Source organism: Micromys minutus (genome assembly GCF_963924665.1).
Source record: "Micromys minutus genome assembly, chromosome: 11".
Taxonomy (NCBI): Eukaryota; Metazoa; Chordata; class Mammalia; order Rodentia; family Muridae; genus Micromys; species Micromys minutus.
In genome coordinates, this window is record NC_137980.1 from 48,663,475 (window position 1) to 48,785,370 (window position 121,896).

Below are 121,896 nucleotides of genomic sequence, written 5' to 3' on the forward strand. Positions count from 1 at the left end.
CCCTCTGCCATGTGCTCCTAGTCCATCCCATCTGATGGCAACCTCCAGCTCTCCCCATCTTCCTTCTCCTTCTCTCTATCCTCGTGGTCCCTCCTGTGACCACCCCCCCAGCCCCAAAACAGAAACCCTGCCTACTTCCATTCTCCCCAGTAACTGGCTGTCAGCCAAGAGAAGATTGTTGGGCAAAGTTTACATGACATCATTTGGTGCACGTGAGAATGTGTTCTTCAAAGGGACTGCAACCAGATCAGGGGAGCCGGTATTTGGCGTACATTTGAATACACGGCAGCACCAGACCAACCCTTCCCCAAATGGCTTTGGATCGGCGTTCTACCATAGCCACAGACTCAAACTAGGTCAGGGGGTGAGAAGATGAGCTCCCGTGCATTATTGGCTGGTAGCTACCAGAGGGGCTTCATCCGGCAGGACTTCCCCAACCCAATATTGCGGTGAGCCATGGGCATCATTCTGTCCCTAAGTACCCTTTCTCCTTAGCTCTCTGATCTCCCCCCCCCCCATAGCCAGTTCTCAAGGAGGAAAAGCCACATATTCTGAAGACTTCCCCAGTCCTCAGTAGCTGGGGCTCCTGTGAGTGATGGGCCAATAAGGAAGAAAAGGAAAAGGAACAAGAATAACATGTAGTAAAGAAGTTGGGGGGGTCCCCTCATAGCTGTCCCCGAAACACTGAAAGGGAGTTTCTCCATCCATCCTGTCCTCTGGTGATTTCTGAGGCCTTGATGGTAATGGACAGACAGTCAGGAGTGACAGGTGAGCAGATGTCAGAGAGGAGAAACAACAGGAATTCTCCATACATGACCTGGACGACAGTCTTTAGTGCTGAGAAGGACAGTGGAGAGGTGACAAAGGGGAAGAGAAGAAAAAGAAAGCTGAAGAGAAATGGAAGAAAGCTAATGATCCTGGATGAAGCCCTGGAGACAGAGGGACTCGGTGGCAACTGAAGAAGGTATTTCCCTGATCCTCTCTTCAATTCTGCGACTCTCGATAGGTTGACACGTGGTGGGAAGACAGTTGATCGGGAGCTTAGAGAAGTGGCTGAGTTTCCGGTTGGTCCCACAGAGTTCATCAGACACTGAAGTTCCACAGCCCAAGCAGAGGTGTCACTTAAACCACAATCCCTAAAAGAAGGGGGCAGAAAGCTTGGGAGGGCTTAGGATAGACTTCAGGTATAAAGTGGGAGTTCTAAGTAGATCTTCCCTAGAAGCCAAAGGTCAGATGCCAATAAGTGTATGGAGACACGGGGAAGAGTCAGCAACTGTGCCAATGGGCCTCCAAAGATGGTTGAAAATTTGGACGTACATAAATCTGTTTGTCCCAAGCAAACAAAATAGCATCTCACAAAGTCACGGGCAGACATATTGGAGAAAGTTGGTTGGTGCTGAAGTGAGGGTGCAAAAGGTTGAGGCTTACATAGTCAGGGAGGAGCTGTGTGGAGTGGTAGAGGAGGGAGGGAAGGCCAGGGCAGAACTACCTTCTGCTTGCTGAGGAATAGTCCTTCAGAGTTCTTAGAGGCTTGCTTGGTGGTCTGGCTTGGGCGGATCCCTAATATACATCATCTAGAGAAAGGGAGCTGGAGAGATGGGTTGGCACTTTAAGGGCTTTTTCTGCTCTGATAGAGGACCTGAATTTGGTTCCCAACACTCACATCAGGCAGCTCATAGAACTGCTTATCTCAGAGGATCTCATATCCTCTTAGTCTACTCACATGCACACACACATGCATGCACAGAGACAGACACACATGTAAATAAACACGTAAATAAAAATAAATAAAATTTTAAAAAGCTCTGGGGAAGGGGGATGGTAAGGCACAAATGCTATGGTGGGGGAGGGGTAGAAGAAAAGAGGGAGAAGGGCTTAAACTGAGGAAGTGGAGGAGGGGCAATATGAGGAGAAGAGGGATAACTGATACTAAGGATGTTTGTGAAAGCCATAAGGATTTAAACTAGTCTGTTTGCCTAAAATAATACATAATCATATGTATACAGACATGTGTGTGTGTGTGTGTGTGTGTGTGTGTGTGTGTGTGCGCGCGCGCGCGCGCGCACGCTGGGCGCACATGGTTTAAATAAAGTTACACCACTTAGGATAATACTGCTCCCCTCAGGAGGCATAGACCCCCCTAATAAAAACCCAAGAGCATGCAAAGAAAAACCCAGACACACAAAACCTCCCTTCAAGTTGTTGGTCAGAGGCGTCCAAGAGACTCCCAAAACAATATCGACAACTTGCCGTAAGGCGCCCAGCCCCAGTTGATTCAACCACGACAAAACCACCATGTCTAAAGCTCATGAAACATCACAGAAGAGGGAGTAAGAAGATTCCAAGAGCCAGAGGACCAGGACATTGGTGCAAGATTATGTCTTCTACATATGACAAGGAGGCAGTGTCTGTGACGTGTCAACAATATGGCTGCCCAGACAAGAACTGCAGAGTGACAGCACCAGTTGGCACGTCACTGTGGGTGGGGGAAATCTCACGAGGCCTAGATGGAAAGCTTCAGTGAGTGCAGCAGGAGGAAGGATCAGTCTTCCCCAGGAAGGAGCCCCCCCAACCGGTTATCCAATCCCAGCCTTACACACATACGCATAGGCGCAATGCTAAACAGACCAGCGGGCTGTACTTCTGTATTTGTTTGTATGTATCTGCTTTGAGGAGACATAGTACTCACTGGTTCAGGGGAAGGTATATCTCCTGACGGTCTGGTTGCTAACACAACACACTGCATCCATAGCGCCACATACGTGTCCAGAGCACACACCTAGAGTTCAGAATTTGAAGGATAGTGATGTGAAGAAGACGGTTGGTCCTGGGAGAAGAGTGAGAAGCCATGTAGTTAACTTAGGATAGGATCCCAGGAATCAGCGGTTAGAGTGCCAGGTTAGGCAAGAATGGGAAGACGCCGGTACGGAATGGACTGATAAGGGGTTTGCTGCTATAGACCAGTGGTACAAGAGCCCTTTAGAGGTCATACGGGAGAACGGTGCTGCTCCTTGGGGTTTTGTACGGCCTTCACCATCTTGAAATACAACAGTGCTAATAGCCCACATGAGACCCTCTGAGAACATACTAACTAACACTCCCTCCTTAGAGGAGGGAGGCTCGAGGGGCCCACAAGCCTCTCCTCCCCAGGTTATATAAACAAGGGAACAATGAGCTAAGGTGGGATTCAGGGGTACAGCTGCCTTTGAGTCACCCACGGTCATGTATCTCACATGCTTCACCACACTGGACACGGTAATAGAATCCTTCCCTCGGGGTGTCGGCACCTCTCTATGTGGGGCAATTTCTCCCCCAGAATAAAGGTCAAACAACAGGGAATAAATTTTGCCCACTGGGTCAAGGAGACTGGGAGTGTTTCTTCTACAGTCAGCCTTTGGATTATCCTCTAGTTACTGTTTTTCTAGGCTGGACAAAACTTCCCTCCAGAAAAGGCCACCAGAGCCTCATCCTCTGAAAAGACACGGGAGCCATGATCAAATAAAGGAGTTTTCTACATGGCGATCATCCTGAGTTATCCAAGTAGACACTAAAATTCTTTCTCACCAGTATCTATGTGAGAAGAAATTTTGATACAAATGGAAGAAAGATGGCATTATGGTCAATGGAGGCAGGGGTCAGAGAGACACAGCTTCAAGCCAAATGACACAGGCAGCTATAGGGGACTGAAAGAGAGGTAACCAGCCCACAGACTGCCCCATGGGGTCTCTAGATGGAGCCCCAGTGATACTGGCGTGATACTGGCTTTGGACTTCAATCATCCAGAATAGTCTAGGATACCTTATCCGTGGCCTTTTGTTACAGCAGCTGCCAGATGCTGATAAGGGCCCCTCCCCGGAGTGTAACTAGTGTTTACTACTGCCTTCCCAGAAAAGGCTGCAGAAATCCTCTCTGGCAGTCTTTCACGTGCTGGCTGTGGGGGTGTGCTATCTTCTTGCATAGAGATAAAATGCTGTGGGTCTTGGCATGCCAGGGGCAGCATCAGCCTTAGAGAGCATGGTCTGAGCTAGGCTCCATCCCTGTACCAACCTCCAGAGCTGTATAAGGCAGGGACCTCTGGGTGCTTCTCTGGGTGGCTCCAAGGACAAGGCCTTGAATTTTTTAAAAAAGGTCAACTTAAAGTGTAGAGACAGTAAACGTTACAGCCCCACGGATCTCAGGGTTGGAACATCCAGGGCAACCACAGGCCAGGGTATAAAGTGTTTATGATGGTGGTGGACCTAGCTGCTCATCACCCCTCCCCCACTCCGTGAGGGAGGTGTTATGGTCGGTCCCTATTTCATAAATGAGGATCCAGAGGCTCTGGCAAGTGTGTGGGGTTAGGGCAGACACGCTAGAGATTAGGTCACCAAGGAGCATTTGAGGATGACCCAAGGAATAAGGCAAGCTGCACCCAATCAGCCAGCTCTGGGTTTCAAGGGCTGACTTACACCTAGGAAGCGAACATAAAACTGAGTCTGCCATCTTGCCTGGGTGATGAGAAAAGGGAAGACAGCCAGGGCTCTGGTTCCTGATGCAAATGCTGCTTCACCACCAAATGGCCAAGTTCAAGTATGCCCACCTGCATTGTTTGGCTTCCTTGGGCTGAATCTGCCTGAGCCAGAGGGTTTACCATTACAGGAAGATGTCCAGACAGCTCCCTGTCATGGTTTCTGCTGGACTGACTTCACCTGTTTCCTTGTCAGTGAGAGTGGGCTGAGATAAGTACCAGGGACAGGAGGGCTCAGATTGACAAGTGGTATCTGTGCCTTCAACGTCCTAGTTCTACAGAAGTGCAAATTGTGGGGTGCCTCCAGAAGATACTTCCTTGGACCCCCGATTTTGACAGCCTACCTTGGGCCTGAAGACACTTGGCTGACTCTGAATTTGCAGTTCCTCTACCAGGCCATGCGGGCTTTGTTAAAGATGAGGTAAGTAGGTGAAAGGTAATGTCTTAGTCAGGGTTTCTATTTCTGCACAAACATCATGACCAAGAAGCAAGTTGGGGAGGAAAGGGTTTATTCAGCTCACACTTCCATATTGCTGTTCATCACCAAAAAAAGTCAGGGCTGGAACTCAAGCAGGTCAAGAAGTAGGAGCTGATACAGAGACCATGGAGGGATGTCACTTACTGGCTTGCTTCCCCTGGCTTGCTCAGCCTGCTTTCTTATAGAACCCAGGTCTACCAGCCCAGGATTGGCACCACCCACAATGGGCTGGGCCCTCCCCCCTTGATCACTAGTTGAGAAAATGCCTTCCAGCTGGATCTCATGGAGGCATTTCCTCAAGGAAGGCTCCTTTCTCTGTGATAACTCCAGCTTGTGTCAAGTTGACACAAAACCAGCCAGTACAGGTAACTTCTGAAAGCATTCAGCATACACCCTCTCCAAGCCTGATCTGGAAAGCATGCTCGCGTTGTGTTAGGCTGAGGGGCCAGGGATAAGCAAATCCATATCATGTCATTGGCTGGGGCCAGAAGGGAGTGTCACACAAGAGCCCCAGAGGAGGGTTTGGAACTGAAGCTACAGCAGCCGCCCCAGCTCCCAGTTCTAAGCATGGTCCCCGGACCACTCACTTTACCTGGGAACTTGTCGCCATGGATGAACGCAGCCCCATCCTGAACCTACTGACAGAGAATCCTGACCCTAGTGAGATCTCCCGCTCACCTGAACCCTCGCTCAAGTTTAAGATGCTCTTCTGAGATCCTCCTTACACAGGAACTGGGACAAGAGGGACAACAGGAAGGAATTATCTCCCTCTGTTCATAGCTGCAGACCTTTAAAACTGGCTGGAAGATGATCATCAACCCTTGCTCCCAAGAAAGATCACTCAGACCACAGACGAGTCCCTCTCACCGACAAACGACACAAGGGTCCCTGGCCTAAGACAGTGTGGGTGGGAAATCTGTACCAGTACCTGCCAGGCCCTGTCAGAGCCCCCTGCCTCTGTCTGGCACAAGCTTGGGGGTAATCCCTCCACCCCAAACTTTTGTGTCTTTGTAGAATGTTTAGTGAAAAACTGCCGACTATGTAAATCAAAGATCATTAGAGGTTGGGTTTTTTCCCTCAAAGAATGGATTCAGCAAAACGCTGTTTTCTCCCCGGCTCTGGGTCTCTATTTAGGGGATTGGAGCTGTGTTTGTTTATTTATTTATTTATTCATTAGCTGGGCCCACAGTCAAGGAGAAGGGAGCAGGGCCATTAATCTTTCCTGTCATCCGTTCACAGATGTGGAGTTCACACTGCAGCCGCAAATGTGAAGTCAGCAGTACATAGCCACAAGGTGGAAATTTCAAGAGAAATAAGCTTAGAGGAATGAAAAAAAAATAAAATAAAACAAAATAAAAGGGGAGTGGGGGTGGGGCGAGGAAGAAAGAGACACACAGACCCGGGACAGGCACGGCTAAGATACAGTTTGTCCCTCCCTGGGTGCCTGTGTACTCAGGGTAATCTTGTTCTCAGCATGGAAGAGCCATAGATATGTTAATAATAATTTTCTTTTCTCTTCATCCTAAAGAAATAAGTTTGCAAACTGATCCCAGTGAAGCAGTGTTATGTGTGTGCTGTTCACAGTGTGTGCTGTTCACAGAGTTGTGGCAGCTGGAATGCGTGCTCTCTCTCTCTCTCTCTCTCTCTCTCTCTCTCTCTCTCTCTCTGTCTGTCTGTCTGTCTGTCTCTCTCTCTCACTCTCACTCTCTCTCTCACTCACTCACTCTCCCTCCCTCCCTCTCTCCCCCTTCCCTCCCTGCCTTTCTCTCTCCCTCCCTCCCTCCCTGCCTTTCTCTCCCTCTCTCCCTCCTTCCCTGCCTTTCTCTCTCTCTCTCCCTCTCTCCCTACCTCCCACCCTCCCTTTCTCCTCTCCTCTCCCTCTCCTCCCCCTATTTAGTATGTTCTAGAAATCTCCACGGAAGGGCAAGCTCACTCAGGCATGAGGTGCCCCTTTTGGGAATAGTGTGTGACTGCCAGCCCTTGCAGAGAGACAGCTCTGTGGCTGAGCTGCAGGACTAGGAACTTTTCCAAAAGGACAAACCTGTCATACTAAGTGACTCCCATGCCTAGTCCTGACCAGGAACCAGCTGGTGTAAGACAGCTCAGAAAACTCATAGTGCTAGAGAGGTAGCTGTGTTGTTAAGAGCACTGACTGTTCTTCCAGGGTTCCTGAGTTCAATTCCCAGCAACCACATGGTGGCTCACAGCCATCTGTAATGGGATCTGATGCCCTCTTCCGGCATGCAGGCATACATTCAGATAGGGGCACTCATACATAAAGTAAATAAATCTAAGGAAGAAAGGAAGGAAGAGAAGGGAGAACTACTTCACCACAAGTTTCCTACAGTTTGATGTCTTCTCAAAACCTGGTGAATCCCAGAAGTCCCAATATACCCATACCATTTTGCCAGAGTAAAAACTTCTGCCTCAGTTTCCCTCATCTGTTCTTGCTTTGAGGACTGAGACTCTGAGAGTTTAATTTTTTGATAGACAACTTTTTTGTTCAACTGTGCCTAGAGACCATGGGTGGCCAGAGTCCCAAAATGCACTGCCCTACTAGAATATTTCAGAATGTGCTGCCCTACTAGAATATTTCAAAGACCTGATACTACCCATTTCTCAAACCATGTTCTCTGATCCCAGCCTGACAAAAACCTGGCTTCATTCTTGCTTCAAGCTGTAGCCATTCCACTAGTGTGAGATGCTAAGGTCTTAGCTACATAGCCACACCCAGGTATGGCCTCATCTCAAGCAGGAAAGGCCTAGTCCAGCCCACCCAGAGTCTGCCCACTCATCCCTGAGCATTGGCAGAGCTGCACTGCCTATCGGGGGATGCTGAAGTCAGTAACTTCGCTCATCACCATGTGAGTTTCTCAGGGCACCCAGACTGTTGATTCATGTGTTTTGAAACTTTGTGCACTCCCAATGAACATGTGTTGAACTGTGTTGAGTCCCAAGTCAAAGGCAGATCTGGGAAAACTCTGGCTGGCAGAAAACTGTAGCTAGGTTTGTGTAGAAAGTAGTAGACAAGCTGAACCCTCTTCCCTGGAGGAAGGAAAAGAAAAAGTGATGCCTAATCTTGTGCTGAGGGGGATCCCGAGGCTGTGTCTAAACCGGTGATCCCTTAGAGAGTCTGTGGCATGTGCTAAAGGGATAAATGATGTTCCTGCCTCACGGTAAACATGGGAGCGTAGCTGCCCTACTGTGTGTTGTGGAGACTTTTAAGAGTGGCTTTTCAGAGCTCACTGACTTTATACCAGTGGAGACAGCCAGGCAGTGAAGAGGAAGAACCTGGGGCTGTGAGCAGGTGACAGCTGAGTGTGACCACAGGACCACCTGGGGCTGAGACGTGTCCAAAACACATACTGTAGAGAACTGAGGTTAGTCCGGGTACACTCCAGTGTTCTATCTAACCAGCACCCACTCCCACACCCACTCCCACACCCACTCCAGCACCCACTCCCAGTACCCACTCCCACACCCACTCCCACACCCACTCCCACACCCACTCCAGCACCCACTCCGAGCACCAACTCCAGCACCCACTCCCACACCCACTCCAGCACCCACTCCAGCACCCACTCCCACACCCACTCCCAGTACTGACTCCCACACCCACTCCCACACCCACTCCCACACCCACTGCCACACCCACTCCCAGCACCCACTCCAGCACCCACTCCCACACCCACTCCCACACCCACTCCCAGCACCCACTCCCACACCCACTCCCACACCCACTCCCACACCCACTCCCACACCCACTCCAGTACCCACTCCCAGCACCCACTCCCACACCCACTCTCAGCACCCACTCCCACACCCACTCCCACACCCACTCCAGTACCCACTCCCACTCCCACACCCACTTCCACACCCACTCCCAGCACCCACTCCCAGCACCCACTCCCAGTACCCACTCCCAGCACCCACTCCAGCACCCACTCCCAGCACCCACTCCAGCACCCACTCCCAGTACCCACTCCCAGTACCCACTCCCAGCACCCACTCCTAGCACCCACTCCCACACCCACTCCCAGCACCTACAGTGGGTGGCAGACACACTGGAATCTCCTAGAACATCTCCACCTCTGTTCATGCCAGTTCCTTGTGGCTGCGTGCAGCTTCGAACCTGTAAAGTGCAAATACAGTCTCAGCCTAAGAGGAATCGAGAAGGAGAGGCTTGCATGCCCTTAACAACCAGCACAGCACACACGCTGCCATAAGTATCAACTTCCTGAGAGGCAGCAACCCCAGCATGCAGCCAGCACTATCCCAAAGCCTCTTCCCTTAGCTTCCACCTCACCCAAGATTCCAGGCAGACCAGGCCAGAAGCCTCAAGCCATCTCTGCCCATGTTTCTCTACCAGTCATCTCTCCCCTTTGCCTTCACCTCACTCCTCAGTTTCTTCCCTTAGATTAGATCTGGGTGAGAGACTGCTTCTTCCACTGCACCCCAAAGGCATGCTTCTGAAACCTTGGTTCTCTTACCCCACTCCTACTTCTGTCCTAAAATCATGATACACAACACACCAGCACCTTTTCTCAGTGAAGAGCCAATGGTAAATAGTTTAGGCATCACCAGTTTTATGGAGCAGAGCTGGGATATTCTAGTTTTCTTTGTTACTGTGATTAAAAAAAAGGGGGGGGGGACCAAAAGCAACTTAGGAGAGGGAAGAGTTTGTTTTAGTTCACAGGTCACGGTTCATCATTAAGACCAGGCCAAGAATTCAAGCAGAAGCTTAAAGCAGAAAGTATGAAGGAATTCTGCTTGCTGGTTCACTCTCGGGCTCATGCTCAGCTGGCTTTCCCATGTAGGCCACTTGCCTAGGGATGGTGACACCCAAAGTGGACTGAGCCCTCCTACATCAGTTACCAATCAAAACAACCCCCTGCAGATATGCTTATAACCAGTCTGATCTGAACAAACCCTCAGTGGAGACCCCCTTTCTCAGGTGACTCTAAGTTTCGTTGAGTTAGCAGTTAAAGCTGACTAAGGCATAGACTTAGTCCATTTATCTGCAATCACACAATGGCCCAGTCAAGCTGAGGCTCCAGCTGCCCCTAGACACAGAGGGAAACACAATGCTTCTGGCCATTGACCACAGCTTCGATGTGCTTTGCCATGTAGTATTATTTTTACTTGACTCAAAATAATAGAGTAGTAGACTTTCTCCAAGCTGGACCACTGAAAACTGCTTGCATGCCTAATCCCCCATGCTCTTCCAACAGTAGCTCTGCCTGTTAAGATCTAAGCGAAGTCTCTCTCTATCCAGATTCAAAATGCTGAGCTTGGCTTTTGCTCCCTAGGTGGTTGACAGGCTGGGGAGCTCTGTGGGAGGCTCCTTGGCCACAGTGGTTTGAGGGAAGATTCAAGAATGGCTTTTTTTTTTTTCAAGTGACAGGTAACAACATGCATGATGGCTCCTGACAAGGGGATAGGATTCCATGAACAGAGCTAGCATTGAGTCCCCTGTGTCGGGCACATGAATGGGGACTTAAAGCCTGAACCTCTGTGGCTTATGCATGAAAGATTCACTTCTTTGAAAGTAATTCATGAATTTCTGGGGGTGAGGAGAGTTCCAAGGTGAAGTCATGCCGATGGCCTTGATTCTACAATTCTCAGAATAGTCTCATTTTGCAGGTGTGAACCACCACCTCTGAGACTCACAAGTGGGAGGAGCCCATCGGAGCAAACCGCAGGTGAAATTCTTCAGGCCGTCTTCTTTGCAAACTTGATGAAACATTATTGTAGAGGGTTTTCAAAATAATCATAATAGTAAGTAGTAGGTGTTGTGGTGGTTGTCATTGCTAACGACCACCCCACATTTACAATCCTGTACACACCTGCCTATGACATGCTAAGATTTCCCCCGCTTTCCCTGAGTCTGGATTGTCCTCCCAGTACACTTCAATAAATCGAGAGGAAGTCGTGATGTTCTGCCTCTCAGCAAGCTTCGGGTCATCCTTCTGGAACTCTGCCCAGCCCTCCCGGGAACAAGCTGGGACAGCGTGTGGGATGAGAGGTGGGTGACAGAAGATATCAATAAGACATCCAGGCTGGAGGAACCCCAGATAAGGGCAGCCTTAGACACCAGAGTCTGGCCAAGGCCAGAAGAACCACCCAGCTGAGCTCAGCCCACATTGCCAACCCAGAGAATTGGTAAGCTAAGCAGATGGTAATTGTTTTGACCCAAAGCTTTTGGAATCGTTTTTATGCAGCGAAACTGATAGTGTCTTTATTTAAAATGTATCAACATCACCTCGCATTCATGGGTACTATCAACAACTAAATGTGTATTGGCAAGGATGTTGGTGCAGCCCTGTGGAAAACAAACTCCTCAAAAAAAAAAATTAAAAATAGAATCATCATACAATCCAGCCATTCTACATCTAGGCATACACCCAAAAGAACAGAGAGCAGGAACTCAGAGAACACACGTTCATTATATCATCATTCCCAATAGCCAAAATCTGGAAGCAAGCTAGATGCCCATTAACAGACAAATGAATGGGCAAGCCATGAAATATCCTTGTGCATGCCATTAAACATCACACGGCCTGTAAAGGAAACCGCCACATACTACAACATGGACGAGCCCTTAGCCCATTGTGCTGAGACACTGCGGTGTGAACGCCATGGGACTCCACTCATAAGAGATGCATACAGAGGTCAAGTTCACAGGGAGAGGAAATCGAATGGTGGTTGGTAGAAGACAAAACGTTCTAGAGATGTGTGGTGTGTGTCCAGAGAGGTGAATGGGCATCACTGAGTCCCTTACAAGATGCACTCACACCCAGAACATGGCCAGTGGTTATTGCTGAGGGCAGAACAGGGTTGGGGTGGGGGCAGTGAGAGCCCAGGAAGCATCTTTCTCCATCTTACACAGGTACTGGACCAGCTCTGAGAGCAAGTGGATAGGATTTCAGTAAGAAACATCCACCCAGGCTCATGTGTTGAATACCTGGTCTCCAGCTGATAGGACTGTTCTGGACTATTAGGACTTGAGACCTAACTGAGGAAAGAAATTGACTAGTGATTGGGCCATTTCTCTCTTCTCTTCTCTTCTCTCTCTCTCTCTCTCTCTCTCTCTCTCTCTCTCTCTCTCTCTCTCTCTCTCCCTCCCTCCCTCCCTCCCTCCCTCCCTCCCTCCCCCCCCCTCCCTCCCTCCCTCCTCCCCTCTCCCTCCCTCCCTCTCTCTCTCTCTCTCTCTCTCTCTCTCTCTCTCTCTCTCTCTCTCTCTCTCTCTCTCTCTCTCATGTACATCATGAAGTAAGCAGCCTTTTCTGCAGCACATACCTGCTGCTATAATGTTCTCCCCAAGAACATGGAACCAAGCAGCCTTGGATGGATCCTTCTAAAACCATGAGCCAAGAAAAACCATTCCTCCCTTAAGTTCTTCATGTTGGTACTGTGTCACAGGAACACCAACATAACCAGTCGAGACCACTTCCTTAGCTGTCAGCCCCTGGGCTTCTCAGCGGCTTAACCTAATCCTAGCTTGTCTACAGCACAGAATTACATAGTGGTCTTGTGTAAAACACATTCTTGGGTGAAATCCAGGCTTGTGGTTATTGAGACAATTCTATTCCCAGTGTCTGCCCTGGCCAGCTAGGGACTGGCCTTTGGGTGGGGTTGGTTGGACACAAATGGAGTAGGTTTCAAGTGTGTACATGGAGCAAGATGATTCCTCCAGTGGAAACACCTGGTGGATGGGCAAGGGACAAGGTACAAGCATGGTGCCTTTGCCACCAAATATTCCAGTCTTTGTCCATGTTGGATTCACTCATAAAGATGCCACTGGAGAGAAAAGTTCAGTTGCTCATCCAATAAACAGCAGCCCAGGAAGAGGGGATTGATGCCAGGGAATGTTTCAACGAGCAAATGACTGACCTAAACCAGTAGCTGGCTCACCTCACTACCCTCTTCTCCAGTCGCCCTTTGCTTCCTCTCTCTTCCACATGAGCCCTGGCCTGCATCAGAGGGCTGTCCCCATCCCACACTGACTGGTGAGTGGAGAGAAGCAGACCCTGGCTTGCCTCTGCTCAGTCTCCACTCCCCTCTATCCTGTGTGTGATCCCTAAAGAACTGAACCCACCCAGCATCCGCAGGGGGTCTCCTCAGCCTCCCTCTGGAATGGCCTGGCACCAGTGGGGAAGGAAGAGGGAGAAAGACTAAGTTTGCTTCACCCACCCCCAAAACACCAGGTCTCCCTATTCCCAGGGGAGATCCTGGCCCCCCTACCCTCATATATACAAATCTGGAGACAGGATATTCCCTTCTCAGTCTGATAGGCCAAACTCAGGCAAGATCCCTCATGGTGGTTCCTTCTCCTCTGCCATGAAAGGCAAGAAGGAAGAGCTAGGCACTTGGCTCAGAGGTACCAGCTTGCCCTGCATGAACAAGGCATTGGGTTTGACCCTCCTGTGCTTCAAAGAAAAGACGCAATAAGCCAGGAAGCTCATTGAACAGCTCACCCTATACACACATTGTAAAAAGTCATGTGTAAGATAAATAATGAATAATTTGTGTTCATCGCTTCAAAACTAAGTTTTGAAATATGTATAAGTATTTCTCGTAAGTACTTTTGTTTGTTTGCTCAAAATTGGTACTCTCTGAACTTCCTTGTGAACCACTGTCTTAAGGCATTTTGAATCTGTGTGTCATTTCTCAGCCATGGCAGAAAAAGACAGCATTCCCAGTTCCACTGTCTCTGGTTTAGTTCCGTGTCTGCAGCTCTGTTCTACAACCTTGGTGAGAAACATCGGAGGCTTTGTGGTGACTGCTAGGGTTTGTATTTGTTGTTGTTTGTGTTTAAGAAATTATCTTAGGGCTAGAGAGACTGTAGTTCCGTGGCTGAATGTTTGCCCCTGCAAGCGTGAGGACCTGGGTTTGGATTTCACCCATGTTTAACACTGACAGGGCAGACTCCTGCATCCCAGCCCTTAAAAGGAAGAGATGGGATCCCTGGGGCAAGCCACATAGCTCAGCCAGCACCAGGTTTCTCCAGGGACCTTGTCTCAATAAATAAAGTAGAAAACCATCGAGGATGATACTATCATCAACTCGGGGCTTACTTCAAGCACAGACACACAGACACACACAGGCAAACATGCAGTAACATATGCATGACCACACAAACACATAAAGAAAGAGAGACGGGAGAGAGGGAAGGAGGAAGGGAGGCAGGAAGGAGAAAAAAAACTTTTAAAACCAAAAATGACAGCAGCAAACTAGCCAGCCCCTTCACAAACGACCACTCTGAACAGATCCACCTTCACGCTATCCCGGGCTGCAAAGTCAGAAAAGCAAGCAATGGGGAAGGGCGTGAAGCCAGGCATCCCCCTGCCTCCAGCCAGCCTCAGCTCCTAACGCTCAGAAGGAGTCTTACTGAATATCAAAACAAAAATAGATTATGTCTCAGAAATATGAAAATGATTTGACGCTGTGTATATAAGCTAATTCAGATTGCAGGCCCTCTAATCGACATTTAATTGACGCAATGATGTTTTCATGACGGTAAATAAACAAAATATATAAACATAAACATCCTCCTTGATATTTAATGACTACTTAACAGCTATCGGGGTCAGAGATATGGCACGCTAATAAACAAATGCTTAATAATCAATTGGAAGTCATTTCCCTGGTTATTGCCTCATTAAATCAGGATCCGAAGTCAGCTGCGGAACAATCCTTCCAACAGGAAAACAATGGCTGGGAAATGAAAGGGCAGGCAGCAATGGCCCCGGTGTAATGGTGAGTTAACTGGTGAAGTTTCCTTTCCAGCCCTAAAACAAAATGTGCCTAGCTGGGCTTTGTTGCCTTAACACAAAGTCTGCCTCCAATCCTGGCTTCGTTTACTGTGAACTCTGCCCCCTACCTTCTCTACCAGGTAATTGAAGTAACATATGGAACTATGCAGAGGGTCACTCTAGCCACCTCTCCCAATCAGTGCCACAGTGAGCCATTCTCTTCTGACTGGGCTGGTGGCCTCCTGAGCTTCCAAATCATGTCGGTGACAGGGGTGCCACTAGCCATGCTGGTCAGTGGTCAGCAGCATGTTTGGGTAGAGCTCTGAGCTCTTGTTTCTTCTCAGGTGCATTTCCTGTATCGCCTCTGGCTGAGAGCTTCCAGGAGGAGAGACCTATCTGTGGGCATCTCATGTAGGCAACCAAGGTCCATCTGCCCAGGCAAATCAGGGTGCAAGTCACCTGCCCAGGTACGTGAAATGAGGAAGGAATGGAGGGAGTGGGGCAGGTAGAGAAGGAGGTTGAGAAAACGGGGGAGCTCTCTAACTTCCTCCCCCAAGTTCCTCTGGGGTGTTGGAATGGTATGGATAATGTGCTGTGTAGCACGTGCAACTGTCTACGTGTGATCTGTATGGTGCATTATGTATGTGTCTATGCATGCAGTCTGATGTATGCAGTGCATGTGTTTGTGGCTATGTGTGTGTGGTCTGTATGTGGACTGTGTGTATTCGGTATACAGTGTGTGATCTGCATGTGGTATGTGACTATTGTATCTGGGTGTTCTGTGTGTGGTGGGTTGTATGCGTGTATATGTGGTTGGGTATGAGGGTGTTCACCCATGGATGGTAATGAGAGGGTAACAGTGGCCAAACAAAGCAGAAAACTCTTGGTGCCAATGGACCATTTACTAGACACCAGAGTACGCAGGATGCCTTGGAGAGGCTCAACGTGGGCTTGATGGTCCCATGGCGCCATCGTGTGGCCAGCCTGTGTAATGACTGAAGGTGCCATCTCCATTGATAAACTATTCTTGGCTCCTAGGGTCCTTATCCTTACATAGGTAATAAAGTTGTACCCAGGCGCCATAGGCCTCAGTTCACCATCCTAATGAATTGAGGCAGTGGAAGGAAAGAGAGATGCAAGGGGAGGAGCCCGCAGAGTCTTGCAGACTTGGGACTGAAACACCCAGAGTTCCTGGGAGAAAGAACATCAAGAGGTCAGTCCCCAGTGCAGAGAAGCCGCAGCTCAGGAGGCTCACACAGGAGTCCCAGAGCCTTGGTACTGGGGATTCAGGGGAGAGGAGCCAGTGTCCAGATTTGTCAGGGAGGATGCAGTGAGAGAATTCCCCTACTCCTGAGTTCTCCCCTCTTCCCTGCTTCTGCTCCTTCTGTTTTTTCTCTTCTCTTCTTCCTCCTCCTCCTTTTTCTTCTTTTCTTCTCCTCCTTCTTTTCCTTCTCCTCCTTCTCCTCTTCCTTCTCCTCTTCCTGTCTCTCCTCCCTATCTCCTCCTCCCCTTCCTTCTCCTTTCTCTCTACCACCTATGCATATATCTCCCTCTTTCTCCCCTCCCCTTCCTTTCATCCTCCCTTCTTCTCCTTCCTCTTCCAAACACTCCCTCTCTGCCCCTCCCCCCCCACCTTCTACACTGTTCTGTTCTCCCTTAACCAGACAGGCCAAGGGAGCTCCCAAGAGCATCCTATATGACTTCACCTCTCTGAAGACTTCTCTACTGCACTGAACCCCACAAGTAAGTGGCCAGATTTGTACAACCCCATTTTTGATGGAGAGCCACCCGCACATCTCTTACTCCAAGGTGTGGACTTCCAGAATGCTGCTGTGGAACACTGAGACTGCCTGGGTCTGAGACCTGTAGGCTCACTGTGCTCCTTCAATGGCTGTGACTTTAGAGAGCAGCTCAGCATCTCCACGCCATCCTTCCCAGATCACACCTCTAGGCTAGATACTTCCCAGTTCTGTTCCCAAAACAGGTACCCCAAACACTGTCAACTCCAGGAGCCAAGAATGCTGGATGGTTACAGGTCACATGACCCAGCAAGGAGCAGAGCTGTGGCCCCAGGTTTGTCCCTTATATAGTCTAAGGCCATGACGAAGGCATAACTCGAATGGACAATATCTGCAAATGCAGTTGGCACCATGTGTATGTAGGACACCGTGCTTACTTGCTTTTCAATAAAGGTTGTGACTTTTTACTTTGTGTAGCTTAACTCATCTGAATGTGGTTGCCTCTGACTTTAGGATAAGAGAAGTTGTCTAAGAATTTAGGAATATAATAAAAACTGCTCCTAGTTTTTAGTGGCTCCAACTAATGTATATATTTGGAGTGTATATGTTTATAGGCTTTGTGTGTCCTTATCATCATGCAAAGTCTTCTGCCTAGCTCTGGTTTGACAGCTAGTCATCTGTTCCATTTTCTATAGGTGATTGCCACCTTTAACCACTGTCTCCTGAGTGTCAGCTTTCAGATCTGAAACTAAGTGTCTTTGTTATGTAATTATTTGTTTGTTCTTAATTGGAAAATAGGATGTTCAAAATTAATGGTGTGTCTTTTAAAATAATTTGCCCCCAAGTCTCAATACCAACAGTTAAGGGTGAATTCTTGTACATCCTGTACAGATACAATCACACATATGTTGTCAAGGAGATGTTTTTGTGTGGGTTCATTTATCAACAGTATTCCTTTCAGTGCCTGTATTGCATTTCCTAGTATGAATAAACTGTAATATGTTCAATCATTCCCTTAGTGATATTCAAGTGCTTTCTCTCGTTGCCCCTCCACACAATGCTTCTTAAATGCAGTTTAATGTCTTGCTTGGCTTCCTGCACAGTGGCTCTCCCAGGCAGGGGGTGTGCTTTCAGTTCTGACAGCCAGATGAGTGCGGCTGGCACCATGCCAGGGGCCACTTTCTTCCTCTTGTTTTGTAACTCTAACTGGAAAAAAAAAAAAATGCTGCCTCGGTTGCTGTCTTAATTTATACATCTGATATCAAGGTGAATAAAATGTTATTGATGGAAAGCCTTCCCAATCTCACTTGCCCTTTTTTTTTCCAAAATGTTTTCTCTTTTTGGTGTACATTCCTTCAGTAAAGTGTAAGTGGTTTGATGAATGGTTCTTCAGATGAACAGCCATTTATCACTATGATTTAAAAAAAAAAAAAAAAAAAAAAAAAAACCTTAAACCTTAAGTGTACATATCTGATAGATTGTTTTATTCCTCTGTAATAAGGAATTTTTTAAACAGTTCTAGGAGTTTTCGTGGCCACACGTGGCTTGACTATTTTCAAATACTTGGCATCAAATATTGGCCACATGAATTTAATGTTTAGTTGCCAGTGCAAGGTTTTACAATAGCTTGGAGTAGACCTGCATGTATCTAGCGACTTAAAACTTCTTGTTGAGCCTTCGCTGTGTAATCCTGAGGTTCCTTACATGTATTCTGGGGTTTTCCACTTGTGAAAAATCAACTGCTTTTATTTTTGAAATTAAGCTGTAGTTGCATAATTTCCCCTTTACCTTCAGCCTCTTCCTTGCGTTCTCAAGTTCATAGTTTCTGGCTTTTATTGTGTATATTCATAAATATATAATCTGTTAAATCTGTAAAAAAAAAAAAAAAAAAAAAAAAAAAAAAAAAAAAAAAAAAAAAAAAAAAAAAGAAGGAACGTAAGTGACTCTCAGGAAGCAGCCTCGAGGAAAGCCCACTTCACATGAGTGACAGCTCATGCAAGCTGCACCCCTCAAGCTCAGGCCAATTTGCCTATGGCCCCGCCCCAGTCTCCTCCTCCAACAGGCACTTACTGCTTTTCTACCCCTGTGAGGAGCCCTGTGAATCTCATGATTTCCTGAGCTTCCTAAGCCTTGGAAACATTGCTCTGTTTCTTGAGTCTTGGGAACCCCTCCCCCACTCTGGAAAGGCTGAATACAGAGGAAATGGCTACACAACCCTAGGACTTAATGAGCATCTGTTGATTGATAAATCAGGTCAATCTGGAGTCCCCAAGTACACCGAGACACCATTCCTATGGGGGGGGGGGTTGGGTGAGTGAATCCCAAAGATGTGCTCCCTTCACACCTGTCCTCCTTCCTCCACTGGCCTCCTACCCAGGGTGCCCCCTCCACCTTGGCCCAGGCAGTCCTCTGCTCTTCCAGAGCTTTCTGCCCACTGTAGGCATAGCCAGGCTCTCGGCGAGCCCCGACTCGGACTTCCCATCCACATGACAACTGATACACAGTTGTCAGAAAGCAGGGTCCTGTCTGAGTCCCTGCAGAACCTGAGTCCTTTGTAAGGGTGGGAAGGGAGAGGGGTAAAAGAAAAAGAGAGGGAAAGAAGAAGGGAAGCAAAAAGAAAGTAGGAATGCGGGAGGGGTTGGGAGGGAGGGAAGCAAGCCCCTCACTCCCTCAACCCCCACCCTGATGCTCAGTGACTTTAGCAATCTTCCCCCTCTATCCCACCACAGCATGGAGCCAGCCCCACTGGGTTACACCAATCATGGCTGCACCCCTGTGCCTCCCACCTGCTCTCCCCCAGTACGTTCTTCTCAGCTCTCTGTGCTTACCTAACTCCTGACTCTTCCTGGAGACACCATCTTTCTAGAGCTATAACAGGCGCAGCTCTGTCTCTGGAGTTAGTACACCTGCCACGCACACAGAAACAAGACCGGAAACAGGAGCCCAAATGGTGCCGGGGGAGGGGCAGAGGGAGGAAGAGGGAATGGAGTCCCCCCAGCTGGTGAGGGTGATTTCTAGGGTCTCCACTGAAGATGTGAGAGCTATTGCCACTGCCCCTCACCCACCTGCCCCTCACCTGCAGCTGCTTCTCTCACACTGGATAAGAGGGAATGCTACCTGTGGGCGTGGGTGCTGGCTGGGCAAAGGCGCCCAGGACGGTAACCCTTGTCCCCACCCTGTGTTATCCAGAAGGTCTGAGCAACCCTGTTTCCCTTCCACTGCAAACCCTCCTGAAACACTACCAAGAAACTACAAGTCAATCCCCAGCCTCTGAACACTCTGGCAAATAAAACAGCCCTCGGAGCACCATCCCCTTAGCCTTCGGGTGCCCATCTCAGCTCCTGATTTGTGTGGGATTTGAATCTGCTGAAAGAAAGTTGGTGGCCTACCCTCCTGGAACAGTTGATGGAGAGCTGGGTTGAGGCAGCCCCCAGTAGGGAGTCTCCCTTCAACACACACACACACACACACACACACACACACACACACACACACACACACACACACACTGTGGCACAACTCAGAAGGCAGCAGCAAGGACAGTGCCAAGTAAGACATCTTCCCTTGGGGAGGAGCTGCATCCCAGCCCCTCTACAGAGTTCTACACTGCTATGTTTCTGCTGCAGTGAGGAACACTGTAACCTAAAGGTTATGTGACTTAAAGCCTACGGTTCATCATGAAGGGAAGTCAGGGCAGGAACTCGAAGTAGGAACCACAGAGAGGTGACTTCTGGCTTGCTTTCCATGGCTTGCTCAACCTGCTTTCATATACAACCCCAGACCACCTACCCAAAGACGGCACCACCACAGTGGACTAGGCCTTCGAATTTCAATCATTAATTAAGAGAATGGTTCACACACATGCTCACAGGCCAATCTAATAGAAGTCTTTCTCAGTTGAGTTTCCTCTTCCCAGGTGACTCAAGATTTTGTGTCAAGATGACAAAAGGTGGGAGGGAGGACAGCACAGGCTCCAGTTGCTAATCCCTTCAGGGAGTGATATCCTCCCTTTATAAAGGACAATTCAAGGAAGTCTATCATTTGCCCAAACTCATCCTGTGAGGAAGGAATGAGTCAAGACCGAGACCCAAGCCTAGCGCTCATTCTGAATGGTTCTTACCCTCCATTTCCTTTTGCTCTGAGAAAAGAGCACTCTGTGGGGACTGCCAAAGAGAAGTCTAGGGAAAGCAGCTTAGCAGTAATTAGGAACATTGCGGGGAGGCAGGGTAGGGGAGGTAGGGTGGGGGAAGCAGGGGAAGTGGGGGACAGCTAACACCTTAGCTGGACAATCAAAGCAATAGCCCACTGGGCTCTACTCCGACTGTAGGTGTATCTGATGTCTCCATGTAGGCTGGCTGAGTCTGCAGACCCCATAATTCTCTGCCACAGCCTGATTGAAAGCAGGGGGGTGGGCAGTGCTCACTTGCCTTTAGGACCTGGGAGAACAGACCCTCAAAGGCAAAGATGAGCCCTCAGACTGGGGTGAGGGTCTATCCTGTCCTCAGCATCAGGAGAAAAGCAGTACTATCGGGACCCATCTTAGCCACTCTCCAGTGGCCCAGTGAGGAGACAGTGACCACAACCCTTCTCTCCAAGACTTCAGCACCTCACAGAGAAAGGGTAGCCCCTAAGTGTCAACAAGATCACTCCTCCATCCCTAGGGTACAAGACACCCACTGCTGTGGAGGAAGATGGTAGTAACCACATTTATTCCATTTCCATTGACCCTGTAGCAGAAGTTAGGTCCTCATGTCACCTCTGACCTTTGTGTGGTGACTGCTTGGGTCAGGGGCTCTAAGGGCCCAGTGAGCACCTTCTGGGGCCCACAGGACTTTCCCAAGGATGTGTTAGTGATGCCTGCCAAAGAGGAGGTCCAGGCGCTCTACGGGAGCATGCTCCATCCATCTGAAGAGGAAGCAGGAGGCAGTCTAGCACAGTGGCTGCAGAGGGAGACTGTCTTCTGAGCATGCTCCATCCATCTGAAGAGGAAGCAGGAGGCAGTCTAGCACAGTGGCTGCAGAGGGAGACTGTCTTCTGAGCCTGCATCTTTGTGTCACAGGCTCATAATAAATCACCTGATGCTTACATTAGTCAGAACCATTTTTTTTCCAGCCAAAAGCTAAATAAGAACTCTAGCATACACCTTCTCCATGCTTTCAGGTAACTATTGGTGCTAAGCTGTTGTATTTAACCTACCTGGAACTACAGCCAGCAAAAGAAGAGCCAGGGTCTGAACTCAGACACGGAGAGCCTCACTCTAAGCCTGTATGTCTCACACTGGCCAAGGAAGTTCCACACCTGGAGCTAAGTGTGTTCGCCTCCTCACATTCAATAATAGGCTGAGCCCAGGGAGTTGTGGGAGTATAGAAACAGGATCCTGCATTTGTCAAATTTCTACATCAATAATGCTATGTACCAAGCAGCCCCAATAGCTCAGAAGTGTTCAGTCAGCCGGGCTGCCTCTGTAGCTGAATACAGGCCACTTTCTTCTGTCCCCTGTGGCTCACATGCAGGTACCAGTAACCACTTGGAGAATCCTGCTTCCATAGTAAATGGAAAATGTGCCATTTACTATGTATATGGTATACATATGCAAATACATCATACACACATACATCAGATACAGATACACATACAATTCCCCACAATCCATTCCAGCACCATATCTAGTCGTCAAGGCTCCTCCCTCCTCTGGGTCTCCCAAACCTTCTAAGTTTAGTAAACTCTAAGTTTAGTAAAGAGTTCTGTGCTCAGAGGGCTTCTGACCCATTCATTCCTGAACTAAAATCTGATCTCAGGTGGCCTGGGAAGAGAGCCACAGGCTCTGCTCTGTGACCCCTCAGGTGACAGATGTGCAGAGCCTTCTCATTCCCAGACAGCAGCCACACCCACACCCCTAGTCCACCCCCCCAAAAGTCATCATGTCTCAGAATAGGCCTCAAGATTGCAGCGGGGAGCCAAGAGCCAGGCTCAGGAAGACATCAGGCTGAACAGGCCTGGATTTGGGTACACCTGAGGGGGTGGGCAGGAGGCGGCCAGGGCCAGCCGCTTTATGCTCTTAATTTGAGGCTCCAAAGAGAAGAAATAATAACAACAGGAACCATCTGCCTGTCACAGCCGCACTTCCCACCCTCAAAGGCGTCCAGAAAGTGCTGACAGAGACGGCTGACAAGCCGCGTGCATTGTAATTCACACCATAACAGCATCTCCGGACTCATGGATTTCTCATTGAAAAATTATGTGATGTCTTTTTGGAAACCCAATACTGAGTTATTGATATCGTGAGGCACGGGCACCACTTCCAGCTTATTAGCTTCAGACTTTCTGAAGCCTTTTCTTTTTTTTTTTTTTTTTTTCCCCCTTCCAATTTTCAACTTGGCTTTTCTTTTTCTGTTTAAATTGGATCATGGTGTTTGAATGAATGCCTGGGGGTGTGGAGCTGTGGAAGTGGGGGTCCTCTATATATGTGGGGGTGTCTTAGACGTGTATCATGAGTGTACACCTGAGCATGCAGGCACCCTGGTGTTTAATTGGGGGGGGGATGCTCACCTCTGCTTCCTTCTGTATCTGTCAATCACTATATGCCCATGTGTTGTGGTATCTGTGTGGTTACTGTGGCATGTGTAGAGGTGGGTGGGGGTGGCAATGAATGTGGAGGTGAGCGTGTTATGGAAGTGAGTGGGAAGAAGGGGTGAGTGTAGTGTGGAGGTATATGTGGGCATACCTGTAAATACGCCTGTATATGTGTATCAAGTGTATGCATGGGTATAAAAGCACATGAGCGTGTGTGGACACATGCATGTCCGAGGAGCCTCGTGAACATGATACATCTCTGCTTCACTGCACGAACCTCTGATTTTAGGAGCATACTCATATGTAAGTCTAAGTATCTTTGTGTCTTCATGATATGCGTCTTTACATATGTGTTCATAGAGGCAGAAGGGCCATGGTGTTGAACCGCTGAGTTCTAACCTCGGGAAACACTATTAGCTTTGCTTCCTGTCAGAGGTGTGACCCTGAGCAATCTCTCTGGCCTCTGCAGAGTGAGGGTGGGTAGCCTTGCTGAACGAGGGTGCCGGAACGGTACAATGGATTCAAACCTGCATCATGGCGCCCACTGTGTGAGTTCCCAGGTGCGTGTGTCAAAGGTTATGGCCCAGCCCTGAAAACAGAAAATTTCTGATTCTACTTGGTGCCAGCTTGAGCCACGGGCATGGCTTAAATCGTGCCTGGCATCTTCTCACCTCTGTTGAAAGCACTCTGGCAAGGAGCATCCTAGTTTAGCTTCCGGCATCCGGATACACAGACTGTCTCAGCTGATGGAGATTCCTCAGAGCATCTGGGGACCTCACTGTAAGTGGAAAACACCAAGGCATAGAGGTGGGGGAGTACCTGCTAGGAGAAGGAATGGAGGGCTCCCCCCGCCAGCTCATCTGCTGAGTCACAATGGAGGCATCAGCCTCAGTTCACAGATGAGGAGCTGGGCTCCCTGAAGCACATGGTAGATGTTTACACCAAAGGCCCTGAGCCTCTGGGACAACTCTGCACCCAACTCTCTTCACCTCCCCTAGAATCCTAGCGTCCAGAGGACAACTGGGTCTGTCGATCGGCCTCCTCCACCCTGATGACCCTCACCCCCTCACCCCACAATCACAATTAAGCTTCTGTCCACAGAAGGTCTTGACTCCTTGTTGGGCAACCCTAAGAAAGGCCATCCTTCCTAACAGTCACGTTTTCATCCATCCACTCTCCCATCAGCCTATTTATTATTTCATTACTCCATTCATTCACTCTTCTATCCATCATTCATTCTCCTATCAGTCTATTCATTATTTTATTAGCCCACGCATCCACTCACCCACTCATTCTTCCACCCATATTCATCTATTCATTCATCGAATGTTCTGCTATGGTCAAGAGCAAGAACTCATAGGTGCCAGTTTTCATTAATGAGCGTGAGCCAGCAAAGCCCCCTAGGGAGCAGAATGACAACTACAGTAACTATCTCCTCAGTAAACTGGAGAGAGGGTGAGACCAACTCCGGAGCAATGCGTTAATTCGGGGTGAATCAATCCACCAACCCAAAAAATGTCAGTGGTATACAACTCAGGGAGAGGGGCTTACCCAGGATATACAAGGCCTGGGATTTTATCCCAGAACTACAAAACCATGTATTTTTAATCATCTAGTGAATGCCTATGACACACAGTAGGGCTGGAAACACACCACAAAGAAGACAAAGAATGTACCCCACCTTGGCAGCTTAGGTTCTAGTGCTGACAGCACAAACAAGCCACCCCCAAAATCTGTCCCAACCCAGGGGTTGGGTTAGGGCCTGCCTACACACCGCTGCCTCTTGGTGTCTTCCTTCCCTGATCCTCCTGCCGGACACTGTCTAACCACAACCTGCCAATGCGACCAACAGCATGTGGGAATTAACCACTTTGACATGAATATGAAAGGTGTTTGGAGCCGGGAGGCCAATGGGGCCCTGGACTCAGTAAGTATGGCTGTCTCCAAATCAACGTTAGACTCGCCCTGCCAGACACTATCACCTCAACTCCTGCACACACCACCAGAGCCCAGGAGGAACCCACCCACATACAGCTCTAAACCCATTTCTGATTCCCACCCCCAGGGTCTTAGAATCCCATCTCGGCAGACTGGGACAGTCAACACTCTGGAATATTCTAGAAGCAACAGCTGCTCCTAACGAGTGATATACATATGGGAAAAGGAAATGTCCTTTTTATTAGATTTTCACTGATCCGCCTGAAGAGAACTCACGCATAGCACACACGCATATCCTTGAGCAGACTATTTTTCTGTTCTGTCTAACAAAGAGAGGCCCCGAGCACTTCATTCTAACCCTCATCCACGGACAAGGTGTTCCGCGCTGTGTCCCAGAAGGTCTCTGTAACTGAGTGCAAATGTGTTCTTTTTATTATTATTATTAGATGAATTGCATCATTAAATTACATTATAAAAGCTAAAAATGCACCATTAATTTTCAAAAACAATAGTAAATACATCTCATTTCTAATACATGATTCTGCATTTAATTTTTGCCTGGGGCCCTTACGGGTTTTTTTGTTTTTTTTGGTTTTTTTTTTTTTTTTTCCTCAGCCTTACCGTCTCTCTTTATGCAGACTCTATAAATGGATCTAAATTGCCAGGGAAATTTTTGCCAAATGTCCGTAATGTGAAAATAAATGAATTTCTAATTGGCTGTTTCAAAAAGAAAAATTACTTTTTGATCTCAGCTCAGCCAAGCAAAAATCTACCTAGACTGAATTATAAGATGGGGACTCATGGCGGCCAGTGTACATACAGAAAGACAAAGGCCCCAGACAGTGAAGCTCCAGAGTCTCCCCTGTCCCCTCAGCCCTCCACCCTGACGCTGAAGCAGACTCAGGGAAGAAGCCATACAGGGATGACCTCCACAAGACCAGGGAGGGACTGGCTGGAGCCTGGCTCAGCAACTCAGTGAACTATTTGTTCCTGCCTGTTTTCCACTCCCCACCCCCAGTTCAACCTCAGGCAGCCTTGTGTCTTCACCTGGAGGATGGCAGTTCCGCCTGTCCCTTGTCAGCCTGTCAGGAGGTCTTAGGGGCTGACTTCGTACCCAAACCTTCACGTGTTAAAGCTGTAGCCTTGGCCATCTCCAAGCATGACCTTATTCACTGACAGACTCTTTACAGAGGTGTTGCACTTAAAGGCAGCCATTAGTCTGCCCCTCTGCCTACCAAAGTCTCTGTCTTTATGGGAGAAGAAATGTAGACAGAGCTATGCGCTAGGGAAGACGTCGTGGGAAAGAGAGAAGGTGACCATCCACCAGCTAAGGAGGGAAGGTGGATGAACCTTCATTCCCTACTAACTCAAGTAACACCTCAACTGAGAGACTAAATTCCAGTTGCTTCTGTGAGAGCAACCCTGGCAACAAGAGCCCTAGACAGAAGCACATGGTAGGAGGATATTATCCACAGTTCCCTCCCCACCCCAGAGACTCAGGACTGCCCATAGGACTTAGGTCCAAGAGCTTTGACCAAAACACCCCGCTTTGTCTTTCCCCAAGAATCAGACTCTCAGAGACTGAAATGTCTCTCTTGGGACCTTCTCCTGTCTTTTCTTTTCTCTAATACTGTTTCCATCCCTGGGTTAAGACCCACCAGTAAGGTGTTAACAGTCAGAGATCTTTTTCTACTTTTCTTCTACATAAAGCCCATTCATTCCTGCTGGGACAAGGCAACCAGAAAACAGGTAGCGGGTGTTAAGGGAAGGATGAAGAGAGTTGGGGGGAGATGTGGCCCATGGAGGTGGGGTGAGACCTGGAGGTTAGGGGGATGCCGGGAGGGGGGGGGCATGTTGGGAATCTCTTCCCTCTGAGGGACCAGCCACATGATGGCATAGTACAGAATAGAGTTTATTCAAGTCATGGGAGAATTAAGAGGGTGGTAGAGACAGAGTGGGGGGGAATTGAGAGGTAGAGGAGTAGAGAAGAGGCCAGCCATGAGCACGTGGAGGGAGAAGGGGAAGGGGAGGGAAAGAGGAGGGGTAAAGGGAGGGCAAGGCTGCAAGAGGCCAAGGGGCCTAGAGAGGCAAGAGAGAAAGGAGGAGGCAAGCAGCCCCTTTTATAGTGTCAGGTCACTGGGGCAGAGCATACCTGGCTACTGCCGGGTAATTGAGGGATGGGGTTTACAACATCCCAACAGTGGGGGTCCCCCTCTCTCCTTCCAGAACAGGAACACAAGAGCAAGGATTTGGCCAAGGCCACATGGCTAGGAAGAAGCAACCTAGGGTCTAACAGAGGCATTTTGGCCCAAGGCCCAAGCACCTGATTATGTAACCGCAGTCCTTCCAGATTTCAAGTTGTGCTGAGAGGCTCTTGTCTGGACACCGTGCTTTCATATACAGGGGACAGGGGTGCCCTGAGACTCTGTTCCCAGGGCCTGCCTGCTGGGCTGGAGAAGAGATGAGAGATGGGAACCCGAAAAGTACCAAAGGACAGGTAATGTCACTCTTCCATCTGAGAGGAGGCTTCCATCTGAATGTGGCTTAGGGCAGAAGTTCTAGCGAGTGTCCCCTGTGAGCAGTCATGAGACTGAAAACATAGGGTAGGCCCTCAAGATAGGATCTCTGAGGACTGAGCCAGAACTTCACATTTGTGTGCTGGGACTAGGGAAAGGGGCAGGTCATCCGTGCACGGGACGGGGGGGGGGGACAAAAATGGTTGATGGACCATTTTGGTTTCCCCAAATCCATGCAGACCTCCTCTGACTAGGTTGAGCTCGAGCGTGTCTAAAAAGGTTGAACCCCTCCACAATGCCTCAGGAGAATTGTCACCTTCTCTGTCCCTTGCTGGAGATGTCTGAAGACAGAGCAATTGAGTTTACCCTTTGACCTATTTAGGAGAACTTCAACTTCCTTTAGTGAATGAAAAGGATGGAGGAGGAGGGGGAGGAGAAGGGGAAGAGGAGGATGAGGGGAACAAGGGGGAGGAGGGGGCAAGAGGGAAGAGGATGAAGACAGTGCTGGGATGAAGATGAGGAGAGGTGGCAATGACCAAGGACTCCATCCTGAGCCCAGAGCTCTGGCTACACTCTTTCAGTATTCACTGCTCTCAGCCTGCTGTCTCACATCTGTCTCTTGTCACCCGTGACACCTGTCCAGCAGGTCACACCTGAGATTCCTGAGCCCTGCTCACCCCTGGCCCTTAGCCAAGCTCTCGTCACTATTCAAAGGGGATTCTCTTTCCTACAACTGCTGAGCTTGGGGCCAGGTCCCAGAACCCTGTCCCCCCATTCAGACCCTTGGGACCAGCTGCCAGCTCTGGGTGCTGATACTGGCTGGCCCTGACCTGACAAGCAGACTGGCTCCAAAACCAAGGACCAGGCAGTTTGTAAAAGCCACCTCCTCCCCTCTTCCCTCTGTAGCCGCAGCATTAACAACCCAGGAACAGGTGCACATACCGGGCCCTTTTATTAGTATCTCTTTGAGCCTCTGATGGCAGGTGCTAGGAATAAATCCCAGCCACTGAGGAAAAGGATTTACAGCCCCAAATTTACACGGGCTGCTTAATCATGCCTTTGCCTCAGACAGACTTTCTGGAGAACAATTTGGCCCACGATTTGTCAGCAGGAAAATGGCCTCATATAAACGGTCTGAGGAAATAAATGTTAATCTAGAACTGGTCCTCCTCCCCCTAATTGCCCGGGGAATTTAAAGGGAGACAAACTTATTTACTCACAGCAGGAAGTAAGCTGTAATAAACCATCACCACTGTGGGTAGAAATGGCCCCAGTGACAAGCAGGGGGAGGGAGGGGGATGCAGAGAAGGGGGGCACTCTCCTGCCTAGATGCTCTTGCATTTTAAATGGAGACCTCTTTGAGGGAGATCATAAATGCCAGACTAATGTATCTGTCCCTTCCTGACTCAGGCAGTGGCAGCAGGAGGAGTTCTTGGGAAGGGGGGCGTATTAGGTCACCAAGATGGCCCCAGGAGATGTGGGGACTAGCAGACAGTTGGCAGTGAGCGATCACACACACCCTGGACCACAGTCTAAGCCTTGCAGCTAGAATCCTTGGGGGGGGGGGGGTTGAGGGCATAAGGTAAAGTGTCACCTCACTCAAATGCAGGTCACAAGAACAGGGTAAAACCACCAGGGTTCTGAGCAAGTTCCATGGGAAAGGAGACCCCAGAAGACTTGGTGAGGAAGCAAGACCCACATATCAATCTGAGAGACTCAAGGGCTTCAGTGTGAACAGTCCTTTTCCCATCTCTCAGAGGCCAGAGGCTTGTTTTTCAATATACACACTAATTATTATATGTAGTCCACTGTACTGGCTGGTTTTGTGTCAACTTGACACAAGCTGGAGTTATCACAGAGAAAGGAGCCTCAGTTGAGGAAATGCCTCAGTGAGATCCAGCTGTAAGGCATTTTCTCAACTAGTGATCCAGGGGGGAGGGCCCAGCCCATTGTGGGTGGAGCCATCCCTGGCCCAGCCCATTGTGGGTGGAGCCATCCCTGGCCCAGCCCATTGTGGGTGGAGCCATCCCTGGCCCAGCCCATTGTGGGTGGTGCCATCCCTAGGCTGGTAGACCTGGGTTCTATAAGAAAGCAGGCTGAGCAAGCCAGGGGAAGCAAGCCAGTAAGTAACATCCTCCTTGGCCTCTGCATCAGCTCCTGCTTCCTGACCTGCTTGAGTTCCAGTCCTGACTTTCTTTGGTGATGAACAGCGATGTGGAAGTGTAAGCTGAATAAACCCTTTCCTCCCCAACTTGCTTCTTGGTCCTGATGTTTGTGCAGGATAGAAACCCTGACTGAGACACTCACCATTAAATAAATAGAGACAAATAAGCCGCATGTCAGTAATTCTAGGAGGCAGAGGTAGGAGGATTGTGAGCTCAAGACTAACCTGGCCTACATAAGGACAACCTCTCTCACAAAGAGAAAAAAAGAAGGCTGGGGGGTGGAGTTACTCTCTCCACCTTCCCTGATTCCCCTGCCTTGCCTAAGACATCACCCTGTTTCCAAGTCAGCAAGTTTCTCACCATATCTTTCTCTTCTACTAGTCTCATCTCACACACCATGTATGCGACCTAACACCAACAACCACAGGTGAGCACCCACACCTGTAAACACGGAGAAAAATACATAGTGCTGTTTCACACACTTACAGTTTAACACAATGAAATCTTACTTAAAGGTTCCATTATCGACTTGTTTCCAAAACTCAACTTCATGGCACTGTGTCTGTCAGATAAGCCAGGCCCAACTTGTGTTCACAACACCAGTCCCAACCTCCATAGCTGATCCATGACTGCTAAGTTACCATCCCCCAACAGCCATGTGGGTGGTTCCTAACCTCTCAGTCCCCCATAGAGCTTGCCAGCATCCCAAATCATGGCTCAGACTGAAAGCAAGAGAAAACAGGACTATTTCTTCAGAGGATGGACTGCAGAAATCACAGTCCTGGCTTCTAGCCGATCATGGTGTCTTTTTGGCTACAATCTCCTCCATTCCTGCCTCATCCAAAGTCCATTTTCCCCACCCAGCCAACACCACCACATCTCATCCCACTCTAATGAGGATGGAGGAGATGGCTCAGTGGGTAAAGTGTTAGCTGCACAAACTTAGAATTCACGTAAAATCCAGATGTGGAAGCATGTATTTGCAACACAACACCCCACCCCCAAGCCCTGCACTGAAACACAAGAGTTCCTGTAATATCATGGGCCAGCTAGCCTGGAGTGTGTCACAGTGACCAATAGAGAGAGAGAGAGAGAGAGAGAGAGAGAGAGAGAGAGAGAGAGAGAGAGAGATTTAATCATGGTGGTGTCACACTGGGGCTTGCTCCCAGGATCTTAACTTAGTCAGTACTCTAGTTTGAATCTGAAATGCCCTCTTAAGGCTTGCCCCTCAGCCAGAGGAAGAGAATGGAACCTTAACGTGCTGGAAGAAGTAGGTCACCAGAGGGGAGTCTTTGAAGATGATCTTGTCTGTGATGGTTACTTTTGTCAGCTTGACACAACCTGAAATCACCTGGGAAGTGAGTCTCAGTGAGGGTTTGTCTAGCTCAGGTTAGCCTGTGGGTATGTCTGTGGGGCATTTTCTTGATTGTTAGCTGATGTGGGAAGACTCAGCCCATTGTGGGTGGCGCCAATCCCTAGGCACAATGCCCTGAACTGTTTGAGTAGAGGAAGCTAGCTGAGCCCTTTTAGAAGGTTGCTATCCTCATCCTGAACATCTCAGAGTTGTTTTATTTTTATTACATATAATTAGTGTGTGTGTGTGTGTGTGTGTGTGTTTTGTGTGTTATGTAGTTATGCATATGGAAGTCAGAGGACAACTTGCCAGAGTCCTTTCTGTTCATCTACTATGTTGTCCCAGGGGTCAGCTTGGGTCCTCGGGCTTGGTGGCTCACTGTCAAAGCTTTAAGAAGGTCTTAAGGTAACACCTTGACTTGTCTTGAACCCCAGCTCATGTTTCTTGATAGATGATTTCAATAAAAGACAGTTCATCTTCCAACCAAAAGCCTCACAAATTCTGTCTCTCCGTAATTCAGCAGCTGGCCTCTGTGCTGGTGCACACTGCCCTGGGACGTCCTCAGAGGAGGCTCTGGAAAAGACAGTCCCCTCACCCCATGAGTGTGGTCTGACACTGTGACCCTGGATAGGTCAGAGCCTGAACTTGAATCTTTTCATCTACCCTCACAGCGAGTACTGGGGACCCGTCAGTAGTCTTACCTGGGAGTGTGCCACCAGACAGAAGGGTTCATTGCTCAATGTCCTCACTTCATCTTGTTCAGACATCAGACAAATGACACCCAAGATGGCAGCCTCCTCAACACAAATGTCAAAAATCAGGTGAGGACACACTGTAGGAGACAGAGCAGAGCAGGTGGACGTGTGACCCTGGGGAGCAGGTAGATGACCTGGCCGTGGACCACACTACTGCAGCAAAGGTCATTAGAGGGAGAATAAGCCACCAAGCTGGAGTTGCTATGCAACACTGAGCATGAGTGAGGTCAGGGGTGCCCAGGAGGAGGTGAGGCTGATGGAAGAGAAACTTAGGAACATCAAGACTTGACACCACCCTGAATGACAGCGGGGGCAGGGTATGATCTAGGTTTTATTTCCCCTGGACCCTGCTGAGTCTGTCTCCTGATCATCAGCAGCCTTTGGCCCAGGACTGGGAGCTCCAACTCAATCAGGAAGACTTCCTCTTGCCCCTCCCCAGCTGAAGCACCCTCACCCTCACCCTCACTTCCCGAGCCCTGCTGCGCTGCTGCTATCTCTCCTCCCCCTCCCCCCTCCAAGCCATCCATGCCCTCCCTTCTCCCACTCCTAAACTCACTCACTTCTCAAGATAAATGGCAGCTCCTTCCTGCCCATCCATCATGGCTCCCAGGCCCATCCATTAGCCAACACTCCCCCATCCTGCCCTGGCCCCACGTCCTTGCAGAGGGACGGGGGTCCATTGATCAGAGGCCCATCTGCCGCTTGTCACATCCTGGCGGCCCTGACAGCGGGAGACAGAGCTGTTGCTGGCCCAGGCCAAGGGAGAGGGGAAGTTTCCTCTACACGACTCTTCAAGGCTAGCCATAGCAATCTCAGAGATGTGAGCTGGGATTCAGGTCCCAAGGGACAGACCCACAAAAGTTCCCAGTTCCCAAGGGCCCTCCACAACCAACCAGTTCAACCTGGGCAGAAAAGGATTATGGGAGGAAGGAATAGATCCCCACCAAACTGTAAAAGACCCACAGACTCCAGGGGGCTCATATCACCAGGGCCCACACAGGCTCAGCATGGTTCCCCTAACCTGACTGGTCCAGGTTCTTACCTTCCTCTCACCATCCTTCTCCCCAGTGGGAGACCTAGAAGGTTGTCAGTAGGGACCAGTCAACCTCGGAAGCCTTCAAATCACTCTTCCCTGAGCTCTCCGGGGCTCCCTTAGACAGTAGCCCCTGTGGACTGCACGAGCTACGTTTCTGATGCTGCGATAAAACACCAGGACCAAAACCAACATATGGAGCTAGGCATGGTGACACATGCCTCTAATTCCTGCTCCGGGAAGGCAAAGGCAGGTTGGTCTCTGTGAGTTTGAAGCCAGCCTGGTCTACAAAGCAAGTCCAGGATTGCCAGGGCTGTTAAACAAAGAAACCTATCTCAAAACACCACACACACACACACACACACACACACACACACACACACACACACACACAGCAACTAACAGGAGAAAGACTTTGCTGAGGGATAGGGTTGGCATGACAGGGAGGTATAGCAGCAGACAGCAGACCTGGCAGTGAAAATAGGAAGTGGAGAAATCACATCTTTAACCACAAACACAAAGGAAAGAGATGAAACTGGAAGGAGGCTAAGATGAGGCTAAGAACCTCAAAGCCCACACACACCCCGGTACTAAAGTTGCACTGCTTCCTTACGCAGCACTGCCCATGGGAGACATTTACATTCAAACCACCGCATAGGCCAAAGCAAATGCAATACAACAGAGACATGGGTTAAAAGACGGACTCTCTAAAACAGATGACGAAGGATGTTCTGGATACTAGAAAAGACAGCAAAGGTTCTTCCTTAGAGCCTCTGGCAGGAATAAAGATTCACTACATCTTGGCTACATCCCGTGAGACCCATGCAGACTCTGACTTTAAAACTGTAGAGGGTAGCCGGGCGTTGGCGGCCAAACATCTTCAATACCAGCACTTGGGAGGCAGAAACAGGCAGATGTCAGTGGGTTTGAGACTGGCCTGCCCTACATACTGTAATGACGTGTCTTGGGTGGATGTTGAGTCTTAGGAAAGAAACACTGCCTCTTTTGGTTTCAGTTCTTTTGTGTTTTGTTCGGGTTTTTGTTTCAGACAGGGGCTCACTCTAACTCAAGACTGGAAACAAAGAAACTCACTTTGTAGCCCAGGCTGGTCTCAGCAACTCTATTAGCCTCCCAGCTGCTTATAGGTGCAAACCATTCCACTCAGCTAAATTTGGAATCTTTTATAGAGCCCTAATGGTGGAAAGGCAGAACCAGAGAACTATTTGTCCCTTAGTATCCTTTAAAATAAATGTCTTTTCAAGCAATTCCCCATACAAAGGGAAGGCAAGGGACCTGCCTACCTCCATGCTGGGGAGCCGTGAGCTCATCACTGTTCCAAGCCCCCTCTTCTCTCTGATGTGGGCAGGAGATGGGCCCTCACCTGCCTTGTCCCCAAAGAAAGGTTTGACCCTTTTCTAGGCCACCATGACTCAGCCAAGTTTGTGACAGAACTTTATTCTGAAGTAAAAAATGGTATGTTCTTCTTAAAAAGGAAATTGACAAGCAACAGTCAAACCTCTGCTTTGTGCCAATTATGTATGAAGTCAGATGTGTGTCATCAGGGTACTCATCCGTGTGTGTGTGTGTGTGTGTGTGTGTGTGTGTGTGTGTGTCTGTGTGTGTTTGTGTCTGTATGTTTCTCTGTGTCTGTGTGTGTCTGTGTGTGTTTGTGTCTGTGTCTGTGTGTGTCTGTGTGTATGTTTGTGTCTGTGTGTGTGTCTGTGTGTGTCTGTATGTCTGTGTGTGTCTGTATCTGTGTGTTTGTGTCTGTGTCTGTGTGTGTGTCTGTGTGTATGTTTGTGTCTGTGTGTGTCTGTGTGTCTGTGTGTCTGTGTTTGTGTCTGTGTGTTTGTGTCTATGTCTGTCTGTGTGTCTGTGTGTGTCTCTGTGTGTGTTTGTGTCTGTGTGTGTGTCTGTGTGTGTCTGTGTCTGTGTGTTTGTGTCTGTGTCTGTGTGTGGGTCTGTGTGTATGTTTGTGTCTGTGTGTGTCTGTGTGTCTGTGTTTGTGTCTGTGTGTCTGTGTGTTTGTGTCTATGTCTGTCTGTGTGTCTGTGTGTGTCTCTGTGTGTTTGTGTCTGTGTGTGTGTCTGTGTGTGTTTGTGTGTTTGTGTCTATATGTCTGTGTCTGTGTGTATGTTTCTCTGTGTGTGTTTGTATCTGTGTGTCTATGTATATGTGTCTGTGTGTGTGTTTGTATCTGTATGTCTATGTCTGTGTGTGTCTGTGTGTCTGTGTCTGTGTGTGTCTGTGTGTGTGTTTGTGTTTGTGTGTGTGTCTGTATGTGTCTGTGTGTGTGTTTGTGTTTTTGTCTGTGTGTGTCTGTGTGTCTATGTGTGTGTTTGTGTCTCTGTGTGTCTGAATGTGTCTGTGTGTGTGTTTGTGCCTGTGTGTGTCTGTGTGTGTGTGTCTATGTGTGTGCAATTACAATAGAATTTGTAGGTAGCACCCTTGAATCCACATGATCCCAACATGCAGTGAAGTTTGCCCTAAAGACTCCCAGCGCTAACAGCATCCCTGACAACCGAGACCTCCCCATCCCAGGGGACCCTGTCTTGGTGGCAGCTTCAGAATCTTATCTCAGCAGGATCCCCAGGTGATCCCAGTAGAAGCTGGCACTCAGAAGCATCACCTAAGAACCAAAATAGTCTCTGCAGACCCTCCTTCTCCCCGGATATCCAGCTACTGCTGATCCCCGCCAGACCAAGTTTCCCTCCTGCTGTCCCAGCCATGGCTTCTGCTAGAAACATCATGTCAGAGAAAAGAAGAAGAAGAAGGAGGAGGAGGAGGAGGAGGAGGAGGAGGAGGAGGAGGAGAAGAAGAAGAAGAAGAAGAAGAAGAAGAAGAAGAAGAAGAAGAAGAAGAAGAAGAAGAAGAAGAAGAAGAAGAAGAAGAAACAGAACGGAGTGATGGGAACCTTTCATTCACAACAGCAGTTTGCGGTGATTTCTATCCCAGAGTGCCTTCTCGTCCATTCTGAGAGTGTCTTCTGCCATGTGCTGGGATGAACAGGCACCATGCACAGGGCAAGTGTGGCCTCCCACAGCTTAGCTGCTGGTAGGCAAGACACCGAGCACCCAGGCCAACGCTCGAGAAACTGTAAGGTGTGGTGGGTAATAGAAACAACACCCACAGAAGACAAGGTTGAGGGATGAAAGACATACAGTCTACCCATAGAAGGAGCTTGCTGTCCAGGGATGAGCCACCATGACGGAAGCCACATAGCTATGATGCACGCTTTGTCCCAGAGGCTCTTGCGTTAGAAGCTGAGTCCCCAGTGTAACGATTTTGAGAGGTGGAAAATCACAAAATGTAAAAACCCTCAGAAGCTTGCTAATTATGTAACTTTAAGAGATGGAGCCTATGTAGGGTTAATCAGAGTGTGTGACCTTAGCTCTCAAGGGTCAGGACTGCTTACCCGCTCTTGATCATTTTCAAGTGTGTCCTCTTTTGCACCCCCCCTCCCAAGAGTCACTCATGCTCCTGCCACGTGACGTCATCGTCATGTTACGGTACAAATGTGACAGCCCCAAGCTTAAACTTGCCAGCTTCCAAAACTGTGATTCTACATAAACCTATTTCCCTTTCCAATTTCCCAGCCTCTAGCATTTTGTTACAGTGACAGCAAGCCAGGACACATGGCTGAAGCAAAACTCCTAGCGCTGAGCCAAAGGTTGACTGCTCCAGAAATACAAGTGATACCAGCGCGGCTGGCTGGGCTGGAGAGCTGTGAGCAGGACAGAGAGACAGATGGGTCCAGGCAAGGCCTGGCAAAGCAACCACAGCTTGCTCACTGAGTATACACGGGAGCATATGGAGGGTCCTAAGCCAGGAGTTTTAGTCTCTGAATAGTCTTTCTGGACGCTGAGAAGGGAAGAGGTTAGAAACAACCCATGTCTGCTGCACAAAGGTCAGACTTTGAAGCCAGGTGATCAGGCAGTAGGATTGGGGTTAGGGTGAAATAGGGTAGGCCCTGTCCCAGCTCTGTGCGGCCGGCGATGGGATTTGCACGTTAGCCATAAGGTGGGCTGGAAGAAGAGAACAAGTTGTCTTACCCAGCCTTGCAAGATGTGTGCTGGACAGCACCACATGCTTAATGCAGAATATTAAACCAAAAGAATAAACCCGAAAGGGCCAGCTACCCATCATCGGCGTCACTGCAGTGTTCGAGTATGCGGGAGAGAGATGGGGGAGAAAGAGAAGCCGAACAGTTTGAGCTCTGTGAGGAGGAGCAGAACTGGAGACATAAAGGCGGTGAGAAAACGGCTTGTGTGAGCAGCCTGCACTGCCGTCTGAGGCCAGGGAGAAGTCCCAGCCCCTGTCTGGGTCTGTGGCCATGCAGCAGCAGGGGGTCTATATGGATGTCTGTGGCCCATGTTACCACCAAAGGCCATGTGGAATTGTCAGGCACCGGGATTTCACGGGACTATACAGAGTTTTATGCAGAGCTGCACAAGAGCTGACCCCACCCCTCACAAAGAGCGGGCCCCACCCCTCGCAAAGAGCTGGCCCCACCCCTCACAAAGAGCTGACCCCACCCCTCGCAAAGAGCGGGCCCCACCCCTCGCAAAGAGCTGACCCCACCCCTCGCAAAGAGCGGGCCCCACCCCTCGCAAAGAGCGGGCCCCACCCCTCGCAAAGAGCTGGCCCCACTCCTCACTGACAGCAGCACTCCGGAGAGCTGGTCCGACCCCTTGCCAGGAGCGTAACTCAGGAGAGCCGCCATGTACCTCACCTGGGCAGCACAGTAGAGCTGGCCCTATGGCATGGGCACTGGTGAGCTGACCCCAAGGCTGTGAGAGTGGGAGAGCTGTCCCCAACCCTGGCTGGCCTCGGCATTGGGTGAGCTAGCTGGGACAGTACTGGAGAGCTGGCCCTGGTGGTGTGGGAGTGGGAGAACTGGAGGGCTGACCAACTCAGCTACCACCCCGACCCGGATTCAGGGCTTTGAGTTGACCCACCCCCAGATCTACTCCATCTATGAGCTGCTGGAGGTTGCTCTTGCAAACTGCAGGACCTCCATGACACAGAGCAACAAGAGGAAATCACAGAGGCACCGCCGTGAAGACTCATTATAGAGAGTGTAGCAGAAGCCCAGAGGCCTTGAACTAGACCAACGATTAATTGCAATGAATATTTGCAAGTAAAGATGTTTGAACAAAAGAGTATCCTGTGGGACACCCCACAGCTTTCAAGCCAGATGTCTGTCCTTCCTTCCTTCCTTCCTTCCTTCATTCCTTTCATTTGTTTGGGGGATTTTGCAGGGGAGGAAGCTGCAGGGCAAAGGACGGATATGAAGGGACAGGGAGATGGGTGGAATCGGGGTGTGTGATGTGAAATTCACAAAGAACCAATAAAAAGCGAAAGATACAACTTAGCAGAAACCTGAGTCGCTAGAGCACCAGTTCTCAACCTGTGGGCCGCGACCCCCTTAGGGGTCACATATCAGATTATCCCACATATCAGATGTAGAAAAATTACGGTTTTGAAGCGGCAACAAAATAATTTTGTGGTCGGGGTCACCACGACAAGAGGAACTGTATTAAAGAGCCACAGCATCAGGAAGGTTGAAAACCTGCTGTAGGACTGGATTTCCCTGCCCGAGGCAGTCATCTAGGAACTAAATGGGCCTGTGTTCCTTTACCTTCCAATGGTGGGGCAGGAATGCTGGGCGTAACCCTTGCCAGGAGGTCTTTGTCTCAGGACATCTTTCTCTGGGGAGTCATCTGCACCCTGTTTTTCAGTCAGGCACACTTGTTACTAAAGACAATCCTGCATGGCTCGTAGACGTCCAGCAGGGGGCAGTACTGCCATTCTAGGATCACATTTATGCAAAGTTTTGGGAGTGGCGCCCCCCAGAGGGTGGACAGGAAGAGAGGCACTTGATTGGATAGGGAGTCGCCTAGGAGACACATTTCTAAGCATGTCTGTGAAGGAGTTTCTATAGAGGTTGAACTGAGCATGGGAGATCTGCCTGGTATGCAGTCAGAGTAAGAACTCTGAATTGGATAAAAATGGAAGCAGGTGGCACCCTATCATTCATCCCTCTCAGCTTCCTCAAGTCTCTCCATCCTACATCCGCAGCTGGTGCTGCCCTCACCATTGTGCATGATATACTGGACCCTCAGTCGTGAACAAAGTACATCCCCTTCCTTAAAATGCGTCACCGGGAGTATTTCAACACAGCAGTGAAGAAAGCAACTACAACAACCGCCCTGGCAAGGGGTGGGAGTCAGTGGGCAAAGGAAGCTGGCAGGGAAGCCAGATGGTGGCCAGGGAGGGAAAGACACATCCAGGGACAATTTCAAGGCCCTGCTGTGAGAGGGACAAGAGAGGCTGGTGTGTGAGGGAGTTGCAGGAACAAAGGGGTTGTCCCCGTTAGGAAAGTCCGCCAGGGTGTTGATGGATAGGTCCAAAAGTATCCTTGGTAGATCTAGAGGTGTTGGGGAAAGTCACATGTCATGGGATTTGAGTTTGTCTCTCTTTTGTAACTAGTGTTTCTGGAGAAACACATAGAGAAAGAAGGAGCTGGGGAGAGGGAAGGAAGAACGGAGGGAGCGGGAGCGGGAAGGAGAGGGAGGGAGGGGGAGGTTTGGCATGAGGAACTGTCTCACTACACTATATGGAGTTCACCAAGCCCCAACATCTGCAGTCGCAAGCTACAGATGAGGGGGTCAGACTCCAATGCCAGCAGACTCAGGACTCAGGGAGCCACTGGCTCTGTTTAGTTCAAGCCCAAAAGCAGGACAAAAATAAGTGACACCCAGGCAGACAAGAGCCCCTTACTCACAGGAGGTCATTTGGTCTCGTTATCCTTTCTGCTGGGTGAGGTCATCCACACTGAGAAGACCATCTGCCCTGCTCAGTCCCCACATTCAAATGTTAGTGTCTGCCAGAAAAACCCTTACACACCAAGAGTATGGTATTGATCGCAACACACATTGTGTGCCCCCGTCACACTGATGTGTAAAATTCACCACCACAACTAGGATGGTTGCCAATGGAGATGTTTGCAGTTATTGAGTGAAATTTTCCTGGGGCCAGAGAGATGGCTCGGCAGTTTAAAGCACTGACTGTTCTCCCAGAGGACCCGGGTTCGATTCTCAGCGCACACATGGTGACTCTACCATCCATAACTCCCGTTCCGGGGAATCCTTCTCTTCTCTGCAAAAACAAGGCACGCACATTGCCCACATGCATACATACAAGCAAACCATGCACACACACAAAATCGCTCTGATTTAAAGGGTTACCCTTTTGTCCATTCTAACAGCACTAATGGTATTCTTAGTCAGCTATTAGGTAAGTTTTTTGCTGTCGTATGTGTCCAAAAGAATTTGACCCTTGATTCTGAGTCTTTCCTTGGGGAAACTGAGATCAGGTAGTTTAAAATATTTTTACATTTATTTATTTATTCTGTGTCTGTCCACACATGGGCCTGGGCATGGCATGGGAGCCACACAAAAGTCCTGTAGGAGTCTGTTCTCTCCTTCCACGGTGCAGAACCTAGAGACCCAACACATGTCAACGAGCTCAGCAGTGAGCACCTTTATCCTCGGCAGTGTCCTGAAGCGTCATCGTTTTTAAAGACGAAATATGTCTATCTTTTAACTGTGGCCATTCTACCCACAGCTGGAGATGAGCCTCTTTATCCAGAGAGCTAACCTCCTCTTTTCATATTTTCTTCTAGCCTTTTATTTGTTTATCTTTTACTTCCACCCATGTAGGTTTTTTTTTTTTTAGACTTTAGAATAAAATACAGATCTGAATTAACTGTTTTCCAAATAACCAGATTTACAGGTGGCATTTACTGAATAATCTATCCCTCTTCCCGTGATGTGCGAGCCTCCATTTTCCATGGACAGAGTTCCCATTCGGGACGATCCATCTCATTGCATTGATTTGTCCATCCAGCCTCACGCCTCAGACGTACCGGTTTTATGATCGTAGCTTTATTGAGCACTTGAATGCCTGGTGAAGCAAGCCTTTCTCGGAGTCCTCTTTGCTGTCCTCACCTTGGACTGCCGTTGCTGTTGTCTGGATAATTTTTAACATGTGTCTCAGAATCTCTGTAATACCTTTGACTTGTGACCACAAGTGGGAGTTTTGTGAAGACATCTGGGGGATGCAGGGCTTCCAAGAGCCATCCCTAATGTGGTCAGCCTGGTAGCTTCTGCACAGCGCAGCGCACTTGGGGAAACAGGAATGGTGGCAAAGATGGAGAGAACTGTGTGTCCTGTCCCCAACTACTGTAGTGCTTCTGCTAAATAAAAGTCCACTTTTATTCTCACAGGAGCTGAGCAGGGAGATGTTTTACACGGGAGTCGTCACCCATGGTGATCTATGTCCCTTTTACAAACTTATCTCTGGGCTTTGCTCAGTTTATAAGCTGGGGGCAATCTTTCTTCCCGAACGCTTCCTTCCACCGGAGTCCGAAGGAACCTTGAGATTTCCTGTTGGTGATTTAAGGGGCTATAACACTCACAGACTAGATTTGTTTTAGTGTCCATAAAACTCAAAAATTTCATAAAACAATTGGTGAAAATAAAATTACCAAAAAATGATGTAATGCCAGCAGACTGTATAATAGTTACGGGAGAAATGGAGACCATGATTCACCGGGGGATAAAAACGACAATGTATTTATTGCAGTGTGCTGGCAAGAAGCTAATCTGTCCCTTTTACTTTTGAGACAGGGCGAGAATTCTGATTTTTGTCTTCTGGCTCTCACTCTGACCGAAGAACAGAAGGAGCCAAAATGTGTGTGTGTGTGTGTGTGTGTGTGTGTGTCTGTGTGTCTGTGTGTGTCTGTGTGTTGGTTGGTGTGTATGTGCACGCACACATATGCACATGTTTGTCTATACATATGTTTTGTGTATCTGTGTATATACATGTGTGTACATATGTGTATGCATATGTGTATGCATATGTGTATGTACGTGTGTGTATGTACATGTGTGCATGTACATATGTGTATGTACGTATATGTGTGTGTATGTGTGTGTGTGTTGAATCTGGCCACTGTCAGCGATTCTTGAAAGATATAGATGGCAGAAAAATGTTTTATTTGGATACTGAAAAGGACACAGGATTAAAAATAAATGCAACTTAAACAGAGAAACTGAGTCAGGGGTGGCCAATGAGAGTGAAAGGACCTAGGGAATTTTCCTGGATCTCACTGGGGGGCTGTGACACTTGGACATACATTTACCCGGTCATTATCCCATTAACCTAAAATGTCTGAGCTTTAGTTAATGTAAGGTATATCTCAGTAAAGTTTTGTTCTGTTTTGTTTTCCCTAAAACCCTTAGATTGGAGGCAGGAAGGGGGCAGAAAATGGCCACTGACCGGAGATGAGTGTCAGACCCAGACTCTAAAACACTGTGTGACAAGAGGGTGCTTGATGAATGAATGAATGAATAATGAATGAATGAATGAATGAATGAACGAACAAATGAGCAAGTGCATAACTCTTATCACCCCCAGAGTACACCAGCCGGAGGGGAGGCACCATGGGGTAAGAGCCTTATGTCTTGGTAAGGGGTGAGGTAAGGAAGGAGGATGACACTAGGGTCTGAGACCAGGAACAGTCTGGAATGGGGTGACCCCACTACGGCTCTCCTACCTCAGCACTATGTGGCTCTAGTCACCACGCCCCTGGAAACAAAGGCACAGGGGGAACTCAGCACATACAGCCAGCAGGGTCAGCTTGTGAGCCTCAGGAATGTCACAGCTCTGATGATGTCAGCCCACGAGAGGGTTTGGAAAAGGGTTTTCTGGGTTCCCCTGTAAAGACAAAGGAGGACAAGGTACAGACAGAGGGGTCACACACGTGTCCAGAAGTGGACATGAGGGTCGTTGTACATCAACACTCTTTCAGCCTAGTCCTCTGACCTGGCTTTCCCCAAGGCCAGATGTCCTATCCGGGACTTACAATAATCGCTTTAAGATTTATTTATTTAACCCAGCAGAGTGGCGTGGGTTTTAAATTCTAGCACTCAGGAGGTAGCAGTAGGTAGACATGCTGGGCAGTTTTATGTCAGCTTGACACAAACTCAAGTCACATGAGACAATGCCTCCAGAAGATCAGGCTGTAGGTGAGTCTGCACAACATTTTCTTAATTGATGGGGAGGGACAGCCCATTGTGGGTGCTGCTCTCCCTTGGCTGGTGGTCCTGGGTTCTATCAGAAAGCAGGCTGGCTGAGCCAGCCAGCAAGCTGCTCCTTCCGGTTCCTTTCCTGACTTCCCTCAGCGATGGACTGTCACCTGGAAGCGTGAGCTGAAATAAACCCCTCCCCGAGTTGTCTTAGTTCCGGTGCTTCTTCGTCTCAGCAATAGAAGATCTACTGAGGCAGTAGAACTCTAGAAATTTGAGGCCACCCTGGTCTACAATAGTGCGTTTGTATGAGACTATCTAAAAATGAACAAAAACAAAAACTTATTTTATGTGTATGTATGTGTATGTGTCCATGAAGACACATGTGTGTGTCACCCATTCTTGCTCTCTATACTGGAAAACCTGACTCTAGCCTTGGCCTGAGTTTGCCTTGGGGCTAACCACCAGGGACCTCTGAGCATCTCTAGGCATAGCTCTCAGCAACATAGAGGAGAGAGTTTTCATGGGCAGCAGTGAACGCCATGTCTGGAGCCCCCAAACCCCCGAGAGGATCCATGGTCTCTACTTGCCTAATAGAAGGTGTCACTATGAAGCTAGTCTGCAGGAGATGTCACACTGAAATTTGCCCATGCCCCAGGCTAACTGCCCAACACACACACACACACACACACACACACACACACACATGCACACACACACACACACACACCTCTGTGTATTTCTCATTACTTTTACAGTGCACAGAACCCCGTGTCATGTTCACAGGACTCTGGGCGTGGACAATGGAAAAAAGAGTGAAATTTTGGCCTGGAAGTAGAGAGGAGAAAGCTAGGTTTTCTCCAGTGAAGAAAGAACCCATGTTGGAGAACCAGAGCTCTGAAAAAGGGCGAGTTTCTCCAACTACTGTACCTAAAAAAGGGCTCTCAGAACCTACCTCCCTATGGGGTCTCAGAGGGCTCAGCATCCACTCCACATGACATAGCAGGTGTGATGGCTAATCCTGGTGGTCAATTTAATGTGCCTGAGAAGAGGAAACATTAATTGATGTGGGTGAGCCCAGTCCACTGTGAATAGTACCAGTCCTAGGCAGCTGGGCATGGGCAGGGAGAGCAAGCCAGTAAGCAGCATTTGTCTGTGCACCCTCCTTCAGTTCCTGCCTCCGGGTTCCTGCCTTGGCTTCCCTCTGTGATGGACTGTGATATAAGCCAAGTCGACCCATTCCTCCCCAGGTTGCTTTTGGTGAATGTGTTAACATAGCAACAGAAAGCATACCAGGACACCAAGGACCCCTCCCTCTCTTCCTCTTCAAGTTTCAGGGTGTGCTCCCAGAACTTCAGTAGGGAGACCAGGATGAAGGGCTCTGCATCCGACAGCACAGAGAACACCCTGCATAAGGAAAAGAGTCTTGGCTCCAGCATCAGGACCAGAGAATAGAGCCTCCTGAGTCTTCAGAGCCTTCAAGAAGTTGCTCTTTCAGACTAGCTAGGGTTCTCTAAAGAAACAGAACTGATAGGATATATATATATATATGGAGAGAGAGAGAGAGAGAGAGAGAGAGAGAGAGAGAGAGAGAGAGAGAGAGAGAGATTGTTCAGTCTATGAAGCTAGATGTCTCAACTGTCCAAATCTGGTGCTGGAGTCCAGGAGGATTTGTAGAGACAGTCTGGTTAGAATCCCAAAGAAATAGGTTCTAATAACACCAAATGAAATACTTCAGCCACAGCAGAGATGAACTCGCCAGCAAAGGTGAGGTCAAGCAGGCAAAAAGCAAAAGCTCTCTTCTTCCATGTCCTTTATGGAAGCTGCCACCAGGAGGTATGGCCCAGATTTAGGGTGTGTTTTCCCACCTCAAAAGGATCCAATCCAAAAAAAAAAAAAAAACCCTCATAGGTTTGGCCAACTGCCAGGGTTTTAGTTTGTTCGAGATGTGATCAAGTTGCTGACCAAGACTAACCACCATAGCCATGAACAAAGCCGACATTATACAGCCTATCTGAAGGAGAGAGAGTGTGTGTGTCTTAAGTGCCCTCCAAGAGAGCCCTGGTGACCAGACTCATGCCTCGCATACTCTCTCCCAAGTGTGGGCTGAACCATCTTCTAGATTTGGTTATTATCCTCCACACATTGCCATGACAACAACACATGAAAACTGGCCTAGCGGGCTGGGAGTCAGCTCAGCCAGGAAAGTGCTGGTCACACAAGAGGACCCATGTTTGATCCCAGCACCCACATAAAAAGCTAAGCAGATATGGTGGTGCATGCGTGCCTGTGACCCCATACTTGGAAGACAGAAGCATGTAGACCTCTGGGTGTTCAAAGCCGACCTGGACTATATGGCAATTTTTTGGTTAGGAAGAGGTACATAAACAAACAAACAGATAAGATGGTCATGGGAGCATGGTAGCTGGGGAGGTAGTCAGACAGACCCTGTTGGTCACTGGCCAACCATCCTAATTGAATCAGTGAGCCTCATATCCGAAGAGAGACCCTGTCTTAAAAAATAAAGCCGGTAGTTCCTGAGAAATGACCCAAGGAACAATAAACACACACACACACACACACACACACACACACAGAGAGAGAGAGAGAGAGAGAGAGAAAGAGAGAGAGAGAGAGAGATACAAACACATACACACATACACATATATACACACATACATACATATCACACATATACACTCAGACACACATACATACATACATATACACACACATATACTCAGACACATACACACACACACAATCAACCCAGAGACTCAGAACAGCAGTTCCTATTCACAGTCTTTGGGGCACTGGCTCCTATCTGGTGAAGGAAGGTCAAGTAGGGCTGCTCACCAGTCTTGGCTCTTCTGATAAGGCAGAAGTGGATCTCTCCTTCCATTAGGAAAAAAAGACAAAGCCATGTTCAAGAGGCATGGAAGTTCCAGGGACATAGGGGGACAATATCATTGTAGGCTACCCAAGTCACATGGTGTATAAACACCCCATGTGATATCCACTCGGTATGCCTTTTACCCAGTGGTCTTTGGCTTAGGCAGCCCCTCAATTTTAGGATCAGGTTTTTTTTATTCCCTAATGTGTCCACATGCCAATCAATGGGCTCAAAGGTCAGCTTTACAAATTCATGGGCTCCCAGGCTTGCAAACAAAACCCCAGTACCAGGGCTCACTGCGAAGAGACATGTTGTCTCACAGGGAGACACACCACCACAGCTGTGTGTCCATCCTAAACACACACATAGCGTTTTCTTGTTTGTCTGCCATGCGCATGTCACAGGCACAAGCAGATACACCTAAGCTAAAATCCCGTCAGACAGAAATGTGTGCAGTTTAGAAGTCACACACATAACCACAGATGCTCACAGGCTTGTGACTCTGGACCCAGACTCTCAAAGGGTCCTGCTCACTCTTTCGGTGCACTGTGCACACGCTTACTCCCTGAGCCCCACGTGAACACACATTCCAGGTCAGTGAGCTTCCGATCTGTGTGTGAGTGTGCCAACAGACCCACACAGCAACTGCCAAATTTGTCTCCACTGAGGTGTTTGGGGCTCCTAGAAAGATGAATGTTGTCCTTTCAAAGATGAGCTGCCCATCCCACAAATCACTGCTCCTCAGCCCCCCAGCCTCCCACCCCCGACCCTCCCCATTACTCATCTGAAAGGAAATGCAAAGAGTAATAATAATTAGACAAGGACAAATCACTGAGCCGGGTCAGGGATGGCTCCACTCAATAAACAGCTGTTTCCCAGGCAACCGGGGCAGGTGCTGGGGGCAGGGGGACTTGGAGGACCACAACAGGGACTTGTCCTCTACTGGGTCCAGCGGGAGTTTAAGAGACTGGAGACTTGAACCCTGGGCTTGCCCATTAACTGTGCCTCAGACACACATGCAGCGAACAGGAGACAGATGAGCATCTAACCCGTCAGATCTTCTATTCTACACTAAATGTTGCAAAGCTTTCCTATCACCCCCACCCAAGAAACTATTTTCTTCTAAAGGGGCGGTATTCGTAAAACAACAAGGAGTTTAATTTCCAAATACAAGTGCTTATTTGTATTTCTGCCACAAAAAAAAGTGAATATATATAAAATGAAATGTGCAATTCTCTCCTGTACACCTAACTTTACTCCCATAAGCTAGTACTGCTAATGATTTCTAGAACTTTCTATAATGCATGCAAGTATTGGCACACTTCTATGTAAGGGTATGCCTGACTCACACAGAACTTGGTGTCAGGCACGGCTCACAGAATGCATGCCCATTACCTCATTTAAACTTGTGATAATTAATTAGTTAATACGAAATGTCCCTCATAGCTTAGTGTATTGCAGGCTTGCTTCAGGAAGGTGACCGGATCCTCAGGCTTCTGGCCTTATCGATGGGCTAACACCTCGATGGATTCTTCATTTGACAGTGTGAAGTGGTAAAAGGGGGAAGGTGAGGTTCTGTCAGTGGAAGTAAGTCATTGGGATTAATTCCTGGCCCCCTTCTGTTCCCCTCTCTCTTCTTCCCATCTGCCACGGGGTAGGCACTACCTTGCACACACAATCCCACAGCCGTGATGCCCTTCCTAAGCTCACAGGACCAACCAGCCACTTGGTCAACCTTCTAGAACCGCAGTGAAAATACATCCTCACGGTTCTACCGTTGTTTCTGCGCTGTCTCATCACAGCGATGAACAGCAAATACCTCCACATAATAGTGCAAAGGGTTAGGGGCCCTGTGCTGTGGAGTTTTGGCGAGTGTCCCACAAGAAGCCCATGTGTTAAAGTCCCCAGTGAGGGACTTTGGGAGGTGGTGAGACTTGGGGCCTAGTGAGATGTCCTTGGGCCATGTGAGTACACCTGCTGTCACGGTCTTAGTGACACCTGCTGTGATCATAGGACTACAAGCCACTCGAAGAGGAAAGAGCTTGGTTTAGCTTCTAAGTCATGGTCCATTGTCTAGGAAAGCCGGGGCAGGAACTCAAGGCAGAAAGCTAGAGAAAGGAACTGAATTGGGAACCATGGGAAAACGTTACTTCTTGGCCTTTCCATATTGTCAATCAAACCAGTTCCTCACAGACATGTCCGCAGGCCAGCCTGAGACTCCCTTTTCCCAGGTGACTCTAGTTACCTACCATCAAGTTGACCAAAAACGACTGCAATATTCAAGCTGTCACAGGAATTAGAGCACAGAAACCTCTCTAAGGCAGAGGGGGAAGAGTCGGGAAAGCAATGAATCGACCAGCATCTCCCTCTGTGTTCCAGTTTATTCAGGATCATTTGGGGTATCTAACAGCAGGGGCACCTGGGTCTCCTCTCCTATCTTTGACCCAGATGGGCATGAGGAGGAAAAAGGGATAGCCTGGGACAGCTGCAGAGTAACACTAGGCAGAGGCTGACTGGGTCTGGGCATCAGAAAACAATCCGAGAAACAGCATAGAAAAGGGTTTTGCTGAGCAAGCATCCTGGCAAATTCAGCGCTGACCCACAGATGGATGCCTGCACCGGTACCATCGGTACCATCAAGCAAGTGCAATGCAGGCAGCACTCCCAAACACAGCACTTTCAGCAAGAAGATAAAGGGGCGGGGGGATAGCTTACATGACTGAGGACCCCCTCGCAGGCCAAGTAAGTCTTGGGTTAGGTGAATTCTGCCTTCTGTTGGAAGCTGTGTGTCTTTGGGGGGCAGGGGAAGAAATACTGAGACAGAAATCAAATTCAATTACAGGGAAATAAAACCATAAATGTCTTGTCCACCTGAGCTGTAAAAAGCCCTAAATGACCACACACATTGTGTGTCCTGTGTCCCTTCCAAATTGCTCTCCTGGAGGGCTGAACCAATTTGTGCTTCCTTAATAAACACGTAAGCGTGCCATTTCCCCAACCCACACTGAGATTCATTGCCAATATGAAAGATACAAAAACAAAAACAAAAAAAAAAAACAAAAACAAAAACCCTCGGTTCGATTCGTTCCAACTGGATAATCGGTTACGGTCACCACACGGTTGTGTGATGGATTCTGTCCACACCAGCTCTTGGCATAGAAATGGGAAGAGAATATGAAACTGATTTTAACAAGTCTGGAATAGTGGGTTCTTGGTTGAGGAAGTACCCTCGCTTGCTGAGGGATGTCGTGCCTTGGTGGGTGGTGAGTGTCAGGTCCAAGGCAACATAACAGAAAAGACTGAATCAGCAGAAGGCAGGAGCAGGGAGATGTGGGGTGGTCCTCAAGGTTCGTCCAAGACAGAAATCCTGATGCCAGGCTCCCCAGAGCCCAGGAGATGCCTCTGCCCCTCTGTCATCCCCAGTACCTCATCATCCCTTTCCTCCAGAGTCTCTTCCTCCCAGTGACTGCCAATTCCTGTCAGGCTCCAGATACCACTGAAGGTAATCACCCTAGGGCCTTTGTCTTTCTGAACCTTTGCCTCTTTTGAAATGTTATCTTGTATTTGTGTGTGTGTGTGTGTGTGTATTTGTGAGTGTCTCTGTGTCTGTGTGTGTCTCTGTGACTGTGTGCATATGTATGTCTGTGTATCTGTGTGTGTCTCTGTGTCTGTACGTGTGTGTGTCTGTGTGTGTGTGTGGTGCACACATGTGTAAGAATGTCCTCAGAAGTCAGAGAGAGTATCAGATCTTCCGAGGCTGGCACTACAGGTACTTTGAGCCATCCAATTTGGGTGCTTAGAACCAGGTCTTCCAGAAGGGTAGCGAGTGTTTTCACTGCTGAGTGCCCTCTCTCCAGCCCCTCCTCTGACTCTTCTTGGCATCCAGGGGGGACTTTTCAGAGCTGAAAAAGGGTTCATAAGGTCCTAAAGTTCAACTGTAGATGTTCATCTTACCGCAGTGTTACATCCCAATAAACCCAGCATCGCATCTAAGTCACTGAACACTGGAGCTTAGCACAGCACTGGAAAAGCTCAGATCCTCTCCTCCTGATCCTGCCTGGGAGCTGAGGTATCCCCAAGGGAGTAACCAGATTCGAACTTTAATGAGCAGTTTCAGCCGACTGGGTACAGATGTGTGCCCTCTGAGGCCGGCTCGTTGTCAGTCAGAGGCCATTTGTAGGTAAGCTGCCTAAACTCCCCTATACCTATATCAGTGAGGCTTGTTTGTTCCTACCCATATAGCCCAGTTATATATAACGAATAAGTAAATCTTAGGGAAAGTGACATATCTTCCCACACAACCATGTCCCAAAATGAGGCGCCAGCAGGCTGGGGCTCTTCTGAAACGCCTAAGGAGAGATAAACTCTCCGCCCTCTCTGAGCTTCTGGTCCTCGTGGTGCCCAGGCTGGTAACTGCACACACTGCTCCTCTGTGCCCCGCCCCTCTATCTTCACCCCCTTCCTACAGAAGCCATACTGGATCAAGGACCATTCTGTTCACCGCACGGCTCCGTTTGATCTCCTCGGTTTAATGACATCTCAAAGACCCTTTTTCCAAATAGGGGTTATAGCCACATGTTCTGCTCTCTCTCTCTCTCTCTCTCTCTCTCTCTCTCTCTCTCTCTCTGTGTGTGTGTGTGTGTGTGTTCACATGTTCATGTATGTGCAGGTACAGGTATGTGCTTTTGTGTGTAGAGGTGAGAGGTCAACTTCAAACTTCCTCAGGAGCCACCCACCTACGTTTTTGGACACAAAGTTTCCCCTTGGCCTGAAACTCACTAAGCAGGCTAGATTAGTGGGCCAGTAAATCATAGGGATTTACCAGTCACTGCCTTCCTGCATTCCCACAACCCCTTGGCATCATGCCCGACATGTTTTAAATGTGGGTTCTGGGGATCTACGTTCAGGTTTTCACACTGGCAAAGCAAGCACTTTACCAACCGAGCCTTCTTCCGGGCCCTATAATCACATGTGCTAAGTGGACATGTCATTGGGGACACTGTCATTCAGAATGGCCTCAGGCCTGCCTCCATTCCACACAGAATGTCAAGTCCCTTCTGTCAGGTGTTGGCCTGGCCTGCCTGATGCCCCCATGCCAGTGGGTGATGCTTCAGCTTTCCTACCAAAGTGGCATTTGGACATTTGCTAAATGTCAGCTGACGGGGTAAGACTCTCCCCTGAATCGTCCTGAGCTCCTAGGAGCAGGACCAGGAGGGGACCGAACTCAGAGAACAGTCCAGCCTCTCTTTAGCTCTTCCTTTCATCAAGGCTTAGAGTCATTCCATGGACCAGTTTCCCTGTCTAAAGGGGGATCACCACACCCAACTTGAGCATCCGAGCTGTGAACTGGTCACTCCTCTTCTCTCCGGCTTAGGGTCTTACACACAGACTCTCACCTAACGCCTCGTTCCCCTTTCCGGTCCTTTCTCTTTTCTGGGTCACAGCCCCTCTCACATTTTGACTAAGTTGTTAGCAGTTGAGGAGAGAGACCTGGGCAAGCTCACGTATCAGTGGTGGTGTTAAAGCCAGCTAACGGAGCACAAGAGGACCCTGGATCTTTGGCACCCATGAGCTCCCCTGGCTTCTCCAAGGGCAGAAAAGATCTACATCCCAGGTCCTCCAAAGCCTGTTGGCAGTCCACTTTCTCTACAAGGGCCATCTACCTGCTGGCCTCTGGGTCTCTCACTGAACTCTCCAGAGGGAGGGGCTGATGGCTTGCTGGCCAGACAATGAGTTGTCCAGACTTGAAGCTGACTGACCGAGGAGTGAGGATAGACCAGGGAGCGGCTGGCTTCCGGGTGAGCCTTCCAGCCTTCGTCAATGTCTGGCATCTAAGAAGCCCCAAACGTGCCCACAGTGGTGCAGCCGCTGGTCCACCTGCTGTGTCTCAGAGGCCTGGCTGGTTCTCGGGGTGGGGAGGGGCTGCCACACCTGTGGCACACACACAGTGCACTGGGCACTTAATAACCACTATCCCCCTGCCCCACGGCAGCCTCTCCAGGCCAACCTGTGGCCACTGAGGTAGAGCAATGGCCGAGACAGGCAAGCCCTGCCCTCAAAGCTAAGCTCTGCTAACAAAAGCGTAATGGCACGGATGGACTGTGTGGCCTGTGGTGCTGGTTAAGTCACACGGTGTAAACCGTATTCCATTTATCAACTATAATGCAGTATCCGATATTATGTAACAGTACTCACGTGCGTCTGGCTAGTATCCATGGAGGAAAAGTAAGGCATAAATCAGGGTGAGGGGGGTGGAAGTAAAAGAGGCTCTGTTTTAGGCAAGGTGGCAGGGAGTGACATGAGAACACAGACCTGACGGGAGAGAAATGGGAACTATATAAAGAGGTAGGGCATGCACACCAGGCCTATAAAACAGCAGGTGCAAAGGCACCAGTTAGAATGTGGGAAAGAATTACTCCAGACATTATTAGATGCAGAGTCCTTAGGCCCAGCCTCAAAGACTGGCCAGAAAGTCTCAGTAGACTAGGCCAGAGTTCTGCATGTCTGTGGGCTCCTGGTAATACTGGCCTGGGTGGTCTATGGGCCACATGGGAAGAAAATATAGTTTTACATTTTGTTCATGATTCAGATCCTCCAGTGTTCTCCATGAGTCTGCTCCATGCTTTTATAAGAACTGGACTGTTGGGCTGGAGAGGTGGCTCAGTGGTTAGAGCACTGACTGCTCCTCCAGAGGTCCTGAGTTCAAATCCCAGCAACCACATGGTGGCTCACAACCATCTGTAATGGGATCCGATGCCCTCTTCTGGTGTGTCTGAAAACAGCTACAGTGTGCTCATATAATATAAATAAATCTATTTTTTTAAAGCAGATAATAGTTCTCTCTTTCTCTGTCTCTCTCTCACCGTGTGCACACTCGTGTGTGATGCACACGTATTCACAAAAGCATTCTCTCACCTCACCACGTGGGCCTCTCATGTCCTTTCCTCCCTCCTTCCCAAGTGCACCCCATGTCTCTCTATGGAACAGCATGGCCTTTTAGATGAACCTCCCAGGACCCCACCCCTCCACCCATCCCCCAAGCTGTAATTATCCAGACTCTCGAATCCACGTTGCATCCCTGGGACCAGGAGCAGAGGAAGTAGGGAGGTCAGCTTGAAAGCATGAAGAACGCCCCAGAAGCCAATGCTCCTCTCTCAGAGGCACGTGTGGCATGGTGACAGTTAAACAGGCACACACATGCCTGGGCACAGTTGTGCACAGGAGTGTACTTCGGCTGTGCACTTGTGCCTCGTGCAAACGCCGTCTGCTCTATCAGCACAGGTGCAGACACACAGACACATCTGCACACGTGGTATCATGCGTGTATACATGAAAGCACACATGTAAATCCTCGTGCTTTAATTTGGGGACCCTCACGCGCCCATGCCACATGTGCTCCGTGCCTTGCTTTCCAAGCCTGTGTCACACTGAGAGGCCAGCCCTCCCTCCCCCCTGCAATACACACACCCTCCCTCCCAACTGCCTCCAGAAACAAAGACAGTTTAGCACGGAACTCCCCAGCTAAGCGGTTTTTTTAAGACCTTCAGCCAGCAGCCGCTTCGCTGAGCTGAATGTCTCACTTTATTAGTGAGTTTGGCCTTGGGTGTCTGGCTATTTGATCAATCCTGCTGGGGGTCAGTGATATTTCCTCCCAGCCCCCCCTTCCCGTCCTGCCCTGCCTCCCCTCCACACCTGATGAACAGCATGCCCCTGGACCGCTGATCACCTATTGATTTTTCCAGCCCGAGGCTGCCTCCACCGCCAGCTGCCATCTCCAGCCCTGTCACAGGGACCACTTGGTGACTAACTGATCCCTGGGTCCCTCCTAAGTCCCCCGCCCCTCACTCCAGACCCAGATTCCATAGCACTGCCCAGGCCTGGGCTTCAGGCTAAGTACAATTCTGACCTCTCTCCAGGGCTCTGGGATGGGCTGTGGATTCCAAATCGAGGCCTTTCTCGGTGGCTCTTCCCATTTTGCCTCAGACACTCGGTTTTGTGACCCTGGACAAGATACTTAACTACTACTTTAGTTCCTCACTTGCAAACCTGAACAATATCAGAATCCATCCATCATGGGCAAAGGTCACTTCTTCCAAGTCTAATGACCTGAGTTCAATCCCCAGGAAGCCTGTGGTGAGAATTGAGAACTGACCCCCACAAGTGGTCCTTAGACCTCCCCAGGGACAACATTACACGTCACCACCATCTGTGAAATAAATAAGCATCCAGTAAAAGTCAGGCATGGTAGCACACACCTTTAATCCCAGCACTTGGGAGGGAGAGGCAGGTCTCTGAGTTCCAGGCCAGCCAGAGTTGCAGGACAATAAGACAAAAAGAGGCAAAGGGAACTGAGAACATATTAAATAAGAGTCTACCCAGCTTGTACACAAGGCAGAAGCCCCGGAAACCCACACCACAGACTTTCCCACAAATCCCAGCCCCCTCTCTGTTTGTTTCTCTGTCTCTGTCTGTCTGTCTGTCTCTCTCTTTCCCTCTCTGACAACAAAATATCTGAACTCTCAGTGTACTGTTCCAGGAGCGTGTCACAGTGAAGAACTTGGGCTGCAGAAAATGGAAGCCCAGTTGTCTCCTGCAACCGTGGGCAGCCACGCTTCCGCCCCCGGCATTTTGTGTGTTGGGAAGTACAGGTGAGTGAGTCATAAAAACAATATTTGGTGTGCATTTATTAAATAAATTGTAAACAAGGATCATTAATCTTTCTGTCTTAATTCTTAAAACAGTAAATGGTGAGAGAGAAAAACGGCACTCACAGAAGCCCCCTGAGGTCCTCCTAAATGTGTGAGGGTGTGCGTGGACCCATGCAGACACTCCTGTGTGCCTTGGCACATGTGTGCACTCCAGTGAGGAGGCCGGGAATCAAACTTGTCTGTCATTCCACGAGAACCATCCACCTTGTTTTTTGAGATTCTTAGGACCTGGGGGTTGTCAATGGAGCAGCGCTGTCTGGCCGTGGATTTCAGGGAGCTCTGTGTCCTCAGTGCGGGATTTCAGGCGTATGCACCACACCCAGATTTTTGTGTAGGTGTTGGGACCTGAACTCGGGTCATGCTCCAGTCTCAGATAGGGTTTCTGTCGCTGTGAAAAAAGATCATGACAAAAAGCAATTTGGTGAGGAAGGAGTTCGCTTTAGCTTACAGTTCCACACCATAGTTGGTTGCTGAGGGAAGTCTGGAGGGAGAAAGGAGCTGATGCAGAGGCGGGGGGGTGGGGGGGGCTGTCTACTTTATCACTTCCTGTTGCTTGTTCAGCCTGTTTTGTAGAACACCCAGGACCACCAGCCCAGGGGTGGATGGGACTTCCCACAGTGAACTGATCCCTCCCCTTTTCATCCTCAGACATGAAAATGTAGCACAGGTTTGCCCATAGGTCTATCTAGTAGAGTCATTTTCTCAGCCAAGGTTCCCTCTTTCCAAATGACTCCAGCTATGTCACACGGACATAAAGCTAGCCAGCACATTGTCTGAACTGTTTCCTCAGCCCCCTGTGACAGCTATTCCTGGTTGCCACCTCGACTACATCTGGAACTAGCTTAAACCCAAGCAGCTAGGTATACCTGTGAAGGATGGTTTTTTTCTTAATCAGATAATTTGCAGTGGGAAGACCCACTTTGATCTTCTGAGGTGGGAGAATCCACCTTCAATCTGGACCACAGCCTGTGGAAAGGACACGGAAGGGGAAGCTTGCTCTCCCTGCCTGCCTGCTCTTGTTGGAAGTCCATTCCTTCACTGGCATCAGAGCCACTTCTTCAGGACTCTGGCAGATACTGGGCTGAGACATCCAGCCTCGTGGACTGAGCAACTACTGGATTCTCGGACCTTCTGCTGGACTAGCTGGAACATAGTCTGCAAGCCATTCTAATAAATCCCATGTATATGTATATAATGTATATTTATATTTATGTAATGTATATGTATATGTACATGTATATGATCAGTTCTTCTAGAGAACCCTGACTAATATGCCCCCTCATTAATTTTAGGAGCATAAAAGGAGTTAAGAGTTGTGTACAAGGTGCCCGCAGAGGGCTCAGCTCACAGTATATAGTACTAGCGGCAGCCCCAGTTGCGACTGATAGTGGGCATTGCCACCACTGCCCAACTTGAACTGGGGGATGTCAGAGGTTTGGGAGACATTGTCCCTGATCAAGGCGCTGTTCCCCACAGCCAACAGCACGAAGGCAAGGCCCCGCTGGGTCTGAGCATCATTCCTGTGACATCCTTAGCTACCCTTCACATCCGGCTTTCCTCAGCTTGAGGTCAGGACTCTTTCCAAGGGAGGAGGCAGTGGCCCTAGCTGTACCTCTTGCTGCAGATGGGCTGGGGGAGCAACTGGGGCCTCTGCTTCTCCTTGGTTTGCATGAACCGCCATCAGGCACGGTGAAAAGCCCTTTGGTTTGGCCACTTCATCCCACCGGTCACTTCAAAAGTCACATTTTAAAACTGCACCAGGATGTTGTAACAGGTAGGACAAGGCATGTTGACAACTGGAGCAAAAGCTGTGGCTGTGGCTGTGGCTGTGGCTGTGGCCTTCCTTCCCACAGGGGACCCTGGATCCGACTACAGCTCTGATATCAGCTTTTTATTATTATTATTATTATTATTATTATTATTATTATTATTATTATTTTAAACTTGAGACCAGGCCTAAAATGACCCCAGCCCCGTGCCACATGAAACATGGCACTTCAGACACTCAGAGATTCTGGGTACCACTAAGAGGAGTAAGTGGTGGAGAAATGGAAGAGAGAGAAACAGAAGGATGTGGGCGCATGAAGAGAGGCAGAACTGGAGACTGGGGGGTAGTGAGGAACAGCCAGGTGTGAGTGGTTGGTGATGCCACCTGGGACCACGGTGGGGTCCTGGCCTGGTGTCCTGGCTGGTTTTGTGTCAACGTGACACAAGCGGGAATTATCACAGAGAAAGGAGCCTCAGTTGGGGAAATGCCTCCATGAGATCCAGCTGTAAGGCATTTTCTCAACTAGTGATCAAGGGGGAGGGCCCAGCCCATTGTGGGTGGAGCCATCCCTGGCCCAGCCCATTGTGGGTGGAGCCATTCCTGGCCCAGCCCATTGTGGGTGGAGCCATCCCTGGGCTGGCAGACCTGGGTTTTCTATAAGAAAGCTGAGCAAGCCAGGGGGAGCAAGCCAGTAAGTAACATCCCTCCATGGCTTCTGTATCAGCTCCTGCCTCTAATTCCCTGCCCTATGTGAGTTCCAGTCCTGACTTCCTCTGGTGATGAACAGCAATGTGGAAGTGTGAGCTGAATAAACCCTTTCCTCCCCAGCCTGCTTCTTAGTCATGATGTTTGTGTAGGAATAGAAAACCCTGACTAGGACAGCTAGTCACCAAGAGCCATGACTGTCTCCATCACCCTGCAGCAAAGAGGGTATGTTACCACCAAAGGCTGGGAGGACTTCCTAGTCTGCTCTTATGTATCTGAGGACTGTGCAGAGCTGTCCCTACCTCTTCCCTGGGCATGGTGGAAGGGCTGGCCCCGAAGGCATGAGAAAGCTGGCACCTCCCCCTTGCCAGGTACAGCAGTACGGAGAATGGGGGCCCCACCCTCACTCAGTAGAGCTGGACCTGGTTGGGGGAGGGTTTCAGGTGAGCCATCCCAAGGGTATGAGCACAAGAGAGCTGGCCTTGCCATTCATCTGCTGTGTGTTGGAATGGGCAAGGGAGAGGTGCCCTCAACACCCTCACCCCTTGCCACAGGCAGGAGAGCTGGCTCTGAGGTCTCGAGAGTGGAAGAGCTGGCCTGCTCCTCACTGGCTACAGTGCTTGGGAGAGCAGGCCCTGCCCCTCACTGGCTACAGTGCTTGGGAGAGCAGGCCTGCACCTCACCTGAGCGGCACAGTAGAGCCAACCCTGGTGACAAGGGTGCAGCCCCGAGGGCATGAGCAAGGGAGAACTGGCCCCACCACTTGAGAGGAGTCCCCGTGAGGTGCCAGCCAGTACTGGTAGTGTAGCAGAAGCCAGAGGCCTTGAACCTGGCCAATGGCTCTGCAATGATTCATTGCAATGAACATTTGCAAGTAAAGATGTGCGGACAAGGGACATACGACAGACTCTGCATTTTTCTTTTCTCTTTCGTGGGGGAGGTTGCAGGTACCTCAGAGGCTCTGGCCTAGAGCTACACCTACAGTTACTTAAAATGGGTGCTGGGAATTTAACTTGGGTCCTCTGAATGAGCACACAGTACATACAGTTAACCACGGAACCACTTCTCCCACCTCCAATCTCGACTTTAAGCAGGACTCCTGGGCAGGTGTCCAGCCTCCTGTTGCTGGGGCCACTCCCCAAATTCCCTCCTCCTCCAGGCTACCGGAGAGGTGTCTTTGATGGACAGACATTGGCCAGACCTGGAGTGGTCTGGATGCCCCACCGGGATACCTTCACTCCACCCGCTGCTCTTTGCTCTGTGGCAGGCCAGGCAGTAAATGCAGACGCTGGCGGTCTTAGATTTCCGCTGTGGTTATCACGGTGAGAGGATGCACGCATTCCTCTAGGAGCTGCTGAAGATTAAAGGCCTGGTTGGTAATATTCCTGGCAGCGTCATGTGCTACAAATCCTCAGTAGAGGAGGCGTTCAGATGCACAAACACAGAGTGCCAGCGACCCCTGCTGGCTACTGGGTGCAGTGCATGCGCAGGGCATCCATGCTGCTGATGGGACGGACTCCGAGGTTGTGCAACTCTAGAGGACCTTGCACAGGAAATGGAGCTACGCAGGCCTACCCATCGATGCAGGAAACTTTGACCAGAGCTGGACCTGTACTGAGTTGCCTGCGGACGTTTTCTACATTCCCGGATGCCAGTGTGCTGCTTGGACCTGAAAGAGCCTCCAGAGGTCATGGCTGTTCCACAAAATTGTGCTTCCACACCAGCTTATGCTTGGCTTGTGCTGCAGCCTGACATCCCAAAGGAGGCTGTACCTCGGCTCTGGGATGCTTGGCCGGGTAACACCTCTCCCAGAACAGCAGAGTTCTCCAGGTAGCCTATGGTTCCAGACCCTGTGTCCTACACCGGCTGTCTTACACTGCACCCCAAAACGCGGAGGCACAAAACATTTTGTCATCGTCATAGATGGTCAGGAGCTGGTGTCAATAGTGTGCTCCTGCCTGCTGGGGGCCAATCGGGCTGAGTTTGAAAGGACGGGTGGAACACGCTTACACAGTGGCGTTCTAGCTCCTAGGCAGCACAGCATGGTTGCAGTTAAAATCTTCTGAGACGAGCCATGCCAACACTGTGGTATTATACTACTGGCCGGCTCAGAGGTGGCTTGGTACCCCGGCAATGTGGCCCAGTCACATGACAGCATCCCTTCGCATCCTTCCATGAATCAAAACAGTCACAAGCCTGTGCCGACCCAGAGGACAGCAATGGTCTGACTCTGCCTCCTCGTGGGACGACCACTAGGGAGTCTGCAGCGGTTCCTTGTGGCCTGAACAAGATGGTTCCTGAAACTTGTGCCCAGTTCCCTCTACGCCCTGCTGCCCCCTCCTGGAGCTCAGAACTAGTCCCTCTGCCTTCGGAGGAAACGGTGAAGAACTGCCCTGGACCAGATGCAGCAGTGAATGGCTGTGGGGGTGGTGCCACAGAAAGGAGCTGGGAGATGCCTCAAGTGCTCGAGTGACTCGGTGTGACTTACCGGCCCCAGCTTCTCGGATGTGTGTGCACGTGTGCACGTGTCGGTGGGTGTGCAGGAAGGTCAGAGGGCAAGCTCAAGTGTTTGTCCCCAGAATGCTCTCTACTGCCTTAGAGTCTGCCTCTTGTGAGCCTGGAGCTAAGCAATTAGGATAGATTGGCTGGCCTTGGTAGGTATTCCCACCACTACACCTAGCATTTTCACACACACACACACACACACACACACAATTTATTCTGAGGGTGAACTCAGGTCCTCACGCTGACAATGCTATTTATAAATCTGAGTACTTACAACTGAGGGAGGGACAAACATGAGCAATAAAGGAGAAATAGTCCCTTAGCTGCCTCTGTCCCTTCATGTTGGCTCGGCCAGACAGCCAGAAAAGGGACCAAAACTTGATGCTAGTAGTGACTTCTACTGGCCAGCAGAGGGCAGCACAGCGCTGCTCTGCAGCTGGGATCAGAACCTCCACATCCCTGGGAAGGATGACAGGCCTGTGGCGGGAGGAGCAGCACAGGGGCTGTATTTCTTGGGCTTACTACACAGGAACATTGTATCTGAATGGTGGGATGGGTGAGTGCAGTGTGTGTGTGTGTGTGTGTGTGTGTGTGTGTGTGTGTGTGTGTGTGTGTTATATCCCATACATAGCACTTAGTATGCTAAGCATCCATGTGTCTGATCAGATAGGGTTTAAGGGTATCTACATACCAGGCTTGTTCCTAGGAACTTAGAGTAATGTGTCTGGGTGAGTAAGTCCTGAAGTTACCACTTGCCTGGGATGACCAGCAGCCTCACCTGAAAAATTTTCTGTCATAACGGCATGGACCAAGGGGGCTCCCAGACATGTTCCTCTCTCTACTCAGTCCCAGTTACCTCTAGCTTCTGCCCATCTGGACAGCCCATCACTGCATTTGATTCTTTCCTCGGTATCTCCATTAGTTAAAGTCCTCCTTGGAGGGGATAAACAGTGTGGAACCAACATTTACAAGGTAACTGTCTGGCCGGACTTCGGAACACTGTTGCTCTCCTTGCTGGGATAAGATACCGAAAAGCAACTGAGGAAAGCTTGACTCAGCCCCTAGAACAACCGCATGCCAGTGGGAACAAGCTGCAATCTGTCGGAAAGTAGAGAGATGAGCATCTGCGCTTAGCCCCTTTCTCCTTATTCGGTCTGAAGCTCTGGCCCACAGGATGGTCCCACTGTCATTCAGGGTGGGCCTTTCTTCCTCAGTTAAAGCCTTCTAGAAACACTCACACAGCCATAGTAAAGCATACCACGATTCTCAGTCTTGTCAAGCTGACCATGAAGATAACCCACCCAGGCATGGAACAGACAGTACTCAATTTACTGTGAAATTCTGGAAAAACCTAATCTACAGGACCAAAAGCAGAAAGTACCACAGCACCAGAAATAGGGCCCAGAGATGGGAATGGGGGAGGGGTGACTAAAAAGATCACTGGGGAACGTTTTAGGTACCTGATTCTTATGACCATTGGCAGGGCGCTGTCAAAATCCAGTGGCTACCCAACAAAACAAGTGTTTCTTATATGGAATGTATCCCTCATTAAAAGTTAGGGCTTGGGGCCAGCAAAGCATGGGGCTGGGTGTGTTTAAAGCGGGTTTAAAACATCACTTCCATCTTGAAGCTACCATCCACTTGATTGCCTCCTGTTTTGGAAACATATCGAGAGAAACCGGGTCCCCGGAAACCCCATAAGCTCCCCTCTGTGCCAGCAGTCTGCTGATTTGTGAGCACACTGGCTTTTCCCTGGAGTTCACTCCTACCCAGAGGTTAGTGCTAGCCCTGCCGCTGTTGAGAGCTTGGAGAGTTACAGGTGGAGAGAGAGAGAGAGAGAGAGAGAGAGAGAGAGAGAGAGAGAGAGATCTGAGTAACATTGTAACACTGCTCTGTGCCTATAAACACTGCGGGGTCTTCCATCCATTGTAGATACAACACCTGCCAAATTGAACCGTGACTCAGGCAGACAGATCACCGAAGACCTTGATCTCTTAGCCCTCGGGTCAGAAGGAATGTGTGTCTCAAATGCCAGTCACCTTCCAGTTGAGTGGGGGGTAGGAGTGGGGGGTTATACCTGTGCTTGTGGGCAAGTGCATGTGTGCCCACGTGTACAGCTGTCTACACACACACCAGAGAAGGTAGATCCAGATGGCCCACCCAGTGAGCCATCCCATCAGCCCTAAGAAGCTCCCCTTTCCACACATTTGTTTGGTCTTAGCATCTTGGTTCTCTTTGCTTTATCCCTTCTACAATCTCAGGACCGCCCTTGATGGGTCTGTGTTCTCTGTGTGTGGCTCCCACTTTCCCCACTCAACTGTTTCCAGGCTCTTACTGTATGCTGCTGAAAGTGCCTTACTTCACCGCACACTTCTGTGCCATGCTTCATACTGCCTTTGCACACCCTCCCCCCAACCACCCGGTCACTGGAGGGAGCACCCTGCTACACACCTGCTGTGAACTCCGGAAGGTTGTTAAAAATGCACCGGAAGTGGTGTCCTGGGTCATAGGGCATGCGCTTGTTGTGATTAGCACCAGCATAGTGGCCTCTGCTCTGCCCACACACAGGCTACGACGGTCTGCTCACCGACCATGCCCAGGGACCAGTAATGGCTGTTTCAGCACGTTCCTCTGGTGGTGGCCTGATTCTCTTGGTTTTCTGTCTCTGAACTACTTGCTCAGACTTTTTTGCCCTGTTTCCTACTGAGGTCACCTTTCAGTGACATGCAGGAGTGCTTTGTGTGCTCCTGACACCTAACCCTTGGCTGGTGTCACCCCACTGCAGATACCATCTCCCACCTCTTGGACCTCCATGCAGGCCCCTGCCAACTCCTAAAGCCAACGCAGCTACGACAGAAGAAAGAGGGTAAAGAGAAAATGGGAAGTGAACCTCTAGTTCAAATCCTACATACTAAGTGGAACGAAATATTTACAGGGCCATGAAAAGAACTTACAGACCCTTTCGGTACTTCAGGGTGCCAAGAAAAGAAACAGATGAGTGTACAAAAGACCTACCAGCTAAAATAAATATTACAAAAGAATTTTTGCTAAAACAGTATAAAATAAATCTAATAACCATGTTCTTTTATTGAAAACCTCATGCTACGGGGAAATGACACAGAAGTTGGGGGGCGGGGTATAAAGACATCAGCCGAGGGGTGGAGCAAACATTCTACATGTGCCTGAGACTGGACCTCAAAAGTAGAGTAATGAGGACTGGGAGACAGCTCAGGGGTAAGCATGTTTATCCTTGAAGTGTGAGGACTGTTCAGCTCCTTAGAACCCACATAAAGCCGCCAGGGTACTGTGCATCAGGAATCCCAGCATCCCACGGGGAGGTGAACCTGAAGAATGTGGGGATAGGAGATTCCCTGGAGGCTTTCGGGCCAGCTAGCTTGGCAAGCAAGGTAAGGTAAGGACCAACAAGAGTTGTCCTCTGACCTCCACATGTGTGCCTTGGTGCGCGCGCGCACACACACACACACACACACACACACACACACACACACACACGGTAAAAAATAACTGAAGAACCAAACTAGAATAGAGTGGCGGAGCAATCAAGAAAAACAGCCTTTAAGAATGCAGAGGTTGGCAGTTAAGTTCCTCGCAGCCAATACCTCCCTTAGGGTCTCAGGTGCCCAAAGGCAGGGGCCACAGCGGTGGGCAGGATGCAGACAGGAGCTCTGGCTATACCTTTGGATCAGGCACTGATTTACCCAGCAAATGAGACTAACAAAGAGCGGGCACTTTTGTATTCAAAGCCAGTGACTAGGGCATCATGTGGCCTCAGCAGCCTGAAGCAGTAGCCAATACAGGGTCTTCCTTCACCTGGCTGTGGGATTAACCACATCCCTACTCCCTCAGTGGAGAGCCCAAGCAGTAAACAATGTACATGCAGAAGCAGAAGGCTTAGAGGACCAGTGGTGCTGGGAGCCACAAGGAAAGCTGACCTGAGCACATTGGACACCACCCAAGAGGATCAGGTATGGCCCCGTGACTCAGTCCACATTAGACCAGCTCACTGGAAATGGCAGTGACTGAGGACCTGGGGGGCCACATGTCCTCTCCAGGACACCTGTCAGCAAATTCTGGCTACTCTATTGAGTATGACTGGCTTCCTACAGTTCCCATGACTTAAGAAACTTCCATGGGCAGCTGAGTCCCACCATCTGCTTCACCATGAGTCAGAGGCCGAGAAAAGTCCAGTTATGGTACTGAAAAGAGGGAATCTTCAATCTGACCCGAGACCGGGCAACATGAACCTCTCTATCGAGGAACCAACATTCCCCCACTGCTCTGAGTCCACAAAAACGCAGTTGCTCGGCCCTGGGACTGCGTCCCAGGAGGCTGACACTCAGCGTGGATGCCAGCTGGCCCACGGTCCACACAGCCCACACCCCGAAGTTTCCAGGCTCTGGGATCTCACCCTGGTTTTGTTTGCATTTTGCATTGGTTTTTAATTGGTTGGCTGATGTAAGACTGTTGGCATTTACTCTTCCCCAAGAACCTTACAAAATAATAACGAAATACGTAAATAAACCACACCCAGCATCACCGCTGTCCCAGCTCCCTCCTGGTCCACTCCCCAGCTCTTTGTTGACAAGCGTCTCCGTTCTCACAGCCCACACCGTGGATGCAGTCCAAGGGCTCGAGCAATATGTGCTGAATGCCCCACGAAACAGACAGAAGGATGGGTTCCAATCCACAGAAAAAGCATGCATGGAACAGGTCACAGGCCCATGCAGCACAGATGGAAGTGCAGGAAGGTGGCTGTAGGGCCACTGTCCCCAGATGCTGTACCTGCAGATCTCGAGGGTGCACCTCCAGAAAGGGCTAGTAACCAGTGCCGCGTAGACACAGGAGGGAAGGCAGCCCTCCGCTGTCCAGATGAGCAGTGTGGAGCGGACAGGACACTTGGGACCATATGTGACAAAATAGAAAAGACAGGAGAAGGTGGCTTCCTTCCATCTTCTGACCTATGAAGTGCATGGCCTCAATTTTGAGGGTCTGGTTCCCCTAGCCTTTCTCCCGTCCACTACAACGTCTAAAAAAGATCAGGCTTTAGGAATTCTTGTTTCTCCCGCAGAGGACCCACATCCGGTTCCTAGCACCCACAGGGTAATTCACAGCCATCGGTTTCACCTGGCGCCCTCTTCTGAGCCCTGTGGTGGCCAGGCGTGCAGATAAACACGGAAGTAAAACAACCCAACGCATAAGAAAAAAAAGTAAGTTTTCAAAATAAAAAATAAGAGAAAGGCTGCGAGGTGGCTCTGTTGGTAAAGTGCTTGGCACACAAGCCAGACAGCCTGAGTTTGTTGCACAAAGCCACGTAAAAAGCTAGGTATGGCGGTGCATACTTGCAATCCTAGTACTGACAGGGCAAAACGAGGGGCACCCTGAGCTCACTGAATGGGTGAACCCCAGGCGCCAGTGAGAGACTTTGTCTCAAAAATAAGGTGGGCTGTTCCTGAGAAATGACCCGAGGTTAACCTCTGGCTCCAAAACTGTCTCCGTGTATGCACCTACGGTTTGCCGGCACACACCAGTGAAAAACTGTAGTAAGAGCAGGCAGATTCCAGCTGGTGAGAATTCGAACCTCTTCCATTCTTCCTTTAAACGATGCCCCACACTTTGCTCTAATACGGTCTGAGAGCATTCAGACACAGAGTCATAGATTACGGGGCTCTGTGCCCATGGGCACCCCACTCCCAGCTGCTGCACCACCGTAGCCACTGTCAGGCCTCACCTGGAAGAATTAACTGGACCGTCTTCAAATACAGACCGCAAGAGCCACAGACGGAGAAACATGTCCCCTCGGGTAGAAATATTTATTGCGTTTAACAACTTACCACAGCTGTTTACACGTTATTATAAAATGGAAATAAAAATGACATAGGTTTGGTGCCAAAAGTGACACATCCAAACTAAGACCGGTACAAAAATAAACTTTCAAGCTACAATTTTAAAATAAATATCGTTGAAACAGTACGGGAGAAGTGTGTCTGGCTGTGTGCTGAAGTGTCATTGCTGTCACCACAAGGCAACCCTGGTGCAGTGGCAACAGTGCCCGGGGAGCTGCCTGTGTTCTTGCAAGGATGCAAGCAAACGAACAAAGACAGATATGCAAGAGTTATGTTCCTGAGCTACACGAGTTTAGGGCATCTAAACTGTGGTGAGTTCCTGCTAAACAGAAGCCCCATGGGGTTGAGGCTGATGATCGTCCCTGGCGCCCAGCCACTGGCACCAGGGTATGGATGGCATCGTGCTCCGAGAGAAAGCTAAGCCCACTTGCAAAGCAAGCGGCTGACAAAAACAGGGGCTGTGAGTCCCGAGTGGCCCAGCATCACAATACTAAGTCTCCCACTGCAGATAAGCAGGGACACGGCAGAGGGAAGGTGACTCTGCTTCGTTTGGAAGCCCCGTGCCTGACACACCTTAGGTGATCCTGACGAAATGCCCAGCATTTCCTTTTTTACTTAATGCACACAGCAGCAGTCGACCCCAGCAGTCGACCCCAGCAGTCAATCCACACAGGAGGCCAAGAGAGCCCTGTCTGCGCAGGTCTTCAGCCTTCGGCAGCTCATGTTCCTCACCACAGAGCTGGACCAGGGCTGTGCCTGCTGGAGTAGCGTGCCGGCTGCTGAGTGAGATGGAGCCCAGAGCGTGACCCAGCCAACTCCCGCTCCGCCTAAAGTGCAGCAGAACGCTGGCTGGGCTCAGATCCCTCTAGGGCCCAGTGAGGATGGCAAATGCTGAGGGGAGCAGCGAGGGGGGCTAATGAGCAGGGTGCAGCCCACAGCAGAGTGTCAGCCTGTTCCACCTGAGCTGGTGCCAGAGACAACAGGAAGGAAGGACGCCACAAGTGCATCCCCGCAGCCACCTGCTGAGCTCCTCATTGGTCCTGGACCTTGGCTCTTTTGGCTTTCAGGGACAGGTGCTGCAAGAGAAAGAAGCATCACTGGGGTGGTGAGACTGAAAAGCAGCCTCCAGCCGAGCTCCCACAAGGAAGGAAGCTTCCACCCGGAGGAAGACTGGGCCCCAAACTGCAGGAGAGACAAGTAAAAATGCACACGAAGCTTCCGTACATCACCGTGGGCATCAGTTGGCAGGACTGAGGGATAAAAATTTTTTATCATAAAGCCAAATTACTACAAGTTCTCAGTAAGTGTTAGAGGCAGAAGGTATGAACATAGCTTCTAATCAGGGAGCTCTCCTCACCAAATGAGGGGACCCTGACATCCCATCGACAGCGTGGTCTAGCAGGGCACAGACCCAAAGCTGAGCCAAGGAATTTTTCCCAAGAGGATGCTGCACCCCCAACTGCTAGTGCCCAGTCCCCATGTCCTACCACACCCAACACAACCTCACAGGTCCCCAGAGGACGGCCAGCCCTGAAAGAAAACAGCACACTACCAGTGTGGGGACAGAGTGGCAGGCCCGGTTCTAATGGTGGACTCAGGCCTGGGAGAGGAAAGCACAGGTCCTCAGTGAGCCAGGCATCACTCTCCCCATCACAGCCGTCTCTCTGCGGCAAGACTGAGTTTGCTGCTTCTCCGTATTCTCTCATCTCTGGTCTTCAGCAGGCACAACCCTACACTAGTCCTGGACATGTGCACCCAGGAGGGACGATGACACCCTCTGCCTGGGAGCCAGTTTTCATTCCTCACTGATCGCCGAGCATAAACAGTTGACTTTGAGTCTTTCCAGGCCTCTTGAAAAACAAGCGGTGGAAAGTCACTGAGGCGCCTGAGGCTTAGCACCCAGCACAGCAGACCTGCTCCGCATGGGCAGCCCCAGGGGACCTGGAGAGTCCCCGAGGAAACAGCTCTACCTGCGGGCCTCAATTGGAAAAGATACCAAGCTGTCCCAAAGGAGCTTCAGGGACCCCATCATGCAAGGCTGCCGTTCTGGGTGGTTTCTAAAGACCCCAGTTCTTCCCAACGCTCTCATCACAGCATAGGTGACAGGCTAAAGGCAGAAGTCTGAGAGAAGAGACAGATCGCTGACCCTGTCATTTCTTCCATGTTCTGAAACAATTTGCCCCTTAATTTTGTGGGTCTGACCTAAATAAACTAATTTGGAGCTGAGAAGAAAAAGTAACTCAGTTTGTCAGCCATTTCTACTCTCCAAGAGCCTCAAGGAAGCCAAGACAATGCTGGGCTGTGCCTAACTGCAGGCCCCTGCTACTGCAGCATGCCCTGCTCTCCACTCAGAGCCTGCCTTTCTAATTTTCTTTGGCCTCCGGGGTAGTCTCCAACTTATGGGCTCAAACAAACCTCCTGCCTCAGTTTCCCTAGTAGTTAGACCTAAAGGAGCACAGCAGCAGGACCAGCTTAATTCTTCCAAATTTTACACAAATCAATCAAACCAATCTCAGCTTGAATTCACTGTGCAGCCCAGGTGCCCTGATGGAGAAATGGAACTCAGATCCCCTGTGCCATAAACAGCAGCAAATCCAGACTAAAGCATTGGAAGCAACTTTTAGCAAACCACTGGAAAACAAAGATGGCAGGACTCACCATCTGTCTTTTCTCTGGGTGCCAGGGTCTGAACACAGGGCTAAGCATCTGCTCTGACACATACTGGCACCTAACCCACGGGCAGAATCCTTTAAAAGGACAACACAGGGGAGTGTCTGTTATGAGTACTCTCTGTCCTCAACTTGACTACATCTGGAACTAACTAAACACAGTAGTGAAGGGTTTTCTTAATTGGAAGTGGGAAGACCCACTTTGATCTTCTGAGGTGGGAGGATCCACCTTCAATCTGGACCACAGCCTGTGGAAAGGACACGGAAGGGGAAGCTTGCTCTCCCTGCCTGCCTGCTCTTGTTGGAAGTCCATTCCTTCACTGGCATCAGAGCCACTTCTTCAGGACTCTGGCAGATACTGGGCTGAGACATCCAGCCTCGTGGACTGAGCAACTACTGGATTCTCGGACCTTCTGCTGGACTAGCTGGAACATACTCTGCAAGCCATTCTAATAAATTCCTTTTAGATAGATAGATAGATAGATAGATAGATAGATAGATAGACAGACAGACAGACAGACAGACACTAATTCTCTATCGTTCACTCAGTCAGCCCTGTCCCTTGAGAGAACCCTGACTAACACACTGTTACATACGTCCCAGGTCTGGCTAACTCTCCACACTCTCGCACAGAGAAGTAAATTCTAAATAGAAAACAGCACAGGAGAGAAGAGGGTTTAGGGTTGCTGAGAAATGCACAAAGTAGGGCCCTAGAGCAAATAAAGAAAAGAAAAAGGTAGGTGTAATGAGTGAACACAGAGACTATGAGGCAGAGAGGAATCAAATACAAGGACAGAAAGTGAAGTGCCCAGGATTCCTCAGTTTAACAGCCAGCCGGGCCCTGCAGAACAGACAGTAATCCTGAGAAACTGTCCGAAGTGAAGCTGAGGAAAAAGACCAGAGCCTTTGTGATGACTGAGACACAAACAAGTGCTGGACAGAACGTGTGCGACTGGAGCTTCAGCGGGTCAAGACTGGAGCAGGAAAAACGTGGATTTAAAGGAAAGCACACCCCTAATATGACTGTAAACAACCACTCACAGATCTAGAAAGTTCAGATAACTCTGAGAAAGATACACATGAAGAAAGTATCTCAGATCAAATGGCTGGAAAAGAGGGGAGAAAAAACTCAAGAGCAGCTACAGGGGTTAAACAAGGCCCACTGCAAACACACAACGGCCTGAAGATGGCCGCTGGCCTCGCAGAGTGTACACACCAGATGCAAGAGATGAAAACCAGCAACAAAACTCATTCAAGGAAGAATTCCACGGAGGAAAACTATTCTTCAGAAATAACGAAACAGTACTCCTGTTTTCATAAACAAAAAGGGGGTGTTCCACCACCGGGCAGCGCTGAAGGTACACTAAAGGAGGTCTTGAGGGATCCACACAGCCACAGGGCAAAAGAAACACTCTACTCTGCAATCTGTGGAAGACACAACTAACTGTTCAAAAGCAATAACCGCAAACTGCCAAGCGCAGCATAAAACATGCACAGGAATAAGATGCTGACCAGCAAAGCACAAAAACCAACTACCTGGTGGGTTTCTTACAGTCCCGCTCAGCAGTGTGATACTAACTCAAAATCAACCATAAGGAGTCTAGGGTATAAAAGGCCATTAAGAAAGAAAATAGAGGACTAAAAGAAAAAATTCAAATTCTCTAATTTGAAAGGCAGTAAAATAATTTTTTAAAAGGAACAAAGATTAAAATGAATGAACAGAAACTAATTCCAAGGCAGCTTACAGGCATCAGTAATCACTGGGCAACTTCCAGCACCACACTCACACACTAATAATTACACTAAATCACTTACCACTGCAGCTCACCCAATGTACTAAGTTAATTCGTTGATTGAATGAATTAATTGGAGCCCAGTAGAGACTGAACAATGGCACACACCCAGTTTACCTACCAAAGTTTCAAGCAGAATCGGCCATCTTTGAATTCAGTCATATTAGGATGCATAGACTTTGGGGACAATGAGTGAATCATTTTTGCAAAAATGAGAAACAGAAACCTTAAATCTATTATCCAAAGCGCAAGTGGCCTGCAGGGGAGCATGTAGCGGACTACACCGTGAGTTCTGACCACCTTGGGCCTTTCCTTATGGGGATGCAGGATTTGTTTTTAACTGCACTTCCCTGTGAAGGCAATAACAGTGGTTTCACCAAGAGGTTCTGGGGGGGGGGGGGGGCTGGAGGAAGCTGGGAATGATTTAGGGAGCCTTAAGACTATGAGGAGGCTGCTGTTTGTCTGGAGTCATGTTTCATCCATCCCTACCGTTCCTTGCTGATAAAAGTGGGGAGCCAGCTCCAGCAGCCAAGCAGATTCTATGGCGGTCACATCCCGCATGTAATACTTGGAGGTCTGTATAACTTCATTGTAGATAACCCTGAAACAGAGAATAAACATGAGACACACAATGACAAGGACACAAGGTGTCCCTGCCCTCAGCACAGCAGGAGTGTTCCATCCGTGTATGTGGCCTCTACACACAGGCACGGTGGCTGCTCACTCACCGGGCTGACCCAGGCAGCAGGTCAGTGCATCTCAGACGCGACTCTACATCCTATATGATCTCCAAGGCTCTCCGGTTACCCACAAAGAAGCTTCCTAGATTCTGGCCTGCACTTACAGAACTCTGACCAGAACTTAAAAGACTTAATTAGAAAGTGCAGAAGTAGCACTCAAAGGCTTGATTGTTCTGAAAGTTACTAGAAAACGACTATAAAGACACAGACCAGAACCATCCAGCGGACGAAAGTAATTTAGATACAGCTTGGCTGTCTGTCAAAACCCACCTTTCACTCCACATGATTACACATTATACAGAGGATAAAGACTCATCTAGGGCCAAGTAACAAACCAAAGAGCAAGAGCAAGGACTGTGTTTTTGAAGCCCTGGACTCAGGAATCCATAGAGTAAACACTATGGTTTCTGAACTATGGGAAGAATTAACTATAAATACAAAATTAACTATAAATACAAAAGCCACACCATTTGCCTCTCAAACAGCAGAAAAGGAATCTGAGCTGGTGGAAGGAAGAGGCGAGTGGGGAATCTAAGGCTTGGGGGTTCAACCCCAACACAGGAAGGGAGAGAAGGAGAGAGGGAAGAGGGGAGGAAGGAAGAGTGTGAAGAGAGGAGATGGGAGTGGAATGGAGGGAAGGGAGCTGGAGAGAGGCAAAGGACACACACTGAATTCTGGTCCCCTCCTGGACTTCTACCCTCTCCAGGCAGCAGAGAGCCCATTATAAAGCCAGCACCACTGTCACACCACCTAAGAAACTTCTAGATCTGACTGGCTACATCTTGGTCAGCTGTTATACATCAGAAACCCTGCCCGGACGTGTCCCCTGCCTCACCCCGGTTCTGACTGAGGAGGCTGGTGGGACCCAAGAACCTGCATTTCCACCACGGGTCCAGGTGATGCTGCTGCCTCTGCAGGGTAAAAGGTCCCAACACGGTGTTCCCAGGCTGCCCTCCCATGGCTCACCACTAACTCTCGTCCTTCCCCAGGACGCTGTCCTTTCAGCTCCTCAACAGCCAAGTGTAGCTGTCCTTAAATTTTCTAATCCTTTGCCAATCCATATTTTTGTAAAATACAATATAAATTAGAAGTCGGAAACAAACACAAACTACAAGCTGAGATTAGCATCGCCTGGGAAGGCAGAACAGTACGTGACCTGTGAAAACACCTGCTGCTGCCCTGTCCTGCCTTCCCAGCCAGCACTGCAGACGGAACCCACCAGTCACCCACCGACAGCTCATTCCCAGTCCCCCAAGACAGGTGCCTCCTTCCTGTTGCCACAGCTACGTCACCCTAGTTCCTAGGTGTGGATGTCTTTCAGTCCTGCCTAAAATATGCCAGTCACCAGGGTTAGCTTCTCCATGAAGCCAGCCTGGCTTCCCAGCACCTACAGTACCAACCCACAGCGCGCACACACTGCCCTATAGAAAAGCTTCCTATGGGCTTCAGTCTGTTTGCCTGTTAAGACTACAGCTGGCTTCTAAGTCACCTCTGTATGCTGTGCCTGCTACAGCAGGCCTTCAGTCTGTGGTGACAGTGAGCACCTTTGTTGCTCCTTACCACACCTTTGATTTTAGCAGGAGACAAACTTTGCCCAAGTTGCCCCCAACCCACAGTCCCTCTGTCGCCCCGAGCACTTTGTTGGGAGGGTGAGTGAGGAGGTGACCACCATTGGATTAGGGTGATTTCTTAAAAGGCTGCTTTTCTGAGTACCTGCCCAAGGCAGCTGGGCAGTAACTGGAGGACTGTCTACCTTTAGGGGAACCCTGACAAGAGTGCCGACCCTGGCAACCCAGCACACCAAAGTCAACACAGCAGAGGGGACACCTGTGCTGCAGGCCTAGGCTGGGCTTGGGGACCCAGAGACAAGCAGAACCAAGCTCAGTGAGGGGGAGGGGCTTGCCAGCGGGGGAGGGGCTTACCAGCGGGGGAGGAGCTTGCCAGTGGGGGAGGAGCTTACCAGCGGGGGAGGGGCTTGCCCGTGGGGGAGGAGCTTACCAGTGGGGGAGGAGCTTACCAGCGGGGTGGCTTCTCTGCGTAGAGGACTGAGGCCGGGTGGATGTGCAGTTCGTGGTCATCACGGATAGTCCTTGTGAGACACAAGAATTCTGTGTGAAGCACATTGTATGCACTTACTGTAAGAACTTCAAGTGCTGTACACATTTAAAATTTCTCACACATGTCTCAATACAACGTGCTCCCCCAAATGTTTGTAGACTCAGTTTTACATAGACAAGACACTACTTTCTAAAGCAGTGGTCCTCAACCTTCCAAACCCTGCAACCTTTAACATAGTTGTTCATGGTGTGGTGACCCCCCCAACATAAAATTACTTTTGTTGCTACTTCTCACTGTACTTTGCCACTGTTAAGACAGTGTAAATATCTCTATGTGAGTCCTGTGAAAGAGCTGTTTGACCCCTAAGGGTTCACAATCCACAGGCTGAGAACCACTGTCCAAACACACCCTACCACCACTACCACCTGAGAAGCCAAGAATAAATCATGCAAAGTAAGCAAGGGTCAGCACAGAGGGACACAGAAGTCCTGTCAGCTATTTCAGGTTCAGGTTGGGGGCAACTTGGGCAATGTACACGACCTGTCTCCTGCTAAAGTAGGAAAGTGTGAGTTCAGCTCAGCCGCACAGGGCTTGCCTTGCATGTGCAAGGCCCTGGACTTAATCCTCAGTGTGGGAGGGTTGCAAATGTGGACACTCAGACCCCACAGGAAGAGAACGCTCCATCCACATTTATGTTTGTGTCTGTCTGCTATAGATCCCCTTTCAAAACAATCCCTTAACAACAGAAACTGTGAGTTTTAATAGATTTCCCTACCACCCAAAGTTAGACACTCAACACTAAGGACCCTAAGGAGCTAAGACTGAGCCTAGCAGGCCCACACTGGCCAGTTCCTGTAGAGTACTGATTTCTAATTCCAAATTAGATTTGGTTCAATCTGATTCAAAAGCGACAAAGTAAACAGCCAGCTTCTTATACAAACAGATCATAAATGTTGGCAGACTAGAATGTCACTTTCTGAGTACACGTGGGCATTTCACATGGGGCTCTGTGTGCCAGGCAAGAGCTTGAAGCAGTAGTACAGGCTCATCACCAGCACCCTAAGACAGCACTTGGGGTCCCACCATCTGTCAAATGGTAGTGGGCTGGAAATTCAGAGGAATGGCCGACCTGGAATCACCTTCTGTGAGGATGCCCATGAATAACTGTAGTCAGCCACACAGAAATAGTTGACACTTGTCAGGAAAGAGGAGCAATCAAAATGATAATGGAGAACCACTGGGGAGGAGCTCAACCTTTCCAGGGGGACCCTCACCTGAAGACCTGACTGTGGGAGCGGGGCTTGTGAAATGGGCAAGAGCATCATGGGAGCCATGATTGGAGCATGTGGTCTGGACCAACAGTACAAGAACAGAGAGGCCAATGGTTCTGCTGCTAAGTTCAAAGTCCCGCAACCGGAAGATGAGATGGAAATGGCAGCCAAAATTACAAACGCTCAGTGAGGGACAGAGAGATGGCTCAGAGTTAGGAGCACTGGCTTATCTTCCAAGAGACCAGAGTTTAACTCCTAGCAGCCAAACGGTGGCTCACATGTAACTCTGTCTCAGGGGATTTGACACACTCTGGCCTCTTTGGTCACCAAGCACACATGTGATACACTGACATACATGTAGGCAAAACATCCATACATAAACACACACACACACACACACACACACACATTTTTCCTTAATGTTCAGTGGATAATAATATATGGAAGAAATCTGAAAGAGAGATAGAAGAAAGCCTTTAAATTGTTCCCTTGCTACAGACAAAAAGGTGGCTCATCTTTGTGGCACAATCCTGTAATATCAGCTCCTGAGGGTGAAGGGACTGAGGCAGGGGGATCACAAGTTCCAGGCCAGTCACGGTGAGAAGGAAGACCTCAGGAAGAAAAGTAAACTCAGCACAGCTAGGTGGTCTGGGCTCCACCCTGAGAACTGGATGTGAGGACATCTACACCTTAAACAGGTGCAGAGGTCACAAGACCACAATGAGCCAGAGGGACAGAAGAGAAAAACTCAAAGCAACAGTTCCAAGAACCGGAATATTTAGCCTGGAGGAAAGCAGACTAAAGTATGCTGTAGTTTTACAGTAAAAACTACTGCTGGCACCCTGCAGAAATGGAGGACAGGACGAAGAATGACCCACTGGGAAAAGTGGCTTCTCCAGAAACATCTGTTAATGGATACTCCCACAGATCTGTCACTGCCATCCAAACACTGTCACTGTGTACAGATGGCCTGAGTAGTAAGACCCCAGAGGACAAAGGAACTGCTGCAAGCTGGACAGCCAGCTGAGTTCGGGAAGGAGGATGATGGTTAAAGGTTGCCTGGCTTTCATCTCTGCACAGAAGCTCTCTGTCCCCTTCACTGTCTCCTTACCGATATGCTCCGGTGGAGTGGAACCGTGCCGCATTTGCAAAGAACCCCGACACGATGCACCTCAGGACCGGATCCGGATCACCTACACAAGGCAGCAACAGACGCCTGGTGAGACCCAGCACTGCCCAGCCCCCCCTCCCCTCCCCCTCCCCCCCCTCCTGAAACCATCTCTGAACACACTCAGCTGTGCCTCCCATGCCCATGGCTGCCCAGCATCTGAGGGGGCGTCCTCCCCCAGCAGCAGCCACAAGGCAGGTCTGCCCTGTAACTAGAGCCTCTTCAACCCCAGGCCACAGAGGACTGGACCCAAGAAGCTGCCCCAGCACTGGCTGGTGAGTTCAGAGCACTGAAGAAATGCCTCTTCCCCTGTCTCTGGTTGTCAGCCAGTGTGCAGTTCCCCACCACTTCCAAACACTCTGTTCCTTCCTAAGTGACATCTCTATTAGAGCAGGCACATCTTTTATGAGAAAAGCATCTCCATTCACTAGCTCACAGCCATGAGGTGATTGCAAATTATCAGCAGGAATAATTAGCCTTTGATGGCTGGAAATACCCCTACTTCACCAATTCTGAGGCATTTTAACTCAAGTCAAGGCACAGTCACAGTGACGTCATTCTCTTCTCAGTGACACATAAAATGACTGTGGATGTCCATCCCATAAAGAAAGTGTGTTCTTTATGGGATTCTGACCAGAATCCCATAAAGAACACACTTTCTTCTCAGGGGGCACTTCTACTCTTTATTATAATAGTGTGTGACCCTCAAAACTCAGCTTCGTAACATCTCATTCCTTAGCACTCCATTCCTCGTATTAGGAAGATTTTTAATCCAACCATGTCCTTCCCGGGCAGTGAGGAAGGTGCAGGCACACAGATGCAGATGTGGCACTGTCACTTCTCTGGCAGGTCACGGGGCTCTAGGCAGATGCTCTCCAGGGGGCAGCCCTTCTAAGTGCCCTGTTTCTGCCCATGGCACCCTGGGCAAGCCCTGCTGATCCCTCCTTCCCTGCATTTATCTCTGTACTTGCCACTGTCGTCCCTGGTTACCAAAGGTCTACAAATCACTTCTGAAAGGCCCTCCAGCCTAACTTCACAGTATGGTCTCCATGAAGCCCGAGAGAACCCGTTGTCACTCCTCAATCCCTTGTTCTTAGTATAAAAGCAAACGAAACACAACCTCCTGGACCCTGGCCCTCACAGGCCTACCTTTAGCCTACTCACTGTTTTCCTTCTACACATGAGATAAACATAGCACATATCTCTCAGAAGGCTGAGCAGGATGCAAATGGACACACGACGCACTGAGAACACTGCCTGGCCTGGCAGATGCTGTCAGCAAGTGTCAACAGGTGCTGTGGCACAGCAGGCTTCAGGAGTGTGGAATGAACCTGTGTGCCACTTCCTGGAAGGCTCCTGGTCTCTGGCCACTCTAGCTAAAGCTGTAACATCCCGAAGGTCATGTGACCCCTCCCAGGACTTCCTGGTTCCTCAATATACTAAGGACAACATCAACCCCACTTTAAACAAAAGAAGATAAAGAGGGGATGCAGAGACGCTGACACGGAACAACCTGCTGTGGACTCCACAAATGGCTACCCCAGCCACTGCTGCAGGCTAGACCATCTGGCACAGAGGTGTCCTACCCTTGGTGAATGCCTTAGCTAAACATGTGGCAGTGCCTGCTTTAATAACACTTGCATCTGAGAAGAAAATGCAATTTTCATGTAATACCTATGAATATGAATACAATCCACCTAAAAGTAATTGTTCAGGCTGTCAAGATGGTTCAGCAAGTAATTACAGGAAAGCCTTAAGACCTGAGTTCAGTACACGGCAAAAGAAAAGACCCAACTCTGCGTCTCCACTACACACACACACACACACACACAGCAGGCGGATCAGAAGTTCAAGTTCATCCTCAGCTACATAACAAGTTTGAGGTCTGTGACATGAGCCACTGTCCCAGAAAAAAGAAGTAGATGTACTGCAACATCCGTCATAGTGTTAGTAAAGTCTGCAATGACCTGGACGCTAACGACTTTTAAGCCTTTTTGTGAGCGTTAGAAATCCGGAGGAAGGAATAACAGCCAGAGAAATAACAATGATCTGTCCAGAAAGACAATGGGTGTGTGCCGCTCAGAATGTCACAGGCACATGACCCCTTAGCAGCCCAGCACAGGAACCTGAGAATGCAACTGGACAACACAGGGCGGAGAAGCCACAGGCAGGGGCCAGCCACACCCACCTTCGCTGGACACCTTGGGCACCTGGAACTTGACAAGGAGCTTCTTCAGCTGGTCCCTCACAGTGGCAGCTCTGACAAGACCCTTGTAATTCAGGAAGTGCTCCTGACACCACTGCGAGCTCTTGTTGTGCTGCAGAGAGGCCACAGACGAGACGTTTGCATGTCAGACACAGACACAGCCACAGCACAGCAGTGACACAAACCCCTCCCCTCCCCCACATTCTGGTCTGAGGGGACCTGCCCTACCCCTACCTCTAGAGCAGACAGAACAAGCAATCCGCCTGGTGCTCCGAGACACCACTCTCCACGGTACCAAGCAGTAAGAACAGAGGCCAACGTGAATGCCCCACAGCAGGGTCAGTCTGTTAACTTTCCCTCTCATCTTATTAACTGGGAACAACATGTGCAGAGTCACATTCAAACCCCGATCTGCACTCAAACCAGGGTTTTTTCTACCAACAATGCTTAACTTTCTATTTTCCTGAGTCCGATGATTGTGTCTCCTTTAACTTTCTGCGGAGCAATGTACTTCTAAAATCACATTTTAAGCCATGGAGGAAGAACTTTCAAATAAAATTTTTATTAATTAGTTAAATGTTTTAAATTGAATTGAATGTTTAAATAACATTTTAAAAACGTAATTCCCACAGGACTTTTTCACAAGGCGCCTGTATCCCAGATTTTAACTGACTCGGTCTGTATCTCATTTACTGATCATCCTCAAATCTCTGGTAGAACAAAACCCGCTATTCTCTTTAAAAATGTGTTAATTACTGAAAAGATCACTGACTATGAAATATGAACCTGGGATGGCTCTGAAGAGCCCTCACAGCAGTGGCTCCCATTCTGGCAGAACTTCCCGTTCAAACGCTGCCCTTCCTCCAAGCTCAGTGAGTGGGGCACTGGGGGGCGGGCTGCCGGCCCCCTGAGAAAGGACACATCCCTTAGCCTCTCCAGCAATTCAAGACTGGAGTCTCAGTGGGAGGCTGGTGGTCTACCTAACCGGAAAGCAGAGGGGCCTCTTGGCCAAGTGTGTGTACACTACCCTCTGACCTTGCTCCTAGGTCATCAGAGTGGGTGTGTGGAGGGTCCCTGAGCGCGGCTGTGCTTACTTTGATAAATGCTTCGTACACATTGAGCATGGTGAGATGGTCACCCTCCTCCACGGCAAATTTCCGGTGCATTCGAGTCTGTGAAAAATAAAGCTCCATTCAGAAGCGACAACCACGACCCTCTTGTGCCGAGGACGGCTGACAGCTTGGCCTCCCATGTCCTACAGCCATTTGCTGCTCATCACCTCCCTTCAGACCCCGCCCTGAACTCTTCTTTCTGTGGAGAAGTCCCTGGGGTTGAGGAGGTACAGACACAAGCATACGGAAAGACACAGACCCGTTAACTTCAGAACCACACCCACATTTGCGTGTGGGTGACAGGCTCTATCTCCACAGTGTACAGGAAGATACAGAACCACGCATGTGAACACTTCCCATGACACACGGCACACTCAAGTGCAAGCTGGGCTCCTTTATACAGCTGCTGTCAGCAGTTTCTAACCGAGTTCTGACAAGAATGTGTACGAGGACAGTGTGAAGAGCTCGGGGAGAAGCTGGACTTACCGCCTGAGACTTCTGGTTTGAGGGGAACACGAAGACATTCTGGATCTGCATCATGGCGGCAATACTCAGGACCTCCTGAGAACAGCCGAAGTTCCCTAGAATGTGAAAGGCATGTTTGCAAACAGACAAAGCACCAACAGGAGAGAAGGACATCTCCCAACGCCTTCCTTGTGGTGTGCTATAAAATAAGGTCAAATGTTATATAGTTCTATTTTCAAGTCTCTCATACACAAGTACAGTGCCATGGAGGACCACAGGTGTCTCAACTGAGGCTCTTGATGCCAGCCAGGGCGAGGCCACGCTGGCCTGTCACTAAGGACAGATCAATGGTATGCCCGCTCCCTGTCATCTGTGTGGACAGCTGGAGTCCAGGTAAGAGCACAGAGGGGAAGGGGAGGAAGTGTAGGGCTGTCGCTCCAGCTGGCCTCCCACTCCTAGCCCATCTGTGGGGTAGCCTGCCTCCCACTCCTAGCCCATCTGTGGGGTAGCCTGCCTCCCACTCCTAGCCCATCTGTGGGGTAGCCTGCCTCCCCAAGTACTGCTCTACTGTGGGAAGTCTGCAGCGGGACAGCATCCTGAGTGCTGCTGCCTCTTGAGAACAGTCTCTGTAACAGCTCACCAACGAGGACAGCAGACCAAGCAAACTGCACTCCTACCAGGCTCTCCACAGCTCCCTACCCGAGGCACAGCGGATTCTGCTCTTGCTGCACTTAGAATCTGTTTCTCAGGGAAGGTGAGCCCCTCACAGCTAACTTTCACCACATTGGCTCTGAAATCTGCTTTCATGAACTGCCACTTGATGTAACAGATACACAAAAACATAAAATATGAACAGCACCTTTCCCAGGAAGGGGAGTAGATCCTGTATCATCAAGATGCTTGTACGTAAAGAAACAAGCCATGCCCTAACTCTCATCCTCACAAAAGTCGGCAGAGAAACTGGAACCCTGTACACTGCTTGACAATGCTGTCACACAGCCACTGTGGCACAGGGTGTGATGGTGTCTTGGCAGCTAGAGTTAGCACAGCCATTTTGGAAAATACACAGTTGTTGATCCATAAACCTTACTTCGGGGTACACCCAAAAGGACTGGATTTGGTGCGTCGAGGGGACCACATTCTGGTGTCCACTGCAGTGAACACACGTGTGGAAGCAGTCTCATGTGCATCCGAGGAGGGATGGATAAAGACAACATGATACGTGTGATGTATCACACAAGCTTTAAGAAAGTAAATCCTGCCGCCTAAGACAACATGGATGGCAGTGGAGTGTGTCAGGCCTAGAGTACGCCAGGCGCAGGGTTAGCACACACTGTGCACTTTAATAACATATGGGTCCGGAGTAGAAAGGAGCTGGTGGAGGCTGCTAGGATGAGCAATAAAGATGGAAGATGTTGCAGTGATCTAACTCAGTGACAAGCACATCATGGCGTACAGTTCCAACTGCCATGACAACGCCCACAGTGCTGGATGTGCTGACTACCTTGACTGAAGCTCTCCACCGGACAAGTGTCCACACTGTCTTACACACGTCTCACCATTAGTCACAAACAAGCACTTCGTCGCTATTGCCACGTTTACACCATGACTGGTCCCTCTTCCCCGAGTGCACAGATTTCAGAGAGCCCAACATAAAGAGAAGAGGAGCCGTCAGGCTCCACCCACCTGACTCCAGCAGCATCTTGGCAAACATGGGGTTCAGAGGAAACTCTGCAATTCTCATGCCAAGCGGCTCGGTTAGGCGACAGTCTTTGTCCAGACCTGCCAGCAGAACAGAAGAAATCAGGAGGCAGGCACCCTGTGCAGCACTGAGCAGAAGCTGGGAGAAAAAAGAGGACTCGCTGTTCCTAAGCACAGCCTGACACGAGGGCCGCACGTGAAAAGAGGAAGCCGGAGCTGAGCTCAACACCAGTTGTAAACGATGCTGCTTTTAAGGAGCTCTAGTCAAGGACTTCGGTACAGGCAGCAGCCCGCACTTCCTCCTGCTCCCTCTCTCCTCAAACAGTGCCTCAAAAATGCAGCATCCTCACATGAGCAATCACAGGGCTGGACACAAAGAATCTGAACTCTGACCCTGACCCTCTCCCCCTTGAAGTAGACAGACTACTCCATCTTTCCAGCACTTCCCCACCATCTCCACCTTTTCTGCAGGCCTCTCTACCAAACACCATCAGGCACGAGATTCCCAAGAACCCCAAGATACAGACCATAGTTTCACTGATTAAATGCTCCAAAAGCTTGGGATGAGCCAGAAAAGCTATGTCCTTTCTTTTCCAATACAACCGTCTTTCTTTAAACCAGGGCTTCCCCAGCACTCCGGAATGTTTGTATCAGTGAGGACAGAGTCAGTCCACTCTGTGACTTTCAGAGCCATTGCAGAGGACAGATGACAGAGAACCAATATTCCCTGCCCTCAGTTCACACAGCCCTATCATACACTAAGAACTGGGGGCAAAACCCTAACAAGACACACACTACAGGCTGATGTTATGTCCCAAGCTTAAGACTTCTCATCGGTGGGGAGCTTTTACAGTCACAACTGATGATTCCTTCACAGAGAAAGAAGTGTAATAAATGAAAATGGTTCCCTCCCTCCCTCTCTATCCCTTACACACACACACACACACACACACACACACGCACGCGCGCACGCGCGTGCATGCGCCAGAACAAATCACAGACCTAAGTTCAAGAGTTAAAACTCGGAATAAAGCCTGCGAGTCAGATGTAAGAAGAGTCAGCAATGCGGTTTCCTTTGCTTGTCTGGCTGGTGCTGGTGCTGATGGCAGGGGCTGTACTCAAGGTCTCACACACCAAGCACACACTCTCCCACATCAGTGTGTCCTGAAGACATGAAGACACCAGCATAAGAGGCAGAAGAAAAGCAGCAAAGTAGGAACTGTGGCCTGCACATATCTCCACGTAAACCTAAAGATAGTTTAAAGTGCATGGGAGACGTGTGAGTTATGTGCAAATGCTATGCCACTTTACACATGCGTGAGCATCCCTGCATTTCTGGTATCTGAGGGGAGTCCTCGAAGGAAATTCCCATCCACAGATACAGAGAGACCAGAGACAGTAATTAGTCTTGCAAACTAACTTGCAAACAAGCAGAAAGGTTCTCGATATCATAAGTCATCAAAGACATGCAAATAAAAACCACCAGACACCATTTCCTATCCACTAGGTCAGCTGTGCTTAAAAGACAGACAATACGAAATGTAGAGAAAGTTGGGGGTAGGGATATCCACCAAACCCCACATGTTGATGTTCACAGCAGCATTATTTATACTAGCCAAAAGGAAGCAATTCGCAACACCCACTATGTAACAAATAGAAGGAAAAAATCCTTCTGCAGTATGTCCACACTCTGGGATACTACTCCGCAGGAAAAAAAAAATGCTCCACTGCCACAGGGACACATGGGTAACCTCAGAAAGAGTAAGTGAAAGAAGCCATCCGCCAGAGACAACCTAAGATTCCACTCTAAGCAACAGTACACAAGGCAAAGCCACAGCCAGCACGTTATGGTTGCCTGGGACCAAGGAGGACAGGACTGAGCGTGAGCACTTAGACACGTTTCTTTTCAGAATGACGAATATACATAAAACTGGATTATATAAAGACAGAACCACAGAAGCCCTTGAACAGAAAGCTGAAAAGGAGTGAACTGTATGGTGTATGATGTATGCCTGAATAAAGCTATTTTTACTCAAGACAAAATCTCAGGGAAAAACCTCCACTAAGACTTATTGACAAACTCAGACTCACAGAACATCCCATGAGGCCACCACTCCTAAAAGACATGGCACCTGCTGAGCCGACACCGTTTCTCTAACTTAAGAAACAGACTGTTTTCAAATGAGCCAACAGGGCTTCTCGCACAGCACTGCGTGCTCTCCCCCAAACAGCACTGCTGCTACCTGCTCAGTTCCCATGGGGAACTCAAGGAGGAAATGAAGAGCATTTCAGGGTAGGCTGGAAGAGGAAAGCGGTCTGGGGACAAGAACTAGGGTGTATAGAGATCTGCCAGTCTCTGGGTGTCTCTGAGAAGTGTGGCCCTAGTGACAGCCATCCACAGCGTCTGCCACGCTTTGTAAAGGATCATATTGGCCATGTGCTGGTGAATGAAAATGGCCCCATAGGCCTATAGACAGTGGCATTGCTAGGAGGGGTGGCCTTGTTGAGTAGGTGTTACTTTGTTAGTGGGTCACTGTGGGGTAGACTTTGAGGTTTCAGACACTCCAGCCAGGCCCAGTGAGTCACCTCTTCCTGCTGCCTGTGGATCCAGATGGAGAACTCTCAGCTGCCTGGCCAGCACCACACTTCCCACCATGATAATGGGCAAAACCTCTGAACTATAAGCCAGACCCAGTTAAATGTTTTCCTTTACAAGCGTTGCTATGGTGATGGTGTTTCTTCACAGCAATAAAACCCTAAGATAGTTACTTTTGTCTAATCTCTATTTCAACAAAGTAAATGTCACCAAAGAGTTTATTATATACATGGGGGCGGGGGAACCAATCCCATCCCTAAAGTCTAGAATGCTAAGTTAGGTCATCAAATAGGTGAACACAGGAGACCTGGGCTTACCTCCGAGAGCATAGAGCAGCTCCAAGGCTTGAACCATCGACTGCGCTGGCGGGGGCTGCGGAACACAAAGGCCTCCCAGGTTAGTTTCTTTGGCAAGGAACAGAACGGTGACCACACTAGCTCACTCTTGCTCTATCACACTCCAGCTGCCCATGTGCCACCCCCACTCCTCTCCTCCACAGCAGGGACAGCCCCCACTTCAAACTACCCTTCACGTCCCGAGCTGCCCTCAGCCTCCCCTACAGCTCATCTACCGTCTGGGCCTTGCAGTGTTGAGATGACTAAAACCAGACAACGCTGATGCTGCAAAGGGCAGCAGCTGTGATGGTTCGGGCACCAGGAGACCCTTCGAGGGGCTCTGCCTCGTCAGCAGATGAAGATCGGAAGAAGGTTTCGGAGGACTTGATGGCAGGGTCAGAGGCTAAACCCAGTCCTTGCCTTTAGTTGTTGTTTACCAAAGAACAAAGTCAAATCTTTAAAAGGTTTGGTGACTATGTAGACTTTACACTGTGGGACCTGGAGATGTGCTGTGAGGACAGCTAAGCAGCTCACACTAGTGCGTCTGTTCTGTGTCTCGTTCTCACAGGAGCTCCAGGGTACTTGGGATCACTACACAATCCCACACTGCTGTCAGACTACAGAGAAGTCGGCTTTTCTGTAAGCAGGCAGATGACATATACAAAACTCTGTACATGTGCCAAAATCAGGACCTTAGAGTGAAGTCACACTTTTTAACAGCAGGCTCATGGAAATTACTAACAATAAATAAGCTTAAAATTGTATATGGACTATAAAGTGACCAGTAAACAATGGCTGTAGCACCTTCTCCACTTCATCTGAGCATCTGAGAGAGCACGATGGGTGTAACAGGAGCACCCAAGCCAGGCCTTGCTCTCTGCTGAGGGGAGCCTAGGAGAGCTGGGCAGCCTTGGAACTCTACAACCAGGCCCAGTCACAGACTACACCCTGACTCCCCACCTTCCCTGTCTCTCTGAGCACCGGTCAAGTGGCCCTGTAGCTACCCACTGACTTGTCTTCCCAACGGAGAAAGAACAGGAGCCACAGAAGAAGAATTCTGGCTCACGTGGATGCCAGTTTGCCCCACACCCTGGATAGGACCAAATGGCATATAGTGTTTTAGCTTCGTGAGGAAGGAAGATGACAGCCTGACCAGTGTCCTTCCACCTACCCACATGAGCCCCTCAGCCAGAAGCAAGACTTACAGACATGAAGTGGAACCTGAGGACATTGTCGATCCCTAGTGCTTTCAGCTGCAGGATGACAGGGGCCAAATTGCTGCGCTGCATCTCAGGGACAGTGGACTGAGGTAACTGGTCAAAGGCTTCCTCTAAGGATAGGAAATTAGAAACCGATCAAATGTGACACTCAAATGCACCTGTGCATCAGGAGAGTCCACCTTCTCTACCTTGAACAACCAGGTGCAGAGCATTAGGATACAACGTGATTTTTACACATAGAGCAGAACATATTATGAACCTTTATGAAATCCTTTACTTCCAAATGCTGCTTTTCAAATGCTTTGGGTGATCACTCTCAGGCCCAGCTGCTGTTCACTCTTGGGGCAGGAGGGCAGAGTGCCCCAAGGAAGCCAGGGCAGTACAAATGAGCAAAGAACAATGTAAAAACAAATCACCAAAGCTGCCCTAGAACTGAGGACCGATCTAATCACAAAGAGCAAAATTCATACAAACCTAGTTCTTAAATCAAGGAGCCAGATGCAGAGTCACACCCAGAATCCTGTACTTGCATGTCCCATAGGAACAAAAGATGACCTCAAATAGGAGAAGCACCCCAAGGCACAGCGATGGGGGAGGAGGGGAAAGGAGAGAGAGTCGGGGCTGACTTTATGAAAACCAGATCAAAGGGTGGGGAGAAAGGAAGGCCTTTCTGAAATCACTTTCTGTGTATATTCAGAAAGCCTATGGGTCACACACTCCAAGCCGTTCCACATAAGTCAACACAGCACAGATGCACACCCTCCTTAAACACGAGCATCACGCAGCCTCCATTTAGATCAGAAGGCTTCAGTTAATTAGAGAGGAAAACAAACTACGGCAAAGTCTCCTGAGAAAAACGACTATCAGTGCAAACTTTAGGAAGGTTTTCCTGAGAAAACAGACAGCCTATATTCTGGAATGTGTAACATAAATTGCCAAATGCATCAGTCTAGCTGGAAGGTTCTAGATGGCACACAACAGCAGGAAAGGGAGTTCTTTAGCTTTAAGAACATGGTGGTTAGAGTACTGTTACCAGGACAACCACCTTCCCCAGGCAGACCACTGACCAAGGCACAAGTCAGTGGAGAGGCTGGCCACACTGAGAAGATCCTGAGCGAAGCAGGTGTTGATGCTCAGAGACAAAGATATGATCCAAGGAAGCTGCGAAGGTCCCCAGAGCCCAGGAATAGGTCAGGAGGGGCAGAAGCCACAGGTAATGCCCCTGGGGACCTTCAGAGGTAGGAAGAACCTGAATCAAGACCAGAAAACAGATCCAACAAGGATATATGACCCTGCCATGGACCATGGGAGGCTCTGGAAGGAGAGCGAAAACTGGGGAAAAGCTATACAGGAGCTGGCAAGAGTATCAGGAGGAGCTTTGTATTGTTACCAGGACAACCACATTCCTCAAGCATACCACTGGCCAAGGCAGAAACAAGTCATCAGCTAAGGGCTGGCCGCACTGAGCAGATGCAAAGACAGACAAGTCCAAGGCATCAGAAGTATGAATGGTGAAGTGGGAAGCTGATCACGCGTCTAAGAATGAAGTACAGCTGAGAATCAAGTAAAGTGAGAGCAAGGGAGCTAAGAAAAAGTCTTGGAAAGTTCTGGAAAATGAAACTAAGAAACAGCTGCATGATCTGAAAACTCAGCTGGGAACCTGAAGGGTGGGCACGACACCCATACTAAAGCAGGTAGGATTAAGGGCTCCGTGACCTCCCACCCAAATGCACCTGCCCAGCTTCAGTCCACATCCTGTCACATGACTTCCTTGACAAGAAATGCTGGTGTCCATTGCTACTGGAGCTAGAGAGTTAGCTCAGTGGTTAAGGGCATATGCAGAGGAGCCAGGTTCAGTTCCCAGCACCCATGGGCAAGGCAAGAACCATCTGTAAACCTATTCCAGGACTTGTAACCCTCCTCTGACCACCTCAGCACCAGGCACTCATATGGTGCACAGACATACATGCAGGCAAAACACACAAAATAAAATTACCTAAAACTAAAAACATTGTTGAGAATGGTGATGCTTGTCTTTAAATCCCAGATCTTGTGAAACAAAGGAAGGAGATCTCTGAGGCTCCGGCCACCCTGGGCTCCACAGAGAAGTCCTGCCTCAAAAATAAATAATTCCTTAAAAAGCTAAGCAAATTACTATACCTACAACTCTGCAATTTCTCAGAGAATTAAAGGTTCCCCCTGCATGTCTAAGTCTACCCACACACTTTCATCCAGCACCACTAATCCCTACGGCCAATGAGAAACGGCGGAAACGAGAAATGAAAAGACAGCATAAGTGGATACTGGACACAGGAAGGAATTAATAACTTGGAAATTTCGTCTGCACGCTAGGAAGGCAGGAAGGTGGACAGCGGGGGTGGTGCATGTCTCAGGACCACGCCCAGTGAAAGAGACAGAGAAACAGCAGCTCTAGAATGGCATGGGACCTGTGCCCACCAGTGTCAGCAGGCTGAGGAAAGGCCAGATGTCTACCAGGATTTCACTCTGTGCCCTCAGAGCCTAGCATGTCTTGTGATATAGAACTGAGCCAACTATTTGCTGTCTGTGAATGAGTCTCAGAACTCAGCATAGGCAAACAGGAATCTGACGGGAGGTGCCACTGGGTTCAGGAGTCATAAGAACATAGCACATTGAGCAGAAGGGAGGACGGATGGATGGACAGACAGACGGACACACAGATGTATGAGTCTGTGCTCAGGGGTCTGGCCAGGCAGGTGGTGGTTCACTGAGCCAGCTGGAGGGTCCTAGCAAAGAAGGAAGTGGTGGGGGACCTGGGAGGGAGAGCTGGATTTGAGGGTGAGTTCTACCACGAAGGACAAATGTCGGCCTTGGGATCCAAAGCCAGGTCACTCTAAGAGAATCCAAAGTTGTTAAGAAACATCGCACATACCTGTATAAAGGCGGTAACACTTTCCCGAGCGGTTGCGCCCACCACGTCCTGCCCGCTGATTGGCTGATGCCTGAGACACTGGCACCACCACCAGGCATTCAATAGCTGTCCTGGGGTTATAGGCCCGAAGCTTCATAAAGCCACAGTCGATGACGTACACAATGCCACTGATGGTGATGGACGTCTCTGCCACATTGGTGGCCACAATCACCTACCGAAAAGAGAAAGAAAACTAGTTGGTTCTCTCCGCTTTAAGTTTAACCTAGAGGCACACCGCCATTCCAAACATCATGCTGCCAGGCATGTTCCAGAGTTCTATGACCGTGCACAGCTTCCCAAGCTCCTGAGCACTGCTCTCTCGTGCTTCCCCAGGGTTGTCAAGGGGATCCAAACACAGAGAGATTAGAAGCCAACACTAAGCACATGGTAAGTTCAATAATGTCTGTTTTCTAAGGAGCCGATGACTTCAGAGCAACAGGTGCCAGGGAAAAAGCACAACCCGAGCTTTGAGTGATAGTATATGCTGTGTCGCTATATGCCATGCGTTATATATTATAACCAAGTTTCCTCTTCACACTGGCTGCCCAGACAACATCACTAAAACATGAACATAAATTCAGACAGACTGACAGGAAAGGGCCAACCCTTCAAACCAGAGATAAGAGCCATAGAGGAAGAAGATGTTACCAACACAACCACTGTACAAGGATCTTGGAGACAGAGGAGGGGCCGGCTAGTGTGCACCAGTCTCTGGCTACCTGCCAGCTGTCCCCCACTGGGTTTAATGCAGCTAGAGACATGTATATAAAACGCACACAATGTTTTTCAATTTTTGAAAATCTCCCTTTTATATAGTAGACCCCTATCTAAAAGCTATTTTGGAGGCAGGTGAGATAGCTCAGTGGGTAAGGACACTGGCTGCCACGCCTGAGGATCTGAGTTGCATCCCTAAGACCCACATGACAGAAGGAAAGAACTGACTCCTGTCTGTGTACTCTGACCTCCACGTGTGCCCTGCCCCCACTCCCACATAAACAAATGTAATAAAAATGTTTAATTACGAATGTTTTGCAGCTAGGAAATCTGAACCTAAATAACTTAGGGCAAGGCACTCAGCAGCCACAAGCGGAGCCCAGGCCTGCAGACTGACTGACAGCAGCCATGTGTGACTGGGCAGATCTGGATTGTTCCACAGTGGCCTTAAGTTGGGAATGGGTCCTCAGACTCAGACCACCCCTCGTCTACTGCACTCTGAGCCACCCGCCATGTGTTCCTCATCCAGGGGAAAGGGCGGAGGAAGGGGAGGCAGAAATCAGGCACCTGGTTCCTCCCATCCACTGCTTCTTGCCACCACACCCATCCTCAACCTAATTTCAAGGCTAAAGATTTACCTGACTTAAAACTGGCTCTGAGGGCAAACGGATACTAGCAAATGCATTAGGAACCATGTTAGTAACTTTATCTAGTTCTGACTGAACATAATCTACCATGACAGTCTCTGAGGCTAAGGTAATAATGTGCTGTGAAAAATACAAAGAAAAGCTATGACCTGCCCTGATAACTACTGTCGGGTGACCCTTCTGGGCAGGGCTGGGAATCCTCACAGCACATTACCTACTACGGACTTTTAGATCTACTGCACAGAAACATGAACCTAAGACTTGAAAGAAAGGCCCTGTTTAGCAAAGTTCACTTCAATTAAAACAATAAAACAGGTCTAGGGAGATGGCTCAGTAGGTAAAGTGCTGACTGTGTGTATCTGAATCTCCAGAACCCACATAAAGCCAGGCAGGGGTAGCAGGTGTCTTTAACCCCAGGATCCCCACAGTGAGAGGAGGCAGAGAAAGGAGCCCCAGCATCTGTGGGCCAGCTTTGCACACACAGCAACAACCTGCCTGGAAAAGGTTTTCCTCCGACCTCCATATATGCACTGTGGCATATGCCTACGCTTACACACATGAATGCTAATTACACACAGACTAATACATGTACATACCAAAGACAACATTCTGCAGTACAAAGGGAGCCAATGTGATGACCAATGGCTGCAAGGACCACTGAGGCTCACCTTCCTGACACTGTGCGACACCCTTTCAAACACCTTCATCTGCTCAAAAGAAGGCAGTCCTGCATACATGGGGAGAACCCGGAGGTGTTTCTTCATCCCAGTGCGAGCCAGCGCCCGAGCCTGCTCGATCAGCATGGACACAACAGTTTCTACTTCTTCCTAAACACGGAACCGGAAAGCAAAGAAGCTGGTCAAGCTCTCCCACTGAGGGAGCAAATGCTGGAATAGGGGCTTTAGCTGTGGTCACCTTCAGGAGCTGCCGTGTCTCTCTCGGAATGACACTTTATCAAATGTCACTAAACAACAGTGTCAAAGGACTGAAGCTCTGTAACTGTACAATTAATTAGTAAACCTAAACCATCCGTAGTTAACAGAAGAGTTCCCATGAATAAAAAACGAGGAACCGGTAGGATGGCTCCGCGGCAAAGGGGCTGGGCTGCTCTGAGAGGACCAGAGTCCAGCTCACTCTGCCTGCACCTCCAGCTCCGGGGAATCCGACGCCCTCTTCAGGCCTGCACACAGGCGCCCACTGCACACAGACATGCACATCAGTTTGTAATGACTGTTCTTGCACAGCTTTTATGGACTGGTGTAAACAGCATTCCCTGTGTATGAACAGGCTGAGCACTCTGAGCACATGGGGAGGCTGTTGCCTATGGAATCATTAAAAGCACTCCTGAGGAGAGGTACTAACTGTGGGAAATGTGTGGCAGTGGAAAGATTGCAGCACTACAACCTTAAGACAGGCTTATTCAGCTGTTTTTCTGCTGTGTAGTCACTGGCTCCCTGCAGAATGAGCTGGGAGGAAATCAAAGTCCTCACCTTAGGCCACTTGGGAAAGGGCGCCCAACCTTGTGGTCACAGGATGAGATTGCCATATGCTCGAAGCACAATGTACCTAATGTCCAATACCTAATTGTCCAATACGGCAAATGAAGCAGCCCATTGACACGGAACCCAATTTACTCTGGAATCAGCTAGTACATTTGAAATCTCAGAGCAGGAGCGATGGGTCAGAGGTAAGACACTAGCTGCTCTTCCAGAGGACCTGGGTTCAGTTCCCAGCACCTACACAGCAGCTCAGATTCATCCATTAACTCCAGTTCCAGGAGACCTGACACTATTTTCTGAGCTCCTCGGGAACCACGCATGCAGGCAAAACACCTATAGACATTTTTTAAAGGAAAAAAGAAAAGAAACAAATGGCTAAGACCAAGGCTTTATGCTAACTCTGGTGCTGTCTTAACATGTCTGTGCAGAGGGACTGGGTGGAGTTACCTGGCCAGTAAGAAAGGCTAGTATGTCTCCATCTCCCTCTGTCTGGTGAATTTTCACCACAGTGTCCACAGTTGCCTTGATATAATCTGGAACAGGACTGGGGAAAATGAAAGAGGAAAAAGATCATCACTGGAACATGCTCATTAGTCACGGGTCAATCATCCTAAGAAACTGGCAGCCAAACCTCCTCAGAGTGGATCTGGGCCAGTCCGGCAGGTAATTAACCTATAGACAAGCAAAATAAATACATACTACTTTTTTTTTTTCAAGTGAGGCAACCAATAACTGAGGGTGTATCTAATGATAAAGCACTTGCCTAACACATGTAAGGTCCCAGGTTCAATCCCCAGCACAAGAAAGAACATTAAATGTAGCGCTTCTGTACATAATTACATGTAAACAGTGGATCTGGGCTATATTTTCTAAAAAAATAAATAACATTCTGAAAGATAGAATGTTCTAGAAGCTGGACCAGCATCACTGCTGGATTTAGTCTTGATACTCCTGTGCAAATTTACATGCATCTGTGGCCATTAGCTCAGCTGGAGAGCGTAAAGCAGTAAGAGGCTGATGGGAGATGCATAAAAATTATTTATCTCAGCACACAAAGATGCCAAGTCACAGGAAACCATATCAGCTTCCGTGCAGAAGCCCACTGCCCCAGTGAGCGTTTCTGCGCTGTGATGAAGAACCATGAAGAAGGCAAGCTGGGAGGAAAGGGTTTCTTGGCTCATATACCCCAAGTCACACCCCATCACTGAAGAAGTCAGGACAGGAACTCACAGGACAGGGACCCAGAGTCAGGAGCTGATGCAGAAGCCATGGAGGAGTGCTGCTTACTGACTTGCTCCTATGGCTTGCTCACACTGCTTTCATATCGAACCCAGGACCACCCTCAGAGGGCTGGGCCCACCCCCATCAGTCACCAATTAAGAAAATGCATAATGGGCTTGCCTAAAGCCCTCGCTTAGGGAGGCATTTTCTCAACTGAAGCTTCCTCCTCTCGGATGACTCTAGATTGTGTCATGCTGATAAAAAACCAGCCATCAGAGCACAGCCGTCATCTTCCAGCCAGCACTACGGCAGACATTCGAAGGACTCAAAGACAGAGTTTATAGCTCTGGATTTGTCAGACACTAAACTAGGCCCAGTAACTAGGTATAGCAAATTAGGATCCCCCTTTCTTATTCAAAGGGACTCCTCCCAAAAGTGCAAGCTAGGTCTTCTTGCTAAGGACATAAGGAGCTGAAAGATGGGACTCAGCACTGCTTCCCTTACTGAGGGCGCTCTGGAAACTGCAGTTCAGAAAACTGCCAAACCACCTCCCATCTCCTCCTGAACTGATGGCCACAGATGCATGTAAATTTGAACAGGAGTATCAAACTCTTAATTCAACAATGATGCTGGTCCAGCTTCCAGAATTCTACCAGAATTCTTACCACACCCCCTCACTGCCCTCCATGATGGAGGCATTATCCTACATGCCAGGTGAGGTCCCAAATCACTATCACCAGGAATCAAACATCACCAGACCTTTGTAGGTAAAAGATGTCCACGGGAAATGTCCGTCCTTCCACTGTGAGTGTCACACAGGTATCCCTGGCTGGGTCACTGGTCTCATTCTGGTTAAAGAAATCTCGAAATCTCTACAAATAAATAAATATGTGAATATTATTCACATTAGCTAAAAGGGGGGACAGGATGGTTCACAATAATCCATAGAAAGAAAGAAAACATAAAACTGGCAAAGGTAAGTAGCATCACAGGAATTAGACACTGCAGAATAGCTTGCTTTATTTTAGAGTCAGGCTCTGGTGTGGGCCAGCTAGGCTCTAACTTACCAATTAGCTGAGGCTAGCCCTGCACCCCTGATCCTCCTGCTTCCACTTCTTGAGTGCAGGGATTACAGGTGTGCACTATCACATCACACAGAATGATTTTCTACATTCGAAAAATTCTTCTTCTTCTCCTTTTTTTAATGGCTCCACCAGTCCATCTCCCCACATGGACCAACTTTTGTCTGTTGAAGACAGGGTCTTGACACTCAGCTCAAGCCGACCTGAAACTCTAAGTGGCCCAGGCTGGACCCAAACTCAGTATCCTCCTGCCTCTGCATCCTGAATGCTAGGATTGCAGATATACATCCCCACATCCAGTTAAATTTACTTTTCTCTTATTGGAATTGCAGAGGAAATTTCAATGACAGATTCTAAATGTCTGACTATAAAAAAAGGTTAGAATTCCATGACCCTCAGCTGATTATCCCAATCCTCTCTATTTATTTATCTGGAAATTAGGTGTGGCTCAAGTGTGGTACAGGTTAAATCAGGCTGGGGAAAGCTAATGTAGACAGCACATATCTAATCACACGAGGTTGTCAGTTCACGAAGGTTTCCTTCCTGTGCACTAGGTGTGTCTCTGATGCACATTTACTGTGACTTTCCAACAGATCTCAAGCTGTCTGAGGGCATATACAGTGTCTTCTCCGATCATGTGCACATACATGTTGAGACAGGACAGAACCACTTCTTAATCAATAAAGCAATGTCCTCAGCAATGGAGATCCTGACTATGAGAAAGAGGCTGGGACAGAACTGAACAGACCCAGCCAGAGCCAGTGTTAAACATTCCAGACAACTCAGAGACAGGGCACAAGTAACACAGTCAAGACTGTCAGCAACACCCAGTGTCAGCTGAGCCAGGGGCCATGGAAGGAGTGGGCAGCCTCAAAGACAGAGTGTCAGAGGAGGAGGTCAGTGGGGACAGCAGGTCCAGGGCTGAAGGAAGAGGACCAAAGGACTTGCTGAACACAGCTACAGTGAATGAGGTAAGGCCACACTGCTTTCCTGGATGGAGTGCATGAGCCCCAGCTGCTGAAGAGCTGAGGAGGAAGGACCAGGAGCTACTCTCCTAAAGAACACTCTGGATGAACTGAGACACACGGTCTGTATTCTTAAGGTTTTTAACATTTGGAATATATAGATAAAAGCCAAAAACTCAGGCTGAAGAGATATCCCAGTGGTTAAGAGCACCTCTGCTCTTCCAGAGGACCCAGGTTCAATTCCCAGCATCTACACGGTGGCCCACAACTCTCTTAACTCCAGTGCCAAGTGATCTGATGCCCTTTTCTGGCCTCCATGGGCACTAAGCATGCAAGTGGTACACAGATGTATATGCAGACAAAATACCCATACGCATAAAACAAACAGTTATATTTTTTTCTTAAAAGGCCAACAACTATTTCTCAAGTGTATGGCCTGAGACAGAATCAAGATAGACAGAGAAGCAAGACCCTCGTCTGGAAGAATCTAAGACAGCTTCAGGTACTAGGGTCACAATGACATGAACACCAGATAAGAAATGGATCAAGATGGAGAGGAAGGGACAGTCTATGATTCGGCCCATTCCAGCTTCCTGTCCTGGGAGCTGCTCCCCCTGGTCCACATGAGGAGCTCTGAGCAGCCATATCTTTGCCTTCTCCAGCTCCTACCCAAGCCAACACGTCAGCGACATGCAAACACGTCAGTGAGGACCTGACCCAGACTCAGAAGAGGGAAATTAATCTCTCTACAAGTAACCAGACCGCTGACAAAACAACAGACCAGTGAGAGCCTCTGCAAACCTAGCCTCCGCCATGTGGACAGGCTCAGGAAGAATGTGGTACAGGGTGAAGTGACACTTGCAGTCACACCCACTATGTATGTAACTGCTCACCTAACCAAGCTTCTACAAACAGGGCGGCTAAACCAGCCAGGGCAACCATCTGATCTGCCTGCAGCATTCTCTGGCACTTCCCTGCTGTGGACACTGACTGCTCATCACAGGCTGGCCATCCACCAGAGCAAGTGGCCTGTCAGCAGCGCTACACATCTAGACAGTTTGTTTGTCACCTTTAGACACAGCAACTGAGGTGAGAAGATGGATCCGGGCCACCCTTGGGCTTGCATATACAGCGATAGGTAAGCCATATCCTGCCCCTGCTCACTCCCATGAAGTGCTCCTCACCCAGGCCTCTTTGGCCCACATCCTCTTCCTCTCACTTAAGACTACAGATACCAACGTGCACACGGACTCACACCAACCCATCCCACATCCTAAGCCAGGAGACCCCACATCTGACTGTCTCTCTTCAACATTTCCCCAGGCAAGGAAAGGAGAGCAGGCCTATCGCTCAGCCTGAGCCCGGGTGAGTACTGCTAATGCTCCAGCAAGCCCTACATCAAAGCACACCACGGAATGGCACTTCTAGGCTCTGCCTTCCCGTTCACAAAGGTGTCAGGAGATCAACTACATCTGCTACTACATATGAACCAAATGAGACAATGGTCTCCACTCTACATTAGTCACACTAAAAGATGCTCCACACTTAAGGCTCAGGGAACACTGTGGAAGAGAGAGAGGGCCAGGGAGTTTTCCGTGAGACTGTGTCTCCTGGTAATATCAGAAGCTATATCCATGGGCTGGAGAGATGGCTCAGTGGTTAAGAGCACTGACTGCTCTTCCAGAGGTCCTGAGTTCAATTCCCAGCAACCACATGGTGGCTCACAACCATCTGTAATGGGATCTGATGGCCTCTTCTGGTGTGTCTGAAGACAGCCACAGTGTACTCATATACATAAAATAATGTTTAAAAAAGAAAAAGCTATATCCATAAAGTCTCACCAACATGCCCGCCAACATGAACTGAGCAAAGACAGCAACGGGCATGTAACATGGACAGGGAAAGCCCACGAGTCCTCAACCCTACACAAGGAATTACAGACATGCAAGGAGTGCTGGGAGTGGGAGAAATGGTCTCCCGGGAAAAGTACGCACACCGCCTCTGGTTCTGTTTTAATACAAAGGCTCAGCCCTGAAAACACACTTACAAGAAACATAAACAGGTTACACTTAGGAATGTCTGTGTATATACAGAGATACGTGAACAGCAATAAATGAAGAAAAAAGACCAAGGGTGGTATATGGGGGTTAAGAAAAAGAAAAGAGAAGGGGGACATGGTGTCAGTGTATTATTTCAAAAATATATATATAAAATAAAGACAAGAAAGACAGCAATGAACAGTTCATACTTGTCATTAGCAGTGAGCCCAGTGGGGAGGGGTGAACTCGGCCTTACACTTTCACCACAACTAAACCTACTTATAAAAACGGTTTCTAATGTTTGAGAGAGAACGGGAGCACAGAGGAGAGAGGCAGAGGCGAGGCAGTGGCCCTGCAATGGTGGTCTTGACACACTCTACCATCACCAGGGAGAAAGAGTCGGCTGTGGGCGTGTCTGTCGGGAGCGGAGGACTGTCTTGATTACATTAAATGCTGTGAGAAGCACCAGTGCACTGCATTAGGGGGAGAGCTGGCTCCTGGGCTAATGGCACTGGCTTAAGTGGGTTAAGAGAACCAGGGTTGAACTGCCAGCACCCACACAGCTCACAACCAACTGTAATCCGGCACTCTTCTGGCTTCATGGGCAGTGAGCACACGTAGTGCACAGACATGCAGGCAAAACACCTATACACATGAAAGTAAAGTGCTTTTTTATTAATGAATGTTTAAAAGGAGCATGAGAAGGTAAGCTAACGTAGGCATGTATCCTTTATTTCTCTCTGAGAACTAAAACAAACACTTTTGTTCCCAGACTGCTTTTGGCAGAATATGTCATCAGCATCGGAGACAGAATTAAAACACCTCCAGAGAATGTTCCAGCATACATCACGGTGATGGAGATGATGAGGACAATGAGCAGAGATGTCTGTGGGCAGCTGAAGCTAAGAGCTCCCTCAGCCTGGGGAAAGCAGGCAGGCCAGCCCCGGCACAGGGGAGGTGCCTCTCGCCACCATAGGGAGGCAGAAGAACAAGCCAGGGCCAGACCCTCCCATCTCCCCTGGCATAGAGAGCTGGCCTCCTGACTGGCATCACCATAACTACTCCTGGGTCTCTACATAACACAAGAATCAGCTTCCTGAGTCCCAAACATGGCAAGTCAGTCACTGCCCTAGCCCTTACACCATGTAAGGCAAGAGGGACAAAATCCTGAGTAAGACAGAGTCCCAGTCTTCAAGAACTCAGGCAACTCCTGAACATGAATCTGGAATCAGTGTGACTGAAACACACAAAGCTGCACAAGATGGCGGGAGCAGCAGGTGAGCCTTACAGGAAGGCCTCCGAGACATGGAGGTTCTCGAGGACCAGAGGAAAAAGCCAGAAGAGTCACGGGCATGTCTGGAAGAAAAACAGACTGGAGAAAAAAACCCACCTCATCCCAAGGAGAAGCCTGGTTTTCTCAGAAGAACAGAAGTGGACCGATGGAGCTGACATACAGAAAACATGAGACAGAGCAGCCGCTGAGGATAGAGAACCCCTAGGGATGGGGCACCTGGGGATGGAGCACCCCTGGGAATGACGTCGTACCCCAGGGCCTGGCAGGAAGAGCTCTGTTAGTTGGTAGTACTCATGGTCCCTTGTGGCTCCCACACAGTCAGGGAGCTCAGCTCTCCCTTTGCCTTTCTCCTGTGAAGAAATGGCCATTTTTATTTCAAACCCTGCTAAAATGCCATCTCTTTGGTGACAAGTTCTTGACCCTCCCAGCTGGCTGGAGTTAAGAGCAGCCTTCTAGGTTTGTTTCCTCAGCACCTTAACCTACCAAATACCTATTTATGCGCCTTCCCTGGGCTCAGGGGATCTATGGACCACAGGTAGCTAGCAGGCGGCTTACCATTTAGAATATACAAACAGCAAGTGGCCAAAACAATGAGATGAGTTGAACTGTTTTTTTTTTAAATAAAATATTAGTCACCAAGAGAGCAAATCAGCCATATAAAAATGCAGGGACAAGAGAGATAGCTCCGCGGGTAAAGATGCCCACTGCAGAGTCTGAGACCTTTGTCACAGAAACCCACATAGAGGAAGGATAGAAATAACTCCTCCAAGCTGACCTCTAACCTCCACCATGGCATGTGTGCCCCCTACCACACAAAAAAGGTAAAAACAATTAAAAAGAAAACATTTAACATGGAAATTACTACATGTTAGAGAAAAAAACTTCAATTACACCAAAAAATTAAAATAAGTGTGTAATTTGCATAAATAAATTTGTGAAATGTAACTTCACGATGACAAGTAATTAAGAAGCTGCCCTGTCAGGAGGACGGCAGGGACAGAGACAGGCGAGCTGGTGATCTTTAACTCCTGGGCTAATTACAGGCTCATTTCCATCACAGCTGAGGAGCATCATGTGACATCTAGAGCACCACAAGGCCCCATGGAAGGCAGGTTGTTCCGCGGAAGACATGCTCTGGCCAGAGGTGTACTCCCAAGTATGTGACAATTCAGTGTCACAGAGGAGAGAGATACCCTTACCTCTGCGTCCAGAGTAGCTGAGGCCACTATCAAGCGAAGATCCCCTCGCTTTTTCTGAATCTGAAAAAGAAGGCACCGAGAAATAATGGTGATGACGGAACAATGTACAATCCTACAATCCTAGCCAGGTATGATGACAAGGCCTGTAAATTCCAGCAGGCAGGAGGCGGGAGGGTCACGAGTTCAAGACCAGCCAGGTCTAGACAGAAACCCTGTCTCAAGGCAAAGAGGCTCATTCGTGAGACAGGGATGCTACAAATCATGATGTCAGAGTCAGTGTGAATAGATACTTGAGTTTGAAATGTCAGAACGTGCTAAATTGTAACCCAACAAAAATTTTGTGTGCGAAATATAAAGAGAATTAAAAACTTCAATTCTAGCCATAAACCACTACCTAACTCTAACCCTAATTTTAAGGGCCGAATTTGAAATTGTTAAAAATAAACACTTTTTTTTCTCATACGGGTTTTAAGGTAGTGTGAATAAATGTATTCACAGGCAGAAATGTGAAAAAATAAGTTAAGATCCATAAATAACAAATGGTAGCACCAAGATAGCAATTTGTGTGCTCACAGTTATTCAAAGAAGTGTGGTCACCGGGCACAGCACCTGTGCCACACTCAGGAGCGGCTGTGAGGATGCGCAGCCCTGGCGAAGCCTGGGCAGAACTGTCCTCTTCTCTGTCCTTAGCAGGGTCGCCTGCTGAGAAAATTCCTCGTGCCTCCAAAAGTCTGATCATCAGCCAAAAGATAACAAAGACAGCTTATAAATTCCTAGCTCTGTGCCACTTCAAGAGACACACAGAGCCAATCGGCGTGCACACTACACAGAGATGTGTGAGAGCCAATCGGTGTGCACACTACACAGAGATGCAACGCTGAGGAGGTGGTGAGCATCTGAACCTAACCCACCTTCCCTCACCTCACTGTGGACTGACAGTTAGAAGGACATGCTTTTCCTGTTTGTACAAAGATGACATGTATGATGTCATCCTAAGATCTGTGTTGCCTTACTTAAGCCTTATGACAAACTATGACATCAACAGGTCAGCCCAGCAGACCCCCCCAGAAAGCAGTTCCTGGTCTGCCCTCTCCAGCAGCAGCCACTAGCCACGAGGCTATGAAGAGCCTTTGAAATAAATCGCTAGCACGGTGAAAGGTCAAACTGTTACTTTATCCCCTTTCAATTCCAATCTAAGCTCCCACAGGCTAATGGCTACAATGTAGGCGTGCACCCACACGGACACAAAGACACAGACACTGGTTTGGAGATGCATATATCTGGCAGTCGGGTTTGTACCCAGCCAGTGTTCCCAGGGCCACAGTTCTTGGTCATCCCAATCTACCATTTCGTTTTAGGCTCTTGTCATTGAGGATTTGTGCAGAGAAAACAACAAATTAAAAAAACAAAACAAAAGAAAAAAGCAACAATAATAATGTGAAGGGTAGGAATGAGAGTGGAGGTAACAGCCAAAACCAGACAATGAACAGAAAAGGTCATTATAAATGCATCTACTCTTGAGTATGTTTGAAATTATTTTTTAAATACTGAAGAGTTAAAAAGAGAAAAGAAATGCAGCACATGTAATTAGCAGGTGCTCACTGCCACAGGCCCGACACACACTTAGGTGCACATATGCGTAACAGTACAAGAAGGACGTGGTAGACACCAGCCCTTTGTGTCTTCAGGGGCTGGGCAGTGGCTCAGCCGTCAGCACTGGCTGCTCCTACAGCGTTTCTGCTCCAGGTGCCCACATCAGGCAACTCACAGCCACGTGTCAGTCCAGCTCTTGGGGACCTGATACCCTCTTCTGGCCTCTGCAGGCAGCTGCATACACGTGGTACACAGACACACACTTAGGCACACACATGTTCTCAACATAAATATAAAACCTTTAAAATAATTTTCACAGACAATGTTTTCAAAGACTGCTTCATGGTGAAGAGAATTGATCTTGATATAATATTAAATACGCAAGATACAAATGAGCATTTATCATCCAATCCCACTGTTAAAACATATACAGAGACAGACACAGAACAGAAACACACACACACACACACACACACACATGAATGAGTAGGATGGTGGAATAATTTCTCTCACTTTGTATTTGCTGGATTCTCTAAATTGCTGTAATTACTTTCCTAATGAGACAAGAACACAGAACATAAAACTGAATGCTGGTGCGGGAGTCTTACCTTCTTCAGCAAGCCAATAGCAATGTCCGTGTACAAGGTCCTCTCATGGGCTTCGTCCAGCATGATGACACTAAGAACCAGAGGGATGCGCTCAGTGATCAGGGAACCACACCCCACACAATTCCACCCTGACCTCCAAAGAGACCTCTGCATACTCAGCCCTCGTGGAATGACATCGAATTAAGAGAAACCCCAAGTTGTTCCCCACCGATGATGCCACGCCTACACTAGAACCGTGAATTCAACAACCCTAGTGAGAATAATGACTTTACACTATTTACAAAGAGCTTCATTTCGTGCCCAGGACTCCAGCAGAATTGAACAGCTGGTTCTAACTGGTATGTATGATCTACAACCCCACAGAACACACTGAGTAACAAAGCTCAGCCACCTCAACGATGTAAAGACATGAGGACGACAGCCGTGAAACACATGTGCCAGGCAGGGAGAGGAACAGGACATCGTCTCTCAAATACCAAAGCTGTGGGGTGACCCTAGTGCCCCCGGTGATGGGCAAAGACACTAGGAGGGAGGAAGAGCTAAGCCCTCATCTGGATTTTGCATATGGCATTCAACGGAACACTGTCCAGAGGGCAGAAGTGGGACCCTTGCCTAACATGTGTGAGACCCCAAGTTCTATCCCCAGCTTTGCAAAATGAAAAAGGGGGTCAGGAGTCCCAACACTGGCTAGTCAGATCTCTGTGGGCTGTGGTTGTGTAGTTACAATTCCTGGAAAATGTCAAAGGCAAGATGAACAAAGAGAAGGCAGCAGGTGCTCTAGTGACAGACGCACATGGGCCTCTGTTTGTCTGTCTGTCTGTCTGTCTACTTAGTGCATTCCCCGTTGCTGCCAACAAGAGGCACCACGATCGAGTCCAGCAAGGGCAGAGAGCGCCACCACTGGCAAAGAAGACAGTTGAGGGCATCTGAGCAGACCCGAACCTCAGCCACTAACCCAACCGATTCCCTCCCAGTGTGGAGGAAACATTAGTGACTCACAGGAACTCATGTTTACCTATATTTTGTTAACAATGGATCAACCATCATTTCTCTGACCAGCATGCCATCTGTAAGGAACTAAAAAAATAGAGACAAAGATAGAGAAATGTATTTACATTGAGGATTCAAAGTCAAGTGTAATCTCTGTTCACATGCAAAAAAAAAAAAAAAAAAAAACAATCCCAGACAGCAGTGGGGACACATCCCAGCAACTCTACTCAAGTGTAATGGAACTACTGACAAAAACAAACAGACAAACAGACAAAATGATCCCACACTGAGATGCAGACCTTTCAACACCTTCTCGGTGTGACCTGTGCTAAGGTTCCTGAGCAATCAGTGCATGGCCAACAGTGAGTCTCTGTTTACCTTTACTTCCTATGTTAATGGGCTGTGAGTCTGGGATAACTCCTCAGCATCGTCTCAACCTCAGCCTCCACCAATAGAGCTGTGGAGAGTGTGGGCTCCAGAGCCACCCTGCCACAGCTGCTGTGTCTACTTCTGCCTGCTGTGGGACCCAGCCCGAGGGCCTGCCATCTCCAACCCTCCGTCCTCCCCATAAATGATGCGATACACCGACTTCAGTGAAAACTAAGTAGGGCTGAACTAATAAAACGCTTCAGCAATGAGCAAGTGGGTGATGTTACTCTTACCAGAAAACGAAGACAGTGCATTAACAAGCCTGTCCCTCAGTGTGATCATGTTTTGACTCTAAGAATGAGATGTGTTTCTAAGATAGTTGGCTTGGCCCTGGTACCAAATGTCACCCACAAAAGCAAAAGTAAAAAGTTCTACAGCGAGTTTTAGCAGACAGAGCTTCTCATGGACCCAAAAAGAGTCACCTGACTAGTCACCCACCCAATGTTAACTGGTTACATTCAAATAAGGCATAAATGTATGGTCCCTTTACCTGACAACATGGGCAACAAAAATCTGGAAAACAAGGTCTGTGTTGGTTAGTTTTATATCAGCCTGACACACACTAGAGTCATCTAGGAGAGGAAACTTGACTGGGAAAACTCCCTCACCAGGTTGGCCAATGGGCAAGTGTGTGGGCATTTTCTTGACTGAAGACTGGTAGGGAAGGGCCCAGCTCACTGTGGGTGGTAGCACCCCTGAACACACTGTCCTGGGTGTGTAAGAAAGTGGGCTTCCATGGCCTCTGCTTTAGCTCCTGCCTTATGATACTCCCAACTTCCATGGATGGTGGACCAGGAGCAGTAAGGTGAAGCTGCTTTCAGTCATGGTTTTACCCCAGCAATGGAAGCCCTAACTAGACCAAGGTCCATTTTCTTACAAATGGCTACAGTGTTCACCTAGAGCATCTCAACAGTTGTAATTCCGTGTTCAGTCTGGAGGGCACGTGGGTCTAAGGACCTTGACCTGCTTCATCAGAGCAACCTGCTCACCGTTCGACTGCAGTATTCAACAGTGGTTCTAGCCGCTGCTGAGCAGGAGACACTGTTGAACTGATTACCACCAGTCACCACTATGCTAATTACTTTTTTATTAGCTACTTTGACAAGTATGGCTGAGACAGAATCCATTACTCGGACAATTCTAACTAGTCAACCACTATGAAGCCCACGCTGGACTGGCTTACACCAGTTCACCCTGTGTTTGTCTATACAGCTTTGTTTCTGTTTTTTCAGCATGAGAGTCGGCTGAAAAAGACAAATGTGAAATGTGCATAAGAAAAATGAACCTGCATCCTCACCATCACCAGTGAACACACAAAAGTCACTGACCTCCCAAGCTTCCACCTCATCAGCTGTAGACCAGGGATAAATCTTAATTCCGCATTCTTGTCTGTGCTAAAACTCAAGGACTCACTCAAATAACTCTGGTCTTCACAGAAGACGGATGTCCCCAGGGGACCTTATTCCCATGAAATCCCCTCTGGTATCCGTCCTAGAAGTCCCCCTGAGCACTTCACCTTGATTCTCGTCGCCTGGGGGTCGGTGCAGTCATCGAAGCGGATACAGTACCCCACCTCATGGCCCAGCACTGCACCCCGTTCATCTGCTACTCGTCCTGCAACCTTTGGGAAGAGAGACCATGCTGAAAATGGAGACACACTAGTTACTGCACAGAGCATGCACTACAGAAAATGTAAATATTAAATAGCACGTGGATGATAAGGAGGGGCAGGCCATTAGAGAGCATGAATGCTGACTGATCAGATGATACATCTCTCCATTCTGTCCTGGTCTTGGGACAACTTACAACAGTAAACAAGGGCCAGGCACAGGGGTGAACGCCTTTAATCCCAGCAGGAGGGTCTCTGTGAGTTTGAAGCCAGACTGGTCTACACAGCAGATGGAGGCTAGCCAGAGGAGCACAGTGAGACCCTGTCTCAAAATCAAAGCAAAACAAAAAGCATACAAAACAAAAGTCACACAATAATTTTACAGATCGATGCTGAGGAGGCTGAGCTGCGGGTACAGCTCAGGAGCAGAGCGCTCGGCTATCGTGTGCAAAGCCCCAGATTAAATGACCAGCACCAGAGGAAAGGAGGAGAAATGGAGGGCAGGAGTCCTCAAAACATCCAAACCAATATGAAAAATTACAATTCCAGACCTACTGTCTTTGCAGATAAGCCATGGATTCAAATCTAAAGCTAGCTTGGCGGTACCACACTTGTACAAAGTTCTGATCCTCATAAAGGGGAGGAAAAAGAAGGACAAAGAAGGAAGAAAGAGAAAGAAGAGGAAGAGGAGGAAGAACAGGAATAAGGGGAAGAGGAGGAGAATTCAGCTCTAAGTCTGGTTCCAAAGCAAGAAGGGACGGAAAGGAAAGGAGTATTCCTCACTCCTAGAACACACAACAGTTCACACACCTTAAAATGCGACTGACCTAGGAAGACAGGAGACCAGGATGACTGAACACAGAAGTGGATTAAGCCATCCTCTCTTTGGAGGCAAACATATTCCAAAGCCAGATGCCTGACTCAATTCTCTAACATGTTCCAGTTACCAACACTCCTAAAAGCTGATTCAGGTAAGACCTTGGTTTTGAAAAGGACAGACTAGTGTCTTTAGAGACTAACAGAGGATCCATGTGACAAACAGAGTAAGGAGACGACAAAGCAGAGAGCATGAGGACTACCCTGGGCACACACACCACAAATGACAGGGTGGTTTAGGAAGGACTGTGGCCCATGCTCATAACCCTGGGAAACAGAGGCAGGAGAATCAAAGGTTCAAGGCCAGCCTGGGAAACACAGCAAGGACTATCTTGAAAGGGGAGAGGGGATGCTGAGGAGACGGCCTGGTGTTGGCCTTGCAAGCATGAGGACCTGAGTTCTCCCACATACAAAGCCTGGAGTAGAGACACGATATTAAGATCCCAGATTGGGAGGCCAGTGGATTCCTAAGGCTGGCCTCCCAGTGAGCTCCAGGCCAAGGAGAAACCCTGTCTCCAAAGGACAAGGTGGCACCTGAGGAATGACACCTGGGGTTGTCTTCTAGCCTCAACACCCTCATGTGTATACCTACACACACACACACACACACACACACACACACACACGAGTGTAGAAAAGTTTTTTAAAATCTAGCTAGATTCATAAACTATCTCCAAAAGACCACTCAAAGGTTACAAACTAATAGAAAATGTCTGAAACCAAAGCCAGGCACTTGTTCATCTATAAACCCAGCTACTTGGGCATGAGAGGGCTCAAGGGTACAACCTCTGAGCACAAACCAGTGTAAAGGGGCAATTACACTTACTAGTTGCTTATTCCCAAAGGAAGTCCCACATTTGCTATTTAAACTACCTGACTGAAAAGAACAAAGCTAAGCCCTGAGGCTCCAGGACCCAGCACACACAGCCAGAGGAAGAAGGCATTCACAGCCCCAAACCCCACAGTCTCTAGTCTGAGTTTGGAATTCAGTTACTCCACAGAGGGACCTGAGGCAGCCCAGTCTCAGGAGCACAGAGGCTCCCTGAACTCAGCCGTCCCCACCAAGTGCGGCCTGGCAGTACCTACCAGGGATTCATGAGAAACTGTCAAGCATGTGACGATCACAAGTCCCCACCCAGGGACTTGAAATTATAGATCTGACAAGATCCACACAGAATCAATTATCGAGCAGCTGGTCCATTCCACTCGGTGTTTCAAAATGTCTTATGAAAGCAAAGACGCACCCTGCTCAGCTTTCCCTGGGGAGGGTGTATCTCCATGCCCAGCGTTTCCCAGGAGGCTTATCTATCATGGTTGTTCTGAGCTAACCCTCCACATCTCAGAAAATGGCCCAGAGGATCTGTGTAGATACTGGGAGTCTGCGGGGGACAGGCTGGAAAGCGTGAGAACAAATGAGCCAGTGCCTCATTAAAAACAACTGTTTGTGGGTGGAAAGGTTAGGCCAAATCTTCCACTCTTGCTGTCTCACTATTTGTGTAAATATGCATAAAAAACCTCACGTGCGTGCATGCATGCTTATGTGTCTGGGCCAGAGAGATGGCTTGGTCTTAAAGAGCATGCACTGCTCCTGCAGAGGACCCAAGTTCCAGCAGCAGTAGCTCACAACTGCCTCTCTTTAACTCCAAGGAGATAAAAGTGTCTGGCCTCCGTGGACACCAGCACTCACGCACGCACACATACACGCAAACAACCAAAAACAATAAAAACTGTTCTTGAGATTTTAACTAAGTGTAGTGGCACACGTCTATAATACCAACACCCAGGAGGCTGAAGCAAGCAGTCTGCCAGTTCCAGATCAGGCTAGGCTATGGGCACAAGTGTCTCATCTCCAAATAAATACATAGATACATACATTAGCCTATACACATAAGATTCATTCTCAAACCGTTTTGTTTAGTCCACTCATAATCACACAGGGTTGTATTCTGTTCGCTGCGTTTGGTTATTTATCTATATTGATTTGTTGTAAGTATGTGTAGATGTGTAGGTACTTGTGCCACAGTGTACCTGAGGGTCAGAGGACAACCTGTGGGAGACTGTCCTCCTCCTCCAAATCAAACTCAGTTAATCAGACTTGGCAACAAGTACCTTCTCTGCTGAATCAACCGGCCGACCCTGTTGGCGTGATACATTTTTACCTCTACTGCTCACACTGTGATCTCCGCAAGTCCATCAACCTCAACAGGTCTCAGTCACCAAACCACTGCTACCTGACAAGCTGGCCCTGATCCTGTGCAGCACAAAGGTGAGACACAGCAGGGCTCTCAGTCTACAAACACGTGGGCTCTGTGGTCCCGGCTGGACCACAGAGACCAGTGACCCTCCTTACTGTCTCTCAGAGACCAGTGACCCTCCTTACTGTCTCTCAGAGACCAGTGACCCTCCTTACTGTCTCTCAGAGACCAGTGACCCTCCTTACTGACTGTCTCTCAGAGACCAGTGACCCTCCTTACTGACTGTCTCTCAGAGACCAGTGACCCTCCTTACTGCCTGTATCACAGAGACCCGGCACAACCTCTGGAGTTTATTTTGGCTCAGTGTGTCCACAGCACATCAGAGACTCGGCTTTTGCAATGCTGCAGCATGTCACTGTCAGGGTTAATTTAAGCATTCTTTGTTCTATCAAGAGAAAGCCTGCACTCACATGGAATGTTCTCTGTAGCTACAGATGTGGGGCTAAAATGCAAACTGACTAAGAGCTAGGATTTCAAACCACAAACAGGGGAAACTGCTCCAAATTTTAGCTGAGTCATTTTTCAGTGACATAAAAAGTGAACTCACTCAAGATCCCAAGCATCTACTCTCTTTTTTGTCTAGTCTCTGTCCTCCCCCTCCCCTCTTCCCCTCTCCCCTGTGAGCTAGCACTCCAGAAATGGAAGCAGGAGTATGGAGAGGGATAAGGCCAGCCTGAGTTACGAGAAGACCTCGTCTCAAAAGATAACGGAGGTCTAAATGCCGCACACAGCCAGAAGACGGGCTGCAGCCTTCAGCCACAGAAAGCAGCATCAAGTGAGCACTAAGTCAAGCACTGGAAGGGAAGCCAGGGAGAAGCCAGTCTCGGGTGCCCAGGCTGGAGCCAGGCTTCAGAGCTGGTCTAGACCCACAGATACACAGCAAAGATGAGAGGTTTTCCCAAAATTAGCAATGATCTCGATGTTTATGGCATTCCACTGATAACCAGCCACAAGCCAAAGAAAACCTGCTAGCATCAAAAACAAGACGTAAGCGTGCTGAGTGCACGCACAGGAGAAAGACTGAGAGGCTGCTCTTTCCCACGAGGAATAACAGAAGATCACTGCTGTGTGCACAGGCCATCAGTGGAAAGCAGCCAAAACTCAAGCAGAAAAGTCTATACAAATGTGCCTGTCCAGCAGACTTAACTGATAAAAACATGCTATTTCTCTGGGTGTTTTTCATGTTTATGGCATTACCCACTTTTAGCATTTGTAACATATTGTATAATCTCTCACTCTAAATATTCACTTCTATACTAAAAAGATTCAAATGAGAAGGAATCAAATGGAATAAACATGACTGGAAATAATGAGCAACAGGTTTGGGCTGGGAGCCGGCTATAGCATTGGCCCAGCAGCACCAGGCTCTGCATTAACCAATAGCCCTAAAACAAACAAACAAAAACCCACCAACACAGTGTAAGTTTACACAAAATCCTACAGAAGGAGATACTCAGAGGATACCTATCAACACTCAAAACAGAGGATATACACTTACATGGTGCACTTAGAAAAGCAATAAAACAATTAGAAGACAGTATACCATAATTGAACATAGAGGGCTGAAACTGGAGATTTAGGAGTTTATTCACATCTAGAGGAAAACAAACCACACCATTTTGAAAAGGAACCCATTCAGGTAGACGAAGCAGCCCATGAACCTCAGTACCAGAAGACAAAGGGGCAAAGTGCAAATCTAAGGACCAAAAGTGTGGATCAAGAGTCTCATACTGGGTCTGGGTATGTAGCTCAGCAGCAGGCACTTGCATGGCGGGCCCTGGGCTCCATCTCCAGCTCAGAAACCAAGAGGGGGGCGGGGAGGGGAGGGGAGAATAGGAAAAGAAAGAAAAAAAAGAATGGTATATTAAGACCATATTCAAATATTTTCAAACATGTTTTTTTTTTTTTTCTTTTTTTTTAAATTAGTGAATGTGGGACAGGAGAGGTGGCTCAGTGGTTAAGAGCACTGACTCCTCAACCAGAGGACCTGGGTCCAATTCCCAGTACCCACATGGTGACTCAGACTCCCAGGGAATCTGATGCCTGGCCTCTGTGAGCACAGTGTAAACACAGTGCACAGGCAAACCCTCAGGCAAAACACCCATACACATAAAATAGCCAAACACACAAAATCTTAATAACAACATGTCTTAAATGTTATAAATCTTAAAACGAAAATCATGCTGCTGTGTTGATGAAGGGAGAGGCAGAGTCCTCCTCCTCCCAAACACCCACTTGAAAAGTAGGACAGGTACAGAAGCTCGCATCTGTGTGATCTGCTGGCAGTGTTTTGTTTCTGACACAGGGTGTCACTATGTATCCTTGGCTGGTCTGGAACTAGCAAAAGACCACTGTGGCCTGAAACTCACAGCAATCCACCTGCCTCTGCGTCCTGAGCACCCCCACTTCTAGTATCCGGGGTAGCTAAGCAGAAGGACGCTCGAGATCGGGGCTAGCCTCAGCTACGTGAGACCGGCTCACGAAGAAATTGGAGAGGAAAGTGGCTGTGAAAACATGATGAAGGCTTTCTGTCACTTTCTCTGTTTTCCAGGTGCTTCTGTAGGCAGATCTGGGCTTTAAACAAGTATGTTTACTTCTATTCCCTAAGCACTTTACTACTGAAAGGCTCATAACAACCGATATCAGTTCTGCAAACTTTCCAATTATACCTCCTCTTAATCTCAGCTCTTAAGGAGTGACTTCTACTGGTTTGTATTATGTCGGGAAGTAAGAAAGAACTGATCAAGGAGACAGAAAGAAGAGGCAGAATCTACAATACAGAGAAACTTACGGTCACAGCAGCGACTCTTCGAGGCTGGGTCACTCCGACCACTCGTCCCTCCGCTGTCCAGCCAGCTTCTGCCAGGTACTGCAATAGACCCACAGCCAGTCCTATGATGCCATCGAAACAACCCTCCCTCCAGGTGACCCCACACTGCGCTAAGTCACCAAGAAAGGAAACAACACAGCTCATACTGAGGCATAACCGGGCAAGCTTTTTGACAGATGACAGATCTCAGGCTTGGTAATATTAGGAAATTACATGCACACCAAATCTGACAGAAGAACCAAGAGACAGATTCAGTGTGAAGACTCCCCATTTTGGAAATATCATAAATTGAAAACATTTATTAATTTATTATTATGTCAAAAATCGTAAGTTTAAAAGTTTAACAAAAATATCTGAGGCAGACAGTTCTTGAGGAGACCTTGACCACAGTAATATAGGAAAGAGCACCCCTGAGTTACAAAGCCCTCCAAAGGGAAATCTGCGTGGCAGGACATTAGCACATGCTCACCTGTGGAATCTGGGTGCTCTTCCCACATCCCGTTTCCCCAACAATCACCACCGTCTGATAGTTTTCCACCAAGTACAAGATGTGGTTCCTAAGCTGGGACAGAATAAAATGACATTATAATCAACTTATTTTGTCTCAAAGGATCAAGAAAATACACTTACACTGTGAAATAAACTGTTTCTAGAAGAAAATGAATAATGAGAAAAGAAAAACTATCGGAATATGGTTCCAACTCCCGGGTGCCATGGCTGCAGCATGAGCCAAGATGTGCATGGAACACCCGTAGAACACCTGAGCTCTCAACTCTCAGATTTCCACCTATAAGAGGTAACACTGCAGATATACTGATGCACTCACACACCAAAGTAAAAGCAGTGATGCTGCAGGTATATTCATATGTGCACTCACCCATGCATCTACACACACACACACACACACACACACACACACACACACAAATACTAAAAGCCAAGCACAGGTGTGTACACTTGTAATCCTAGAACTTACAAAGCAGAGACTGAAGAATCAGTAACTCAAGGTCATTTCCAGCTACATCACAAATTCAGTACCAGCCTAAGCTACATGAGACCCTGGCTCAAAACACACACACACACACACACACACACAAATCCAACAGCCTAGATGTGCATCACAATAGGCGTGTGGTTAAATGAACACTTGATAATGAATCAAGTCACGATTGTTTAAAAAACCAAATGTCTACAAGTAGACTAAGGAAGCAAGGACCAGAGCAGTGTGAACGGTGTGTGCGAGGTGTATACAGAGCAGTGTGAACGGTGTGTGCGAGGTGTATACAGAGCAGTGTGAACGGTGTGTACTCGGTCATCCTCCTGCCCTGGCCCCCACTGGCACTTCCATTACCACACACACAGTCGTGGACGCAGGGATCCAGCTCAGGCCCTCGTGCCTGTACAGCAAGTCTTCACTGAGCATCCCCTCCCAGGACCCCAGGACTTGTTTTTTAAAGAAGAGCGATAACAGTGCTGAATCCAAAAAGGGGGAAAGGGTGAGGAAAATGGATGTGAAGAGCTTTGGGCTTTATACAACATTCATGCACTACCTAATTTAAAATCCGGATTTATTAATTAGTATGGAAAAATATCAAAGCCAAAGTTCACAATAAAACATCCACAGGTAACTGAATCCCCTGTGTCCATTCAGTGGGAGCAGGTCTGACTACTAAAAAGTCTCAGAGAACCCATGTTCCATTTGCCTAGCTCCAGAAAGCATTTCTGAGCGCACGGCTGATTACAGAGGTAGCCTACAATGCCTCTTCAGAAGGAAGGCTGCCTGGGGCTTCCTCCTCTACTGTCATACCGTGGAGGTATCTGGTGGGGATAGGAGCTAGGATGCTGACAGGTTCCAGCTAGCAAATAAGGTCCTGGTGATTCAGGGCTTCTGAATGTGTTACACCTGGTGCAGATATGCAGTCCTTAGGTCTTAATAGGAAAGTCTTCTAGGATCATTTGTTAATTATGAAGATTCCTAGCTCTACCATCCAAGTTTCTAAACAGTAGAGCCAGAGACAACACAGGAACCTGCATTTATACAAACGAACACAGAAATATAATACGATTCAAAAAAGGAGAGGGAAGAAGAGGAAAATTAAGCCAGATGGTGGTAGTGCATGCCTTTAATCCCAGCACCCAGGAGGCAGAGGCAGGTGGATTTCTGAGTTTAGAGGCAATTGAAAGAAGGTAACTTGGAGAAGACCTATGAAGAGCTAGTGAGTCCAGGTGTGGACGCACACACCTACAATCCCAACACCTGGAGGCTAAGGCAGGAGGGACTCATGGAGGGAAGCTGACCAGGAGGCCATTGGTTCAGGTTTGGTTTGGCACTGAGTTCAGAGAGCGGCTGCACTGGACCTAGGAGGCTCCAGCGGTGCTACATTTGTAGGAAACCAGACAGGACACACGGGATGCTAGGCAGAAAGCTTCATGTGCGTTAGCCTAAGATTGCCAGACATGACAAGGAGACAGCTGGTACAGAGACAGGAAGAGACAAGGAGGTGCTGTCACCAGGCCTTGTGAACCTGGGAATGCCCATGAGGACAGGAGTGAACGTCAGACGGGGGGCTGGCAGGCATAAGACACCTTTCCCAGCAGTGTCCGTACCCCAAGGGAAGTCAAGGGGAGGCTGCGTTGGAAACGGCTGGGGAAGACTGGTGCTGCTTCCGTCCACTTCTGTCCACTGTGGCTGGGCTCCGCCACAAACTTCCTAAAGCTACCTTTCCATTTGCTCTGAACAGGAGGAGAGGGGAGAGCGCAGCACTGCCCTCCCCGTCGACATCCACCTCTAACATCTTTCAGGACTCCAGTAGCACTCGTCAGTGACGCACACCTTAGACCTTCACTTCTCCTTAGGCTCAACTTTCTACATGGGTTTCATCTCACTTATACGACAGAAAACGATGGGCGGTGAAGAAAAGTCAACATCTACATACTCAGTCAACAACCACTTCCTTGTACTTGGGCAGTTCGGTCAGGCACCTTATAAACACCACGCAGGTGACCTCATCCAGGCCTCAGAGCAATTACAAGGCAGGTGCCACTAACCCGTATCACAGATAAGGAACTCGAGCTTACAGTGGTGAAGCGAGGCCACCCAGCACATGGCTGGTGGAACGGGAAGGGACCCTGAAGTCCACTCCAGAGTCTGGACGCTTCATTATGACCCAAAAATGGTGCCCCTCAGTGGTGAGGAAGCAATGGTCATCTCATGTACTGAGGGCCCCACCCATATATCCCAGTCACATACAAAGGATAACTCCAGTCACCTGAGGAAAAAGCCCAGACACAATTAGGTGGACTAAAACATGTTTAAAGTCACCTGAAACTCTGACCAAGGCAACTTAGCTAAATTCAAAGGCTGCTGTTCCACATCTGTGTGGAGAAAGAACACATTAGTAGAAGGGAGTTACCAGCAGTGTCTAAGTCCAAGGAAGTCTTAGTGGAGCTGGTGCCATGGCAACTCAGGAGACTGAGGCAAGAAGATCACAAGTTCAAAGCCAGCCTGGACCACACAGTGAGTTCAAGGCCAGCCTAAGCAATTTGGCAAGACCCTGTCTCAAAATGAAAGAAGTGCTAGGAATATGACACAGCTCAGGAGTTGGATACATGCTGGCACTTCTTGGATTAAATCCTCAGCACCACAAAAAGAAAAAAGGAAAAACAAACTAACAACAACCAAACACACCTTGTCATCTTCCACACAGCTCTGTCCAGCAGATGTGCATGTGGCCACGCCCACACAAGTCAGTCCAGAGACACTGCATGGAGGCGAAATTCCAACCTCAAATGCTCCAGAGGCTGAAATCCGTATTCACCAACATTTAGCCACCTGGGAGCCTACTTTCTGACTTCCAGGGGCCTCACCCATGTGAAGTTGCCAAAAGATCCATCAACAGTGCTCATGGTGCTGAAGGACTTCGGTGAGAACAAGGAGGCTCTGGGTGCTCAGGTTTATGCACTGGCCTCTGGCGACCTAAGTGTCCGATGTCACAACTGTGTTCATAAAGCTGAGTGTCTGATAATCCCATAAATCCCAACACTTTCTCACTGAGCATTAAGAGGGCCAAACAACCTCTTCCAAAGACAGACTCCTAAATTAACAATTAACTCCGCTAGATACATCCTTTAAAAGAAACCAAAAACTGGCCATATGTTGATAACATGTTGGCCTAGAAGTTCACTGTGTTACTGTGCCATTTTCTGCATTGGAAATTGTTCATAATTGAAAGAAACGAAAAGGAAAAAAGAAATGTCTTCCTGATCTTTCCCATTTCCTAATATGCAAGATCTAAAAAAGAAGTCTTCAGGACTTCCTGTCTCAAAGGATGTGTGTTCTCTCCCTCTCCCAACACACAAACACACACACACACACACACACACACACACACACACTAGAATGGGGAAGGGCCCCTGTAACACTGTAACTTGCAGAACCATTCAGTGACAGTCCTGTTCCTTCTGTGACAAGCCCGAGATGTGGGCCACAGACGTGCGGTACCTTGAACACAGGCAGCTTCTGCCTCTGCTGCTCTATGGAGAAGGCGGCGTAGGGATTGTAAATGATGGTTGTCCCAGAGTTCTCAGAGATACTTTGTCTCTCTTCGGAAATGCTGACGCCTGGCCCTTCTGTACCTGCAGCAGAAAAAAAAAATTTAGATTCAGTGTGTTACACAGAAAAGTGTAAAAGCTATACGTTTTCAAAGACAGATATATAATGGAAACCATGCTTTTGATTTCAAATATATAAAACTTTGAAGTTTTAAGAGTTAAAAAAAAAAAAAAAAGCCCTAGGGAGGTGCCTAACAGAACACAAAAGAGCATCCCTGCAAGCTCCAGTGCAGAGTCTAGAACAAAGCACAAGGCGGTCCTACCAAATTCTGAACAGAGTGGAAGAAACCCAGTGGGAATCTGCCAAAGGCAAAGCCTGTGGTCCAGTCAGCAAGACTCTGAGAGAACAGGAACCAGGAACTCAGGCTGCCACCACCCCTCACTCACCTCTGCTTCTCTAGACAAATTTGGAACCTTCAGGGCAAGCGGTAGTTTCCCCACAGGCTGCTGATGGCCCCAAGTTCCGACCACAGGAGACTGCCAGCTATGCAGGCGCCCACTTACAAGAAAGGCTGCAAGTGCTGCCCGGTGAGTTCTGCTCTAAACACTAGAAACCAGCCCTGGGAGCACGGATGCAGACTGACCGCCATGGAGTCACCACCTCTTATGTGCTGCCTCAGTAGCGTGTAACTTGGTATAACAAGAATGACAGGTCAATGTCAGGGAGTGAAAGGAAAGGGACTTGGAGCTCCAGGGGTGTGCAGTGTACAGCACTGAGAAGGCTCTTTACACTGGACCATGTGGGGACTCACATCCCCTTTAAATGCAAGGCCTACCCTGACCCGATTGCCCACACCTAGGGCAGTTACATGGGAAATGTCAGTCCAAGAAACACTGCAGGGCAGAGTAAAACAGCTGCAGCATCTTGCTCACAACAGTGACAGACCGAAAAGGCAGATCCTGTGGAGAATTATGGGTTCCATGTGGCCAGCTTTTCTTTCTTCTCATGCCAACTTGTCTCTGTGATCCAAGGTCAGAACTAGGCTCAGAGAGCTGGAGAGATGGCTCAGTGGTAAAGAGCTCTTGCTCCTCTCATAGAGGACCCAGGTTCAGTTCCCAGCACACACAAGGTGACTCACAACCATTTGTCCATTAAATCCAGTCCCAGAGGGTCTAACAACCTCTTCTGGCTCCATGAAGACTCAGCACATGCATAATGCACATACACACATGCAGGCAAACACTCAAAATATAAAATAAAAATAATACACACATGCAGGCAAACACTCAAAATATAAAATAAAAATAATACACACATGCAGGCAAACACTCAAAATATAAAATAAAAATAATACACACATGCAGGCAAACACTCAAAATATAAAATAAAAATAAAGGTTTTGGGTTTTGTTTGGTTGAAGACAGGGTTTCTCTGTCTGTCCTGGAGCTCACTCTGTAGTCCAGGCTAGCCTCAAACTCAGAGATCCACCAGCCTCTGCCTCTCAGTTGCTGGAATTGAAGGCCTGCATGGGCTTCCCTCCAGAAAAAAAGCAAGAGCGTAATTCATCTGAACAGAAGATGCTGGGTTTGCAGACTCCTAGAAGCAAGTTCAAAGCTTAGCAGCTTTCGTCTCCAGCCCTGTTTCAGGTACTTCCAGGAACACAGCTGCCCAAAAGCAGGTAAGTGGGGCACTGCTGCATCTGCCAAATGCTCATCTCCCTTCAACCAGAGAAAAGACAGAGCAGGGCCTGGCCCAAAGCCTGGGCTGGAAAGCAGGTTTCATGTGCTGTTTCCACTGCTCCATCCCACTTCCCAACTCAAACTATGGCAGAGAACAGTTTCCTCTTCTGCCCTGTTTTCGTTCAGAATAGCCCTCTTCTCAAAACATTTAAGCCCTGCCATTATGTGTGGAGTGTTGGAACACTGTTCCTGTGAGCTCTGCATCCTCCCACACACTGGTTCACCGCCCTCCGGGGCCCTCTCTCTCTAACCCACAGCTGCTAGGAACTTTTACAAGAACAGCTGCTGGAGGGATACAGGAGCTTTTCTTCTCCTTACAAAAGACTCCATTCAGCCAGACCAGAACGCAGGCTGCTCACACCCCACAGCCCACTCTGTTTATGGCAGTTTTTAAATTGGGAGTGTGTGCCATGCTTAAGGAAGTAGCATTTTTGCAATTTTCAAAAACCATTAATGCTTTCGTTTCCCTATCTGTAAAACAAGGTTGACAACAGCACCCAATTCAGAGTCCCTTCTAGGGTGCTGGATTCCTTTGAGCTAAAGTCATAAGCAGTTGTGAGCCACTCAGCATGGATGCTGGGAACTAAACTTGGGGTCTCTGCAAGAACAGCAAATGCTCTGACAATGAACCATCTCTCCAGCCTTACAGCACAATTCTTACCATGAATCAAGTGAGGAAAAAATATTTAAACAGCTCAATAAAGCTTTTGCAAGGCACAGGACAGCCACCATTAAATACCTACTGAGTGAGAAAATGAAAATGGATGGGTTCTTCTGACCCACGTGTTCCAGAGAATAAAGTGAGCGTTCTTTTCTGGGGAAACCTCACGCAGATCACACAAGAGCAGTATACCACACACCTAAGCTAGAGATCACAAACTAGTAATTTCTCTATTAAGTTCTGGCTAAACAGTTTTAAATGGTTATTGTCACTGCTGACTTGTGATGGGGAGATGTTGCTTGTCAGTTTGGTCTTATTAGACAGGGTCTTGCTGTGTACCTCGGGATAACCTGAAACTCACTACAAAGCCCAGGCTAACCTTGAGCTTTCAATCCTCCTGCCTCAGCCTCCCAAGTGTTAGAAATACAAGAATGTACCACTGCACTCAGAAAAATATTTCATTTAAAACATCAAGCAAAATTTTCCCATCTGAGAGCCAAGTTTGGCCAACGGTCTATACTACTCAGAAGCCTACCACAGGAGGATCACAGAGTGAGAGCCTAGGCTAAGAGGAAATCCCTGTCTTGAAAGACAGAAAGGGGGGTGGGAGGGAGGCAGGCAGACAGACAGGAAGGAAGGAAGGAAGGAAGGAAGGAAGGAAGGAAGGAAGGAAGGAAGGAAGGAAGGATGAACCCAGCAATTCTTGAGACCATAACAATCAGGTAGAGTGTGGCACACATATGCAAGTTCTGGTGTGCATCTCTACAGTTCACACATCTCCACAGTTCACACACACCCCTTCAGTCCACCACATGTTAGTCCATCTCGTACCTCCCCTTATGTAGTTTGTTTAAAAGGCTCCTGTAATGATCAGAGCCTCTGATTTTGGGCCTACAGGACATGCTTGTGATTCTACAATCTGACCTTACACTCAGCTCCAAACACCTCCCTGACCTACCTGCACTTCCCACAACTTATTTTGTATCTGGAACTTTTTGTTCATCAGTGGGGTTATCAGCTCTTCAGAAAGATGTTGTTACTAGCTGATGATAAGATAAGATGCTGCAAGTGAAAGTGAATGCCCAGGGCTCAACATTCAAATCTCAAAGCTACTCAAATCACAGAGAATGGAAACCGTGCATCTGGGCCAGTTGATCCCCAACTTGGATACATGCTAGAAGCCCCACAAATGTTCACAAACACTGCTACCTAGTTCCTGATTTCCTGACAATAATAACAAGAGGATTCATTTCTCTCTCTTTTTTTTTTTTTCTTTTTATTTTCCAAGTGATTCAACAATAGCAAAATTTGAAACCTACTTAACAAAGCCATCGCCCAATCCAGACCCCACTCATAGGCGGTCACCCTATCCAGAATGCAAGATTACCGCTGCCTTTACCTTCCCTTCTCTTTACTACCAAAGAATCTAATGGCCCCTCCTGTCAGCTTCCAGGCTAGAACTGAGGTCCAACATCCATCCTGGATTTTAGTAGCAACTTCTCTTAAGAGAAGAACTTCTCTTAACCATGTCACTGCTGGGGTTAAAGCAGAGAGCCCAATTTTTTTTTTTTTTTTTTTTTTTTTTTTTGAGAGAGAGAATGAACACACACGTGGAGGTCAAAGGTCAACTTTGTAGGGTTGCTCCATCCACCCTTACATGAGTCATGAGTTATGAGGATCAAGCTGGTGTCATAAGGCTCTCACAGAAAGCACCTTTGCCTCTGAGCCATCTCACTGGCCCAGAAGCTCAAATTCTTTAACTCTTGAAAGACATTTCAAGATGAAGTCCCTACCTACCTTTCCAGCATCATCTCCTGCCACACCCCAAAATATACCCACATATAATGCCATCACAGTACTCCATTACTAGGGGCTTGGGGACAGCCTTAAGATACAAATCCTTGAGAGCCATTCCCCACCTCACCATAAACAAACCATAGCAAACTTTCTTCACCCCCTCAGTGTTCACTCCAAAACCATTACCATCTCTACGACGCAGTCAATTTGTCCCGCTGAGCTTTCCCTCCCTCTCTGATACGTTCATATAATTATAAAAGCTGTGTCTAGTGTCACAGGTGTTTTGCACATGGTTTCGCTTAATCCTCTCAACAATCCTATTATGACAAAATACCAATAAGGGAGCAGAGACCTGGAGCCCTTATGTGCCTCTGCAAGTCACCAAGTTAGTAACTGGTAGGCAGGAAAGGCATTGCAGTCTGGTACTTTCAGCCATCTTCCTTATCAGCACCCTTTCTGCCTTGCTTAGCATCTCTTCTCATGGGCATGTAACTTCAGAGTCAACTGGGGGAGTACACCTTGAGAGCTGAGCCCCAAGCATGTGTTCAAGACCCAACTGACTACAGAAGTGTGCTCTCAATATATTAGATGAACTAAACAACAGGACAGACTCATAGAGTAGTTCCAGGTTCTTTAACCAAAATAATACCCTGGTCTGAGTTTCGACAATTTATCCAACCCTCTATTAGCCTTAACTCTTTGGTCTGCTGATAAACTCTTGATGAAGTAAATGGTAACCCATTACTTATTGGGGTGAACAGTCAGCTGATGCCTGGAAATACTGAGTCATGAAAGTGTCACCAGGCAAACAAAGGAGAGAGACAGGGTATGTCTTTGTGGCCCTGATTATCCTGGAATGTAAACCAGACTTGGCTCAAACTGAAAGATCCTCCTGCCTCTGCCTCCCAAGTGTTGGCATTACAGCCATAGACTATGATATTCAGTTCATATTTTTTAAAAAGAGAATTATGTGTCACTTTCGGGAGTTGATTTCTCTAATACTTAGGCACATGGTCAGAATTCCAGGAACCATCTAAAACATCCTTTAAAATAGGATGTATACATCCAAATCTTCTGGAGTGCAGGGAGAAGAGAAAATGGAAAATATGTAAGAAAAAGTAAGGGCAAAGGCTGATGTCAGTGTTCCGTTTTTGTTTGGTTTGTTTTATAAGAAAGTCATGGACAAAAGGAGGCATCTACACGGAGCATGGTCTGGTATGTATAATTCAACAAGAACCTGACCTGAGAAAATGCAGAAACAAAGGATTTTATGATGGTGACCTGTTAGCCAACAAGACAGAAAGAGTGACAGCCAACAGGAAGGAGGGCGTTTACTTTGTCGTAAACATGCAGAGTGACCTACCCTAAAACACTGGAACACATTTTCTCTTTTAGGAACCATTAAGTCCAACCACATATTCCTGACTCAATGCCCACGGGACAGATGTTCATATTCTGCCCACTTCCCAGGTGAGGGGAGCAATGCTCAGAGGGACTGGACGCAAGCTGAAAGGCAAAGAGGCAAACTTGAACCCGGGCACTCTGACTCCATAACCCAAGCTTCTAAGCCATTGATATGCACCGCCTGTCAACTCTAACCCCAATGCAGCCCCAGGGCATCAGCGAGACACACACGGGTGCTTCAGGACTCTGTATCTCAAGAGGTGCAGAGGAGCCTGAGAAACTCGAACAAGGTCACCCAGAGTTTCCACCCAGGTTAGGGAGGCCTTGACTTCCACGGGACCACCATGGGCTGCAGCATTCACGCGCGCAGAAAGTGGTGCCCAGCCCTCCGGGGTCAGACCCACGGGCGGGTCTCCCGGCCAAAAGTCACGTCGCCGCATCTACCCAGGCTCCCTGCCGTGCCTTACCGGGTTTCCAGAATTTCACTGGTCCCAAGGGCGCAGCCATGCTGGGGTGAAAGGTCACGAAGAAGACTCCGCCCCTCTAGACCCGCGCGAGTCCCTCGGGGCTCAGGGGGCGTGGCCCGCGAGCGGCCTCGGCCGGGGCAGCCCGTGGCAGGATGCGGGAAAGTGAAGCCACGCCCTCTAGCAAAGCCCACGATGGATCACGTGGCCCATGACTCGCTTTGGATTGCCTTTGAAGTCCTCTCCTTGGCCCACGTGATGCCGCGCGGCCATATTGGAGCGGGGATTGGCTGCTCTACCCTTGCTCAGAAGCTCTGGGTTCCCACTAACTTCTAGGAATGCGCTGCAGTGTTCCGGAGCTGTCACTCACCAGCGTAAGAGTGCGCGCCGATGCCAGGCTTCCCTGGTGAACTGAGAGATGCCCTGTTTACACGCTGTCACGGCTGCGTCTCTTTTAGTCTCCTTATTTTCATTCTGAAAGATAATAGTGGTAACGACCTCCTGCGTCTGATGATTCAGTTAATACTTCTGTGTTCCCAGGGACTGTAGCTTCTTGTTTCCCAGGCGAGGGTGGGGCTGGATAAACAGAATGACGCTTATTATCAGCAAGTAAAACTAAAATGATACAGGCAACTTGTGATCTTCAGAGAAATGTCAGAAAAGGAGAATGCAGGAGCATATTGGGCTGGAAGATAAGACTAGAAATCAAATCGGGCCAGTGCATTCACCCAGTGTTCCCTCCAAGTCAACCGTTCATAAATCAAATGCTTTCTTCCTACCTCCCCTGCACCCTCCGCGCTTCAAGTCATTGCAGGACTAGGTGCATCCTCTCCCACTGCAGCCAGACAAGGCAGCCCAGTTAGGGGAACAGGATCTACAGGCAGGCAACAGATTCAGGGGTAGCCCCTGCTCCAATTGTTGGGGGACCCGAATGAAGACCACACTGCACCAGATACAGCCCATGCTCGCTCTTTGGTTGTTGGTTCAGTCTCTGAGAGCCCCAAGGGTCCAGGTTAGTTGACTCTGTTGGTCTTTCTGTGGCGTCCCTGTCCTCTTCTGGGCCCTCAGTCCTTCCCCAACTCTTCCACAAGACTTCCTAAGCTCCATCTAATATTTGGCTGAGCGTCTCTGTGTCTGTCTATTTGCTGCCCGGGTTGAATCTCTCAGAGCACGGTTATGCCATATTTAGAGCTCTGAAAAAAATGTTTCATTCTTTGAGGGAATGGCAGATTATAGAAATCTCTGGAAACAAGTAACCCTGATTCAGAATCCTTGGCTTGACCATCACCTGGCTGACATTTAATCTCAGTTGTAAACTGAGCTTTAAAGGGGTGTTAAATACGATGAGATACAGAATACCTAACGGAACCTAAGACATGGCAGGTGCTACGTATTTGCTCTCATTAGCTCGACTCCTAGGGCAAACACACCAAGCTAACAAAACCTGAGCTTACCTCACGTTCATTTTTAGATTTGATTTGTTTCCTTAATAATTAAATGAAGTTCAACACATACTAATTCTTCTGTGGAGAATTCTTCACCCCTGCTTTAAAACCTTCCAACCTTTGAAGGAGCCTCTCTAGGACCTCTCCACTTTGACCATCAAACATTCCCTCTGTAGAGGTAGGACTTACATGCCTATTTTACTGTAAGACCTGTTTAATTGAACTGAAGTTAATATGCCTCTGTTTTTATGCTGGGAGTTTCTTTTTTAATGTTTTAAAAAATAATTTTATGTGTATGGTTTTGACTACATGTATGTGTCTCTATACCATGTGTGTGCCTGGCACCCATG

At 48.7% G+C, this 121,896-nt stretch overlaps 1 protein-coding gene across 2 annotated transcripts; it reads right to left on the reverse strand.

Moving 5' to 3' along the window:
- Positions 1 to 42,505: 42,505 nt before the first annotated feature.
- DHX35 (DEAH-box helicase 35) lies at positions 42,506 to 120,153 on the reverse strand. 2 transcript variants are annotated; one of them, XR_013975228.1, is made up of 23 exons: positions 120,105 to 120,150; positions 113,986 to 114,119; positions 109,954 to 110,046; positions 109,446 to 109,523; positions 103,431 to 103,535; positions 101,511 to 101,572; positions 100,496 to 100,565; positions 98,295 to 98,354; positions 92,475 to 92,587; positions 90,942 to 91,038; positions 89,664 to 89,822; positions 87,596 to 87,806; positions 84,670 to 84,794; positions 83,447 to 83,501; positions 80,519 to 80,614; positions 78,854 to 78,948; positions 78,350 to 78,427; positions 77,238 to 77,367; positions 74,993 to 75,074; positions 72,570 to 72,641; positions 70,302 to 70,413; positions 43,863 to 43,949; positions 42,506 to 42,596 (listed from the first exon to the last, which is right to left on the reverse strand). XR_013975228.1 is itself a non-coding variant. In XM_080924975.1 (22 exons), the coding sequence occupies exons 1-22, from the start codon at positions 120,142 to 120,144 to the stop codon at positions 66,382 to 66,384; spliced, it is 2,112 nt and encodes a 703-aa protein (XP_080781101.1). In that variant the 5' UTR covers positions 120,145 to 120,153; the 3' UTR covers positions 65,321 to 66,381. The 2 variants fall into 2 exon arrangements, 1 of the variants encoding a protein (XP_080781101.1); XM_080924975.1 differs by lacking the exons at positions 42,506 to 42,596; positions 43,863 to 43,949 and adding an exon at positions 65,321 to 66,426 and having other exon boundaries at positions 120,105 to 120,153.
- Positions 120,154 to 121,896: the final 1,743 nt, after the last annotated feature.

Bases quoted from the DNA above. Each gene is read 5' to 3' on its own strand.
- DHX35 (XM_080924975.1), bottom strand. From the start codon at position 120,144: ATGGCTGCGCCCTTGGGACCAGTGAAATTCTGGAAACCCG. The intron at 83,502-84,669 runs GTAAGTCTTGCT...TGTGTTCCGCAG, and splicing joins TCAGGTTCCACTTCATGTCT to CCCCCGCCAGCGCAGTCGAT. The intron at 77,368-78,349 runs GTAAGCACAGCC...GCCTCTCTGCAG, and splicing joins TGTACGAAGCATTTATCAAA to CACAACAAGAGCTCGCAGTG.